Source organism: Chenopodium quinoa, unplaced genomic scaffold, assembly GCF_001683475.1.
Source record: "Chenopodium quinoa cultivar QQ74 unplaced genomic scaffold, ASM168347v1, whole genome shotgun sequence".
Classification (NCBI taxonomy): domain Eukaryota; kingdom Viridiplantae; phylum Streptophyta; class Magnoliopsida; order Caryophyllales; family Amaranthaceae; genus Chenopodium; species Chenopodium quinoa.
The window spans coordinates 66,202-210,380 of NW_018744041.1; the positions used below are offsets into that span (position 1 = coordinate 66,202).

General features: G+C 37.7%; 10 protein-coding genes and 3 pseudogenes across 10 annotated transcripts; 10 read left to right on the forward strand and 3 right to left on the reverse strand.

The window, feature by feature from the left end:
• Positions 1-15,629: 15,629 nt before the first annotated feature.
• Positions 15,630-17,930, forward strand: LOC110690375. The gene is made up of 3 exons (XM_021867194.1): positions 15,630-15,853; positions 15,976-17,052; positions 17,801-17,930. Exons 1-3 carry the CDS (start codon positions 15,630-15,632, stop codon positions 17,928-17,930), a joined length of 1,431 nt encoding a protein of 476 aa, XP_021722886.1.
• Positions 17,931-25,000: 7,070 nt separating this feature from the next.
• Positions 25,001-38,481, reverse strand: LOC110690380 (annotated as a pseudogene).
• Positions 38,482-42,961: 4,480 nt separating this feature from the next.
• On the forward strand, positions 42,962-49,698 carry LOC110690381. Its single transcript, XM_021867198.1, has 5 exons — positions 42,962-43,668; positions 43,759-45,140; positions 48,381-48,788; positions 48,879-49,105; positions 49,192-49,698. Exons 1-5 carry the CDS (start codon positions 43,583-43,585, stop codon positions 49,441-49,443), a joined length of 2,355 nt encoding a protein of 784 aa, XP_021722890.1. The 5' UTR covers positions 42,962-43,582; the 3' UTR covers positions 49,444-49,698.
• Positions 49,699-51,918: 2,220 nt separating this feature from the next.
• Positions 51,919-54,719, forward strand: LOC110690383 (60S ribosomal protein L34). Its single transcript, XM_021867200.1, has 4 exons — positions 51,919-52,084; positions 52,176-52,255; positions 54,207-54,316; positions 54,400-54,719. The coding sequence occupies exons 1-4, from the start codon at positions 52,006-52,008 to the stop codon at positions 54,491-54,493; spliced, it is 363 nt and encodes a 120-aa protein (XP_021722892.1). The 5' UTR covers positions 51,919-52,005; the 3' UTR covers positions 54,494-54,719.
• A 463-nt stretch (positions 54,720-55,182) lies between these two features.
• Positions 55,183-55,848, forward strand: LOC110690553 (kunitz trypsin inhibitor 2-like). Its single transcript, XM_021867417.1, has one exon. It carries the CDS (start codon positions 55,183-55,185, stop codon positions 55,846-55,848), a length of 666 nt encoding a protein of 221 aa, XP_021723109.1.
• Positions 55,849-58,074: 2,226 nt separating this feature from the next.
• Positions 58,075-58,647, reverse strand: LOC110690554 (trypsin inhibitor BvTI-like). Its single transcript, XM_021867418.1, has one exon. It carries the CDS (start codon positions 58,645-58,647, stop codon positions 58,075-58,077), a length of 573 nt encoding a protein of 190 aa, XP_021723110.1.
• A 1,212-nt stretch (positions 58,648-59,859) lies between these two features.
• Positions 59,860-60,928, forward strand: LOC110690586 (annotated as a pseudogene).
• A 1,097-nt stretch (positions 60,929-62,025) lies between these two features.
• LOC110690385 (RNA polymerase-associated protein RTF1-like) lies at positions 62,026-63,739 on the forward strand. Its single transcript, XM_021867202.1, has 3 exons — positions 62,026-62,153; positions 63,046-63,401; positions 63,497-63,739. Exons 1-3 carry the CDS (start codon positions 62,085-62,087, stop codon positions 63,510-63,512), a joined length of 441 nt encoding a protein of 146 aa, XP_021722894.1. The 5' UTR covers positions 62,026-62,084; the 3' UTR covers positions 63,513-63,739.
• Positions 63,740-63,830: 91 nt separating this feature from the next.
• LOC110690384 lies at positions 63,831-65,828 on the reverse strand. Its single transcript, XM_021867201.1, has 2 exons — positions 64,603-65,828; positions 63,831-64,514 (listed from the first exon to the last, which is right to left on the reverse strand). The coding sequence occupies exons 1-2, from the start codon at positions 65,798-65,800 to the stop codon at positions 63,892-63,894; spliced, it is 1,821 nt and encodes a 606-aa protein (XP_021722893.1). The 5' UTR covers positions 65,801-65,828; the 3' UTR covers positions 63,831-63,891.
• Positions 65,829-68,979: 3,151 nt separating this feature from the next.
• Positions 68,980-70,106, forward strand: LOC110690386 (kunitz trypsin inhibitor 2-like). The gene has a single exon (XM_021867203.1). It carries the CDS (start codon positions 69,027-69,029, stop codon positions 69,900-69,902), a length of 876 nt encoding a protein of 291 aa, XP_021722895.1. The 5' UTR covers positions 68,980-69,026; the 3' UTR covers positions 69,903-70,106.
• A 3,588-nt stretch (positions 70,107-73,694) lies between these two features.
• Positions 73,695-74,678, forward strand: LOC110690387 (kunitz trypsin inhibitor 2-like). Its single transcript, XM_021867204.1, has one exon. The coding sequence runs from the start codon at positions 73,879-73,881 to the stop codon at positions 74,509-74,511; it is 633 nt and encodes a 210-aa protein (XP_021722896.1). The 5' UTR covers positions 73,695-73,878; the 3' UTR covers positions 74,512-74,678.
• A 2,047-nt stretch (positions 74,679-76,725) lies between these two features.
• LOC110690388 lies at positions 76,726-77,912 on the forward strand (annotated as a pseudogene).
• A 3,662-nt stretch (positions 77,913-81,574) lies between these two features.
• Positions 81,575-84,765, forward strand: LOC110690389. Its single transcript, XM_021867206.1, has 2 exons — positions 81,575-83,971; positions 84,259-84,765. Exons 1-2 carry the CDS (start codon positions 82,876-82,878, stop codon positions 84,291-84,293), a joined length of 1,131 nt encoding a protein of 376 aa, XP_021722898.1. The 5' UTR covers positions 81,575-82,875; the 3' UTR covers positions 84,294-84,765.
• Positions 84,766-144,179: the final 59,414 nt, after the last annotated feature.

Sequence of the window (144,179 nt, forward strand, 5' to 3'; positions counted from 1 at the left end):
TTTGGACCAGTCCAGCTTCGGCTCAGCATGAAGGCAGACCCTTCGGCACACTCTGAACCCGTTTCTAAAACCCATTTCATACTCTTCTTGGGTATAGATACGGACTTTGAGTAGAGCCTCAGCATCGGCCAACTTCTTCTTCGTCTCCTCCAAGTCTTCCTCGGATCTCTTCAGCTCATCGACGAGCTTGGAGGAGGAGCCTTTCAGCTCGGTAAACTCTTGCTGAACCTGGGAAGCCTCGGCCTGAACTTGGACCATTTCTTCCTTCTTGGCAGTGAGCTGATCCTCAGCCTCTTGTAGCTTAGCTCTTTGAGCTTCAGCAGCAGCAGCAGCCCTTGAGAGTTGGACATCCCTAGCTTGGAGCATCTCTTCAGCAGCCATTCTGCTGGCTTCAAGAGATTCTAGCTGATGCTGCACCTCAGCCTGTGCAGCAGCTCCTTGGATTCGGCTCTCGATAGCAGCCTTGAACTTGGAGATGTCCACCCCCAGGTGCTCTTGGAGGAATTTTTCCCCTTCCATCAGTGGGGGAAAAACCTCCATCTCCATAGCATCACAGAAGGTTTTCAGAGCTTCGGCAGCTTTTTTACCGTACTCCTCAACCTCCTGCTGCTTCTCTTCAGCTGCTGCTTGCTTCAGCTTAGCAAGCTTAACTTCCTCTTCAGCCACCTTCCTTTCGTGCACAGCAGCGTCTACCCTATCTTGTAGGGTATCAATCAGCTCTACAGTGAGAGTCTGATTGTGCACGAACTGAAAACAGGGGCACAAGTTAAAAAAGTAAAAAATAATAGCTGAAAGGTTGAGTTCAGAAAGAAATCAAGGCAAGGAGAATTACCTGCATCATCAGCAGTTGGTTGGACCTGGCAGGGTCAGGAACTGATCTGCTGGATTCGCCCATCCCAGCAGTGGCCTTCAGCGACCAAATCCTTGCCCTATCTACTTCGGACAGGCCAGCAAAATCGCCGAAGTAGGCTGCAGCACCTTCTCGGTTCTGACCCCATATGAGGTCCCAGATGTGGTCTGGGACTGGAATTCGGGGGGCCGAGAAACCCATTTCTCCAGACTGCAGCGTCTGGAAGGAAGGGAAGGATGACGATGGAGCCTCTTTAGCTTTGGGTGGCTCAACGTCCTCCTCCTTCTCAGAAGAGTCAATTATTGTGACCTCTTCTTCTTCAGGTGTGAGGACGAAGGCCCCAACCTCTCTGGCAATGTCCGCCGTGAAACCCTCAGCACTGGGCATCACGGCGTCTCCATCCTTGTCCTCGGCGGCACTCTCTCGAGCTTCTTCCAGAACCTCTCCCTTAGGTTTGGGAGTTCTCTGATCCACCTCCATCTCGGGGGGTGGCGGAGAGGCCCTTGGGGGTGATTGAGGCGGTGGCCGGGGAACCCTCGGCGATCCATTGCCTTCCTCGGGTTCCCTTATTTCAACGCCGATGGTCATCGGCCTCCGCTGAAAGTCATGCGGGCCGATGATGGCCATTCTTCGGCGCCTCTTCTGAAGCGGCTGCTCGTCCATATCTGAGTCTGAAGACTCTTGTATTTGATCTTCGGGACGAACAGGAGCTTTGCCTTCTCTGTGTCTGTTACTCTCTTCAGACTGTAACAGACAGGGGGGAAGAAGAGTGTGAGTAAAAAAAAAAAAAAAAAAAAAAAGAAGAAAGACAAAGTTAAGTCTAAAGGCTCACCGAGGTCTTCAGCAAAGCCTCGTCTTCTTCAGCTGCCCTAGCCGCAGCTTCTTCAGCAACTCTGGAGGACCCTTCTCCACCTTCACAAGCTTCAATAACCCGTGCAACCTCTTCGGCTGTACGGGCAGCTTCAGCTTCTTCTTCCAGCAGCTGAAACAAGGGATCCCTCTTCTTCCACCAAGGCTTCTGCCTCTGATACAGAGCAACAGCCTCAATTTGGAAGTGGGAAGAGTCTAGGTGAACCTCTCGGCGCCTTGGTTCAGTGATAGGGGGAGCCCGATCAGTTACGACTCGTTCTCGGTTGACGCCAAGGCGAGCGTAATCAATGCCGACGTTGGTCTCGTCCCGTTCTGAAAAAGAAAAGGGGAGAAGTCAATTCAGTTAGTTCGGCACATCACAAGAAAGCAAAATGAAAGAAGAAAAGAGATAATTAAAAGGCCTCGGCCCCAGCCGAAGAAGATTACCATCCCTAAACTTTCGGCTGAGGCCGACAGCTGCCAGCATATTCTCTTGGAAAACGTAGTGCGTATCGGGGAGCCAAGTCTCCGGGATATGCTGCATTCGGCCGCTGCCTCCCCGGTTCGGCAGCTTGCCGAAGATGTTCTGCTGATTAAGGTTCGGGTCTGGCCCGCTATCTTCGGGAGGACCTAAACTTCCCATATCAGGATCCGGCTCGGCAAGATACCGGGGAGCGCTGAAAACGTAAGGGTGGCTCGGCTCCGTGGGTGCCCTAACCCAAATCCATTGACCTCTCCAGTCCTTGTCTGAAGAGTCGTTCGGCCACATGGTTAGGAACGGGGGCCGAGACTCAATCCGATACCACCCAGAGCCATGGCATCCGTGCCCACTTTGAATGTTTGGCACTAGCCGATGGAGCCTTTTGAAGCAATGCAGGTTCGGCACGTACCTGAAGAATTTGCAGACCCATAAGTACGTCATTACCCTTCGGATGCTGGTGGGGGTCAGCTGGCACAGGGAAATGTTGTAATGGATCAGCAAGTCTCGGACGAATGCGTCCAAAGGGAACCTCAGCCCATACTGAAGCTGTCTCGTGTACACCCCCACATACCCCGGGGGTGGACGATGGATTCTATCGGATGCTGAGGGCATTCGGCACCAATATCCATCAGCTTCAAAAATGCCGTAGTGCAACTCAATTTGCTCGGCAAATCGATATCGATCGGCGTTCTCTACCCACCATGAGTAGGGGCGGTTCTTTATCATGGCCGAAGCTACTTCGGCATCCTCCCACTCTGAAAACCCTGGGAGGATATCCCAAAGGACAGCGGGAACTTCATCATCCCGTCCTGAAGCGCTCACCCCCTCAGCCCTCTGAGGAGGAGCCGAAGAAATGGGAGTCGCCCTAACCCCTTCAGCAGGGTCGGACTCTGTCCTTCGTCCATTCCAGGTCCCAATCCTGTCCCTGGGATCGGGGATTAGCCTTGCTCTTCTTGGAGCACGGGCTCCACCTCTAACTCCCCTCACCATTGACGAATTTCGAAGGAAAAAGTCGAAAAAGGGGAAAGAGTGCAAAGTCGAAGAAAGATGAAATAAAATCAAAGGAATTTACCTTGATCTGAAGCAAAAGCCGCCGATTTACGAATTGGTAGTGACAAGTCTCAGCTTCTAAGGTTAATGCTCGGGGAATTTGCGAAGTTTTGATGCGGGCTCTTGAGCGTTCTTGAGAATTCTGGGTTTGTGTTGATGAATGAGTGGGGAGAGAAGACGCGCCTCTATTTATATCTCCAGAAATGGGAATTCAAGGAGTCTGCGTTTCAATTTCTCTCAAGCACCCCACTAAGTAACCGTTAAACACACGACCTTGCAGTTAAATCGCCCACTACCCGTCCAACTTCCGCAATTATCCACATTAACTGTTGTTATCTCATTAATCATGGGTTAATTACGGTTTAAATTCACATTTTTGGATTAACAAATCATTCACTTCCCTCCTTTTCTGATTAAATCAAACCCGACCCGTCATCCTTCCAAATCGGGTCTGGGGGGCAAGTTGTTTGGGTCCAATTTAGTCCAATTGGGCCTGGTCACTGAATGATCCAATTAAAAGCCCAAGGTTAAGGTTCAACTCTCCAAATGTGCTAAAGTCAAAAATCAACATCCTCAAAGCCATGTCAAGGTCAGTCAACGGCCCAATCAGCTTGGCCCAGCCCAACTGACTTCCGGGCCCAATCCGCCTCCTTCATTAGCCAAGGTATAAAAGCCAACAATTTGGTCAATTCTTGGTAAGACAAAAAAGCCTCAAGCAACTAAACTCTTGCACAGCTTTCTCTCTCTAATATACTGACTTAAGCATCGGAGGGGCCTTCCTCGGCGTCCCCCCCGAGGCTAGTTTACGTGTATTTGTTGTGCAGGAAACCCTCGGCTCCTGCGTCGTTCGGACCGAGACCAAGTTCCCTCAAGATAAAAGGATCTTCCGAGATTCGATTGTTTTCATCCGAAACAACTAGTATTAAAAATATCAACTACCCATAATAACTACTGAGATTAATTGTTATCGATAATAATCAACCACCATCCTAATGATCTTATGACAATACACCTTTGTTTTGGAAAAATAGTAAAGGTAAATAGGGTATTTTATTTTTTATTTTACCATCTTCAAAATTGAGTATTGCAACTCTTGCATTGATTCAATTTATCTATCTATTAGTGTCTTATTATATACTCTTAGGGCCTGTTCTCAATGACTGAACTGAACTGAATTGAATTGAAATGAATATTTTATAAGAGAAGGAAATTAGGAGTTGAACTGAACTGAGCTGAACTGAACTGAAATGAATATTTTATAAGAGAAGGAAATTAGGAGCTGAACTGAACTGAGCTGAACTGATCTGAACTGAGCTGAACTGAACTGAATTGAACTGAGCTAAACTGAATTGAACTGAACTGAATTTCAACGTAAGAGAACAAACCATTAATGAAAAAGTTCAACAATAATAGAGTATAAATTAACATAATCCTGGCCTTAACCATCATTTTAAGCTTTTGGTTGAATCGGTTCTTTAAACATAATCCTAGACCTCAACCATTGATCAACTTAAGTTTTTGGTTGAGTTGGTCCTTTAATAAACAATTTATATGTAGATTCACCCATAATGCGACTACTGAGCGTGAGATACTCTTCAAATTGAATCATAAATAGCATTATTCTATGTGTACTCCGTAGTAACTGATAATTATTTGCGGAAAATCAAAAAATAAAAATAAAATATAGTAGGATAGGTTCATATTATGACACCAAATTGATGTTATACTTAAAATCAGAACTATTGTATTCTATTATATGCATTATACACTAACGTAGTGCAATGAACCATAACAACATTATTACATAAATACATAATGCTTAATACTAATAAAATGCAGATTTGTCCATAAACCTTCGATTGATCGTGTGATCCTTTCCACCTTGCATTCATCTAATCATAATATGTAAAGCATTACTCTAATTGCATCAAGGGCAGCAACTAAACTATTACTTGCAGAAAATCTATTAAAATAAAAATAAAATATATTAAAATCAATATTATACTCTATTATAGTCGAAATTAAAACAACAATTTATTTATTTATTTATTTTATTCGTCTTCAAATATGCAAACATAGTGCTATGGACCATTACAACATAAATACATATGCTTAATAATAAAGCAATTTCAAGCAAAGTTGTTTTGAAAATACTTGTAATATACCACTATATGATGAAGTTATATTGTATGCGGAACCCTAAAGCTACATATAAAATCATTGACTAAAATAATAGAATAAAAAATTACACTTTTTTTTCATCTTTGACGTTGATTTATGATAAGATAATTAGAACAAAGCTCCTCAATGATTAGGAGATATTTAAGCTTAAAAAGAAGATAAAAAGTACATAATCTTAGTTGCCTCTAAATTCGAACCCAAAACCACTTTTTTTTAACACGTTACATGTACTTTAATTTAATTTATTTTTATTTTAAATTTAGAAGCACCAACATAAAATAAATTGTCCTAAGTTCACTTTATTCCTATATTCAGTAAGATAGAAGGAAAAAAACGCCCACCTTTCTCTACCATAAGACCTTATCTTATCAAAAAACTTATCCCAAGGTTATAATTTGGTCCCAAAATAATTCAAAAATAAAAATGGTGATTTAATTTTATTATAGTATTAATATTATTATTGGTTAAGGCACGTCGTTTGCAATATTTGTCCTTTAGCATTAAAATTTGGGTGCAAATCCTGCACAGAAATCTCTCCACTCATTTTTATCTTCTGGTGTCATTTTAGGCTCGACAATTATGACTCTGCCAGAGGGGTAGTTGAACACTTATAATATGAGTAATAATTTCATTAATTTTTTTTTTTTAAAAAAATAAAATTCTACACACTGTATCCATTTTAAAAAACTCCGTAATATTATTACAGAATATTTCGCCTATATATTACTCCGGTTAGAGGGTCATCTAATATATATTTTGGGCTTGAAGTGTGAACGTAGCTTAAACCCTTTTCTTACCTTATATTTAATTTTTCACTTAAAAGTGAAGATTGGATGAGCTTTGAATCTATGACCTTTGCGTCAAGTTGGATCTGATCATATATTCATATTAAAGGATCAACACAATCAAGACTTTCAAGAGTTTAAGCTGATTGTTGAAGCATAAGAATATGTTTAAACTCTATCAACTCTTTTATTCTACACACTGAAATTTTTTAAGAATAATTTGAAGAGAACGAACAAAGCCTAAGCCCTCATCGGTTAAGCCTTGATGTAACTAATTTAGAAAAACGGAGGGAGTATATAATGATAGTCCATATATCATCGGTGGAACTTTAATTTGATGAGTACAAATATACAATACATGAACATGTACCAAATTACGTGTATACGGGAGTAAGCAGTAATTGGTTATGCTGAAATACATTAAAGAATGTGGAATATTGATTTGGCTGCTTGCTTGCTGCAAAATAAATAAATAAACATGATGATATGGCCCATATTTATTGCATCCTAAATCAATACTCGTAGTAGTACTGATGTTGTTATTTATCATAATAGTATATCCTGTTTGCTTCTGTATCTTCACCCCTCTCATGTGAATTATTTGTGGTTGTCTTGTGAATTTTTGCATTTTTAAATTTGAATTTCACTTACCTACTATACATGTTCAAATTTCAGAATTTTAATATTTTTACACTATTGGAGTACCTCATTGTAAATTGAACTTTTGGATTTTAATAGTAAAACAATGGTTATTCAAATGTTTTTATTTTCTTACATAAAAAGGTGTTTAAATAAATGGAATTTAAAATAAGTTTTAGACTTACATGAGTGAAAAGAAGGTGATACAAATTACTCAATTAGGTAAAGAAATGGGCATTTAAAAAAGAGGTTAATAGGCAAAAACCATTTATAAACTTCAACTTTAGGTATTTCTCTAGTTTGTTTTTAATTGCAACGTTAGGTATTTCACTTTTGTTAATTTAATGCACATTTTTACTGTTAATATCTTTTATAGTTCAGTACTATTGTATATAAAAAAGATACGTACGTAATATATGAATTACTAGTATAAATATTATTTAAATATAACAACATCATACGTGACTATGTTTTTCGTGATACACTAATCACAAAAAAATGATCAAAAGAGTTTTTGATGTGTGTAGTGGAACATTGGAATAGCCCAATGCAATGGTCGAAAGAGAACTCTTAGAATTATAAAATTGATAGTTTAGTCCATCTACTAGAATCAACATATTATTGCTCCTAACAAGTATAATCTACTGTACTTTGGATGTTTTACAATAACTTAATCTGATCTGAATACAGTGTATGAGTGGTAGACTATAGGGGGTTTATACAATTTAACAAGTTAACTGAAATAGTGAGTTAAACAGTTAATACCTGCAACAGAAATGTAAATTTATTGTGTCTAGTACTACATCAAAATAATGTACGAATAATGACATTAACAAATAAAATAAAATAAATTTTCTTAATTTTCTTTTCAAATAAGATCAACATTATCCTACACTTTATTATTTTATAGAATTACAATGTCTCTATTTTAACCTCAGCTCAACACACTATAATTTAGTGTCTATAATTTACAATATGGAACAGTCTAATATCATGAGATTTAAACAATCTATTATTTAATTATATAACTTATGTATGAAGTACTGTACACATTACTTTTATCGTATCATATACTCTGTAACTGTTTTACACAAGAATTAGGGCATGTTATGATTTACTAAATTGAACTGATTGCAACTGAGCTGAATTGAAATGAATTGAACTGAATATTTTATAAGAGAAGAAATTTAGGAACTGGACTAAAGTGAACTGATTGGAGCTGAACTGAAGTGAAAATAAACTGAAGACAGCAAACTCTTACTCTACAGAAAAATGAGGAAACTTAAGACAACGATTCCCTTGTACTCTTGTAGTAGAAGGAAAAGTGGCCAGTATAGCTAAGAAGCATTTTACAACACTTATTCGAAATCATGAATACTTCTTTGCATGGACCATAAATAAAGTAAAAAAATAAATAAAAATAAGTAATTAAGCCTATTTCATCCTTCGTGCTCCCTAAGACGGGAACATTTCACCAGTAAATTAAAATAAGATTTGGTATCTTCTTTTACAATGGAGTTTTTTGCGATATGTAGTGGATTAGTAGTAATAACACAGAAAAAGTGCAATCATTATATAACATTATAAAATAAATTATCCAAAAGAGGTATTAAATCAAATTAAATTATATTAATATAAAATATCTAATCTTAGAAGACAAGTTGCCTTTTTCTTTAATTAGGATTTATGTATCAGAGATGACACATGTCGAATTTTTGTTGGTTATTAAGTCGGTAAACACTATCTGATTGTCCATCTAGAAGATTATAATGAAAATTCAATATTGAAATGATTAAAAATGAATTCTAATTTGATGATCATTGGTGTTGAGCATAGTAGTTGACAACTTGTAAACCAATTGAGGGATATCACTAAAATCAAATTACTATGGTAGCTAGTCACGTCAATTTTTGTCAATCGTGTCATCGTCTTATAATCCTACTCTTTTTTTTTCTTTTTTGTCATTGTTTATACTTTGTCTTTTCTTTTTTTTTTTTTTTTTTTTTTTTTGAAAACCATACTTTGTCTTTTCTTAAATCGGGTTTTAAAGTTTAGTTGTTGCATTATTAATTTAAATACATTGCTCTCATATACAATGATCAAGTATAACAATGTGAATTTGTGACGATATATGAACAAGGGAGTATATGTATAACAGTATAAATATAGTTGTAAAAAAAAAAAGAGTATATTTATAAATATATAATGCCTTGAATAGAAAATTGCTAAACTTGTATCCAAGTCGGTTATCATGTTGATTCTTCGATCCTCACTCTCCAAGTGTCTTATAGCTAATTTAGCATAGGTAAGGAAGGCATATGTCCCATAGAAAATGTCTACCGGAGAGTGTCTCTTGATATGTGGGTTTTGACACAAGGTTAGCTCTTATCCTTCATAGGATCTTTATGTCCGGGTGTAGGTAGTCTATATCTATCTTCACATACATGTCTATTTCACCAAGTTTATCTCCGAGACAATGTCAAGATCGTTACGCCTTTTGTGCAGGTCAGAACTTACCCGACAAGGAATTTCTCTACCTTAGAACCATTACAGTTACAGTAGCCGTTCATCGGGGCTTTGGTCACCGGCTCCCCTGTTATCAGGTCACCAACTTCCTTGACCTTCCAGCACTGGAAATGTGTCATCCCCCTACATTGTCTTACGACTTTTCGGAGACCTGTGTTTTTGGTAAACAGTCGCCCCGGCCTGATCTCTTCAAACCCTCTTGTGAAGGGGCACCTTTTCTCTCGAAGTTACGGGGCTATTTTGCTGAGTTCCTTAGAGAGAGTTGTCTTTCGCCCCTAGGTTTTCTCTACCTACCCACACGTGTCAGTTTCAGGTACAAGTACCTTTTGTTAAAGGTCATTCGAGCTTTTACTAGGAGTATGGCATAGGTTACTTCAGTGCTTGGTACTTGAACTTTGGCTCCAGGCATTTTCTCTACCCCTTCTTACCCTGAAAAACAAGGTCACCTTGCGTCCTTGAACCAATAACCATCTTTCGCCTAACCTATCCTTCTCTATCTCTCGAGACCAACAAGGGGTAGTACAGGAATATTCACCTGTTGTCCTACGACTACGCCTTTCAGCCTGATCTTAGACCCTGACTCATCCTCCAAGGATGAACCTAGAGGAAGAACCCTAAGGTTTTCGGGGGATTGGATTCTCGCCGATTTTTGTGTTACTCAAGCTGACATTCTCACTTCCTTTTTGTCCAACGCAACATGCACGTGCGTTTCTCCCTAACACGGAACACTCCCCTACCGATGCTTTGTTACATCCCATAGTTTTGACAAATTGCTTAGCCCCGTTCATCTTCGGTGCAAGAGCACTCGATTAGTGAGTTATTATGCACTCTTCAAGGGTAGCTTCTTCTAGGCAAACCTCCAGGATGTCTTTGCACCCCTACCTCCTTTATCACTTAGTGGTCATTTAGAGGCCTTAGCTGGTGATCCGGGCCATTTCCTTAACTCTCGTCGATGAAGCTTATCCCCCGTCATTTCATTGGCCAACCTTGACCCCATTGTTTGGAGGTCATATATAGTTTTTAGAGTTTGCCTCGATTTGGTACCGTTCTCGCGGCCCACACTAAAACAGTGCTTTACCCCTAGATGTCCGGTCAACTATTGTGCCTCAGCACATTTCGAGGAGAACCAGCTAGCTCTGGGTTCAAGTGGCATTTCACCCCTAACCACATTCTCATCAATTGATTCTTCAACATCAGTTGGTTCGGACCTCCACTTAGTTTCACCCAAGCTTCATCCTGGTCATTGATAGATCACTTGGGTTTGGGTACTTAAGGGCCTGTTTTGATCAGCTTAATATGAATTTAGTTCAACTCCAATCAGTTCAGTTCGGTTCAATTCAGTTGTTTTCAGTATATCAAAACCGGCCTAAGTGGTGACAATTGCCCCAAGTAAGGAGTACTACCCTGTTTGGACAATTTCCCTTACCTTTAAAAAAGGCTAATTTATCATGTGATAGAATACAGTCAGATAGTAAAAAAATATAGGAAATACAGAGTAAACCCATTTTTCAGAATCCAAATAACGAAGTATCATTATTCATAATAAGCTCAAGTTGAATTAACCAATTATACTGATTTAAAAGGTGAAAATATAGTTTGTAGTTTCTAAGGAATCCATAACCTACTTGATAATTAATCTTCGAAAACTTAATCCTAAAATATCATTAGAAATTTAAATACAATCAATTTAAGATAAAAGAATCTATGTATAAACTTAGAATTCAGAATTTTAGTAAAGAAGCCGAAGTTAAACAACCTTATAAGATAAGAATGAAAATTTTATTGGCAGATTAGGAGTGTTTGGGGATGGTGATTACCCCCTCCACTACTTTGAAAAGGTCTAAATGATGATCAGTTATATGATTAAACTCCAAGAGTTAATATTAGAATCAATGAAGTTTTATGGAGTAGTAAATTCGAAGTACTTTGTAATGAATTTATTATTGTTTGGGTCCAATTAAGCCAATTGGGCCTAGTCATTAAATGATTCAATATTCCAAGGTCAAGGCCCAAGCCTCCATTAAGCCAAGTCAGCATAAGGTCAAGCGGCCCAAATTGTCATGGTCAGCCCATGACTATTTCCGGCCCAGCCATCCTCCTCCCTTTATCATGCTAAGGTATAAAAGCCTTCAATTGCACCATTTATCATTCACAACTAAAGCTTCAAGCATTAACTCTCTTGCATAGCTTTTCTCTCTAAACACTGTTTGACTTCGGCATCGGAGGGGTTTTCCTCGGATCCACCCCCGAGGCCAGTTTATGTGTAATTGTTGTGCAGGAAACCTTTGGCCCATCATTATTTGGACCGGACCAGTCTTCATCCACCTTATTGGACCTTCGGCAGGGTCCCATTGTTTCACTCGAAACAATTTGGCGCCGTCTGTGGGGAAGACTTTCAAAAAATCTTTAAGCCAATTAAAATCGTCTTGCAAAAATCTTAGTAGCAATGGCTAAGAACCGCAAGAACAAGCGACTAAGTCAAGGAGCGGGCGAAAGGCCTAAAACTCCTACACCATCACCTTCTCCGGACCGAAACTCTTCTAAGGGTGCCAGTTCGGGGGGAGGATCATACCGGGAGGATTCCCTTTCTCCCATAATTCACCAATCTCATCATAGACCGAGTCCTCCTCGGTCTAACAGAAGTCAGTCCGATCATAGGACTCAATTAGTGCCTCAAAGCCAACCTTTGACCATCCGCTCTCACTCTCACACTCAGCCGAGGACCCCTCTAACGGGGCCCAGCTCGGAAGAAGTGGCAAGAGCGCTGGCGGTGCTCATGGAAGAAATGAGGGCACAAAATATGCCTCCACCTCGTGACCGAACTCCTCCGCATACCAGGCATTAGTGGAGAAAGCTCGACCAAGAGGGGGGGAAACCTCCCTCCTCCAGGGAGCTGGAAGAGTGGGAAGAGGACACCTGGAGGACCGAAAGAGAGAGGAAAAAGAGCCCTCACTTCTTCAAAGGATCCTCTACCTCTCGGCCAGAAACTCACAAAAGCAGCAGCTCTGCCTCTCGGCCAAAAACTGTTCGCCGAGGGCGGCCGGAGACTGTTCGCCGCAGCGTCCTCGACCGACTCGGCGGTAGGGAGCCGAGTGTGCATAGCCGCCTCTCATTCCCTGTAGCCGAGGCCTGAACTTCCCATCCAGGGACGAAAACCACTCCTACCTCTCTAAGAGGGCAGAGCGCGGTCCCTTTGGCCAGGAACAAGGGTAAGGCTGTGATGCTTCCTACCAGTTCTCCATTCGAGCAATGGATTCTGGAAGAGCATGTGCCGACGGTTAAAATCTCGTCGCATATTACATACGATGGAACTTCGGATCCGAAGGACCATATTGCCTCTTACGAGGGGCACATGCATCTTTGCCCTAGGTCTGAAGCGACCTGGTACAAATATTTTCCCACCACTCTCAAGGGGGTCGCGCAAGCATGGATCTCCAAGGGAGTAAAGGAAGGCTCTATAACGGGGTGGGACGATCTGTCCACCAAGTTCAAGAGAAAATTCTCCACGAAAAACCGCCGAGAGAAGACCACTGCAGAGCTCATGGGCCTACAGCAAGGGGAGATCGAGAGTCTCCGAGACTACTTGACTTGTTTCAGCAACGAGTCATCTAGCGTTTCTCAGCTGGATCAGGGGCTGGCTGTTTTTGCAATGCATAATGGCCTTCAGCCTGGGAAGTTCCTGGACTTCATGGTTATGCATACCTCGCAGACCCTAGAGGAGGCTCTGAACGCCTCGGATAAATTCATCCGAGCCGAAGAGTGGAACAAAACGAAATCCCAACCCTAATCTGGGGGTGGGAAGCAAAAACAATCATCTGAAGGCCAAGGCCAGAAGGCGAAAGGAAAGGTGAAAGCCTTGGAACAATCTTCGGCCAACGAGCCGAAGAAAGAAAAATCTGCCCCTTTCACAGGCAGATATGAATCTTATACTCCGCTGACCCTTCCGCGCGCTAAGATCTACAGCGTGACGAAGGAAGAGCAGAGTTATAAGAAGCCGAGATCACTCCCTGAGTGGTATCAGCGTAAAAATAAAAATCAGTGGTGTGAGTTCCACGAATCACCAGGACACAACACTGAGGAGTGTATCCAGCTGAAGGACCAAATCGAAGACATGGTTCAGAAGGGATACTTGAAAAATACATCGCGGATCACCGCGAGAAAAAAGAGGCTGAGAAATCCGAAAAGGACTCTCGGCAAGAACTCGATTTCCCCCGAAAGAACAGCAAAAATGCGGAGGGAAAATTTCCTCCAATTAACGTTATCTCGGGAGGAATATGTACTCGGAGGGAGCACAAACATCACCTTAGGGCTTTGACCCACCAAGTGAACAATGCTAGCATTCAGCCTCCCCAGTCGCCGGTGCCGAATATGACATTCACATCCGCCGACTATCGGGGGGTGACATACCCTCATGAGGATCCGTTGGTGATCATCGCCACGGTGGCCAACCATGATGTCAGCAAGGTCCTTGTTGATGGTGGTAGCGGAGCAAACATTTTGTTCCGAAAGGCCTACAACCAAATCAAGATGAAGCTCAAGCACCTCACGCCGGTACCCTACCCGGTATCCGGATTTAATGGGGCTTCAACTTATCCAGACGGGAAGGTAACACTTCCTGTCACCATTGGCTATGATGAGGCGGCCAGGAACGTCATGACCGAATTCTTGCTCGTCGACGCTCCTTCTGTGTACAACGTGATCATGGGGAGACCCATTATTCACGAGATCCAAGGGGTAGTCTCGACATACCATAAGTTGATGATCTATGTCTCGGATGTCGGCTACCCCGAAAGGATCGAGGGCAGCCAAAAGGAGGCCCGAAGGTGCAACTACCTCAAGCCATCCACTAGTTGTGAAAAGGAGGACGACGAGGATGAGGAGGAGAAAGAAAGGCAGCCGAGCGCGAAGAAGCCGAAAGGCTTAAGTGCTTCAGCTCAAGGAGACCTGGCCAAAGAAAAAGGGCCAGGAAAAGAAAAAGCTAGCTCATCATCTGAGTCAAAAGACTCAGAGAGCCAGCCAAAGAAGAAAAAATCTAGGACCCCTGCTGACATAGACAGCAGGTCAGAAAACGAAGAGTCCAGCCCCACGGCAATGGAGCTGGACCAGCAGACCGAAACGGTCGAGTTGACCGAAGGAGACGCAAAAAAATGCTTTACAATCGGGCTGGATCTTGATCCAAAAGTCCGCGTTGAGCTCATCTAACTCCTTCGGGACAACCGAGATGTGTTTGCTTTCTCGGCAGCTGACATGCCCGGGATAAGCCCAGACCTCATCTCCCATAAGCTGAACGTCGACCCAACGTGTCGGCCAGTTAAGCAAAAGAAGCGGAATTACTCCGCAAATAAGAACCAAGACATTCCAGCCGAAGTAAAAAATTTACTGGATGCGGGCTTCATCGAACCCTGTCAGTATCCAGAATGGATGACCAATGTGGTGATGGTTTAGAAGGCAAATGCACCTGGAGAATGTGCGTTGACTTCACGGATCTAAATAAGGCATGCCCGAAGGATTTTTATCCCTTGCCGAGGATCGATCAGTTAGTCGACTCGACAAGTGGTCACGCCTTGCTTAGTTTCATGGACGCATTTTTTGGGTATCATCATATCTTCATGCACCCCGACGACCGAGCAAAGACGACATTCGTCACGAACGCCGGGGTGTACAATTACAGAATGATGCCCTTCGGATTGAAAAATGCGGGGGCAACATATCAAAGTCTGGTGGACCAAGTTTTCGCCGAGAAAAAGGGCCAAAACATGGAAGTTTACGTTGACGATTCAATCGTCAAAAGCAAAAAAGATGAAGACCATGTTAAGGACCTGGCGGAAACTTTCGCCACTTTAAGAAAGCACCAGATGAAGCTGAATCCGAAGAAGTGTGTTTTTGGCGTGAAGTCAGGGAAATTCCTGGGGTTCATGGTCAGCAAAAGAGGGATAGATGCCAATCTCGCCAAGGTGCAGGCAGCGCTCGACCTTCCCGAGCCGAAAACAAAGAGGGACGTTCAGCGGCTCACCGGAAGAATGGCAGCCCTCTCGAGGTTCATCTACAGGGCCTCGAATAAGGGGTTACCTTTCTTTAAAGCCCTGAAACTCTCGAAAACAAAAGAGCTCGTTTGGGAGGACGAGCAAGGAGAAGCCTTCAAGCAGCTTCGGAGCATCTAGCTCAACTTCCAACACTGGCTAGCCCAGTAGAGGGAGAGTCCCTGTACTTGTACGTGGCTGTCAGCCCAGCCACCATCAGTGCTGTGCTGCTGAGGGAAGAAAATAAAATGCAGCAATCGATCTACTTCGTCAGTCACACTCTGAAGGATGCCAAGACCCGCTACCCCTTACTCGAAAAAGTTGCTTATGCGGTGGTGGTAGCTGCTTGGAAGTTAAGACCCTATTTTGATTGCCATCAGATAGTGGTTTTGACTGATCAGCCGCTGGAAAAGGTTCTCGGCAAAGTTAAGAAATCTGGTAGGCTGGAAAAATGGGCTTTCGAGCTCACAAAGTTCAGCATCAGCTACTAGCCGAGAGCGGCAATAAAAGCTCAAACTCTGGCGGACTTCTTGGCCGAATGCTCGTACCAGGAGACGCTGGACGATGAAAAGAAAACCTGGACTGTGTTCACAGATGGATCCTCCACCGTGAATGGTTCGGGGGCAGGGTGGTTATAACCTCTCCTGAAGGCAAGTCCTTCGAGTATACACTGAAATTTTCATTCAAAGCTTCGAACAACGAAGCCGAATATGAGGTGGCCATTGCCGGCCTAGAATTGTGCATCTCGCTGGAAGCCGAACATGTTTGTCTAAAAACAGAATCTCAGCTAGTCGCATATCAGATTGGTGGCAGTTACGAGGCCAAAGAGCCCTCGATGATACCATACCTCGCCAAGATCAAATCAGTTTTTGCAAAGCTGAGAACTTTTGAAGTTCAGCTAATCCCAAGGGGTCCGAATGCACAAGCCGATGCACTCTCTAAACTTGTTAGTTCAAATCTCACCGAGACGAACCGGTCGGTTTACGTGGAAGTGCGCCGAGAAAGAAGTGTCAACGAAGCACCTGAAGTGTGCTGCGTTGACCAGGAACCAAGCTGGATGGATCCCATCCTAGCTTTCAAGATTCGGGGAGAAATTCTCGAAGACAAAATTTTGGCCTCCAAGTTGAAGCGAACCGGTCCAAGGTTCATTGTCTTCAAGGGAGAGCTGCTGAAGAAATCCTTCTCAGCCCCGTTGCTGAAGTGCGTGGGGCCGACAGATGCAGATTACATCCTTCGGGAAATTCACCTCGGCATCTATGGGAACCACATTGGGGGAAGGACCCTAGCCCACAAAGCATTAAGGGCAGGGTACTACTGGCTCACCATGATCTCAGACGCCAAGGAACTGGTCAGAAAATGCGAAAAATGTCAGAAATTCGCACCAGTCATCCATCAGCCAGCCCAGGAGCTTCAGCCCGTGCTGAGTCCACTTCCATTTGCCCAATGGGGGTTGGATATCCTGAGCCCATTTTCGGATGCCGCATACCAGAAAAAATGGCTGATAGTCGGTGTCGACTATTTCAGTAAATGGATTGAGGCCGAAGCAGCCTCAAACATTACGAAGCAAACTGTCAGGAAGTTTATCTGGCAGAATATCATCACTCGTTTCGGCATCCCGAAAGTTTTTTTCTTTGATCATGGAAGACAATTTGATAATCTGCCGCTGAAGCGGTATACAGATCAGTTTGGCATCAAACTGGCATATTCAGCGGTTTGCCACCCGCAAAGTAACGGACAAGCCGAAGCTGCAAATAAACATATTCTGAATGCCCTCAAAAAGAGGGTAGAGGATCAAAAGTCCAAATGGCTGGAAGAGCTCCCAGGAACTCTCTGGTCCCTTCAGACAACCGAAAAAGAGGAAACGGGCCATTCACCCTTTGAATTGGTGTATGGCGCCGAAGCCGTTCTCCCAGTGGAAATTGACACTGAAAGTGTGCGAGTGCACCACTTCTCGGCCGAGAATGAGCAACTTATGAAGGAATCTCTCGATTTCCTTGACGAAGTAAGAGACTCGGCCCGAGTCAGAATGGCTGCATACAAGCAGATAATCAGCAAATTTTACAACCGAAGAGTCCAGGCAAGGCCTCTCAAAATTGGAGACCTCGTCCTTTGGAATGCTGCTGCAGTACAGAAAAACCGAATTCATGGGAAGCTCTCAGCTGCTTGGGAGGGACCCTATGAAATCTATGATGAGCTTCAGCCAGGAACGTACCGGCTTCGGCAGTTGGATGGAACTGAGCTGAAAAATCACTGGAATGCTAATGTACTTAAAAAATATCATGTGTAAATCCTTCGGGGCAGAAAAATCTTTGTAAGTACATTTTGAATTATTAATAAAAGGCCTCAGAGCCACTATTTTCTACAAACATTTGCAATCTTTACTCTTCCATTTTTTTCTTTATGTTATCTACTCTTTAAGGGTTTCCTTCGGCCCTTTCCGAAACCTTCGCCCTCAGAGCACCAGGTTTCGGATTGCCGATAAACTCGCCTTTTTAAAGAACTCTGGTCTTTCAGCTGGGGTGAAAACCTCAGTAAGACTTGTTCTATAAGGCAATGAGTCTATGGACAAATATGGGATATTGCCTTAACTGAGCCTTGTATCCCAGATGGCCATTATCTGAAACACTGCCTTCGGTTGGCCCTGTGTTGGAGATATCCATTTTTAGATAGACAGAAAATCAAGAGCAAAAGCATAACTGATAGAAAATAAACAAGGAAAACAAAAATGACCTCAGAAATCCGAAGAACAAGTCTTCAAATCTCTGGGGGGGGGGGGGCAAGAAGCACAACAAGTGCAGCTGCCTCAGCTGAGACCTTTGAGCCGAAGCCTTGTACTTAGCAAAAAAAAAAAAAAATTGAATTGAAAATTGAAATGAACTCTCGTTCAAAGCGAATTCAAACATGCAAGTTCAAAGCAAGGCAATATGAGGGAAATATCAAATTCATAAACAGGAAATCATGCTCGGACTACGAGCTACAAAGCATAAGTGTCTTAAGTAAAGAGAAATAAAATATCGGCAGCCGCCCACAAGCGGAAAATAACAGCTGTCGAAATGCGTATAAGGCAAAAAGTAAATAGTTTGTACACTGAGGCAAGCTGAAGCAAAAACAAAGGTAAAAAACATTCAGAAGCGGCATCTATCATTTTAAGAGCACGTTGATCCGCAAGATTCTAAAGACGACTGCCCGAGTCCCTAGGCTTCAGCTAAGGGGTCAGGCCTCCCAGCAAGGTTGGAGTCCAACGTGGCATCAGCCCCAGCTGCAGAAGAGGCGGGCTGAAATGGAGCTTGGGCTTCAACCTCCTTCATCTCAGCCTCCTCCATCTTAGCATCCTCGGCCTGGAGGCGGGCCAGCAGATCGACTTCAGCTTGACTGGCTTGCTGCATATGAGGATCCTTGGGGTCTTCAGCCCAGATCTCGCATTGATACCAGTCCATATCAGGCGCAGTATGGAGAGCCAATCTCCGAGCCACCCCGTAGCCGTTGAGGTAGGCAGTCGAATACTCCTCCTGGGTGTAAACCCTGAGGGCTAGCTGAGCCTCAGCATCGGTCAGCTTCTTCTGCACCTCATCCAAGGCTTTCTGGGAGGACTCCCGCTGTGCCTTCAACTGAGCCTTGGCATCAACAAGCCTCTACTCAGTCTGTTCAGCCTTGTCTCGAGCCTGGGAGAGATGTTCCTCCTGATTCTTCAGCTGAACCTCCAGGCTGGTGATGCTTTGCCGCTGAGACTCTAGCTGGACCCCAACCTCGACCAGCTCGTTCTCCCTCATTTCGCAGGCTTGGCGGTGTTGCTTGGCGTCAGCCTCCAAGATCTTGATCTTCTGCCGAGATATTTCCTCTCGGGCCAGCACTTGAGATTGAACCTCAACGTCGATTTTGTGCTCGATCTTGGCTTTGAGGCTAGGGACGTCAACCGCGTTGAAAGCTTAGAGCAGGGCCTCACCCTCATCTATTTGAGGCAAGACATCCTTCTCCATTTCAGCACAGAAAGTGTTGAAGGAGTCGATCACGACCTTAGCCCTGTGCTCGGCTTTCTCCTGCTTCAGTTGGGCAAGCTTTGCCTCTGTCTCAGCGATGTCTACCCTCCCCTGGAGCGTGTCAATCATCTCACAGGTCAAGGTGTGGTTGTAGACAACCTGCAGAACAGGGATTAAATTTAAGATAAATAAAGTTACAAGCAAATGGAGTAAACTGGAAATGCTGAAGGTGCAGAATATTATTACATACCTGCATCAGCAGCCTCTGGTTGTCTTTGGCAGGATCTGGTACTGAGGGACCGGGTTCGGCAATTCCAGCGGTTGCCCGAACAGACCACTCTCGGACTTGCTCCATTTCAGATAATTCGGAGCAACCGCCGAAGTAAGCCTCAGCGCTTTTCCTGTGTCTCCCCCAGATTTCGGCCCTAACGCCATCTGGGATAGAACACTTCTTGGCTGAGAACCCCATGTCCCCAGACTGGAAAGACTTGAAAGAGGGGAACGAAGTTGATGGTACCTCATCCACTTTTTCGGGCTCAGTCGTTACCCCTCCTTCAGCATGGTCCCCTCCAGTCTGGACCCCTTCAGCCTCCTCGAGAGGTTGACTTGTCAAGGCGTCAACCTCTCGTTGAATCTCAGCAGTGAAGCCCCTAGGGGCCTCGTCTTCAGCAGTATCCGCCTCTTCAGCTACTTCAATAACCTCAACCTCAGGGAGCTCAGCAGCACTCCCCTTGTTGGAAACCGCTTCGGGAACCCCCTCCTTTGGATCAGGAGTTCGCTGGTCCAACTCCATGTCATCAGTAGGAGGAGGTGGTGGAGGGGTCCTCGGCGGCGACGGAATTGGTGGCGGTGGCTGAGTCGGGGGTGGAGGACCCCCTGTGCCTCTTGGAACCCTGCCTCGGCCAGCAGCAGGTTCCCTTATTACAACGCCAGGCATCGGCCTCAACGTGAAGTCTCCCGGACCCATAACAGTTGGGCCCGTCCTCCTTCTCTTCCTCTGCTCCAGAGGCTGGTTGACAGGGTAAAGTCGTATCCCCTAATCAAAAGTAAATACCTAAATCCTCTAACTAAAGTAGATAGGGAAGTAGGGTCGATCTCCACAGGGAAACAAGTCTTTTTACTCCTAATTAATTATTATAATCTAAATTATCTAAGTAACCAATATTTATATTTGAGTATGAAACTAAACTACAAGGAAAAGGAATAGGGGAAAAAGCAATATATAAAAGGATCTAGGGTATAGGTTCACCAATAAATAATACTCTAGGGTAAAACATAGTAATCAATCATTGACATTGCATAAATAACATGATTAACAGGCTCTCGCAATTTATTAATCAACATAGATCTAACAGGCTCTCGCAATTTACTAGATCTAAGTTCTTATTGAAAATAGCCTTTAATATCAAATTAACAATCTGCTCGATTCATTAATTCAATATTGCTATACTTTTACAAGCCGGAATTGTAAAACGTTAAAACAATTCAATAAGAAATTATCTTGCAATACCAACAATTAATAATAGTCAATCATCAATGCATCAATTAACCAGATTGTAAAGGACTTTCCCTACGTATTACAATCACAGAATTAATCTACCGGTATTAAATCTCATCTCTCGAATCTCGACTTAACCTTTTATAAATTAATCTGCCTATTGAAACTAGACCTAAACATCAATTCTCATCTCTCGAATCTTGAATTAATATTGTCAAACTCATGCATAAAAGATAGGCCTAATCTAGTCACATAGCATTAAATCGATCAATCAATAGGAAATTAATCTAGCATTGATAATCAACAACAATAAATTACCCCTTCATATTATTTATTAGATTCCCATAAACCCTAGAAATTAAACTACTCACACATATTAAAAACTAAACAAATCAAAGCAATAAAATAAGACATGATTAAAGGAATAGAATAAATAACTAAGATTAAGAGAAGAGGAATCATTACCAAAATAAATCTTGAATACTCGGTCCAAATGCCCCGGTATCACCTATACCGAGCCCTTAATCACCGGTCCGATGTCTCTAACCGGCCCTAGGCTATTGAATCTCTGGTCGTGCTTCTCCAATGCTCGTGATTGCTCCAAAATATCTCGGGAAAATACTCAAAAAGTATAAATCCCTGCAAAAGTCAAACAAATCTACGAAAACACTAGAAAGCACCAATTAGTAATAAAAGTGGCTCTAAAGAGCCAAAAACACTACTAATTATGATCAAGGGACGGGGGTAAAATACTATATAAAATAGACACATCACTGGTCGTCCATATCGTCAGAATCCGAAGAGTCGAGCTCTAAGAGGTCGTCTGACGATAATGTAGCCTTCCCTTCTCTCCTTCTGCCCTCTTCCTCAGACTGTAGAAGTGGGGGAGCAAGGAGGGATCAGTCAAAAAAAAAAAAAGAGAAAAAAGAAGAAAAAGTTTTGCTGAAGGCGTTACCAAAGTCCTCGGCTGAGCCTTGACAGCACCAAAAGTCCCTTCACCCCTTTCCAGGGAGTTGATGGCTCTGGTCACTTCCGCAGCAGCTTGAGCGGCGAGCACTTCTTCGGCTAGCAGGGGCCTCAAAGGATCCCGCTTCTCTCACCAAGGCTTCTGCTTCAGATAATCTGCAGCAGCCTCGATCTGAAGGCCCGTTGAATGCAGATGCAGCGGACGGTCCTTCGGAGCAGTAATCGCTGGAGCTCGGTCTAAGATGACCCTTTCAGCGTTCACTCCCAGTTGATCGTAGTCGATTTCGGAGGTAGCCTCACTCATCTCTGAAAGGAGAAGGTGAAGGTTAGCCTTATGATATAAACAAAACAAATGAAGCAATAATAAATTAATGTCCTCGGCCCCAGCCGAAGGTACTTACCCCAGACCGACAACTGCCAACGTCTTCTTTGGAAGACGTAGTGGTTATCTGGAAGCCATCGGGTGGGGATGAACTTCATTCGGCCACTCCCCCCAGGATTTTTCTGCTTCCCGAAGAAGTCCATCTGTTCATAACTGAGGTGGCTAGCGGCATCAGGGTCTTCGGGACCCAAGTCCTGCATGTTCGGATCGGGCCTGAAGAGATAACGGGGGGCCCCAAAAAAATAGGGGTGCTCCGGATCAGCAGGAGCCCTTACCCAGATCCACTGGCCTCTCCATTCCTTATCCGAAGAATCGTTCGGCCACATATTCAGGTATTGAGGATGGCTCTCGATTCGCCACCAGCCGGCCCCATGGTGACCGTATACGCTCTGGGTGTTCTACACCAGCTGATGCATCCTTCGAAAACAATGCAAGTTCGGTTCAACATCAAAGAACCGACATACCCAGAGATAGGTCATCACCCGCCGAATACTGACGGGCGTCAACTAGCACAGGGAGATCCTGTACTTTATCAAAATGTCCCTGGCGAAGGGATCTAAGGGAAACGAAGCCCGTACTGAAGTTGTCGAGTATATACCCCCACATACCCAGGGGGAGGGCGATGAATTCTGTCAGTCGACGAAGGCATTCGACACCAATACCCATCTTCCTCAAAGATGCCATAGTGCAACTCAATCTGTTCGGCAAATCGATAAGCTTCGGCGTGCCTAACCGACCAGTAATAAGGGGTATTGTCCCTCATAGCTCTCTGGACTTCGGCATTTTGCCATTCAACATGCCCATGTAGCAAATCTCAAAGCACAGGAGGCAGATCTTCCTCCTGTTCAGCAACCCCAGCCTCGGCACCCTGCTGAGGGGCAGCCGCGTTCAAGGGGACCGCCGGAATCCCCCTTTCCAGGTCTTCCTCGACGCGTTCCCCGTTCCATACGTCGGCGCGGTCCCTAGGGTCCCTGGCCTGACCTCGCCTTCCAGTCCGGCGACCTCTTAAGCAAGCCATTGATGAATTCGCGAGAAAGGAAGTTGGGAAAAGAGGAATTCTTTGAAAAAACTAAGAAAATCAAGGGAAATTCGAAGAAAATTACCTTTATGAGAATCAAAACTCGCCGATTCAGTTGGTCGGAGCAACGGGTTTGAGCGTCAAGCTTTGATTTCGGGTGTGGAGTGAAGTTTCGAAGGGGAAGCAATGGTTTTTCAAGGAGTTGAGAGCTAATTGGTGAAGAAATGAGGACAGAAGAGCAAATTCGGCCTTATATTTCCAGAAAATGGGAATTTCGAAGGTCAGAATGCTTAATTTCTCTTAAATACCTCCTTAAGTAACCGTTAAACACTCTCTCTCTTAAATAACCGCCCATTATCCACTCAACTTCCCCACTAATTATCCTAATTACAGTTATTTAGTTAATGACTGTTTAAAATTCAAATCTTTTGATTTAATTAAATCATTTACTTCCCTCCATTTTTATTGGATCTATACCCGACCCGTCATCCTTCCAAATCGAGTCTGGGGGGCAAGTTGTTTGGGTCCAATTAAGCCAATTGGGCCTAGTCATTAAATGATTCAATATTCCAAGGTCAAGGCCCAAGCCTCCATTAAGCCAAGTCAGCATAAGGTCAAGCAGCCCAAATTGTCATGGTCAACCCATGACTATTTCCGGCCCAATCATCCTCCTCCCTTTATCATGCTAAGGTATAAAAGCCTTCAATTGCACCATTTATCATTCATTCACAACTAAAGCCTCAAGCATTAACCCTCTTGCATAGCTTTTCTCTCTAAACACTGTTTGACTTCGGCATCGGAGGGGTTTTCCTCAGATCCACCCCCGAGGCCAGTTTACGTGTGTTTGCTGTGCAGGAAACCCTTCGGCCCAACATTATTTGGACCGGGCCAGTCTTCATCCACCTTATTGGACCTTCGGCAGGGTCCCATTGTTTCACCCGAAACAATTATTTAAGCTCAATTTGCTGTTGTTATTTAATGGTTTTTAAGTGACAAACATTAAATTGTTGATATATTGCTTAGATGGTGGTATTAGATGCACATTCTTTGTTGAAAATGTGATGCAATGTACTACGTACTTTTTTAAAAAAAAAAAGAAATTAGAGCTAAAATATAAGCATACTTGTAAGAGTTATGGTTGGAATAGAGTTAAGTTGCAAGCGACGTTTCTGCATTTATGTTAAAGTGGCAGTCATCTTATGAAACTGTATGGTGAGTTACAGAGTTCCATCAATCTTTCATAATACACCACTTTATTATATTATACTCCAATAGACCAATACTCCATATATTTATTTTTATTTTTATTTTTTTTTAAAAAGAAAGTGAATTTCTGAAATAAATGACTTTTTAAAAAAAAAAATATATATATATATATACTTCTCATGTCTGAAACTTTTCTAACATATTTGAATTAATGAGAGCAGTTTGGTGAAACTGTGAAAGTATTGCGTATGTTACAACATATTATAAGAACATCACCAAACTTTACATGTACTTTTTTAGTTCTGGACACTGGAAACCTTTTCCATTACCACGAACTTTATTTGTGTGTCTTTGGGTAATAATGCAAGTAATATTTTATAATGTATTTTTTGGATAAAAGTCTATAGATTTTTATACTATCTCCATTTCAAATCGTTGTTGCAAATAATTTGAAACGGAGGTAGTTAAACTTGTTATAAGCTGTAAATTTGTAATGATCCCAATTTATTGTTTAGTTCTGGTTACAACTACGCATTTAAACAATCAGTTTAGAAAACAACATTACTGCTAGATTGTGACGAATTTCAAAATTGTTCTTCATAGCTTCAACAGTTCCTGTTTACAGAACTAACACCGCGAGAATAACTTGAATTCTCTTATAAGTGTATAATGTCAGCCACAGATCAGAAAGAAAAGAACAAATAAAATAGATGTGTCTCATATCTTAGCGGTAACATCCAGGATAATGTAGTATTATGAATAAGCCAGTAGAATTCACATTTATTAATAACTCATCCACAGCAAGCACAGATCAAGTAGCCGTGGTCAATGGGAGCTGTCAACTGAGACTGGTAGCTTGCTGAAGCATTGTTGCTGAAACACATTCCACAAGACGATGATTATAGCTGCATATCAAGTAAAATGTTGGATGACTTGATAATCTTGTGGTTGTGAACAAATCTCGCCTTGATGTGAACAAAAACTTGCAAAAGACCGAAAGTATAAAGTACATAATCTCGCTTTTAATTAGAGTAGTTACAGCAGTACAGCTCATGAAGAGAGATTTAGTGCACACTTGGATTATTGAAGGGGGGGGGGGGGTTATTACGCTAGTATTAAGGTTACATTACCCAAAGGGTGGACAGAGTACTAATGCTCATATTGGGAGTTGTACTGGTATACTTGTATTTCCCCAAGGTTGGAATAAAATTTTACTCTCAAGGTGACACTTCTCCACCTCTTGCTCCTTCCTTAACCACACAGCAGCAGCCGCCGCCACCGCCACCAACTACCTCTTCAATTTCATAGGCAACTCTTACAGAGTTACAGGACACATTTGCAACAGGAAAGAATTCCTAAGAATATCTGACATTTTTTTTTTCAATTTTCTGAACATGAACACTGCATCATTCTTGACTAAAATGTACTACTACCTCTGTTAAATGTTATGTGCAACTTTGGGGTATTGTTTGTGAAATATAAAATATTGCAAAGTTGCACATAACATTTAACGGAGGTAGTACAATTAACAGGTAAAGAGTATAAAAACCTTAGTGAATAAATCAGAAATCTGAAGCAAATCTCGGGCATAATGGCAATCCAACAAGATTCAAATCAAGTATATTCAAGATTACACGAGCAATCTTTAGTCTTTCTAAGTATCTTAGGCAAAGTCCATGGAACAGAGATTCAGTCCATCCTGCCAGTGGAAACAACCAACCCAAGGTGTGCAATGAGAGCAACAATAGACCAATTTCAACAACAACAACAACAACAACAACAAAAAAAAAAAAAAAAAGAGAGACCAATTTAACAAAGGATACTCCTATCAGGTTTATATTGATAAAATCCGCTCACATAATTAAGCATGAGACTGCTATGAATCCACAATCGGCCCAGACCTAGATGGCCCACAATCCAATACGGGTTTATACAAGGAGGCCCAGGGTTGACAAAGATCATAACCAGAAGTAAAATGGTGGAAAGCAGCAAGAGCAAAAAGGAGAAGGACAAGAAGAACAGTAGACTTTGGTAGCAAGCCAAATAAGGAAAGAAGAAAACTGATTTTTCTTGGTGCCATGGCCACTGCACCTTGTTATGCTTTTGTAGGCTAGAAGACAACTTTAATTAATATTAGGGCATTGTAATTGCTTGAGAGTAGCCATAGTATATAAGACATTTTGTTTAGCAGTAGCAACCATCCAGAATTGAGTGACTTGACGTGAGATTTGTAGCCTCATGAGAGTTATAGCCTAAACCTATATTTATCTTCCTTTCAATACTCAAGCTTTTGCCTTAAATTCGTATAAATTAGTGTGATTGTGACTGCGAAATCTGGTCCATAACAGAGACCTTATAGAAAACATATGTTTGTTAAGATTTAAGCCTTAAGCCCAGTTAGAATCATTTCCACAATACATACATATACTTTGATTTGGTTTAAGAATCTGGATGAGTATATGACAGCTTGGAATCAGAATGAACTTGCATTTAAAACTACTGGAGATATGCATGCCATAATTGCCATTTAACATTAAAAAGAGAAGAAAAGTGTAAAAATATTTTAAAAAGAAAGGTTTAATTAATCAAGGAACAACAAAGCAATAACTTAGCACATGAACCAAGTCACTTACCCATACAAAGCTAAGATTAAGGGAACCGATATCAAATGCATCAGCAACTGCTTAAATTTGCCTTGATGTGAACAGCATTATTCTATATACAGGCTACACAAATCTGCATAAAAGATGGAAAAAATTAAACAGTATTGAACATGCCTAATAAAACCTATATGAGGGTTATAAGCTATAAATTATCAAAGACTACTAATTCTTCTTGAAAGATGTACTATAAACACAAAATAGCAAGTAACCAAGAATTCAAATATTCTATTACCTTCATGCAGTCAAGTAGGGGTGTTAACGAGCCGAGCCGAGACCGAGCTTGGGTAGCTCAGGCTTGGCTCGCTGCACTATTGCTCGAGTTCGAGCCTTGCCTCAAAAATCAAAGACTTCTCACAGCTCTTTCACTAGCTTGCAAGCTTCTTTGATTACGGAAAACAACCCTTATCCACAAACCAAATGAGCCTAGAACACACCATCAGTGTTTATCCTTGATTGACACGCTGAAAAGAGCTACCAAGAGTCACTGCCCCAGTCTGCACCATGCTGAATCAGAACCATTTATGCTTACTGACTCTTGGTAATGTTGGTATTCTGCAAGACAGCTTACAGCCAGCCGAACCATAACAAAAGACTGTCTCACAGTGTCCTCTTGCAGTTTATGATAATCATCCACCCAAAACCCTACACAACTAAAAGAAATCTGCACACTTCTGCTGCCTGCTGTACACAACAAAAGACCATCTCAAAGTGCAAACATGCAGTTCTTTGATATTTATCCCCCCCCCCCAAAACGCAACGCAACTGTAGCAGCTCTGGGAAATTCTGCAGCCTGACCAATCAGCAGCTGGAAGCTGTTTCTCTTCAAGCTTGACCTGCACAAAACTACCCTCACACCACACCTTTTCAACTCTAGGAGAGTAAAAGACAGCAGGGATATCTCACTTGATTGCGCACACTGGGAAACCTCTTCTTGATATTCATTCTTGTGAGCAAACACTGGAAAATTGTCTCTACCTCTCACTAATGACTGCTGACGACTTCATTAGCTGATGATCCCCAAAGTCCGGCAATTTTTCCCATCAACAAAGAAAGAAAGCACCGCTCTACCACACACAATATGGCTGGGCAGATAAAACATTATATACTAATATTAGATAAATTAACAGATTCATCTTCTGAATCATCCACATTAGGGCCACCAGAACATTTTTCCACCAAACTATGATCAATCCACTTTTCAATCCATCCCAATCTTCTTTCTAGACTGAGTATACTGATATGCATAATACGAATATCCACCTGGACCACTTTTGCACAAGCTCTAAGTAGGATATAGTAATCAGCATGGGCAATGTAACCTAAAGAGCCATCACCCCTCTTCCGTGAATAGTGTAGGTGGTCACGTCTCTTGACTTCCACCCTTGGTGGTATGTAACAGAAACAGTGTTCTTCCATATCTATTTTCAGATATTTAAGAGCTATATCTTCCAAATTTTGAGATGAATCCTCATATCTATCCATAGTTGCTGGAAATTGACATGTTTGTGAACTTTGCTGAGTATTATCAGCACTTGGATCCCAGTTGGGGCTGTTATAGTTAGACTGAAACCCATTATCAGCTGCTGAAGAGCTGGAAATTTCTTTATCTCTATGCTTCTTGCAGTCCTTTGATGGGGTACTGCAAAATTTATCATTGTCCCTTGGTCTCTTCTGATTTGATCCAGATTCAAACTCCCCATATGTTTTGATGTCCTGAAGAGAAGTTCCTTTTTAATTAAAAAAAAAAAAACAATGATTCTTTCAAAAAACATAAAAAATCCAATGATAAGAACAAAGATGTACAATATATTCTCAGTACAATAGAAGTGACTTAATTCAATAAAGAAACTAAAATTCTACCGTCCAACAGTTACTAATGCTAGTTACCACTTACCAGTTTGGCAAAAACAAGAATTCACAGTAAATTCTAAACTACTGGAAAATCTGGACCACCCTACAAATTGTTCCCATATATGTTTAAGCATAGGCAAACAAATCAAAGCCCAAAGCATAACATAGTGGCACACACATCACAGACTTGAGGCACCACGAGTACTTATAAATCATTTAAACCATGTTTGTTTTGACTAGTATAATAACAGCTACAAACACCTCCATCCCTCAATTTATTCACACTTACTTAGCACTCCATTAAAACTCTTATATTAATTTGTATACCCTTTTATTGTTCTTACTTTACACAGCCATTTCTTTTTTTCTGCCCACTGTTATTTAATCAATATTCTGGATGTATTCCATTTTTTGTGGACGGTTCCTTATGACGATTCATATTAGCTGATCCAAATCATTTTGGGACTAAGGCCTTTAATTGTTGTTGATGTTACCTAATAAGGGTGTTCTAAATTGTTTCACATCTCTTTTTTGGGATAAAAATCATCTATTTAATTCCCTTAAGGGTACAAACATTAACTCATATTTATCTCTCTTTTTCAAAGCAAGCCATATGCTCCTCCACTGACCACTTTCCATATAAAAATACTTAAACAATCACATGCTTTACCCTACCTTATTATTTGATAGGATACCCCACCCATATTAAAGTTTGAAACTTTGAATATATGTACAAAACCCTTCTCTAAAAAAAATTTAAAAAAAAAATTAAAAAAAGTGTTGAAGGGAGAACTATAATGAAATATTCACATTCATTCTACCAAAGTAATTGAGCTATTATTCATTGAATTAATTTAGAAGGACAAAAAAGGACTGAAGTGATGAATCAGATCAGGTAGCTTGTTTTGGTGCACTGATTCTTGCACTTCACCAAATACACTATGTTGCTGTGAAGAAGTCAGTGCTTCCATGCTAAATATTCCTCTTTGTAAAACCTAAGCTCAGAACTAACTGCTCAATTGATGTTGTTCAGACTTTTCCAAAGAACTGAATTCTTAGAAGTATCCAACACAAATGAAGAAATCATTCCATATTTCCCTATTGAGTTTCAAAGATCCCACCCAAGCATCCTTATCTGTATTAGATGTTGGATGAATAAAAAACGAAGGATTTGGCATGATATTGGAGTGTTAAGAGTAACAAAGTATTCAAGCCATAGCACCAACCACTTCATGAAGGCATAAATCAGGTCAGCATCATCTAATTAATAAAAATAAGTAAATCGAAGATAGTAGCCAATGCAGATATATATTTTCATAAAGAAAGGCTATGGCTTATCAGAAAAATTAATCAATGTACCTCTCGATTTTTCTTGTAAAAATCCCAAAGTTCTTCTATAAAAGTAGGATCCTTGTATAATGGCTCAACACCAGCAAATACGACATCCTTGCAATACTGAAGATAGGTCGGTAAATCTTTGGAATATTCTGCCAAATCGAGAGAATAATAAAAGGGCAATGAGAAAGAAACAAAGCAAACAACACAACAAAAAATACATATATATTTGGAAGTAGACAGCTAGGGCACTGAATATTTTTTTCATTTGGAAAAAGTGCTCCAACATTACCAAATTTATCACTCAAATCATCGTATTTCTTTTCAAGGTTGCGCAAAAAAGCTCAGTGCTACCAGATTCAAATTTATGAACAGACGACAAATTTGTCTCAGGTTCTCCACCCAAATTTGTAGATGCTTCTTCAGCCCCCTTCTTTGCATTGGACTTCTCAAAACTTGCTGCCTGACCATCCTTTGAGGAGACAATAGGAGGAGACAGAGTAGATTCCCATTTGCCAAAGCCATTGAGATTATACAGAATCCTAATTGTGACAATCAGTATTGACATCACACAAACACGAGATGGAAGCTTTTCCTCACTTGCAGACAACCATAAATCAGGAGGCATTGACCACTCTTGTATGCGGCAGGCATATGGAAGAATTTTTTCCACAGGAAGAGATAACTGCTTTAGATAACGATAAGCTATTCGGTAAAAGTTGACTGGGGGCAAATTCAGGCCTACAGATTGAGCTATAGATGCTGCCATTGATTCCAACTTCTGTAAAGGAAGTTGTTTAGGCTTAAACATAGAACTTGCTTTTAATGGACATACAACCAAAGCATGTTGATGGTATCTCTCAATCTGTAAGATGGATTCAGCAATCTTAGGAAAAGCACCAAAATAAGGAAGCTTCCCTTCAATAGACCATTTTATAATGTCGGTTGGAAGAACCGGTTCTTTAGCGATATGACAGGCCAAAAATGAAACAGCCAAGGAGCACGATAAGGGTATCGTTTTTTTCAAAGATCTAATCCAAATTATTACCATACGTTCTTTATGCATATTTCGATGCTCTTTTAAACAATGCTTTCCAACTTGGCGTCTCTTTTCACCTGAAAACAAAATGAAGGCCCTCTACATGAATAAGTAGGCTAAATAACTAACAAATATATGGACAAATGTTGAAATGACTGAGAAAACAAAGGCTTCAAACAAACTGGTCTCAACTTAAGCTTAATACTGCATGATATACCACCTAGCATATCTAATGCCTTAAAAAACTTACTCAAGTGACACTAGTCAATCCCTACACTATATTTGCACGAGTCAATAGCACATGGAATTCTCAAAAGAACATGATAAATCAATCACTACACTACATTTGGCACAAGTCAATAGTAAATGACAATCTCAAGATAACCAATGCAGTCATACCCAATAAATCAATCACTACACTTTTTTTGGCACGAATCAATAGCACATGGAATTCTCAAGATAACAAATTGCAACCATAACCAATAGAATTCTCCAAATAACCAATGCAACCATACTCGTTTTCAACACAAGTCAATAGTATAAGACATTTGCAAAATAATCAACGCAACCGTACCCTAATCATCAACAAAACAAAAACATCAAAATTCACAAATAATAACTTTTTTACCAGTTTCAGAATCCATGATAGTTTTATCAGCCCAATCATCAGCAAAAACCCGAGTAGAAGCAACAAAGCGCAACCAAATAGAAGCAGCAATCCCACAAATCAAAGGAGTAATACCAAAATTCTGCACAAGAGATTCACACTGAAACTGAACCATCAACTGAAGACCCAAAACATATCTCTTACGAATAGCATTGTAGTAATCTTGTACATTGAATGTGCCCCCTTTAAGGTTCTTCCCAAAATCGGCGGGTTCAGTGGGACCCAGATGGTTGTCGTGGGGTTCAGTGGCGGGAGCAGGAACAGGGGCAGCGCGTCTGTTGGCGGCGTTGTAGATGGCGCCGCCACGGATGCCTTTGTCGACGAAATCTTCGTCGGCGTTGGCCTTGTCGATGATGTCGGCGGCTTGGGATTTGCAGTTGGTGTTAAGAAAATAATGCAAATTTTCTATTTAATCAAATTTGAGGGAGAAATAAATTACATAAACAAAATGTCTATTTATACCAAAGTGCGAAAAAAAAACCCCTCTTTTCTCTAAGTTATTTTTCTTCTCTCAGATTTTCTCTTGAAACTATTACATACAAATGAAGGAAATGCTCAATTTATAGTTTTCCTAAACAACCTAAGCCATTTAAAATTTAGCTTGCAATATTTATTACCATTAGTTATTTTTCCCTATATTTGGAAACACCTTTAATTTTCACTGGTAATGCATGGTTATTTAATAACCATTTATTTTTTTCTTTATGTTTCTTAATTATCTGCCAACAATCTCCCAGTTGAAGACTGATTTCAATCTGTCTTCACAACAAGGAGTAGAACCTCAACTAGTCTTTTGTCATTTTAAGACCAATTGATGTTGAGCACAATTTCAACTTGTCAATCGTCACTGTTTTCGTTAACATGTCTACTGGATTCTTACTGCCAAGAATCTTTTTAAGAGTTAACACTTCATCTTCTAGAAGAGACCTGATAAAGTGATAACGAATACCGATGTGCTTTGTTCTTGAGTGAAACGCCGAATTCTTTGCTAAATGTATAGCACTCTGACTATCGCTATACAAAATATTATTCACTTGTTTGAACCCCAGCTCATCTAACAAACCTTGAAGCCATATCATCTCTTTACTAGCTTCGGTCACTGCCACATACTCAGCTTCTGTAGTGGATAAAGCAACAATCTTTTGTAGTTGGGACATCCAACTTACGACTGTATTTCCAACTGTAAATACATAACCCGTTGTGCTCTTTCTATTATCGACTTCACCGCTAAAGTCTCAAAATCCATTTAACAGCTTCCCAATGGACTTTTCCTGGATTGGACATAAACCTGCTTACAACTCCCAATGCATGTCCAATATCTGGTCTTGTACAAACCATTGCATACATCAAACTTCCAATAGCCGAGGCATAAGGAACCTTGGCCATATATCCTTTGATAGACGAAAATGACTCGCCAGCGGTGTACTAACAGGCTTAGCATCACCCATATTAAATCTCTGAAGAACACGTTTGATGTACTCTGATTGTGATAACTGCAAAGTGCCTCTCCGCTTATCTCTTGTGATTTGCATTCCTAAAATCTTCTTTGTTGGACCCAAGTCCTTCATGTCAAATTCCTTTGACAATTGATGCTTCAACTTTATAATATCATTCATATCAGAACCTGCTATTAACATATCATCAACATAAAGTAATAGGATGATATAACTGGATTGATATCTCTTGAAGTAGCAACAGTGGTCAGCGTTGCACTTCTGGAAATCTTCCTTGTGCATGAAGTTATCAAACTTTTTGTACCATTGTCTTGGGGCTTGTTTTAGCCCGTATAAACTTTTCTTAAGTTTGCATACCATCTGCTCTTTCCCACTTTTTATAAAACCTTCTGGCTGGTGCATGTATATTTCTTCATCAAGATCTCCATGAAGAAATGCAGTCTTCACATCTAACTGCTCGAGATAAAGATCTTCAATTGCAACAATACTCAACACTGTTCTAATGGTATTGAGTTTCACAACAGGAGCGAATATCTCATTATAATCAACTCCTTCTTTCTGTTGAAAACCTTTGACAACTAGTCGAGCCTTATACCTCTTGGAATCATCGTGCTCCTTTTTTGCTCGATATATCCATTTGTTATGAAGGGCCTTCTTACCTATGGGTAACTCAGTTAGTTCCCATGTCTGGTTTGAAATCAGGGATTGCATTTCATCTTTCATTGCAAGCCCCCACTTGCTAGCATCTCTGGTCTGGGATGCTTCATAATAATTTTCTGGTTCCCCATCATCAGTTAATAACAAATAATTCATATATTTTCTATTAGGCACATGTGGTCGAGTACTCCTTCTTAGTGTAGGAGTTGGACAAGAAGGTTGTTGTATGTCATTTGATTGCGATGTACTGCCCTGTACAGTCTGTTCTTCTTGTTGCGGAGTACTTATGATAGTGTACTCTTGCATCGTACTGTCTGGGACATAATCTTCATCAATGAATGTAGATTCTTTTTGATTTGTTTCATAACTCTCAATTTTATGCCTATCTTTGTACATGACTCTTTCATTGAAAATTACATATCTTGAACGAATAATCTTTTTGCTTTCATCATCCCAAATGCGGTATCCAAACTCATCTTCGCCATAACCGATAAAAGTGCAAACTTTTGATTTAGGATCAAGCTTATTTCTGCCTTGATCACTAATGTGCACATAAGCTATACAACCAAATACCTTTAAGTGCGAAAATTTGATCTCTTTGCCGCTCCATACCTCCTCTGGTAATTTGTACTCCAATGGGGTTGATGGTCCTCGATTGATCAAGTAAGCTGTTGTATTGACTGCTTCTGCCCAGAATTGTTTTGGTAGACCTGACTGTATACGAATGCTTCTAGCTCTTTCTGTCAATGTTCGGTTCATCCGCTCAGTTATGCCATTATGCTGAGGCGTACCTGGCACAGTTCTTTCCATCTTAATACCATGCTCGTAGCAAAACTTCTTGAATTTGGTGTCCTCATATTCTCCGCCATTGTCGGACCTGAATCTTTTGATCTTCAGACCTGTTTCATTTTCAACCCTAGCTTTCCATATCCTGAAAACTTCAAACACTTCGGACTTGTATTTTAGAAAGTAAACCCATACTTTCCTAGAGTGATCATCAATAAAAGTCACAAAGTACTGTTTTCCACCTATAGACTGGGTGGTTGTTGGTCCCCACACATCAGAATGAACAAGCTCCAATTTTTCTTTCATTGGAGTTCTTCCATATGTCTGAAAGCTTACCCTCTTCTGCTTTCCAAGTATGCATTCTTCACACATGTCTAAATTCACAGATTTTAGACTAGGGATTTTTCCAATTGAATGCATGAACTTCATTCCTTTCTCACACATGTGACCAAGTCTTTGGTGCCATAACTTGGAATTTTCATTCTCTGTTGCAACTGCAATCGAATAACACGCTCCAGCTGTCAAATAGAGAGTACCATTCTTTTTACCATGAGCAACTATCATTGCTCCCTTCGAAATCTTCCAATTATCACCTTGAAAGATTATAGTGTAACCTTGACGAGCCAACTGCCCAATTGAGATCAAGTTCTTTCTTAGGTCGGGAACATGTTTGACATCCTTCAGCTCCCAAGCTGACCCATTTAACTTAATTTTGACATTACCTTGACCAACAATATCACAAGGTTGGTCATCACCAAGGTATACCTGTCCAAGGTTTCTATGGACATACTTCTCAAAAAAGTTTTTATTAGAAGTAGCATGGAACGATGCTCTAGAGTCTAATACCCAAGACTCTTCTTTGCTCTCCAATGAGCATATCAACGCATCATCACCTTCTCCGGTAGAAGTGACATTTGCCTCTGCCTTCACTTCTTTGCCTTTTGGTGTTCCCTTGCACTGATTTTTATAGTGCCCAATCTTTCCACAATTCCAACACTCCACAGTCTTTGAGTTTTGGAAATTATTTGGATTCCTGGATTTTGACCTCCTATCACTGGATTGTTCTCGATAGTTTGATCTTCCGCGTTCATTCCTTCTGATTAAATTTCTTCCTCTTGACTCTGTATGCAATACTGAAGAGGATGAAGATTCACCTGATTCTCTTCGTCGAATCTCCTCACTAAGAACCAGATCACGAACGTCATCAAACTTCAACTTGTTATTTCCCGATGAGCTACTCACAGCTGTGACTGTAGCATTCCAACTATCTGGCAGGGAAGATAAAAGTATTAACGCTAATACTTCATCATCAAATTTGATTTCAACAGAACTCAATTGGGTTGTGACAGAATTGAGTTCATTAAGGTGTTGAGCTACCGATCCACCTTCCGACATCCTCAAACTAAACAACCGCCTCATCAAATGAACTTCATTGGAGGCTGATGGCTTCTCATACATATTAGAGAGAGCTTTCATGAGACCTGCCGTTGTGGTTTCCTTTGCAATGTTAAACGCCACATTGTGTGATAACGTCAATTGAATAACTCCGAGTGCTTGTCTATCTAAAAGCTTCCATTCTGCTTCTTGCATGCCATCTGGCTTTTTCTCTTCTAGAGGTTGATAGAGTTTTTTCTGCTATAAATAATCTTCAATCTGCATTTTTCAAAATCCGAAATCTTTACCATCGAATTTTTCAAGTTTAACTTCTCCTTTGTTTGCAGCCATTTCTCCCACTCAAATTTGACTTTTTCTTTTAGGATCGTTTTTATTTTTATCGTAATGTGGACTAATTGTCAACCAAGCTCTTGATACCAATTGTTAAGAAAATAATGCAAATTTTTAATCAAATTTGAGGGAGAAATAAATTACATAAACAAAATGTCTATTTATACCAAAGTGCAAAAAACACAACCCCTCTTTTCTCTGAGTTATTTTTCTTCTCTCAGATTTTCTCTTGAAATTATTACATACAAATGAAGAAAATGCTCAATTTATAGTTTTCCTAAAACAACCTAAGCCATTTAAAATTTAGCCTGCAATATTTATTACCATTAGTTATTTTTCCCTATATTTGGAAACACCTTTAATTTTCAATGGTAATGCATGGTTATTTAATAACCATTTATTTTTTTTCTTTATGTTTCTTAATTATCTGCCAACAGTTAGAGCAGTAGAAGCAGCCATTGTCGTCCATGTAAAGGCCGAGAGAATTGCAAGCGCTGCATACCAATTTGCTTGGGTCGGTTTCTGCCATTGTAGGTGATGGTTTCCAAATTACCCTAACAAAAAACCATGCAAATTCTGCAAATTGAGAATGGCGGATCCAGGGGTCACTACCGCAACTAGTCAATAATTAATGCAAGAATATTAAAAAAGCTAATAATTGACAAAAAAAAAAAAAAAACATTCCAAAAGTATTAAATTACGTAGTATTTACATATCCATATTACAACCAAATAAAAAAAAAAAAAAAAAACTAAAATTGCTCTCTACAAGTTTTCATGTTTTGATATCGATCTAATATCATTTATATCAACATTCAAAAACATATCTCTCTATATAAGTAACCAAGCAATCAGTCAACATTTGATCTCTCATGTTATTATGCGATTAATCTTTCACTAACGTCATTCCAGAAAATACTCTTTTTACACTTGCCATTGCAAAGAGTTAGAATCAACTTCAAAAGCAAGTACACTCGTTCATGGGTTTCATGCTTTCCCGTCTCAACAAGTTTCACGGAAAGCTCAATAAGACTCTTCAAATTCCAAAACCTCTCATCATATAGCAACAATGAAATTATCAAGAGAATAACCAAACAAATTCAATTCATTACTTGGAAACTCAATAAAATAGAATTCGGCAAGTTGGATCAATTTATTTTTTTGTCAACTGAAGCAAAACGATTAGTGGGATTAAAGTAAGGCATACATACAAGTAATTCCTTACATACCTCCGGAAATCAATTTCAAGAAATCAGAAATGCAATTATCCAAACTAATCAATTCCAAACAAAAAAATAATAATAATAATAATATCAGAAATTCAATATTATCAATTCCTAAAAAATTCAGAAACGCTAACTGCCTATCAATTTGATAAATTTAATAACAAATCAACCATTTGAAAGAACATACACACTAATCAACTAGATTAAATAACATAAACGGCTCAATTAACAACAAAATCAACTCAACAAGTGAACAATTAGTGTAAAATACGAAGTTAAAAACGGGAAAATCAATCGAGTAAGGTACCTAAAAGGCTGTAAGAATGGAGCCGTGGTATGATTGAGAAACGCTAGATTGCTAAGATTGGAGAAAGAATTTCTGTGGTAGTTTGAGCGAATTCCAACGATGAATGAACTTCTGTATAATTCGACCTGAATTGAGTATATTAACTATTAAAGCTGGGGTTTTGGGTTTTGGTGTTTATTATTGTGTGTTGTTTTCGCTGCCTTTGATACGGAGAAGGCCAGTTGGGTTTAAAGGAAAGCAATTTTGATACGGGCCAGACCGAAGAAATCGGTTTGGTCTGGATGAGAAATTTTTAAAAGGATCTTCGGTGCGGTTTAGTTCAAAATCCTTTAGAATTCGGTCTTGTTTCTTTGTTTAAATTATGAACATAAACTATGTAATGTCTAAACTTTTATTCACAATGTTACGTATTTTATATTTTGAGTTATATCGTTTTAGACGTTCAAAATAGACATTATGAGTAAATAATCATGTTCCTTATACTACGTATTTATTTTTTAGTGTGTTTTATGTACGACAAGCCACATCATGGGTCCGTTTATAAAAAAAAACATAAGTAACCCCTGTAACATTAATCGAGTAATCCCTTTTAACATTGATCGAGTAATCCCTTTTAACATTGATCGAGTAACTCATATAACACCGACGAAATAACTCATGTAACACTGACCGAGTAACCCCTATTACACTAACGAATTAATCTCTATAATGGTTTATGTCGAAACCCATTGTATTCTACTTGTGAGTGTCCCATATTAGAGAAAGAGAAGGGATGGTGATAGAGTATAAAACATATTCCTAGGTCATTAGCTTAAGCTTTTGGTTGAATTGGTCCTCTATCAATGGTTTCACTTTATAAAGTGGATGAGTTATTCATACTATTGTCAATTGGTTTTAGTATGGAAGCTCCAAAGCCTTGTTTGTGGACCCAACTCTCCTCCTCCTTGTTCGGGATGCCCAAACCCATTTCATATTGTTTCAAAATTCAACAGTTTATCACACTGTGATGCCAACCACTTATAAGAATTTGTATGAAACAATATATATTAAAGTGATGAAGAATGCCTACTGCAATTTTGCAAATCAAGATAGCTTTTTATTTTTTTTTTATTTTTTTTACACCATCAAGATAGCATGTTAATTGTTAAAGAACTTTTTACTCAAATCAAGAATGTCCATTACCACGGAAAATAAAATAAAGATGAGAATAAAATTACGTTAATTACTTAATTAGCCATGTAAATAGCTTAAAGTCTTGAATGAAATGAGAGAACTAGCTCTGATTCATGAAAATAGAGGGAATGAAAGAGCCAAAGAGGAGGTAGAAAACATTTATATCTAATGTCCAACTTAAATTTATTTTTTTATTTTTTATTTTTTTGTTCAATTTAATGAAGGGTGTAGGTGTAGCATTAAAATTAGAAAATTGTATAAAATTAGGAATTTATGACAAAAACACGCGTAAATTAGTATAATTAGTGTGTTTGTGTCATGATTTTCTAAAATTAAACAATTATCAATAGTGTTTTAAATGCTTATGTAGTCATGGGCTATGTATAGCATTTTCCTTGAGTATTGTAGCAATGTAGTCATTGCAAAATTGTTCTTAAAATTTATTATGCATGAATTACGTGTACTACTTAGCTCGTTGTAAATGATTTTAACTAATTTTAGCTTTTATTTTTTACTATTATACCAAATCTTTCTTTTCATAAGTGATCTAAACAAAAAACATTTTATATATGGGGCTCTTGATCGGTAAGAAGCAGCAAGTTCACCTACACAAAACAAAAACATATTCACAAAATCAAAAAGACTTGCGTGGACTTGGTCCACAATAATATTATTGTGGAGCCGAGGTCTATACACACGTAACTGACATTATATTGAATATAGTGACCATTATTTTTAACATAGTAACCTTTATTAAAACCACTACTACGTTTAATAATATTGTGAATTTGAAATACGACACTATTATCCTAATTTTAACATAGTGGCCTTTTATTATTCATATTGATCAGTATATAAAATATTTTATTACAAAATAACCACTTAGGCCTATATATTACCAAAATGATTTTTATTTCAACATAGTGACCTTTTTTTTTTTTTTAATTATAGTGACCCCTTTTTTTTATAAATAAAACAACCATACTTTTTCTAATGTTAGTGGTCCACAATAAGGGCGTGTTTGGCGTTAGCTTTTGAGTAGCTTTTACGTAGCTTTTAGTGGTTTGACTTGGTCAAACCACTACTCAACAAAAAATGTGAGTGTTTGGCAAAGTAGTGGTCAGGGTAGCTTTTAGTGGTGGAGGTAGCTTTTGTGAAAAGTTAGAAATATTAGTTTTTGAAATTAGAGGTAGCTTTTCAAGTAACTGTTGAAAATTTAATCTATAGTTTTAAAAATAAAATATTGATTTTTATATGTAACAGCTAGTCAACCACTACTTTACCGAACACTCATATCTAAATTATTTATCTTTACAGCTAACAGCTTGTTGACAGCTAACATCTACCTACACAGCTAACAGCTACCTCCACAGCTACAGCTACCTTCACAACTATATTTTGCCGAACACGCCCTAAATTAATGTGAACTAGGTCCATTTAAGAATTTGTGTCACAAAATCACATGATGCTTGCAATATGCTCACATTGACAAGACAACTTTAGAAAAATAATATTATTTGATTGGATTATGTTTATTTGTCATTAATTGTTTTATGATACGAATCTCTGTTGCTAATAACTTAATATTATTAGTAAGTGTCTCTTGTACTTTTTTTAATTTCCTAGTAAGTTCAATGATATTGATTGCACACCTTCCTTGATTCCTTAGTTTGCGAACAGTGCCAACATCTTGTTTGGGAAAAACGAAGAAATTAGGAAGAGGAAATTACTCCGATGGTGTCAAATGAACGATTATTCATTTGGTTAACATGTATACATTTCATACTTGTATTATATATTGTCAATCATTTAAAACAAAATCTAGAAATGATGTTCATGCATATTTCAATTCGTGCATCATATAACTCAATTTATGCACGCCAATAATCTTAATTAACATTTGGACAATGGATTACTACAACATTAATTGGTTTGCATATTTTAAGATCATTTCATTTGGGTATCATAAGATATTTTATTGATCAAATATTTTAAATCTTGATTATTCAGTATGTATTATATAGAGAAAAAACCGCAAAGATAATAATATAGACGAGATTTGATCTCAAGTCTTGAATACTACTCCTCAATACTTTAAATAACTAAACTAGTTAATCATCTAATTGATTACTCGATCTATCTATAAAGTTTGAGGTTTTTTTTTTTTTTTTTTTTTTTTTTTTTTTTTTCAGTACTACCGAGTAAGATATGGTGGTAGATGAAGATTAAAATGTTAAAATTGAGTAGTTGACTTTTGCAACTAGTTTTGTTATTTTCTTAAAAAATAAAATAAAAATCTCTTAATTTGTTATTAATAGCAAAATAGAATGAATTTCTACAAGTAGTACTAGTAGCAGAGGCACGCGTAGAGCCCTTTATGATAAGTTGATAACGCTAATTACTCTTCTAATACTTACGGAGTACCAATTAACAAATAAGTCGTCATTTCCTATGGAATGCAAATTATGTGTAATTCACTAATTCTCAATGCCAAAATACCAAAAAAGAATAGTTGCCTATTAACGACATATGAAGTATTGAAATACAACCTAATATTTATAATTTTTTTTTGGTAGAAAACATACGACTTGATTATAAGTCTTAATCAACCAACATTACGTCATTAAATTAGTGTAATAAGTCAAAAAAGTGAGGTCTAATTCCAATAATAAATAAAAACGTTGTATTTTAGCTTAGCCTATTTTAAACTCCACCGACTCGGTCGGCTGGTTGGACCCTCCTTTCCAATACTTAAGAAGGCATTTTCCCACCACTAACCCCAAACACACTCCCTTCACTCACCATTCATAATTCTACCTTTAAACGTTTTAAAAAAGCCAAAAATTTGTATGCATGCATGTATATGGAATATACATTGTACTCCGTATACTTGCATCATTATTTTGTACTTCATCCTTTTATAGTCTTTTAATATCTACTTAAAAAATTATATAAAAAAATTAATACAAAAATACATATTAATTATTTAACAATTATGTAGTGACTAGTGATCATATAGAAATTGCACTATGTACACTGATATTGCGTGCTCCATGGCACCTACATAAACTCCAATTGGTAAAAGGTGACTCTAGAATGAAATACTCTATGATTTGTACTGTATTAGTTAGTGTGATAAATGCCTCTCATCACCTATATAAAGTGTTATCCTTCGTATTTTTTAAATATCGACTTTTTATTATATAAGAAAGAATTCGTACTAAGGACCTGTTCACATTTATTGAAGTGAGTTGAACAGTTAAACTGAACTGAACTGATTGGAGCTAAATTGAACTGATTGGAGCTGAACTGAACTGAATTGAGCTGAAATGAATATTTTATGAGAGAGGAAAATTAGGAGCTGAACTGAACTGAATTGAAATCAAGTAAATGTGAACATACCTTAAATTAAGTAAAATATTATTGGTTTAAAAATGTACACAGAATTTACCAACTTTCACATGAACCTAAATAATTTTTAAAATACACATATGAATAATTTGGATTTTTTAAAATAGGTAAATGTCAAGTAATACTCCATATTTCTTATTCAGTAAATGAGTAAAGTATGCCAAAAATTTTCAAATTTAGTCTATTATGATCTTTGGTTGATTTTGGTATGTGTTTTCTTACAATAGGTATGTCAAAATTAATATTTAATATGTCGAAATTATTTTTAATTAATCATGAATTACATTAAAAATAAACTAATTTTATGTTCGTTGCATACAAATAATGTACTCCTTACTCGTAATATACAATACATCCATTGTCCATCCGACCCCATTGAAAAATATATAAAAAAAGCCTATGACGTGTCCGTAGCGGGAAATTTACATGCCCAAACAATAAATCAAAAGATAAAGAAAGGTCCTCCAATGATGGCAAAAAAATCTGGTCCGTCTTGTTTGGGTTAGAAAATCACTAACATTTCCCTATTTATTTCTCACACTTGTTTGGAAACAAAAACCTTTCATTTTCATCTTCCGTTGGAAAATTAATTAATTTCTCTTCCAACAATCTCGGCATATTAAGTGTATGTCCAATTTTTCCTACATTTTCTGCTCAAACTTTGGTTAATTACCACTCATTCACTAATCAATCAGATTGTATTAAACACCAAATTTCCATGTCCTTAAGTCACTATATTTCAACTTTCTCTTTGCTTATAATGGAGAAATTTCTTTGCTTTTTTAAAAAAATTATGGGAATTTTCATGGGTTTAAACGCCAAAATCCAGTCTTTTTCTACCTGATTTGTCCTCAAATAAACATGCTGTTTGTCGGCAATTCTAGCTGGGGTTTTCTCTGGAGTTTTATTGTTGATGTTTTTGGCTTCGTTTTCCAATATTTTTGGAGGTAAGTTTGTCATTATTTGATGAAATTTCTCCAATTTAAAGAACAACTTTTATTGAATTTTCTTCTTTCTTTTAAATATTATAATTGCAGGTTTTTTGATCAGAAATCTGTGGAAAGGGGAAATGGATTAGTTTTGGATGATTTCGATGCAAAATCTGATATGGGTATTATCGAAAATTGTGAAAAAATGGAATTTGAGGAAATTAATGAGGAAAATGAGATTCCTAAGTTGGAGTCTGAGGTAGAAAATGTGTGCAATACTAGTACAAGCAAATATCAGTTTATAACTGGGAATAGTGTTTGTGCATTCATAGAAGAGCCTCAAACTATGAACTTTACTGTCCAACAAATGTTTGTGATATCTCATGATGACTCTCATTCTCCTCCCCTTAGGCTAGAATCACTTGAGAAAGATGATAGTCTGATCGAAGTCGATTTTCGTGGAGTTTCGGTTGGTTCGGATGACGACTTGGTTAGCCATGATGTTGTAGGGGTTGTTGATTTTTGTTCATTGGAGAAAAATGATTGTGTTGAGTTGAGTGAAGAAGAGGAAGAGGAGGAGGAGGATGTGAAACAGGGGAAAACAGAGTGCTCTGTTATATTACAGGGGAAAACAGAGGACTCTGTTTGTGATTATAGTTGTAATGAGTTGGCAGTTTTGAGTTTTGATCAAGATGAAGTTGTTGAAAAAGAAGAGAATTTTGTTGATGAAAAGGATGAAGTCGCGGAAAAGAGTGAAATTTGTGATGAAATTCGTTCGTCTATAGCAGATAGTAATGAATTTTGGGCTAGCATTTATAATTATGATGAGTTTTTAGGTGACAATGAGAAGTTTGATTCAAAAATTGATGTTATATTGTATGATAGAGGTTTTAATGATTCATTAGACCCTGCAACTCCAGTTGGTATAGGTGATATCAGAGTGGATTACGATCACGATAGTCCAAGTTCCACAGATGGTTCTCCAATTGATCATATAAATTCCGAATTAGATGATGTTCATATTGGATTAGTTGAGCAAGAAAGTGATGAACCTTCTTACATTGAACTAGACCCTCAATCATATCTTTCAAGTAACCATGTTGAACAACATGTGGCAAAGGATGGTGATTATACAGATTCTGAAGACGACGAGTTTGATGAAGAAAGATTAAAGCCAAGTGACCTGAAAGACATAGATGGTTCAGACAATATCGAGGTAGATGAACAAATGGGAACAGATGTACTATTGGAGCAAAAGGAATTGATCCGGCAAATAAAAAAGGAAATGAGACAATTGAAGATCAGTGGACTTCCCACTATCTTAGAAGAATCTGAGTCTCCTAGAGTGGAAGAAGATTTGAGGCCATTGAGGATCGATGAACGAATCGGGCATAAAGATCGAATGGACGAGATTCAAACCTTCTACAGGAGGTATTTGGACAAGATGAGGAAGCTAGACATTTTGAGTCAGCAAACAATGTATGCAATTGGTAAGTTACTAGTCTTACTACTACCATGTTAAGCATTTTCTTCATGTTTTACTTTGATTTATGTTAGGTGATGCTTATTCTATTAGATCTTCTTTGCAAAGTATAGATTCATATGCTATTATCTTTGAATAGATTCTACTATCTAATCAAAGTTATTCCATGATTATCAAGATGATGAATTATTGTCATGATTATAGGAAATCTTTCATAAATTAAGACTAGGAATTAGGAAGGGATAGGCTAAGCTATGTTGCTTTTAAAAATGCTATGGACTTACTATACACTTGTTGGATTGCTAAGTAAAGAAAAGAAGCGGGTAGCTTTTAAAGAATAGATGCTATTTGGTTTAAATTTTTAAAATTGGAGGCTAAAGACCTAAAGTTCAAAAGAATTTAATATTCTAAAATACTTTTCAATATTATTATTTTTTTTTATGTGAAGAAAATTACTTTTCAATGTGAATGTGTGTTATATTAAGAAAAGTCTTGTTATTTAGAATAAGTCTTGTTAAGTAGTTATACTTTTCCTTAGTAAAATATAGAAAATTATGCTAAACTTATAGTTAGTTTCCCATTGTGATTAAAGTGTGCCTCGGAAAGAAAGAATTTTAATAGAATAATTTGTCAACTCTATAAAAGTTAATGATATCTACCCAAATTAATGACGTGTCACATAATAACTAGTTATAAAATTAAGTTAATAGCCTATGACAAGTTAATTTAAAGATGTATTTTAAATTGGACATTCTAAAACACCTAGTAAAAATTGCCTATAATTCACATTTCTATTATATCAGTCAACGCTTTGTGTTTCATCTTAATTATCTTAAACACCCTTAATAAATAATTTGTCAATCTCTTTAGCGTAAATAAAAAGGTGTCTTGTTTCATTGAAAAAATAAATAAAAGATGTTATGAAACAATGATAAGGGCATCAGTCAATCCTAAAAAGAGTACTTTGTAATTTGCACTTACTTCACATTATCATTTGGTCCATAAAGAAGAGTAGGCACCTAAATTACTGAACTCAAATCTAACCCATAACCGAACTTGAAACTAAGTTGAGATGCTAAAAATCCATAATGACTTAGATAAAAATGTATTTCGAATCTAGAAGTTAATATAAACCATTTGGAATCAAGCTAGTTCAATTAAAACAGTCTAAACTGAACAAGTATATATTATAATGAGCTAACCTCATCACAATCACCTGTGCAAGATATAAAAAAAAGCAAAGCAATCATCTCAGAAGCCCAATAAAGATTAATACCAATAAGCCCTTAAAATCCATTAACAAACTCAAACCTTCATCATCTCACTATTATCTTTTCATATTTTAATGGACCTTTAGATAGAAAAACAATAATGTAGACAAAATTCGATTCTTTAGTCATCACCAGTGTATCATCCTTAAAATTATATAGAGTACTAAATAATCTAGGAAAATTTAAGGGCATTTGAAACCATTTTCTTAATATTACCTTTTAATTCAAGAATTACATAATTGCCTTTTACACCATTTTATATAAACCTTGACGATTTTTGTTTATTAGTATATTTTTATAATCACAATTTGTTTATAAACTTTTCAAAAACACAATTAAAAATATTACTCTTAATAATCAAAGTAGTATGTAGGTAAAAATAAATATCTTGTTAAAATGATAGTAGACAAGACATCTTTGTTTATGAATTTGTGGACAAGACATCTTTGTTTATGAATGAACTAGTGAACGACCCATAAAAGATCAATCATACGTGCAACCCTAGTTAAAGGTGTAGGGGTGGGCTGACCATTTAGTTATCTTTAATCAAATCCCTAGGTATTATTAAATCTCTTTAATGACAATTGAACTGAAATTTGTTAGTCCCACCAAACAATCATGCAAATACGAAGTACGGAGTATAATTTTTCATTTTTTTTTATTTTTTTATTTTATTTTTTCTCCTTAGACCTTCTTTTAAGAGAAGTATCATATATTATTACGGGTCTACATCATTCTTTCTTTTTCTTTCCCACCAACTTTTGCTGATCAAAGTGTTTTTGTATGACTTTGCATTTCCACTTGTCTACTCTCTCCTCCATGTATGTCTATGTTGTTACAAGTCCTATTTTCATAGATTTAATGTGAGCCTTCAAATGCTTTTTCCCTCTCTTTTTTACCTTATATGCTGAATAGTGTGATGTCCTGTTATTTGGTACAACTATAGGATTTATTGTCCTGATTAAAGTAAGCTTTGGACGGAAAGCGTAGGATCAAAATTTAAATTGATGTCGATGGCCGACTGTAATAGGTGACGATACAGTGTATTAATTGTAAATAAATACGTATATAAACTTGTAAGCCGATACTGTGACAATATCTTTAGGCCATATTAAAACATCAACATCTTGACCTACACATTGTGTTATCTTAGTAGAATTACTTTGTAGAAAACATCAACATGACCTTGTAATAGTCTTTTTTTTAACAAAATAATAACTTCATGTGAGTATATGTTTATAAATAATTTTAAAACCTTAAATTCCTCTCTGACTTTTATTATCAGTTTATCTTATAATATAATTTTGATTCAAAATAATGTAGAATTTGTATTTAGCACTAGCTTTATATTTCTGTTTAGCCTTTTAACATCTCAACAGTCAATGGGTATTTTTAAGCATCTTTTCAAAGTGTGGAATTACATGCAAAGCCCTTGATCTACACTAAGAGGCATGTTACATGTTAATTAAAAGGGTGGAATCAAAATTACATGACGTTGAGTTTAGCTTCAAAGTGTACAACTTGCACAGTGGCACCCCTAATATGACAACCATAATTTGAATTTAATATAATTTGTTACTGATTTTATAATGTCCTATCTAAATTGCTTGTGCTACTTAATTTACCACTAATTTGGTAATACAAGTGTAAACTGACCTTAAATTAGAGGTATTGGGATAATGTTGACATCGTTCAGTTCAATTTATTTAGTGTCGATATTGTTTAATAAACTAAAGTCACGGGTTCGAATCTCATCCGCCCCTCCTTCAAAGTGAAATTGATTCGCACCAGGTATGGGTGGGTCTGTGTTGCATCCACATTTCAAGCCCAAAGGGCCTTTCATGTGAGGGGGAGTGATAGAGTATAAAACATATTCCTGGGCCTCAACCATCAGTTTAAGCTTTTGGTTGAGTTGGTCCACTAACAGTGTCGATATTGTTTAATAAACTAAAGGACATCTGTTTGGTGTCATGTAGGTCTTCTTCAGTTGAAAAACCAAGATTTGGCCTTGAACAAAAAAGTATCAGTTCCAGCAATAAAGTCCCTTCTAGCTCAAAACTTCTGGTCTAACAAGCTAAGAAAGCATGATCCAGTTCAGAAGTTAATTCGAGATTTGCAAAGGGACTTAGAATTGGTGTATGTTGGTCAGCTATGCTTATCATGGGAGATGTTGAAATGGCAGCATCATAAAGCCGAAGAGCTACAGGCTCATGACCCTGATGGGTTTCGACAGCACAACCAAGTAGCCGGAGAGTTCCAAAAGTTTCAAGTGCTCTTGCAAAGGTTCACCGAGGATGAGCCCTTTCATCAAGGTCCCCGAGTTCAGCACTATGTCAAGAGTCGTTGTAGTCTTCCTTCTCTACTTCAAGTCCCCCTTATAAAAGGTAAGGTAGCTCTAATAAATCGACGTTGATATAACAAGTAGGGATGTATTTATGTTCCATTCTAAGTGACTCTGTAAATTTGTCCTGCAGATGATCCTAAGAGTGATTGGAGAAAAAATAATGACTGTGGAATTACAGTTAAAATGCTGAAGGATGCCATAGGGACATCAATGCGCGTTTTTTGGGATTTTCTCCATGGTGATAAGGATGAAGTCTGTGCTATACCTCTGATGGGAATTCACGGTGTTCACCAGGTCATACTGCAAGATCCTTCTGATGCAGACTTACTAACAGAAATTCGTTCAAGTCTTCAAAAGGTTTAGGACTTAAACTAATCTTCTGTTTTTTCTAGTGTTACACTGTTATAATTTTGTAATATAGGTTTTTTTTTTCTTACTTGCAGAAAGAGAAGAGGCTTAAGGATCTAGTAAAAAGTGGGAATTGCTTAGTAAAGAAGTTCAAGAAGCATCAAGATCAGAGAATAAGCCACGAAACACTCGTTGCACAGGTAGAGCTCCGGTTAGTCTCTAGGGTGTTGAGTATGCCAAAATTGACTAGTGATCAACTCTTATGGTGCCATAAGAAATTGAACAAGATTGATATTATTGGTAGGAAGATTTACTTAGAGTACTCATTTTTGCTCTTTCCTTGTTAATTACTGTATCATTTAGCACCTTAGTATACAGTATAGTACTAGTAGTATATATTAAAAGTAAGCTTTGCCTAGTGCAAAGAATAGGGGTTACAACAATGTATAGAAGAAATAATACTTAGCTTTTGTCATATACCGAAAATGTATTATGATAAGCACATAAATTTTGTATAATAGAGAAATTAAGCACCCAAAGATGGTGTTGAATGCATCTTGCTGTACTTGCCTGTAGTACCAGAGATCTGCAGCTTTTGTTCATATTCATGTGCATAATTGACTATTGTAATAATATGTGTTTGATTGTGTCAATCTCCTCAAATCAGGAGTGTATTCCATTGAAAATTATTTATAAAGGTTTACTATGATAAGACTGATAACCATAGTAAACTTATAACTATGTAATGAAACCTCGCATAACAAAGATCAGGAGTGCCTTGATCAAGCGAGTGAACTATATTACTGTGTAATTTATTTTCATACCCACCTCAACGAGGCAAGTGTGGTGCAAAATTAACCGAACAAGTTTAGTAGAGTTGGTAAATAACACACGTTATTGAGTTTATGAATTTGAAGTCACAAGTTTGAACCCCACCTACATTTGCTTGAAAGTATGAGGATTTTTTTTTTTAATCTCTCATTTACTCTTAAGCGTTGATTTAACCTGTGAGAAGTAATTGTTTAATAGGGTCTATCATCTTATTTTAAAAAATATGATGCAGAATTTACAAAATTATACATAATCAATTAATCATATACCACCTTAAGTATTAAGAGTATCAAAGGGCCGCCCAAACCAAACTTGCATGGTTGGCATGAAATCGATTTATATTAGGTGCCACCGGGCTCAATATGTACCAAGACTACCAACCTAACTAAGGACCTGTTCATATTTAATGAACTGAACTGAATTGATTGGAGCTGAACTGAACTGAACTGAACTAAAGTTGAAATGAATATTTTATGAGAGAGGGAAATTAAGAGTTGAACTAGACTGATTGAAGCTGAACTGAACAGAACTGAACTGATTGGAGCTGAACTGAAAATAAGTAAATATGAACAGGCCCTAAGAGTGTACACTATAAAAATCACAAAACATAAATCTCTATTCTTACTTTTTTAAAAGTTTGAGATCACTCTTGTTAATAGTGTTTGGACAATTATATTTTCTAAAATGTTATTTACTTATTTGAACTCCTAAAAATAAGGTTAACAATTTCTTTTTTTAAATATTAAATTCCTTTTAAAATTCCTTCAAAAAAAAAAAAAACCTTTTAAAAAGTTTGTGGTAACTCTTGTAAATAGTGTTTATTTACATATTTAAACTCTTAAGAATAATGTTAATAACTTCTTCTTTGAATTCTTTAGAATAGTGTGCAGATATATATATTCCATATATATATATACACTTACAAAATATTTGTTCCTATAATTTTCTTATTAATACTACCAATAACTTAAGTTATAACATAAGGTCAAATGGAAATAAGACCCTAGACATAACTAACTAATTTTAAGATGCACCATGGTGCACCTAGAAATAGGTGCACCACGCCTATACTTTTGAACATTTAGTAAAAAAATCTGAACAATTGCAAATTTTGAACATGTAGTAAAAATATCTGAACATCGCAAATTTTGAACATTTAGTTAAAAATCTGAACAATCTCAATGCATCACACCTATACTTTTGAACATTTAGTAAAAAAATCTGAACAATCGCGAATTTTGAACATTTAGTAAAAAATATGAACATCGCAAATTTTGAACATTTAGTAAAAAATATCTGAACAATCGCAATGCACCACACATATACTTTTGAACATTTAGTAAAAAAATTTGAACAATAACAAATTTTGAAGCTTTAGTAAAAAAATATGAACAATCACAAATTTTGAATTATTGCAAGTCAAACAAATTTTGAAAGAAGTTTGTTGACTCGTAATAATTCAATAGTTTTGTAATATAAACTGAACATTTACCGTATACAAAATGAACATTTCGTTATAAAATATGAACATAAAAATTGCATGCTTATGTTCATTTTTTGTGACGTGTTCATATTTTTTTTACTAGATGTTCATATTTTTGTAAAATATTCAAATTTTTTTCACTAAATGTTCAAAAGTTTAGGAGTTTCTAGGTGCACCATGGTGCACATAATAATAATTGCACATTATTAACTACCCTAATCAAAAGGTATAATCAAATTTAAAGTGCAATGTGTGAATAGTATTATACCGTAACAAAAACGTTGCACTTAAAAAAAACGAAAACCTTATACCGCCCAACCTTGCTAAGTCTGATCCACATCCACCTTTAATGGGCCATACTAAACTTACCCATATTTTTATGGGCCATGAAAACAAAACCCAACAATCTTTTAACCCAAAACCCAATAGGATTGGGCCGGGTAAAGAAATAACAGCCGTCAGATCTAGGGCAAAACAAGATTAGCTCCTTCCTTTATATGATAACCTCCAAACCACCGTAAAACCCCTTCTTCCGCTTCACCCCAAAAATTTCTAGAGAGAGAAACTTAAACTCAGAGTTTAGAGGAGAGAGAAAATGGCGCAGAGGCTTACCTACCGTAAAAGGCATAGCTATGCCACTAAATCTAACCAGCATCGCATCGTCAAAACTCCTGGTATTTTTTTTTTCGTTTTTTTTTGATGTGATTTTTGGGGTTTTTTTTGATGTTTTTTGGTGGTTGTTTTAATGGCGGCGGATTAATTTAGGTGGGAAGCTAGTTTATCAGACTACCAAGAAGAGGGCTAGTGGTCCTAAATGTCCTGTTACTGGCAAGAGAATTCAAGGGGTAATTCTCTCCATTTTTATTCATTTTATGCTTGTAATTGCTGGTTAATTGATGCTGTTTTTTTTATGTTTTGATTGGGTATTTTAGTATGATTTCAATGCTATGTAAATGGGTATTTACTGTTATCACTAATTGATGCAATTTCTCAAATTTTGATTTGGGGTTTTAGGATGATGAAATGGGTTATTTTGGCTGCAATGGTTGATAATCATTTCTGGAATTTATGTTAAAGTTATAGTTTTTGCTTGTTTTATGTAGCATTTAGCTGGGTTTGTTTTTAATTATTGATAAATGATGCTGAAATGTTATATGCATTCCATTGTTGTGAAATGTTGTCTAGTTCAGATGTGATAGGTCTACTTTTCATGATTTCTATTAATCATAGTGTGAATATCTTAGTTGTAGTGGAGATTTGTTTGAATTAGGTTTTGTTTTAATGTGCAACTAGCATTATTGGGTGTCATTTAACTTGGAAATTGCAACTTCTTTGTTCTTTCGAATTAGTCGAATGCTATAATTTCCCGAGAGTTGTTAACAAGTGGTTGTGGAATTCGGGTTTTTTATGTATCATGTGTTTGTGAAAGATGAATTGCTTTAGCTTTAATGCTGCCCAATGATGGAAAATCATAAACATTGAGTGGCTGCATTTGGTAATTTGTCATTAGGCTTTCTTCACCATCACTCTTTCCTTTCCTTTCATTTCATCTCCTCACTTATCTCCTTTCTCCCACCTTTCTCATCATTCATACTTCTATTCTCCACTTACACTACTACTTTTCTCTCGGTGGTGGAAAAAGCCTCTTGACTAGTTCCATATGCTGATAGCTGCATATGATCTACTAAAAGCTATGAGATCTGAGGGCACTAACAGAAAATATTTTAAATTTTATATATAGAAGTTGTCATTTTGTTCGAATGGTTCTATGATTTTGTAAAATTTATTGGAATACCCTTACGGAGGCTTGTTTCAATTTGATTGAAGATTTACTACTCTCTTTGTGCAAAGTTGCAAAGTTTCCGATGCAACTTTTTTCCTCTGCTACCACAGAAGATTTACGCATGTTATTCATCTCTTGACATCCACTGTATAATATGACGTATTTATTATTTTTTCAATATGATTGCAAGTTGTGCTGTCTGTTAATGCTTAAATTTTATTTGATTGTGGTACTTTAAACTTTTATGTCTGTCCTCCCCTGAAGTTTACTAGGGGAATTTGTATGTCACATAAAATGTGTGAAAGCATTGCCCAATGATGGAAATCTATATACTTTGAGTAGTTGCATACGGATGTCTGTCACTATTGGCCTTTACTTACCACCATCACCATTCACTTCATAAAACACTCTCTCTCTTTCTCTCTCTCTCTCCATGTATATATATATGTACTCACACAAACACACACACATCTATCTATTTATCTATCTATCTATTGTGATGGTGGTATGTATATGGTTTTTGTGATTGCCCTGTGCAGGAGCTGCACATGATTTATTGAAGCTATGAGATCTGAGGGCTTTTGCCAAGTAATATGATGACATCGTTTGTTTTGTGCCTTGAGATATTAGTTTTGTTCTAATAAATTCCATTCTTTGTGCTTGTTCAAGGGATTGGGTGTTGTTACTTTTCTCCTCTCTCTAGTGGTTAAGGAAATCAGGATTAATTATTTTGTAGGGTGTTACTGCTGTGTTTAAGCTTCAGAGTTGCACTTAACTTTGCATGGTGAATATTTTGTTGTTGCTCTTGGATATCTTGTGAGTTTTTTTTTGGTAGTCATCATCTTAAGGATATTATTGTTAAATGTGTTGAATGATAGTTTTTGTATAGCAGGTTAACAAGTCTCAGATTGTTTATTACGTTACATTATTTACTGGTCAACTGATTAGCTATATAGTAAACACCAGTCACTCTTCTGCAATTTCTAAAGGTAGCCTAATTTGTGTACGTGCAGATTCCTCACTTAAGACCCACTGAGTACAAGAGGTCTAGATTGCCAAGGAACAGAAGAACTGTTAACCGTCCCTACGGTGGAGTTCTGTCCGGTAGTGCTGTTAGAGAGAGGTATGGTTCTTCACATCTCTGTTTCATTCATGAAATTTTGTTTGATGTTTGTTGGAGATTCCTAATATCGGTTTATATTGCAGGATCATTAGAGCGTTCCTTATCGAAGAGCAAAAGATTGTGAAGAAGGTTTTGAAAATCCAAAAAACCAAGGAAAAGCAGGCTGGAAAGAGTTGAACTTAGAAGCCATTTATTCTGATGGTAAATTTTGGTGCTTCAGTGAAGCCATGGGAATGGGGAATGTGATGTGAGGTGTCTTGAGAATTGGATTTGTATCTTACAGTTGGATACTTTCAGCGTAGTTTCTAGTAAAACTTTGTCGACAACTCTACTTTTCTGTGTTTGTCCCTTGAAAATTTTCTTGATTTTATGTCAAATACATCTAAGATAATTGTTTGTGCAATATTAGATGATTTTTTTACCTTCAAAGCAGCCTTTATGAGTAATTTTCTGGCGTTGTGCTCCTCTAGATGCGCTTTTAAGCCTCAAAGACTTCTGAGAGGAAGTTTAATATCCATGTTGTGTTGCTGTTCTATTGTTCTATTACACGTCTACATGCAGTTATAAAAATGGTAAAAATGCAGTATGTATAGAAAAATGCGTGAATATGAATATTAAAAAAAAATGTGTACTTGTAATTTGTGAAATCAACTAATGATGTTTATGAAGAATCTGGAATGTATCAATCTAAACACGGTATTGCCTCTCTGCCAGAGATTTATTAAAAAATTTCACAACTCATTACACTACTTTTCTTAATTTTAATATTTCAACTATTAGCAGCTTCCTAGTCTTCTTACTCCCACGAATTTTCCACCATCTTCCTCAATTTTAGTTGGTCAACTTCCAAAAAACACCCACAAAATATGATTACTAGTCATTCTGTCATCCCAGCAATCATCTTCCTCCTGATCCTCTTTCCCCCTCGTGGCAATGCTGTGCCTGCTAACAATGCCGTCTTTGACACTAAGGGCCGGCCACTCCGAGCTAAGTCAAGGTACAACATCCTTCCGGTGGCTCAAGGCCAAGGTGGTGGCCTAACAATGTCACCTAAAAACAGAACCTCATTTTGTCCTCTTCATGTTGTGCAGGAGGATCAGGAAATCTACCCTGGCCTTCCTGTATGGTTTCTTCCCAAAGACTCCAGCCAACGTGTGGTTACTCTCTCCTCTGACCTCAACATCCTTTTCAACTCGGTCAATGTATGCCTGCAATCTGCTGGGTGGCAGTTAATCGTTGATGATGCCACGAGGAGGAAGTATGTGACAACTGGAGGAGCCATTGGAAATCCAGGGGAGGAGACGATAAGTAGTTGGTTTTACATAGAGAAGGCTGGGAGAGGGGGTAATATAGATGATTTTCATTATATGATTTTGTATTGTCCAAATGTTTGCCAATTTTGTATGGTAATGTGTGGACATGTGGGTGTTTTTGTTCAAGAAGATGGGAGTAGATTGCTCGGTCTTACAGATCACCCCCTTCATGTCATGTTCAAGAAGGCTAGGAACCGCTCAGACTCAGAGTCTTCCTGAGTTTATATTGAATTGTTGGGCTGAATTTTTGTTTGCCCTTTCCTCTTTTTGTGACCTCAGCTATATATACATCAGCTAGTGTATATTTTATGCATCTCTGAAATCTCTAATAATTCACATATAACTGCTGTCATCGATGCTGCAAATGCAAACTCAGAAATAAGTACTTAAAGGTAATTGAGTTCTACCTAAACTCAATGTTGGTGTTTGGATGAATGATTGTTCATTTCTAGTGCTTACTGATTGTTATTACAGATCCTAGAATCTTGTGATCCTGGGAGTGTCTATCTTACATCGGAGTTATTTATTTGTTCTTTTTTTTAGCTGCAAAAACGTAAGGACTAATTTGATTGCACTCAATTTGTAGAGAATTACAGAGTAACCTTACCGGTCCATACTGATAACTCCATATATGATTCGCGGTTAGGAATTCTATACTCGGTTTGCTTTAACTCCTCTCCCTATCCCTCCTTTGGGACCAATATGTTGGTTCAGTTTGCTTTGGTCTCTTTAACCTTGAAGCTCATCTAAACTAGAACTTATATCTGGATCTTCCATTCTTCTCTGTTTTACAAGTGAATATCAGTCGAGAAAGACAAACATGGCAAAATTACATGATTTTGTTTTTAAAATTTCCTAATTTATGACACTGCAGTTCTGATTCAAGTGTAGAGATAATCCGACATATAGCAAAAGCATAAGCAATGTTGAATTTATCCCTAAAAATCCTTTGATATAAACCCATTTGACTGGAATAATGAATTCAGGTTATTCAGATAAAAAAACGTGTTTTTTTTTTTTTTTTTTTTTTTTTTTTTTTTTTGAGGAATAAAAACCATGACTTTTTCATGCCTAATTATTCAAATTTACTTGTATGATCTTGGTTGGTTCTTGAGCTTCTATCAAAATTGTGTTAGGCTTCCTCTTTGCCCCAGCAGCAGCCTGTACTATGTATGTACTGCTCTTGAATGCAACACTTTCTAATCACATATGAAGTACTACTGTACTAGTATATGTTTGTAGCATTCACAATGCCTTTATGATTCAACTTGTGAGCTAAACGAAAATGTAAAGCTAAAAAATTTGTTGGATTAGTGTGGCCCAAATTCCAAAAGCCCAACTTACTATGTCTCAAGATTTGTAGAAATTTTTAACACGTTGAAAAATTGATGGAAAATTGAGAAAAAACCTAGGATAGTCAATGCTCAAGAAGATTATAGATTATAGATTTATGGGGAAAATTTAAAGAGCATGCATGTTTCCACACACTTATTCCACCTCCTAACGTCAATTATAAATAGTGGTAATATTTGAGAGCATGTATCCACATACATGATACATCCACTATTAATCAAGTAATTATAAACTTCCTTTGTTCTATTAATATTGCAACAAAGATGACATTACGCATTTCAAAACTCATTTTATACGCTAAATATTTATTTTTTTTGGTGCTTAGAGAGCCACAAGGACGGGGTGAGAATCGATCCCAAGATCTCCTGGAACTGGGAGGGAAGTTGTAAGTAATAAAAAATTATAAAAAGTTGATATTGTGAAAGTATTTTATGAGATGAATCCAACAAGATCCCACATATGACTATATTTTTCTTAACGTATAAATTATATTATATGGTCAAATAAGAGTGATGAATAGTACAAAAAAATTCATTGTTACAATATTAATAGAATGGAGAAAGTATATGCATACCCTGTATACAAAAACTCTAATATACTTTTGAAGGACAGTAGAATAAAAATTACTTTTGAAAACTAAATCACTAATGGAACAATTGAAGGACAGTAGATCCGTGGCAAAAATACTTTTGAAAAGTAATTCCTTTTGCTTATTAATAAAGAAACTAAAAAATTGCGGAAGCTAGATCGAAAACCTGGCTCTGATTCCATGTTATATTTCGGAAAAACTTATCAAATTGGAGTGTGTATCATTATCAATATATATAGAGTTCACAATACTAGTCATAATCATGTTAAGAAACCTAGTACGATAAGAATACAAAATATACATAAAATCTATTCTAATATGCGACAAATATTATCATAACGATAATATCTATTAAATAGATTATTGAAAATGATAGCCAAATTACAATCATACATTGAGTACGGCCTAATTAAGGAGTACTTATTATTCATGGCATAGTTGCGCACACATACATCCAAGGCAATAACTCCATAAGTATAGTTTAGAAATTAAACTTTATCGTACTACATCATTGACTTCCCAGGATCGCTAGCTTTCTTAAACTGAACAATAAGTGGTTTATCATTTGTAACACCCAACAACCCATTTTCCTTAATAATACCTAAATCACCACAATTTTCTTCCAATGATGTACAAAAAGTCCTTATCTTATACGTATTCTTCTTCTTCCCATCCACCTCAATAGCGAATGAATAATTGAAATCATCAGCGGTATTCACATACGATTGTCCGCCGGTGGTCACTCGCCAATCCAGTCCTCCGCAAGTCGTAACGTTGGTTACAAAGGCGATACTAACACGGGTTGATTCTAGAATATCGAGTATTCTAAGAGGGGAAGATATCCTCACTGGTACTCCGAGGGAGTTAGGTTTACGAGTTATGTAGAGTGGGCATGGTGAGCTCCCTACTCTTTTTGTAAGGACGAGACCTCCACTACCGTCGTATGGGACGACGTAGTAGGATCCGCCACTGTTACGTACCGTCTCACCGTTGGTGTCTAGGACAACGGCGGTGAGTGTGGGGAGAGTGGAGAGACATACTAGAATAGTGATTGCAAATGGGATGAGAGGATTCATTTTTTTTCTTCTTCTTTGGAAGGTGTTTGGAGGGTTGGAAGTGAGTAAGAAGGAAAATGATATGGATTTTATAGAACGTATTGTCTAATTTTGTAAATGGGTAGCATACGTGGTAGTTTCATTAATTAGTTCTAATCGTCCTTAGTTTTGACTATTTTGAACATGTTAGGTTCTAGTGATTTGACTTATTAAATAAAAAAAATAAAGCGAGTACTAGATTGTAATGTATACATAGGGAAATTGTCCACTGCCTAATTGCATTATTATTACTCGTAGTTTGTTAATAGTTAATATTCCTCATACAACTGCCAGCTATTAGCATAGCTGATTATTAGTTTAATTTGTTGATATACTCTGACTTGGTTAGTAAATCATGCACTCAACCTTTAATTTATTAGTTTATTTCGTCCCAAAAATTTCTTTATATTATTATCCCTTCAATTGTTATTGTTTGATCAATTTTCATTTCCAATGTGATATAGAAAAAGACGACGGAAGTATTTACTTGTGCGAATGTACCAATTTTAATACGGAGTACAAGATTGTTTATTGATATTAAATACTACCTCTGGTCCAATTTACTCGCAATAAAGGGGTAATATTTGTGAGACATAAAATATTCTTTTGTTACGAGTAAATTGAACCGGATGTAGTATCTATGATCATGCATCCACATGTATGTACTGTACACACATCTGTTTATACATAGCACCTCTAATTATCACGTTCTTTATTAATATTACGGATGTTCTTTAGATATATATAAAGAACATAAAGTTTGATGGTTTTTTTTACAAAATAACTGCATTTTCTTTACAAAACAACTATATGTTCATTAAAATACAACTATATATGATGTTCTTTATAAAATAGCTAGATGTTGTTTATAAAATAACCGTATGTTCTTTACTAAACAATTAAATATTCATTTCGCCTTTTTTTTTTAAAAAAAAATAACGCACGAAGCATTGTGCATTCGTCTCCATTGAAAAAATTTCATAATTGGATGGGATTAGTACATGCTGAGAATTAACCTGTTATATATTTTTTTTAAAAACAAATCAATTCATTTAACCTATTATATGATAAAAGTTATTGATGTTTAAATTATGCGCGGTAAAAATTATCCATTATTGATTTACAATCATAAATTTTATTTATTTATTTATATTTAATTTGACGTTTTTAGATCTAGTTTACTTTTGAATGGAGTTGAAGCTAAGTGCAACTATTAACTTATTACAAATAATTTTCTACGAGTAACTTATTTTGGACATTTTCATTTTTATTTATACTATGCATTTTTCCTCATTCTTCCACAACTCAAGATCTCTTAGGAAGTCAAATATCCCTAAAAGTCAACGATAATGACTCATTTTATCCTCCTAGTAGCCACCTTCCTCCTCTTCTCCCCTCCATCCACCACCGCCGTAAAAACAACACCCATCCTCGACATCAATGGCCGCCCCCTCGAAACGGGCTCCAACTACTATATCCTCCCAGTGATCCGAGGCCAAGGAGGAGGTCTAACAATGTCCCCTAAAAATGCTACTCAACCATGCCCACTCTACGTAGCCCAAGAAAACCATGAAGTCTCTAATGGCCTACCCCTTAAGCTCTAGACCACCAATCCAAAGGACAAAAGAGTCCCTCTAGGCTCCGACGTAAACATCGTATTCGATGCCGCCTCCATCTGCGTACAATCCACGGGATGGACCCTAGCCTTCGACGAGGCCACTGGAAAGCAACATGTAGGAACCGGAGGAACCATTGGAAACCCAGGCGTCGACACCTTGGGTAACTGGTTCCGGATTCTCAAGGGTGGGAATGGAATGTATGATTATAAGATTTCGTATTGGGTCCCGGCGTTTGTATTTTTTGTACGGTGATGTGCGGGGATGTTGGTGTTTTTATCGGCGAGGATTGTCCTAGGTTTTTGGGTCTTACTACCGATGATCGTCCTCTCTTGGTTGGTTATGTTCAAGAAAGCTTAAAGATTATTTGTTAGGTACATGTGTGAGTATGTGTTCCAAAATATGAAGTTAAAGGAGCAATTTAATTTATGACCAAGTTTTTTTTTTGTTACTCAAGGTTTAATTATGGTTTGCCTTTATTTGGGTTTTAACCTATTGATTAATTTGTTTCATTTGTATCGACGTATTGTCATTAAAGGAGACTTTATTTACTGATTGACCAATAGTATTGATGATTGATTAAAAAAAGGTCACTAGATCTTTATTTACTGATTGTAGTTTATTTTATTCTTAAATTTCTGCTTGTTTTCTCACTGATTCGCCCCCTAAAGTTCCCAATAATTCACACGATCCCGTCCTAAGTTTTCAAGAGAAATCGGATTGAACCACACCAATTTCGTGACCAATTTGTTTATTAGTGACTGAAAAGTGTCCTCTGTTGGAATAAGAAGCAAAAGAGAGCATAAATAAACGTTGATAATAATATACTGCTTCTTCTCATTCAATCATGAAATGCATATATGCCTCTTTATAGGAAGATTTACAAAAATATAGCTTTTTAAAAAATTTATTTACGTTTTGCGTTAGAATGAAACTTAATTACGAAAATACAGTCCACATAGGCTCGGTAATACATTTGGGGGTAATTTTTTTAGTGGCGTGTGTTTAGTACTCCAGATAAAGATACGGGGTAACAATTTATGAAGGGTAAAACCGCTACCTCAAGTAGCGGTTTTAGTACTTGAGGTAGCGGTTTTACTCTAAAAAATAAAAAATAAATAAATAGCGGTTTTAGTACTTGAGGTAGCGGTTTTACTCTAAAAAATAAAAAAAAAAATAAATAAATTTGTCCAAGCCTACGTGGATAGTAGTTCCGTAAATAAGTTTCATTCAAATGTAAAAGTGTAAATAAGTTTTAAAGTAACCATATTTTTGTAAATCATCCCTCTTTATATAGGCTTACAGTACAATAGCACACTTTCAAAAAAAAAAAAAGATATTGCTAGTACTTACTACTTAGAAATAAACCTTGATAGTTTTTATTTACATTTTTTTAAGGCTAATTTTAACTAATTTTATGTGTTTATAATAAATTCCATTTGTTTGTCTGTGAATCAAAATAAAGGTTTCCCTTCTACTATACCCCAAAGTAAATTTATATTCGTTGTCATTCAAACCATCAACGTCATCACTTAGATCATTCAAAAGGAATATATGTATAGCGAGCATTTTATGCGGATAAACGTATATTTATGTGCGCGCTTCGGTCAAAAGTCAACCGCTTGTGATCGACCTGATCATATTCGATTAAATAATTCTCAATTGCTAAACATCGCCCGCGAATCTCCACATAAAGCCCACAAAATTAGAGTGAATTGTCACTTTTGCCCTCAAAGTAAAAAACACAATTTCTTCTCTCAATTCTCTACTTCCACTTTCTCTCTCTAAAAAACTTTCCGAGCGATGTCGAGGCGGCCCGGCAAGGAAGTGGCGGCACAGGCGGCGGGTGGACAGCGGTTTTCCGGCGAGAAGGTATTTTTTATTAATTTTGTGTTTAAAAATTAAAAAAAAAAGGTCGGAGGCGGTGGTGGCGCCTAGGCCAGACGCCACCACCACGGCGGCGGCGTCTAGCCCAGACGCCACTACCACGGCAGCGGCGCCTAGGCCAGACGCCGTGACGGTGGCGGTGGCGTCTGGCCCAGGCGCCAGAACCACGGCACCGGCGTCTGGCCTAGGCGCCGCCGCCGTGGTAGTGGCGTCTGGGCTAGACGCCGCCGCCACCGTCACGGCGTCTGGCCTAGGCGCCGCCGCCTTTTTATTTTTTTTTTTAATTTTTTTTGGTTTTAAATTTGAAATTTAATTTTCGAAAATAATTATTTTTTTTTTTGATTTTTTTTTTAAATTTGTTTTTCTTTTTTTTAATTTTAAATTTTATGTTTCTGATTTTTTTTTTATTTTGTTTTAAATTTTGTTGGTTTTTTTTAAAAAAATTTTATGTTCCTCTTTTTTTTTTTTTAATTTTTAATTTTATGTTCTTGTTTATTGTTCTTGTTTTTTTTTTTTTTTTGAATTAGTTTTTTTACTTAAAAAAAATTTTATGTTCCCTTTTTTTTGTTATAAATTTTTTTTAAAATTTTGATGTTCTTCTTTTTTTAAGTTTTTATAATTTTATATTTTTCACTTTGTTTTTTCCAATTTGTTTTTTTTGGGTAATTTTTTTTTTTTGCTTTGTTTTTTCCAATTTTTTATTTATTTATTTATTAGGTTATTAATTTTTTTATTTTTAGGTTGTTAATATTTTGTAATGTTTTTAATTTATTTTCCATCATATGTATATTGTTTTATTTATTTATTTTAATTACTTTTTTTATGTTTATATTACATGTTTATATTGCATATTACATGTTTTGTTATTTTGTGTTAGGCATCGTATTTTCGTTCTGGGGCTGGGAAGAGTATGGACATTATGAGAAGTACGATGAACTCAATGGAGAGCTCGGGGCCCAGACACGTTAGATCCCGTGGTATTTCGGCCTCGGCTCGTAGAGAACGGGTGCACTATTCTGAGGATGATGAAGATGATGATGGTGATGAGGAGGAGGAGGAGGAGGATGCAGATGAGGATGTGGACGATCAGAGTGGACCATATGATGATTACGGTCCATTCAGTCAGAGGCTTGATGATGTGTATGAGACGCGTAGGGTAGACGTGCGTAAGGGTAGAGATGGTAGATTTGTTAGTAGATCTGGCACATCATCTGCGTCACTGCCGTGGATGCGGTACGTCTCATAAAACATTTGTAGTTGTGTTTTTTTTCATATAATACGTCTCATAATACGTCGTTATTGAATTTTATGTGTTTTGTTATGTGTAGTGGATGGGAAAGATGACGCAGTTGGGACACAGACTTTTTGAGGAGAGGGACAACATGACGACTGCAACAGGCAGAGCTGTTATTGATGAACTGGAACGGGCCCTTGAGCAGTGGCAGTGGGCGTCACAGAGAGATTATTGATATGTCGGCAGTGCATTTATAAAACATTTTCCTAGTTGTTTGTAAAAGTTAACATTATCTGTTCTTATAATTATTATTTTAAGTTCTTAGAATTTGACATTATATTTTTAGTTTTTATAACTTTTATTTTAAGTTGTAATTAGTGGGCATACGAAAACTAAATACAGGTTCACATTTAAATGGGAAAACTAAATACGAAAATTAGAATCCGAAAATTAAATAAATGGGAAAAACATAGCAATAGCAATATTAGGTCACATAGAAAAGGCAACTAGATTGTTCCACTGCTGCACCCGGTCATGATATAACGCATCCCAGCCCTCTACGCTTGCTGTACGAATGGTGTACCACGTTGGTATAATCGGTGGGACCGGAAAATCGGGTGACAGGTCCAGTCGGATGAAATGTCTGTATGACGGCCCCAGAAATCCAATAGCAACCTCTCTTACCGGTCTGGTGACGGTCTCACGCGAACACCAAGGCAGAACCGTGGTACACGGATAGTAAGCTCGACCATGCAAACCAAGGCCGAAATGCATCACTGCACACTTGTAGATGTTTGCAACGGCGAAGAGATCAAGGGGCGCGTCGAACCAATGATTTTGACCGCAACGTCCTCCTCCCCACCGGATACGCTGCAGAGACCTATCCAAGTCCTGTCCGTACACGTGGCGATAAACAGCTCGGTTTGAGGCGATTTCACTGTACATCAACTGACGCACTAAACCGTAGTTGTCTTCACCCATCTGAAACACATCAGCCACAACCCGAAATCCACAGTTACCATCTGCAACCACATCATTCCACCCGTCCAGGAACGGCATCATGATGTTAGGGATCCTGTCTTTATATGGAAAATGTTCAATGTCCATTCTGCCTGTTGCACACATCAAAAAACACAATTAACAAGTTAGCAGAAAACTAAACAAACACTCTAAAAAGTAAATTAAACTAAAGTACCGTACCGGTGCCGGGCATATTCACCGACGAAGATGTTTGACTACCACTTGATGACGATGTACGACCACGGCCACGACCACGACCACGACCACGAATGTACTCAAACGCACTCCTTTCCCGCCGTGGTTGTCGGCCCCGTGGTCGTTCGACCCCCTCAGGTTCCTCATGATCCAAGCACGACGAGTTGAACATGTCATGAAGTACGTGGGTAGCACTACGAATGACTGAAGGGTGGCTGGAGGACACTTGGTCAAACATCGAACGAAACTGCTCCAACTCCTCCTGTTCACGGTTGACTGTCTGTGGAACAGCATGCTCTCCGATAACGAGCGTCCGCCAGAATGTATGAACCTGATCAACATGTAACGACGCCCTATCTTGCGTAATTACGCGGTGAATGGTGCATGCACAAGGTAGTCCATGAGTCACCGATATAGCACATCCGCACCGAATAGCCACTTCATCACCCAACTCCCTCATCCTGGTGTGCTCGCTCAGAATCAACCCCAAGCAGTAGTGTGACACACGACCATGGAGAATCTTAAATATGAAATGGCTATACATCGTGCCATGTCGCCGTCTGGAGTCCTCGAGAGAGTTCTTGATGCCGTTCCTCTGAGTATCAATAGCCTTGTTTATTCTCTCGAACAGTGTATCCAGAGCAGAGGTGGAAGAATCAATCCAGTCCTTCAGAGCTCTATGAGCGCTCTCAACTCTACATGTAGTAGTGTTTCCAAAATGAAGAACTTGGTTTGTCCAATATTTGACAAACTTTTCCCTCTGAGGCACCCACTGCTGCATCACATAGTCTACGATTGCCGGGCACCATTGGTATGCATCCTTGAAGTTATCCAAGGCTCGGTCGTACTCTGCCTCCGTGGTAGCTTGCAGGATCTTCCGCCACTTACCATTTACCAATCTCTCTGCTGAATCTAAGTTCTTGTTGAAAAGGTTGTAGGCTTTGACTTTCACGCATTTGTTGATGTGCCATGTGCACAGTAAATGGCTCGACTCCGGAAACAGCTCCGCTATAGGGGCAAAGAGACCTCCCTCACAATCGCTGACGATGGCCGATGGCTGAACACTTGGGCCGATGTAATTTCTCAACTTCTCCAACACCCAACGGTAACTCGCAACCGTCTCATCCTTCATAACTGCATAACCAATCAAAAAGTTCTGGTTCGTTGGAGTCATCCCAACCATCTCAACCAGTGGAAACTTATACTTGTTTGTCTTGTACGTTGAATCGATCAGAATCACAGATGGCCAAGACGAAATCATATCAGCACAATCAGGATGCACAAGGAACAAATGAGTCACCTCCGATGTGTCTTCATCAGATTCAAACCAGTACAGGTAACCACGTGCTTGTGCCTGGTGTAGAAGCTGCTGTATAGGGTTCCTTCCCTCTGACCGTTCAAACCTCAATTTATGTCTGACGTTGTAGATGTGTCTTCGGTTTGGCTGGTCTTCAGGAAATTTCTCCAACACAGATGCTAATATTTTAGCAGGCTTCACTTGAGCATCACTCATTTCTTTTACAATTAGTTTCGCAGCAGGACTTAGGCCACTTAACTGTCGATGACCCACTTCATATGCGATCATCTCATGGTTGTGATACCCCCATTTACCGTAACTCTTCACTTCCCAACCGTCACCCCTTTGCTGTTGTCGAACCTTTACTCTGAACTGACACCCACAACCTTTCCGCTTTGTATCAAACCGAATCGCTTGACTGAAATCTCGTTCCTCCCTTTTGCGATAACGGTCGCATCTCAAAATGCGATCCATTCTACCATCCCGTTGAGATTTATGAGTTGCTACTACTAAACAAAAACCTGATCTAATTGCAACCTGTTTCGCCCAATCAACCGCTTGTTGAGCATCTTCGAACAGACCATCGTGTACAAAAATCCCACTATAATCATTTCCGTCTCCACCATAATCCTGCAACAATAACATATAAATATAATCACATAAGAGTAGATTAAATTAATACATTTGACACAACATTAGCACAAAAGCAAAAACAATAATAAATTATAAACAACAAACAAAGAAATAAACAAAAAGTATTCAAAAAAAAAAAAAAAACAAAACACAAAAATAAAAAACATAAACAAAACTTTAGATTAAATAAATAAAAATAAACCAAAAAAATAAAAACAAAAAAAAAACATAAAACGAAAAAAATTGTAAAAAAAAAAATAAAAAATAAATAAATTAAAAACAAAAACAAATTAAAACAATTAAAAACAAAACAAAAAAAAAACCAAAAAAAAAAGAAAAAAATTGTAACACAAAAAAAAAAAAATAAACAAATTTTAAATTAAATTAAAAAAAAAAAAAAAAAAAAATAGTGGTGGCGCCTAGCCAGGACGCCGCCACCGTGGCGGTGGCGTCTAGCCAGGACGCCGCCACCGTGGCGGTGGCGCCTGGCCAGGACGCCGCCACCGTGGCGGCGGCGTCTTGGCCAGACGCCACGGCCACGGTGGCGGCGTCCTGGCCAGGCGCCAGAGCCACGGTGGCGGCGTCCTGGCTAGGCGCCACCACTACGGTCACGGCGTCCCGGCAGGACGCCAGCCGCCAATTCGTGGTTTTAGATGGCTTCGTACCTCCTTTTCCGGCGTCAACGGCGTCTCTCCGGTGCATCTACCCGACGTTGAGGGCTCTTCGGTTTCACTCGGCGATCCAGTCCTGCTCCACATTTTTTATGAGTGAAAAATTTTATTTTCGGTAAAAATTAAAACAAGGGCAATAATGTCAACATTTTTAAAAAATGTGGGCTTTATGTAGAAAAACGCGGGCGATGTTTAACAAATCCCAAATAATTACATGTGGATTTTTAGATGTGGACATAAAGATTTTATCTTTAGAATAGTCAATGATTATTTTTTTTAATTTTTAATTTTTTATTTTAATGTAACTGATAATAATCTCCTTACATTCTGTACATGAGAATATTCAACGAACTTCCCAAATTTTACGCTACTTAAAGTAATTATTTCTAATCAAGCAACTCACTTAATCAAGAAATAGCAACTATTGTCCAAGAAAAAAAATGGTACTCCAACTAAAGTTGCACGCTAACTTTATGCTCAAAACTTGTACTCTTAATATATATATATATATATATATATATATATATATATATATATATATATATATATATATATATATATATATATATATATATATATATAAAAGAAAAAGAGATAAAGAAGAGTGGAGCACTTGAATTCCATATACTTCGTAAGGAATTGCAAGTTAGTTGAAACAAATAAGAAGTAGCTCCTATATTTCTTTTTAGTTTTTACTCACAATATTTTTTATTTCACGTTTGTCAGTGTATACATAGGATAATTTCAATTATAAGTATTTTTAAGTATTAGTAAGAAAATTATAAAAATTTTATACTATGAAAATATAAATTAAAACGAGAAGAATCAGACAAATTATTAGATCCCACACGACCTTGTTTTTCCTTAACCATAAATCACTAAAGTCGATCAAAGAAAAAAAAATGTGAATAGGGTAAAAGTCAACATGACGTAAGAATGAAACCGAGAAAGTTTATACTTAGCTAAATTACAGATTTATTACAAAGAAAGTTAGAGCAGAGCCTACCGAACTAAGAGGAAGCGTATAAGGAACCAATATTCTGACTTTCTAGCCACATTGACATAAAAACCTATTTAATTAGACTAACTGTATAATAAGTAGGACAATCATACTAAATATTTTCAAACTAAAGATTATAACAATCACTACTAGATGAAAATTTTCAATTTGTGTAAGCTAAGTAGATACGTACCTAGCAAGCACTTGAAAATTGCAAGCAAGTTGTGTGCTCTGTTTTAATCAATAGTCAAGTAAACATAGGTACAAAGTACAATGTCTAAACAATGTGACATGTTTTGTCACAAAATAAATAATCTGTAATAAGTAAATAGATTATATATAGGAGCACAAGATAATATGGTCCAACTAAGATGACAATGCCAAGCTGTTATCATTTACTACAACTCAACTACTCGGGTACGTGTATGTTGTAGTATTTGATTGAGTAGTAATTGATTCGAGTATGTTCGAGTATGTTCGTGTTTACACATTAGCTCAAACTGTCGTGTCCGTGTCGGACACTATGTCAGACACCGACATTCGTGGGAGATATGACGATAAGTTTTGGACCGTATCCTACTATGATATGAGTTGTTCAACTTTTTTTTAATGAGAAATTTAAGTAAGATGAATAAGGTAATTCTTAAATAATATATCTGTGTCTTCAGGCCTGTTTTGATTTACCGAACTGAGCTGAGCTGAATTGAAGTGAACTGAATATTTTATGAGAGAAAGAAATTAGGAAATGAACTGAACTGAAAATAAGCTGAAGATAAAAGACCCTTCATATATATTGCTCATTGTTAATATGATACAATATGATCTAATAATGAGAGGACGGAATAACAAATACATGGTTGTTTTTTTCTTCTTCTTTTTATATAAAATATATTTTATGAATTTTAACATCCCGTACCATATTCGTTATCCCGTACCCGTGTTAGTACATCAAACATGCATGCAGTATAGTCTATACGTAATTAAATACGGAGTAGTCACTCTTCTTCATTATTCTCAATTCACAGCCATTCAAATCTCTATAACCACATCCACAAATATGACCAACCTAATCCTTTCAGTAACCACAATCTTCATAGTCCTTAATGCCTCTCCTCTCACCACCACCGCAGCCAACACAGCCGTCCTCGACATCGATGGTCACCCTCTCCAAGCCAACACAAACTACTACATCTTCCCAGTGATCCGAGGCCGAGGTGGTGGACTAACACTGGCACCTAAAAACTCTACTCAACCATGCCCCCTCTACGTAGCTCAAGATAACCTCGAACTCTCCAAAGGCCTACCTCTTAAGTTCTACCCCGTAAACCCTAAAGATCGTCGAATCCCTCTCTCTACTGACCTTAACATCGTGTTCGATGTGTCCTCCATTTGTGTTCAATCTACTGGATGGAAATTGACCCGTTTTGATGAGACTCAAAGATCATATGTTGGTATAAGCGGAACAATCGGAAATCCCAGTGCTCAGACGCTTAGTAATTGGTTTAGAATAGATAAGGCAGGAACTGGAAAGTATGATTATAAGATTGTGTTTTGTCCTAGTGTTTGCGAACTTTGTAGGCCAATTTGTGGTGAATTGGGTGTTTTCATTCAGAAAGATGGGAAGAGATTTTTGGGTTTACCATTTAATGATCAGCCTCTTCTGGTTAAGTTCAAGAAAGCTTGAAAATTAAAAAGAGTATTATGAGTTGCTTAAAAATTTAAATGTATGTATAAATAAGTGATATATGAACAAGTATAAGTACTCATGAACAATAATGTTATATGAATGATAAATTTTCCTTTACTACAAACTTCGTTTTATGTGCAACATTATTTACAAATAATGGTTGCTACACATTACGTGCAATAAATGTTTTCTTTCTTTTTTAAGTTATCAATTCTCTCTATCTATCTATTCATCTCATGAATTAATATCTTTACTTTTCATTCAACACTCACAGATAAATTTTGTATAGGAATACGTGCATCCTTTTTTTTTTTTGGCATAATATGAAATAGAGGTAGTGATATAATTATCACATTTTTTATATGTGGATGGCCACACCGTGTGACAGAGGTTATTTGTAGGAAGTTATTGGTTTGGTTATGGGTTACTTATTATGGGGTTACCCATTTTGTTAGGGGTCAATTATAGGGTTTCTTATTCAAGGGTTATTCAGTCGGTCAGGAATTGTTCTCACACATAAAACTAACACGCTAACCGACTGAGTAAGTAACCCTTGAATAAGTAACCCCCACAAGTAAATAACCCCTACAATTAACCCCTGAATAAGTAACTTATACAAGTAATCTTTGAAAAAGTAATCCTTACACGTAACCCCTGCTACATGGGGTGGCCATCCAAACAAAAAAGTTGTTATATTATAATTCATTTGTTTAAAATTAAATGCTCTATGCTCAAAGTTGGTGGCTTAGTTCGGGTTTTGACTAAAAAATGTATTTTTTGCTTGCCCAACCTCGTTCTTTTTTCTAGACAGAACAAGCGTATCGGGCCGTAGTTGGGCACCTCCAATTCACATAAAATAAAAATTTTCTTAAGCCAACCAAACAAGTTTGACAAATTCTAGATAATATACGAAGGAATTTAGTTCCTATGAAATACATAGAATTCCCAATAAAACCAATATGCATTACGATATTTTGCTTTTAACTTGAGGTTTAAGCTAGATGTCATGACCCATTTCTATATTTTTTAATCCATTTTATTGGATTTTAACCATAAAATGAACAAGTTTACTTTTATTTTTTTTGAAGGATTAAGTTTTATAGAGCAACAACTTTTTAGTGTAGCAGGTCACATCATGTGACAAAGGTTACTAGAGTTCTATCGTTAGGGGTTACCCCTTGAGTTATCAAACATGGATTACTCGAGTTACTCAGTCAGGGGTTTGAGGGGTTCACTCGGTCAAGGGTTACTTAAGGGGTTACTCGATCATAGGGGTTACTCAAGTTATTCAGTCAAGGGTTACTCGGTGTTAGTTGAGACGATTAATACAAGAGGGGGGGTGAATTGTATTGAGTTCCTAATGACTACTTTTTGCGGATAAATAAACAATGTGTAAAGGAACTTAAGCAAACACACACATTTTTACGAGGAAACCTTCCAGGGCCCAACTGGAAGTAAAACCTCGACCCTACCTTAGGGATTTCAAACACAAAACACTTCACTATAATAGGGCAAACACCAAGTTACAACCTATTAGACACAGACCTTTATTTCACAAGTTCCTCACTGGACTTGCTACTTGATAGGACCCGATCCTACCCAATCTAAGCACCACACTTAGATTCACTCGTACCACCAAAGTACTACACGTACTGCCAAAGTACAAAACACTCGTACTACCCAGTACAAAACTCACAGCCTCACCAAGAAGCTTACACAAAACTGTATGTAACACAAACTATAAATGTCACCCAAATAACCCAACCAATACAAAATATAAGACGCCTATTATGATAGGTAAGCAATGCACGAAATCCGAAACTAATATGATAAGTTAAAAGCTTGGTAAACTTACTCAATTAAAGCACTGTGATTTCTTCACGCATAAACTCACAAAAGCTAAATCATTTTGCTCTTCTACTATTTATACAAGTAACACTTGTATAGAAGGTAGGTTTTCTAAAAAGATAAATATGTTAACTTGACTTATCTTTTAAACACGGTTTTAGTAAATCAAATGAAATAAAATCTTTTCCGAAAATAAGTATAAAAGATATTTATTAAGAAAACTTATCTTTCTTAATAAACCGACTTTAGAGAAAAATAATCTTTTTAGAAAATCTTTTCCTAAAATCTATCTTTTATTATTTTCCATATTTATTTTATTTACCAAGCAAACTTATCACGTTTCTAATAAACTTCGTGCACTAACCTACTTACCATATTAACAATAATTTCTAAGAATAAAACCTTAACTATTATTGCTGCGCCGCACTCTGATCAGATGAATTACTTGGGCTCCAAGCATATCAAGTTCCACCAAAGAACTTAACTGCTAGTCTTTAAGTTCCTGTTAGGGAACTTAGTTCTTGTTAGAGAACTTTTCCTCTGGTTTGTTTAACTTCTTCAATAAAGATCTTCTTCATGTCTTCTTAGATTCAGATGGTTCTTCAATCTCCAAGATTATTCTGCACCTTGACTAATCACACACTAGAGAATCTTTATTAGTTGAGTTTGCTGTTAGTTCAAGTTCCTCATCATAAAAACCTTTATGCTTCAACACTCGGTTACTCGGTCAGGGGTTACTTGAGTTAATTGGCCAAGCATTACTCGATTAGGGGTTAGTTACTCGGTCAGGGGTTATTTGAGGGTCGGTCTGGGGTTACTTGAGGGGTTACTCAGTAAGGGGTTACTTGAGAGGTTACTTGGTCGGGGTATACTCGAAGGGTTACTCAGTTTACTCGATCAGGATTAACTCAAGTTACCCCTGATCGAGTAACTTGAGTAACCCCGACAACTCGAGTAACCCCTCATTGATTAAGTAGAATAACCTCGGCAACTCAAGTAACCCCTGACCGAGAAACTTGACAAACTCCGGCAACTCAAATAATCCCTGACCGAGTAACCGGACTAACTCCTGCCGCACGGTATAGCAAGCCGCATACAAAAAAACTATATTTATAGGGTGGCTAATAATGCGTGTGCCACAGCTAGCTATTTTTTAAGAGCCTTTCAATATATAGTTGGTAAAATTAATGAGAGAAAATATGTAAATAAATATTTTTATGGGTATAAAAGTCCGCGTACTATTTTTAAGAGTTGAAAAAACAAGTAACATTAATGTGGACATATGAGTAATAAACATTTTAGAGGATATTTTCCAAACATTTTAGAGGGTATTGTCCAGGAATATGTTTTATACTTTATCAGATTGTTTTGCACTATTTATAAGTGTTTTCTAATACATTTTAAAAAATAGTAATAACTAAAATAAAATAAGTCTATGTTTCTTCTGTTTTTATTTTTATTTTTATGCAACACTACTCTAAATCTACTATCTCTTTCAATGCAATACTTTCTTGATGGGAAAATGCTATGAAATATTATCTCTCTTCTCTCATGATCCTACCTATTCATAATTTTTTGTTATTATTTCTCTCTTTTGTTTGCGTTTTTTTTTTTTTAATTACATCGGCCTCTTATATATGAACATAATTAATCAATTAATTAACCTACTAGTATTATCTCTTTCAACAAACCCAACCTACATAAAAACTTTACAAAGAAAGAGCAAAGCGTACAGTACCAGTTGGAGGAAGCTAACGTATAAGGAACTAATTTGATGACTTTCTAGGCACATGCATTGACAAGAGAAGATTTTGGAAGTACATGCACGTAAGCTAGTTATATTGTGAGGGTTTAAAGATTTTGTGATAAGAAAAATACATTAAAAAAAAAAATGATATACTTAAATAAAAATACACCTAACATGCACCAAGCTAATTCACATGAGATTTCTATCTAGTAGGATACATTTTTCTTAGCTCTAAGAAAAATACACCTAACACCGTAACACGTAATGAAGTACGTGTTTATTCATGCAGTACAATCGATCTATACATTATAAATTGTCACTCATCTTCATTTTCAACTCACAACAATTCAAATCTCATTAAGTACAACTTCCAAAAATATGACCAACTTAATCCTCTCGGCAGCCACCATCTTCATCATCCTTTATACCTCTCCTCTCACCACCACCGCAGCCAACACAGCCGTCCTCGACATCGATGGTCAGCCTCTCCAAGCCGACACAAACTACTACATCCTCCCAGTGTTCCGAGGCCGAGGCGGTGGCGTAACACTGGCACCTAAAAACTCTACTCAACCATGCCCCCTCTACGTAGCTCAAGATAATCTCGAACTCTCGAAAGGCCTACCTCTTAAGTTCTACCCCGTAAACCCTAAAGATCGTCGAATCCCTCTCTCTACTGACCTTAACATCGTGTTCGATGTGTCCACCATTTGCGTTCAATCTACTGGATGGAGCTTGACAAGTTTTGATGATGATGAGACTCAAAGGTTATATATTGGAATAAGCGGAACAATCGGAAATCCCGGGATTGAGACGATTAGTAATTGGTTTAAGATAGAAAAGGCAGGAAGTGGAAAGTATGATTATAAGATTGTGTTTTGTCCTGGTGTTTGTGAGTTTTGTAGGCCAATTTGTGGGGATGTAGGTGTTTTTATTAAAAAAGATGGAACAAGATTTTTGGGTTTGTTAAGTGATCAACCTCTTTTGGTTAAGTTCAAGAAAGAAGCTTGAAAATTATGTTACAAGATTATCTTGTACAAGGCTATATTGTTTACAGATCAATAGATCTTTAAATTGGATGTGTGTAAAAATAAATATATACATATGATCAAATTACTCTTGAATAATAATGTTCTGTCTTCTTTGAATTATAAAGTTCCTTATAAAATGACTTATAATTCTGCCGTCTAAAGTTAACTGCTCTATTCGTTTGGTCAAAGTTGATGGTCTTGACCTTATTTTTTGTACTTAGCTACTTTATTTCGTACTCCTTTTATATGTTCTTAAATTACAAGCTTTTTTCGAATAAATGAAGCTTTGATTAAGGGTCTATTTTCACTAACTGAACAGACAAAATGTATTGCAATTCTTAATAATTTTGAATTAAAAAAACAAGCTATTAAATAGGCTTTACAATAACAAACTCTAACAACAAAATAGGAAAAGATAATGCTAAATGGGTAAACATGGCCCACAATTTACTCCACTAAAATTGACCAACTAATACTACTTTTAACTTCTTAAATTAGTCCTAGGATACTACTTTTATTAGGAAAATAATCTTCCACTAAGGCACTAAATAATAACGACTAACAACTAAGTCCACTAATTTTGGGCCATTAACATATAAAACTGAAAAATTAAATTGAGCTGAATTGAATTTATTAGAACTGACCTGAATTGAACTGTACTTATTAGAACTAAACTGAAATGAATATTTTATAAGAGAAGGGTTTTAGGAGTTGACTTGAACTGAATTGAATTTATTAGAGTTAAACTAAACTTATTAAAGCTGAGCTGAACTGAAAATAATCGATCGTATCAGAACAGGCCCTAAATAAAGTTTTTGAATGTTGCTCACTATCCATGTACATATCTTATGCGCAAATCATCGGTTGCAGTTCAAGTTGGCCTCTGACTCTCAACCTTTATATTATATTGGTCTAGTTAGATTGTACGAAAAAAACAAATACGAAGATATTCTAATCCTCTAATCCATTGGGATACTTTAGGTATAATGAGGCGTAAGCATCGTCTCATTGCTAGACCTGGCAATCCTGACCCAGACTTGATGACCTGAAATTGACCCAAAAATATTAACCCGAAACCTGAAATTGACACGACCCATACCCGACTTGAAAATGGAGTTGACCCGATCCTGACCCGACACCTGAACTGACCTGACCCGACCCGAAGTTAACCCGAACCGAAATTGACCCGAATTGTTTGAGCTGACAGACCCGATACCCAAAATTTACCCGAACAAACCTGATACCCAAAGTGTTCAGAACTAAAATTATTTTATAATTGAACTTAAAATTTCTTGTACCAAAAATAACTCAAATTGTTCATTTTTAATCGTAGATAAGCTCATAAACTAAATTGGTAGTGTTTGTTATAACAATAACAAAATATATACTGCGTATAAAATTATTAATTTGAGCTTGATTCACAGATAAAACAACCTGAACATGACCCGACCAAATTTTGACTTGACCCAAATATGACCCGAACATACTTGACACGAAATTGACCCGACCCGAATATACCCTACCCGAAATTGACCCGACCTGAGCTAGTCCCGATTCCTAGCCCGAAGTCGACACGAAACCCGAATCAACCCGACCCAAATGTTAGCTGACCTGAAATGACCCGATCCAAAAGTGATCTGACCCAGACTCAACCAAAATGACCCATTTGACAGGTCTACTCATTGCTGACTGCTGAAAGTAAATGATCAAATACCTACTTAGTGCAAAAAGCGTAGCTTGTGAATGAAGTTTAATCAAAACCAATTTTACTATCTTTAATAAGTTGAATTCTTGTATATCTTAGCATAAATTTTAAAAATGTAGAAGGAACAACTTTCTCAAATGATCAAATTACTATCTTTTTATTCCTTATTGAAGGGTCGGTGCTTACTTATCCTAAGATATTACTGAGTAGTACTAGTTGTGCATTTTTATTTCTTATGTTATCGTATTTGCTAAATGAGAATATTATATTGAAGCCGAAAAAAAAAGGAATAATTAAAAAAAAGGAATATTGTAAATGAGAATATAATTATGAAGCCGAAAAAAAAGTAAAATCATATCTTATCAATTTATATTTTCCTATATTTAAAATGGGAATACCAAAGTGAAACGGAATTGAAGATTGAGTTAGGATGGACTTTGCTACACGAATACGTTATGTGTTTTTTTTTTTTTTTTTTTGTGACGAGCACGAATACCTTATGCTTATCCCCTCTATAAAAATACAATTTTTTTTATAAAAAAGTTTATATATTCAATAATTACTAGATCTAGTCAAAGTTGCTAACTAAAAAAATAAATTAAAATATAATAAATTATTATATATAATTAGTTAATCATCCTTGACAGCACATATTGTCTTTGACACTTTCTATAAATACCGTACCACTCTACATCTTCCCTTCATCTCACACATCTATTAATATCACTAAAAGTCAACCCAAACCCAAAGTCAACAAAATGAACAATTTTATCTTCTCATCAGCCACCATCCTCCTCCTCTTCTTTCTCTCCTCTCACACCACCACCGCGGCTAACCCGGCCGTCATCGACATCGATGGCCACCCGGTTCGTCCCAACTCCCCTACTATATCCTCCCGGTAGTCCGAGGCCGAGGCGGGGGCTTGACAGTTGAACCAAAGAACATCACTGAGCTGTGTCCTCTCGCCGCAGCTCAAGAAACCCGGGTACTCAACAATGGAATACCTCTAAAGCTACACTCGATCAACCCTAAAGACAAAAGAATTTTTATCTCGACTGACCTTAACATCGTCTTCGATGCCGTCCCCCTTTGCGTGCCCTCCGGCCCGTCCTTTATATGGCAGTTAGCCATCGATGAGGAGACCGGAAGGCGGTACGTAGGATTCGGAGGACAGATCGGGAACCCGGGTGTTAAAACGTTTAGTAATTGGTTTAAGATAGAGAAGGCGGGAAGTGGTACGTATGATTATAAGATAGTGTTTTGCCCTAGTGTTTGTAACTTTTGTAAGGTGATGTGTGGAGATATTGGTGTTTTTGTTGACAAAGATGGGAGAAGGTTATTGGATCTTAATGATCAACCACTATTGGTCAATTTCAAGAAAGCTTAAAAAAAATTTATGGATCAAATTAAAAGATTACATATAGTAGTTACAAAATTATATATTGTAGCTATTGTACCTAAGACTACCCTGTTAATTAACAACATGATCAATCTTGTAAAGTTACTGAATCTTTGGGTTGGAGTATAATGCATGATGACTTGATGAGTGATTTTTTGTTTAATGTTTATTATATGATATTGTAATATTAATAATATGAATAATGTAGAATCTTGTAATATACTTTGCGTATGGATATGTCGAGTGGTTTTATAATAAAGAGAAAAGTTTTTTGTTACGTACTTTCTCCAATTTGTAATATACAAATTAAGCTGTTTCATTTTTTGCTCTTATTTATTCTTCTGTTGTTTAGTTTAGATATTGTAGCTAATTCCACCTCCTAACTAGCCTATGTTGAATCTTTCGATTATGTTATGGCCGAACAATGAGAAGAATCCAATAAAGTCCCACGTGAAAACGTTATCTTTGATTAATTAATGGATTTAGTGGTCAAAAGTTTATAAAAATAGACTCAAATATTTGCAACGGTACAAATAAATAGTGACAGAAGGAATAGTTTACCCGAAAATATAAATGTTACACTAAATAAAAAAGTGAGGGAGTATTATAATGAACTTGTAATAGAAGAATATAATCTCTTACGTTTCTACCGAGTGTTTATGAAGATTATCTATACACTCGATACAAAGGATATTTGCCAGTGAGTAGTCTTTCATTGAATCAAACCCCTCTTTTTATGAAGGTGTATACAAGCCAAATAATGGTATCATCAACCATTGAAGTTGTATATTATTTCAACTTTTCTAATCAAGTATTATATTTCTCATGCAACTTGCATGTGTGATGCATATATATTCCAATTTTAATTACAACAAATATTGTTCCGCTTTATCTTATGATAATGTATTAATTTATATCTAAGTAATAATATACTTATCTGTTCTTCTATATTTAACACACTTCTTTTATCATGTTTACCATTCAACAATTAAGTTGTCGCTATAAAAAAGTAAATATTATTATAGAATGATACTATTATAAAAATTTACGTACCATTACACGATTCTAATAAAATTTCAATACAACGTTCTCTCAGATGCTTATGTGAAGTCAGGCAGAGGCTTGAAAATGAGTAAGGGAAGCTTTGGGTTATAAAATGCTTTAAGAGGATCGAAACAAGAGAGGTTAAAGGAACATGAAACGGAGATATATACGTTTTTTAGTTAATGCTCCAAAACTAATGGAACTTTAGTGGCATACTATTTTCCTAAGTATCAATTTTATTATTAGAACGTAATTCGAAGTACTTAGCTTGAGTTAGTGTGGAGTACAGTGTTTATTAGGTCCCCACTTGTTTATTAGTTCCTACTTTATAGCTTGTTACTCCCTTCGTTCTATAATTTCATGCTTATTTCTCAAAAAATACGGTAATTAAGAAAAATGGTGGAAGTAGGAGAGTATTATATATATATATTTTATTTTGTATAGGAAAGATAAAAACAAGAAATAATTATGTGCTATTTTTAGAAACAAGCACGACATTTTAAGACAACTAAAAAGGAATACAGGCACGAAATAATGGAATAGAGGGAGTAGTTTTTAGAGTTGGAAGCCTATTTCTATGGGCATAGTATCTCCATTTGTAAAGTGAAAAGGCAAATAGATTAATTAAAAAGGTGTGTTGAGTTCAAGTATCCCAAATTCAAAGTCCATCGCAATATGATTGTTGAAGTTAGCAGTAAATTAAGTTTAGCAATTATGTGTTTAAGTTTTTGGAGCAAGGGAGGGAGAGATTATTACGAGTATTATTATTGTTTGTTTTTCTCTATTTTATTACGCTTATTAATTCAACATGTTTTGCAGATTGTGAAAAATCAAATAGGAAAAAAAAAATAGAGTCAAAGAAAGTAAACAATATCACATGTCGAGGCTTAGCAAAGCTAAGCAAGCTACTAGGAAGTATAAGATTTTTTTTTTGGTACTAAGGGTCTGTTCTCTTCGGCTTAATTCAGTTCAGTTCTCATCTCCAATCAGATCAGTTCAATTCAATTTCTAATTTCCTTTTCTTATAAACAATTCATTTCAGCTCAGTTCACTTCAGTTAAGTTATTTTTAGTAAATCGAAACATGCCCTACATACTCCATTAGCCTTAGCCGGATTATCCCTTCCCTAGCCCTTTGCCCCTTTCCTTTTCCTTTCCTCATACATGTCGAGGAATACAAGAAAATCTCAATTTGGGAGTGGACAATGGAGTAATTTTATGCAAAACTTAGCATTGGTTACTAGCTAGATTATCATTATTAATACCCTCATAAATTTTACTGCTGGTTGGATCAATTATGAATAATTTAAAAAGCGAAGGAAGTGATTCATTAACATTGAAAACAATAAAATTTTGAAGAAAGTTAATACTCCATAAAAATAAGTAAATTTTACTCCGATCCATAGTTATTAAAGTGGATACAAAATACTCCGTATTTAAAAAAAAAAAAAAAAAAAAAAAAAAAAAAACAAATGCGGATACTACTTCTACTACTATTATTATTATTATTATTATTATTATTATTATTTAACTAAATAAATTGATTTTCAGAGACATCAAAGATATAACATCCTGAAATTAATTTAGTCTATGAAGTAGGTAGGAAGGCTGTTTCTAGAGTGGACTGACGACATGTGCTAGGGTGGCCAAGACTTAGCTTTCATTGTAATGAGCTGGCCTTAAAAAAACGTGGACAATTACACTCAGAAAATTCTGTCGACCACAAGTGTGGCAGATGTAGAACAAGATTATATTTACTTAGTGGTCATGTTACGGAGTACCGAGTGTCCGAATACATATTAAAAATCATTTTTTTTTAATTTATTGATTTATTTTAGGGTACGAAGAATAATAATATCTTGAAAAAATTGTCAAAAATAATACAATATTTGACTCATTCTTTTTTAAAAATACAACCTTTTCTAACCTCAAAATTCATAGAAAATTTGATTTTATCATATTTAAAATGAGCACCCCGAAAGGTTGTATTATTACAAAATAATTCAAATTTTGTATTATTAAAAAAGAATTGACTAGATGTTGTATTAATTTTGATTATTTTTTCTATTATATTTAATATGATTTGTGAGATTCATCTAATTAATCATAAGCCTAAAAGTCAAAGGGTTAACCAATCATTCTGAAATTAAAGATCAACTGGCTCTAGCTAATTCATAGTGTGTGATAGTGAGTTTAATTAATAACAATGATCTCCAACATATATTAAAGCCCAACACGACCAAATCCATTCTAATCAGATTAATTTAAAATAATAAATAAAAACATTTCAAGCATTGATCATCATTTCTACACCCTAAAAGCTTAGCCGGACTCGAGCCATGGTCATTTATTTGTACTACTTTATTCTTACCAAATTAAACAAGTCCCTAAAGAGTGGGAGATAAAGTAAACTTCATAGATATGAAATTATGGAGTTTATTGTTTTTAGAATAATTCTAGCTTGGCAGTGGACTCGTAGTGGAAATTATCCAAAATCTGAAAATTGGTACATGTTTGGAAAAAAACTTGTGTGGACTTGGTTTACAATTATTATTGTAGATTTGAGATCTATTGCGTGCAATTGACGTTATATTGAATATAGTGACCTTAATTTAACATAGTGATCTTTATCAATACTTGTGCGACCTTTGATATACAGAACTAGTAGTGCATACGTGTAGGCATTATATATGTTGAACATAATGACCCTAATCATTGTATAACTTCTATTCTAGATTAAATATGTATGGTCATGGAAAGGTGATAGGACAATAATGTTGGCCCCAAAATCAATTGAAATGCACTCACATTTGTAATACCATATATGGCATTAATTGCGTCTTTTATCCTTATAAAGTGTTTGATTATTTGTTTTATTTACAGTGGGACACTAAATTAAATGCGCGGTTGTTCAGAAGTCTATAGTGCATGAACTTTACCACAGGTATATGTGTAACTTTCTTTTTCATTACCAAAACTGTTCACAAATTGCCTCTTTTAACATTATAGTTTTAGTTCTATAAATAGCACCCTTCCATATTCATTTCTCATGCATCACACCCTAAACTAAAACAAAAAATGGCTTCCTTTCTCCTCAAAGTGACCGCAATACTCTTCTTCTCTTCGTTCTCTCTCCTTCTCCTAGTGCCGCCGATCGTGTCGTAGACACGGAGGGCGACCCAGTAAGAAATGACGGAGACTATTACATCCTTCCACACTCAAAAAACACTGGTGGCCTTATTGCATCAGACTCAACTAGACGCTTCCATATCTGCCCTCGATACGTTGGCACCGCAGATTCCGGAGAAGATGGCTTGGACTTGAAGATCTCGTCACCGGTAAGAGTATACGATCTCTTGACCTCTATTCCCGTCGAGTTAACCTTCAACACTTATATCCCCATCTGCGGCTTGACGACCCCATTGCGGTGGTGGGTGGGTCCGAGTGATGCCAACGACAAAGCGCCGATAATTGTCGGTACTGATGGGCCGTTCAAGTCTAATTACGCTTTCTTGATTGAAAGATCTAATGTTGCTACAGATGTGTACAACATTAAATTTTGTCACTACCACGAGTTCAAGTTCGAGTCCAAGGCCAAGTCCAAGTCCAAGTCCAGAAGAATCAAAACTTCTGATGATGATGATGACGATGATGATTACAACGACGACGATGACGATGATTATAAGCAGTGTAGAGATGTTACCATTCTTGACGACGGACATTTGGGAGTCGCCAAAGATTCTCCATTCCCGGTTACTTTCAAGAAGAAGTCAAATTTCCCATTTTTAGCCGCAAAGATGTAGATTTCACACTTGCATGTGTCAATGTACGTGGTATTATATTATGTGGTTGTAATCTATGCTTCAAATAATTTCTCCTATAGTTTATGTATGTATAGGCTAAAGGAGAATATTCCCCCTTTTATGTCATATTTTAATTTTGAGTGAAGATATGTATTAAGATATATTTTAGGAAATAGATATATTTAGGAAATATTTTTGATCTAGTGAATATTTCCATATCTTATCTTGGTTCTCCTAAGCTGGCAACACACGTTTTATGTGGCTTAGGAAACTAATTGTTTGTATTATAAATATTGAGCTCATGAAAGCTAATGAAATTAAGTGAAGTTTCTCTGTTTCTACATGGTATCAAGCCAATCGATTTTTTTTCTTCTTTTCTTCATATTAAGTAGCCATGGCTGGCGGTGCCGAACCACCACCACCACCAAACAAAATTGAACCTAATTCCCCTTATTACCTTGGCTCGCAAGATCGACCGGGAGATTTCATCACTCCTACCCGTCTAAAGGCTGATAATTATGAGGAATGGGCAGCCGATATTCAAACGGCGTTAGAAGCCCGCCGAAAGTTCGAGTTTTTGGATGGCACCATTAATGAACCATCCCCGCCTTGTACAAAGTCCGATTGGACGGCCATAAACGCGATGCTCATATCTTGGATATCAAACACTATCGACTCTGATTTAAAATCTTCTCTGTCAAAATTCAGAGAGGCTAAGCCGTTTTGGGACCATCTAAAGCAGCGCTTTGCTCAAACAAACGGACCTAGAATTCAACAATTACGCTCTTCAATTGCTAAGTGCGAACAGACTAAGATGATGCCCGTCTCAATTTATTACGGTAAATTACATTCTTTGTGGCAAGAATTAGACCATCACGAGCCTCTGATTTCATGCTCATGCTGTAACTCGTGTTCGGCTGGCCGTTTACATGAAGAAAGGAGGGCTCAGGCCAGATTACATGACTTTCTTATGGGTCTCTATTCTGATTATTATGCTCCTCTCAGTTCACAAATTCTTTCTCAAGATCCTCTTCCGAGTCTTGACCGTGCATATCAATTGGTATCACAAGACGAACGAGTTCGCACATCGAGGAAAGAGGCCGAACTCAAGGTTGAGTCCACGCCGTCTGAGACGGTGGGATTTTCTGTTCGGGCAGGGACCGATCGAGGCCGAGGTCGTGAAAAACCGGTCTGTTCTAAGTGTCGACGAACAGGCCATGCAACCTCTTCTTGTTGGGCAGATATAATATGTGGTTATTGCAAGAAACAAGGTCACCCAGAGACTCATTGCTATGAGCTTGTGGGTCGACCCGATTCCAAGAAACCTTCTTCAACAGGGCAAGGACGTGGGCAGGTCCGAGCCAATGCAGCGACGGGCGGCAGTCCAAATTCCTCTGTTTCAGCCTTGGGACAACTATTCACGCCAGAACAGTGGAAAGCCATAGCGGGAGTTGTTGGTAATGCTAAAATTCCCGATAATAGATTAACCGGTGAGTTTGATGTTTCCTCTTGGATAATCGATACCGGTGCCACACATCATGTGACAGGAAATTCCTCTTGGTTATTTGACTCTCAAAATATTGATTGTCATGTTGGTTTGCCTAATGGTACAAAAGTGATGGCTAATTTGGTGGGATCCATTAATTTATCGGACAAAATCACTCTCACCGGAGTACTTTATGTTTCAAATTTGAGTTGCAATTTACTTTCTGTCTCTCAACTTAATGATGATTTAAGTACTATTGTCCAATTTGATTCTCATGTTTGTGCTATACAGGACCAAGCGAAGGAGCTGATTGGAACGGGAATTAGGAGAGACGGACTATACTATTTTAGCAAACCGAAATTTGTGTCAACTGTTAACGCTTCATCGAATTTGGAATTGTGGCATCGACGGCTCGGACATCCTTCAGTGAAAGTAGTTAAGTTAATTCCTCATGTCAGTATTAGTAATGGTCATTTAAATAAAGGTTGTGAAGTATGTATGCATGCCAAACATCCAAGAGACAAATTTCCTTTAAGTGATAATAAAACCTCAAGAATTTTTGAGAAAATACACTGTGATTTGTGGGGTCCATATAGACATGTTTCGTCGTGTGGGGCTCGTTATTTTTTAACAATAGTTGATGATTTTTCAAGAGCAATTTGGATTTATTTGTTGGTCGATAAATTAGAAGTATTTCAGATGTTTATGTCCTTTGTTGCTATGGTTGATCGACAATTTTCTCAAACTATAAAAGTGGTTCAAAGTGATAATGGCACTGAGTTTAATTGCTTGCGTGAATATTTTAATGCAACTGGAGTTTTGTTTCAAACCTCTTGTGTCGGGACTCCGCAACAAAACGGGAAAGTTGAGAGAAAACACAAACATATTTTGAATGTTGGAAGGGCATTGCGTTTCCAAGCAAAATTGCCAATTTACTTTTGGGGGGAGTGTGTTCTCACGGCCGCTCACTTGATCAATCGTACTCCTACTCCTCTCTTACAAAATAAAACCCCTTTTGAGATACTTTTTGGTAGACCCCCCTCATTCGATGCTATTCATACATTTGGATGTTTATGTTTTGCACACAATCAAAATACCAAAGGTGATAAGTTTGCAAGTCGAAGTCGAAAGTGTATATTTGTTGGATATCTATTCGGGAAAAAGGGGTGGAGATTGTTTGATTTAGAAACAAAAGTATTTTTTGATTCCCGAGATGTGAAGTTTGTTGAAGAAATTTTTCCCGTTTGGGTGTCTCGAGGATGTAAACATCACAAATCATGACTATGATAATCATGAAATTCATGAGGACTTTGCTGAAAATTATTTAGGAAATATGGTTGAAGATGGCGACAATCTGGAAGCACTACAAGCCCAACCCACCACTCCATCCTCTGGCCCAACTACACATCAGCCCATTTCAAATAATAATGGTCCATTAGATGACCAGCCCATGTCACCTTCTGTTGAGAGCCCAGAGCACACTGGGTTGGATTCTCAGCCCACCAATCAAATGATTGAAATCGCTAGTGGGCCAACACCCAATGGGGCCTCTCCTTCAGATCAGAAGCATGCAACAGAAAGCTCAAATGCTCAAGAGATGGGTCGTGGGTTTCGTGAGAAATTTGCAAATGCTTTATATCGAGATTATGTGACACATACGGTTTTTGCTAATAGTCCGTCCTTAACTCCTCCCTCCAATAACTCCTCATCAGGTACTCCTTATCCTATAGCACATTACATTAATTGTGACAATTTTTCTATCCATTATCAAAAATTTCTTGCAGCTATTATTAAGGGTAATGACCCAAAATCGTTTAAGGAGGAAATGAATTATGATGAGTGGCACAAATCTATAAAGGAAGAAATCCGTGCTTTAGAGGACAATGGTACATGGACTCTAGAACACCTTCCTCCCGGGAAACGTGCTCTTGGCAGTCAATGGGTCTATAAGACCAAATATTTATCTAATGGTGATATTGAGAGTCTTAAATCAAGATTAGTGGTGTTTGGTAATCACCAACAAGCTGGAATTGACTATGATGAGACTTTTGCTCAGGTTGCCAAGATGACTACTGTTCGTGCCTTTCTTGCAATAGCAGCTTGCAAAAATTGGGAAATACATCAAATGGATGTGCATAATGCTTTTTTGCATGGTGACCTAGCTGAGGAGGTCTACATGAAATTGCCCCCCGGGTTTGAAAGCTCGGATCCTACTTTGGTGTGTCAGTTGCGCAAGTCATTGTATGGCCTGAAACAAGCACCCCGGTGTTGGTTTGCAAAGTTGACAGCTGCCTTGAAACGGTATGGATTTATTCAATGTTATTTAGATTATTCTTTATTCACATATACTCATGGCAAAACTCAAATTAATGTCTTAGTTTATGTGGATGATCTTATTATTTCTTGGAATGATTCCGCTGCACTTAATGTGTTCAAAGCATATCTTAGTGATTGCTTCAAAATGAAAGACCTTGGTCCTCTAAAATATTTTTTGGGCATTGAGGTGGCTCGTAGTTCGTCCAGATTATTTTTGTGTCAACGAAAGTATACTCTGGATATTATCTCTGAAATAGGTTTATTGGGAGCAAAGCCTAGTGGGTTTCCCATGGAGCAAAATCATAGGCTTGCACATGCCAGTGGAGAGTTGATGCATAATCCCGCAGCATATCGTCGCCTTGTGGGGCGACTTATATACCTTGCAATTACTCGCCCTGATCTTGCTCACTCAGTTCACATCCTATCACAGTTCATGCAAGAGCCTCGCATAGAGCATTGGGAAGCCGCTTTGAGGGTAGTACGCTATCTAAAAGGTACACCCGGACAAGGCATATTGTTGCGTTCAGATAGTGAGCTCACATTAGAGGGATGGTGTGACTCAGATTGGGCGGCATGTCCTCTCACTAGACGTTCGTTGACTGGATGGCTAGTGTTTTTAGGCAAATCTCCGATTTCTTGGAAAACTAAAAAGCAACCTACAGTATCTACATCTTCTGCAGAGGCGGAATACAGGTGCATGAATGGAGCTACTTGTGAATTAAAGTGGCTCAAAGGTTTATTGTTGAGTTTGGGTGTTCAACATCCTCAATCAATTAAATTGTTTTGTGATAGTCAGTCTGCATTGCATATTGCGAAAAATCCAGTGTTTCATGAGCGTACGAAACACATAGAGGTTGATTGTCATTTTGTTCGTGATGCGATCATTGAAGGTTTGATTTCCCCGTCACATGTGTCTACTAAAGATCAATTGGCGGATATTTTTACAAAACCTCTCTGGAAGGCACAATTTGACTATCTTCTTTCCAAGTTGGGCGTCTTCGAACCTCGTGCTCCAACTTGAAGGGGGGTATTAAGATATATTTTAGGAAATAGATATATTTAGGAAATATTTTTGATCTAGTGAATATTTCCATATCTTATCTTGGTTCTCCTAAGCTGGCAACACACGTTTTATGTGGCTTAGGAAACTAATTGTTTGTATTATAAATATTGAGCTCATGAAAGCTAATGAAATTAAGTGAAGTTTCTCTGTTTCTACAATATGTCATTTTATTGTGTCTGTTACTGTCTTTATTTCTTAGTTTTACTTTGCAAAATGTTCTAGAATTACTCGGTTTTTTTTTTTTTCAAATGTTAGTCTCCTTTTTGCTAGAGCGAACTGAGAAAAATGCTGAATAATATTAATTCTCCGGGTCGTCGGAGGGTACGGTACTTGAGCTAAATTTGGAACCAAAACGTACTTAAGCAGTTAAGCTCATCATGTCAATTTAGCTAATGTTCGTTGGCAACTAGGGGTGATAATGAGACTGAGCTATTCGTGAACTATTCGAGCTCGATTTGGTCAAAGCTCGATTCGTAGTGGCTCGGCTCGGGTTTGAGTTCGGCTCGAGACCTTAACGAGCCAAGCTGAGTTATGCCAAGCTCGGCTCGAAAAGTTCGTGAACAAGCTCGTTTATTTTTTCCGTATAAAAAAATCATGTATATAAATATAACTTTTTTTTAACAATAGATATTACACAACAATAAGTTAGTATTTTCATTATTAAAACAATAAACTCGTTATAAAGTAAAAAATTTAATAATGAACAATAAAGAAGTAAATTATAGGGCTAAGAATAAATCAAGGTTGTTCGTGAGACGTTCGAGCTCGGCTCGATCAACGATTAGTCAAAGCTCGGCTCGGTCGAAGCTCAACTCATAAAGGTTCGAATTCGGTTCGAACAAATTTAAACGATCACGAGCCGAGTTGACCATAGTTCGGGCTCAGCTCGCCCGATTAGCACCCCTATTGGCGACAATGTATCTTAAATGACCTAAAAAAACAATTAGGAGTTGATACTATGATACTCCCTCCATTCCTAAAAGAACAACTCTTTTGGGTTGATTTCGCTAGTATTAAGAAAGTTAAATAAAAAGAAGTAAAAGTATATTGGAAAGATAAATTTACATATGTTTTTTTTTTTTTTTTTTTGAAGGATTTACATATGGGGTTTGTAAAAAAGTAGAAAGAGAAAGTATTAAAATACATGAAAAAAAAATTATATGGAGAAGCAAATTTTGCGCAAATATTCTTGTAAATTGGTGGGTATTTTAATGCATTTAGGTGGATTATTTTGGGACTAAAATTACATCAAAAGGGTCTTTAGGGGACGGAGGGAGTATATATTATTTGGTGCTAAAATCCAAAAAACAATAATTGAATTTGGAGACTATTTAAGAAATTTGGAAGTTACAATATATAATTATTATAATGAAAGATACATACCACGATGGATAGAAGGATATGTCACCTGTGTACTTTGTATGAAATATCGTGGTCTTTTTATATTCTGTATTTTATCCGTTTTTGAAATTGCAAAATTGGAAATTTTAAACTATATAAACACTTATCTAACTATCGTCTATCTTTTGTGATTTATGTGCTAGAAAAATTATAGATGATAATGTTTTATAAGACTCTTCTCTATATGTACATCACAATATTAACTTTTTATAACTTTTACTTAAGTATAATTAAAGATATAAGTGATATATAATATCATTGGAAAACATAACAACCCCAATATTGCAATTAACGTATGAAATATATGGACAATACAAAATTGACTCATGTACGTGATTACTTGACTTGAACCAACTCTACACTCATACTTGACACTATTTGACATGATCTGAACTAACCTGAAAATTGATGTATTCTAATGATGATTATTGTATTTAAAATAAGTATAACGACCACATAATTAAAAATAATCCGACACGATTTGATTCGATCACGAAAACAACTTGAATAACTCTTAATTGAACTGAAACCAATCCAAATAACATGAATGTCATCTCTATTTGTATTTTTTTTTTCCTTTTTATTGTAGTTGTTCACTATTCAAATGTTAGTTTATTCCATTATTAATAATTTTTTGTAGGTGAGGATTGGAGAGGAAGTCCTAGTTTGAGTTAGCAGACAAGGCCCCTTGAGAGTCGGGGGAAAGAAAATAGAATCACCACTACCTCCAAAAACTCGTGAGATACAATTTTTATTATTAGACCAATTATTGATTATTAGTTGATAACTATATTAATAGTGAACATGCACGATATTATTTAATTGGGTTTGATCCCACAACCTCATAATTATGAATACAAACTTAATCAATAAAGCCTTATTCAATTTAACTTAAAAAATTACATTCTATAAAAAAAAATTTATTTCAGTGAAGATAAGGTCAATACTACGTAATTGCAGTTCAATAAAAATAATTCTGGTTCATCAAAAATAAGGTGAAGTTTATATGGCCTAAATCCAGCAGCTTACTTAGTAATGACATGCATGATTGAGGCAGGTTGTATATGATAGAAGTTGCAACACATCAACAATAGAATTAAATAGTAGAAGCAAATAATTCGCATACGATATTTTCCGTTGCATTTGACAAAATAAAAGATATCACAAAGACCACCAATCAAATACTTGTACATCGTGTCCTACATATATCACAATTTTGTGGTGGACGACAAAAGTTTTGAGAGAGCTTAGTTATGTAATTACCCACGTTTTTCTATTCATATCCTTATCCAATTGTATGTTTCAACGAGAACGAGTGATGATCGATTCTCATATTAAAACCTTATCTACAACCTAATAACATTATCTACCAACTTCTGCCAAATTAAAATAGATCTGATCTAATTTGCACGCACCTTTAATTTGCCCACTTTCAATATTTTTAATCTACCACAATAAGGAAAATAAATCATACGAAGTATCAGCTAGGGGTGTGCAAAAAATCAAGACAATTAAAACCTAATCCGAAAATCGATAATATAAAACTTAAAATGCGAGTAATCAAACTAAAATATCATGGTTATCTAGGCCGGATTTTTTTCACATTCAATAACCTGAACTGAAGAGTAATTGAACTAATAATGAAACACTAATACATTAGTGATGTGTCTAATATTTCATAATGATTTTGCCATTATCTTATTGGTATTGTTTGAGCTTTTTTGTAGTTTTCATTTTTCAAGGCGTCATTTATCATAAATAATATTTGTTTTCAAGCGTTCTTGTAATGTTGATTGATTTTATTTATTTATTTATAGGAATTAGCAGTTTGGAGGCATATAGATTGCAAAGACTCAAAGAGGAAAACCTCAAACCTTTTTATTGTTTTATTGTTTTTTTTTTCACCACTTCCTTTTATGGTTAATTTTATTTTATTTGCATCATTTCTATATATAGTAACTTTATACTATATTTAATTATTTCGCTTTCACTTTAAATCCAACTCAAATTAATTTATCATTTTTCTCTCTCACGGTGTTCACTACTCTCTCTTAGAGTGCATGGTTCGTGCAGGCGGATGCACGATCCACATGGTGCATCTCTTCCCAAAATAAAGCGGAAAGAACATTACATAGAAATATAAAAAACATTTAATTTAAGTGAAAAGAACATATTATAGAATTGTAAAGAACATTGTATAGAAATGTAAAGAACATTCAGTTAAAGTGCAAAGAACATGTTATAAAATTGTAATGAACATAATGTACAGTAAATAATGTTCTTTATCTTCATATTATTTGATTATCAGAATAATGTACTTTTATTTGTGACATATGGTAATTGTTTATTTTGAAATACTAGTTGAGCCATCGCGCGCGATGCGCGCGATCAACAAGGAATGAGTGAGTTTAATGCTCTCGTTAAATCTATGGACCTTATTCATCCAATGTTGGTAATATGCGTAATGGTCAGTGGAATAGCATTAAGTCTTGTGCTTAAAAGTAGTTAAGACGTGGGTATTAAGTGGGGAATCGTATAACTTGTACGAATTCTTAACTTTATTATTTTTTAAGATTAGGAGTCATCGATTTAGGAGTTATCAAATTTGAATCTGTTATATCTGCGATAGGTATAAATTTGCGATGTAGAAAATAAACCGTTTATAAAGTTTTGTCTTAAAAAAGAAAAAACGGGAAATAAATAATTGCTGTGTTTTGTGACAGATCGTAATCTAAAAATAGGGAAAACGACTAACAGATGTGTTTATGGACATGGTACATACGTAATGAAATCTACAAAAAACACCTTTCTATTTTTGCCTTTTATAAATTATTACAAGTACAATAGAATATGTAGAAATGTTGAATGTTTCTGTTGAGGAAGTCATAAAGTCATACTCTTTTATTCTTTCAAGATTCTGTCATCATTGCTTTGCTTGTCTTTGATTGGTCAATTTGGGTCTCTATATTGCGTGGAGTGTAGACTCGTTTTTTTGTGTGTTCTGTTTTGCTTCTCCAATTTTTTCTCCTTTCTTTTTCTCTTACATTTTGATTTTAATTTCCATGACAATGTGATATGAATTTTGATGGATATAACCTTCAATCGCAGTTGAAAGGTTTGGAATCTTGAGTCTCGGTTAAGAAACGCTAAGCAATACGAGCTTAAAACCTAAACTAGGCCAAGAATACACAAGCACAAGCTTACGTAAAACTTTATAAATTTCAAATCAATCAATCATACTTTTCGTTAAACACCATCACGTATTTATAAGCTAAATAATTAGCCTAAAAATCGGTAAAACAAATTCTAATCTAACTAGGAAACTAACTCTAACTTGTAAAGATAATATTTTGCAAATATGATCTTTAAAGTTAAGCTTATCTTATACTAACCGAATTAAACTAACAAAAATATCCTAATAAATTCGGTCATCTAATAATAAACTAAAAATAACAATAAAAATAATTATAATAACAATATTGATGTCTTGGAACCGCATGCAAATATGATCTTTAAAGTTAAGCTTATCTTATACTAACCGAATTAAACTAACAAAAATGTCCTAATAAATTCGGTCATCTAATAATAAACTAAAAATAATTATAATAACAATATTGATGCCTTGGAACCGCATCACAATGGAGAGTACTGATAGTACCGCAACATCTGGGAAAGTTTTTTCACCACCGATTTGGAGGCCGAGTGAAATGAAATCCAAAGAAGAAAACGTTGCAATTTTTTATGAGTATGCCACTGAATTGAAGAAGAAGATAGACAGTCATGGGGAATTTCTGAAACAAGGGATTTCAAAAGTGGAAAGCAAAAAAGAAAAAGGAGAAACAAGCAACAAGAGAAGAAGGGGAGTTGAGAGAGATGGCTGTGGAGAATGGCCTGTTATCATTGTTGTAAGTCTAACTGGCTAATACAAGAGGGGGGGTGAATTGTATTTGAGGTGAAATCTAAAAACTTTTTGCGGAATTTAACTAAATGAAATAGTGACGAGAGAAGATATAGGCTTTTCTAAATTTCCACTAAGTAATCAAACTCTTTACAAGTGAAGATTCAAACCCGTTAACAAGTTCCACAAATTAGGAACTTGTTCCCAACTCTCACAGAAGACTTCAGCAACGAAGCTTCCTTGACCTCACTTTACAAACTCACAATCCCAACCCCTAAGTACTTGAATACAAACTGTGATTACAAATACCTATTGCACTCAAGAATATAAGAAGGATAATAACTCTCTTTATGTTATTAGATAGCTACTGGAATTTTTATGCTTAAGAGTTATGTTTTACTGAGATAGTTTGCATGAGTATTTATAGAGAAGGCTTAGTCATTAACCTCCACCATAATCACGTCCACATGTCAACAACCCACTAACAACTTGTGGAGTTATCTTGACAGATTGTGATCATGAAGAGGTTTCCTAGCCTTATCTAATTAAACCACTATCCTAACAACTTGATAACCATTAGCCGTATAAAAGATTTTCTCACAGAAAAACCACTTGCTAACTTTATCAAATATTTATTTAAAAGATTATCAAAAGTTTGTTTAAAAAGATTTTATTTGAAAAGATAAATTTATTATTTATTAAAACAACTAGATAATTATCTTCGATAATTATCTTTATTAAAACTTTTACAAATTATCTTTTCTTTAAGAAATTATCTTTTAAAACTAACTTTTATTCCAGTAGTCTTTAACATAAGTCATTGAGTTCCTTTCCGACTTTATATTATTGAGTGCTCACAATTAAAACTAGAACGTGAGATTTGCACGAGGCTTTTTAAAGAATGCTACTCCGCATCCAAGTTCCTACTCCGGAACGAACTTTGCTTGAATCCTTTATTCACCAAAGACTCAAAACATTCATTAGTCGAGTTTGTCAATTTGTCCATCAAAACCAAAAGGCTCAACAAATTCCCCCTTTTTGATGATGACAAACATTGACAAACTTAGGTAAATAAAATCATCCAGGCATGCAACAGAAATTTAAAGTAAGACATGAAAACAAAAAAAAATTAAAGAACTTAGAAAAATATTAAAAAGTATTTTTTTTTTTTTTTTTTTTTTTTTTTATTATTATTATTTTTTTTTTAAAAAAACTGAGCAAAAGAAAAATTAACAAAGACTTTAAAAACTGAACTTAGCAAAAGTTTGTACCTTCGATGTGTGAGTTCCTTGGTAAACACTTTAGCCGCCATGAAGTTTGTCTTTTCCCCCTTTTGGCATTATCAAAAGATTGAAAAAAACATTTTGCTATACTCCCACTAGACTACGTAGGGAATAGTGAGCTCAAATAATGCAAGGCAAAAATAAGTTAGGTACTAAATCATCAGCAACCACACACAATCATATGAAAAATACGAGCCAAGTTCCGATTTAGGAAATAGAAGAGGAACATAGAGAATGTAGCAAAGGATAAAGGCGTACAAACCAAAGTTCAGAGAGATTAAACAAGACCAAAATAAAATTGTTCAACATATGAAATTAGAATAAGTGCAATCAAGGATTTAAAAGGCTGCATTGGTAGGATCAAGGGTTGGATTTGTGGGATCAATAGAGTCGTCCTCGACTTCCTCAAAGGCTACTCTGTTGATAGTTTCCAAGATCTCCTTGTTGCCTTCACTAAACTTGCCTTCAGCCTGTGCAAGCTTTGCCTCTACGCCTGCAAATCCGGTTGCTTGAGAATCTGCCAGAGCCTGCACCTGGCCTTTAAGAGAAAGCAATTCCGAGGCCATTTCCTCCAGTTTCTTGCTCACCAGAGTAGTCAACTTCTCCATATCTGCTTTAACCTGTTGAAAATCATAAACAAACACACGAGTTCCAGAGAAAGCAGCAAAGCCAGTAGGCTGAAATGGAGGAGGAGAAGGTGAATGAGAAGGCTGCCTAGTAGGTGAGACAGGAATAGAAGAGGGTTCAGTGGAAGAGGGAACTTGGGTAGGGTTGAAGGTGGAATCAGATTTGTCTGAGGAGCTGATGGTTTCTACAGTCACAGGGTGTGTAGTAGAAAGGGCAGGCTTGACCACATTCCTCTTACTCCTTCTAAGGCCCCCTGTAAACACAGGAATGACAGGTGGTCCAGCTGTGCTCTCAGAGTCTGTGGTATGTTCCCTCTCACTTTGATCAGTTCCCTGCCCCTCATGTAAGTCAGATTGTCGAGCTTCCCCCTCAGAAACTTCCATATGTTCCCCCTCAGAATCTTCCTGTTTTTCTCCTTGCACATCTCCCTCAAGTATTTTTTCTTTGTTTTTCTCTCCGTTAGAACTTTTTTCTTCTTCCTTATCTCCCTCAGAATCACTGGAGGTGGTAGCACCCTCACTAGCCTCCTCACTACCCTGGTCACTGCTTGCATCACATTCTTCCTTAGCTTCTTTCCCTTTCCCTTTCTTTTTCTCCCCTCCTTTCCGAGGCACAAAACATACTTTGCCATTTGTAAGCCTAAGACTCAGTCTAAGTAATGATTGTTCAGAGAGGATATTATCGGGTTTGAGATATGTTGGGGATTCACATTCAACATCAATACCAAAAGATTTGAACAACACAGTAAGGAAAGAGCCATATGGAATTGTGGTCTTTTGAGCATAAAAATTCAAGTGTTCAATCATTAGAGCAGGGAAATTAATCTGTATTTTGCATGCAAGACAGAATATGAGGGAGGCATCCAAGAGTGATACGGTACTCCGTTTTTGTAAACGGGGTACTATACCCTTCCAGGTGAAGGTAAACAGTAGCTTATGAAGGGGTGTTAGGGCATGATGGTGAGTAGTTTTCACTTTCGGATTTCCTCCAATAAATTGAAGGATTTTGCATTCATCATTATGGCCAATGTTTACAGATTGTTTGTGCTTTAAATAAGAACAATAGCCTTTAACAGGAACTTGAAATAGATTTCCAAGATAATTGGCATCAAACGAAATTGGAATATCATTAACTACGGCCGAGCACACACCATTATCACATTGAAAGGTATTTTTGAACTCATAAATAAATTTAGGATAAACAGGGTAATGAGAACAATTCTGGAACAAGTGAGTCCATTTTTGATAATCAATTAAAGAAGTAAATTCAGTGAACTTACTCGCCACACACCAATCATAGTTGATGTGATATCCGAGAGTGTAATTCCATGATGGGAATTTGGTGGTTGCGCGCCGTTTCCTGTCGCCGCCCTTCACAGCCTTAGCCTTCCTCTTTGGCTGAGCAGATGGATGCACCACCGCAATTGGCACCGGTTGTGGAGACCCCGTGTTTGAGGAGGGTTTGAATGGTGGTGATCGGGTTTTTGGGGTGGTGTTTCGGTTGGTTTTCATGGTGTTGAAGGTAAAATGAAGGGAAGGAGAAGATGAATAGTGTGAATAGGAAGGAGAGAGAGTGAGGCCGGTTATGGGAGTGTATGGGGAATTTAATTGATTTGATAGGTGAAGGTGGAGTGAAAAGAAGAAAAAGAGTTTAATGGGGAGGAGTGAGAAAGAAAAGTGACGGTTTAAACTGTGAGGTAGTGGGGTAGTTTTAGAGGTAGTAGGATTTAATTTGGTGAAATAATTGCACTCATCTAATTCAATGTTGATAAAATAAAATCGTAAGTTAAGAAGTTGATATACATGCTTCTTATCTTACGTAGCAAATAAGATCTTTTTGTATTTTTGAATTCTATGAGGAATAGAAAAATTCATCATGAAAAAATAAGGAAGGAAAAAGATAAGAATAAAAAAAATAAGATAGGAATAAAAGATAAGAAAGAAAATAACAAGAAGAAAAAAAAACAGATAAATAAAAAATGAAAAGGATAAATAAGAGCAAATTGATTGTAAATTATGATGATAATTTACGTGATCATGATACAGAGAGTAAAGAATGATGAAAAGGGAACTTGAAACAACATGGCTCAATATTTTTAACATATTAAGAGTATGTATACGTGACTTTTCAATACTTCACAAATCTTTCCCCTGGGTAATTTCAGCTGTGTTATGCACACAAGATTGAGCATAGCATCGTTAGTTACATCCGATTTTACCTTAGGGGTTCCAAACAAAAGTCACTTGAGCCGTAGCATCCCCAATTCCACACGCATCTTTTCAACCTTGTCTCTGCTTAAAGGCTTAGTTAATATATCAGCAATTTGTCATTCAGTAGAAATAAAATCTAGCCTAATTAAGCCCTTTTTCAAGAAAGTCATAAACATATCAAAAGTTTCATCTTTACTATGTAAGAATATGACCCATGTAAATCTAGAATAATCATCTACAAGAACTAAGACATATATTTTTCCACTTCTACTTTGAATTCTAACGGGGCCACACAAATCCATATGAATGAGTTCCAATGGTTTTGTGGTGCTTACCATTTTCTTTGATTTAAATGATGATCGAACATGCTTTCCTTTGATGCAAGCTTCACAAATTTTGTCATTTAGGAATTTGATAGAAGGTAATCCGATTACCAAGTCCTTTGACCTTAATTTGTCAAGCAATGAAAGACTAACATGTCCAAAACGTCTATGCCATAGAAGTGGATCATCCTCAATAACACTTAAACAGGATAGATTGTATTTTGGAACTTTGTTAAGATCCACGGTATACGTGTTCCCTTTACGAGTTCCTTCCAAAACGATTTTTCCAGTGTTATTGTTGATGATTTTGCAATTTTCAGAAGAAAAGCTTACAGAGTTTCCTTTATCACAAAGCTGAGATATACTGAGTAGATTATGCTTCAAACCCTCGACTAAAAATACATTGTCAATTGCATGGGAACTTGACCTTCCTACTTTGCCAACAGCAACAATGTTGCCTTTCTTATTGTCTCCAAAGGTCACTGTTCCCCCTGTATAGGCCGTCAGTGAGAGAAATCTGGATTCATCTCCTGTCATGTGCTTAGAACAACCGCTATCGAGGTACCACTGGTTGTTCCCCCTCACTGCGACCTGCAAAAGAAATTAAGGGTTAGTAGCAGGAACCCTTTCATTCATGGGTTCCTGTGTTGACACATTTAAATCAGATTTCTTCTGCCAAACATAGTTCACATTCTTATTGTACAGATTTGCTTTCTTAGTACATTCTTCACTGCGATGTTCCTTTTTACCACAAAAAGAACAAACGGTCTCACTAGGTAAGTTCACATATTTCTTTTTCTTTCCAGTGGACTTCTTCTTATGAACATAGCCTAGACCTTCTGTTCTTTTTGTCTGAGCTTCCTTTACCCACTTGGGAACACCCGTGCTTGCTGTATTTTTACTTTTTCTTGCAATTTCTAGGTCCTTTTCTAGTTTCTCATTTTTATCATTGGTTTCCTTTATCTCTTTCTTAACATGCTCTAGTTCATTATTAAACATGATTAAAGGAACTTCAGTAGACCTGCAAGAATCAATGTTAGTACACAACATTTTATATTGAGTCAATTCAATATTCAGCATGATATTCTCACTCTTGACTCTTTCAAGGGATTCTTTTAGCATAATATTTTTATCTAACAATTCAAAGAATCTGCCTTGAACATCATTTCTTAAGCTTTTCAGATACTTAACATGATCTCTACAAATTCCAGTTGCCTTTTCGGCTTGCCTTAGTTTTGCACATAATTCTTTATATTCATCTAAGGTTTCTAACAATAAAGAGATTAATTTATCCTTTGAGAGAGATTTCAAATAACTAGGTTGAATGACTACCTCATCATCATGCTTTGCCATTAGACAGAGATTGGCTACTTCATCGTCTGTGTGTTCCTGTTCCTCTTCTTCGGAACTCGATTCTCCCCACGTGGAAATCATTGCTTTCCTGAAATTTGTTTTAGAAAAGTTAGGCTTGGAATTTCTGCTTTGATCAGTTTCTTTTCCCTTGCCTTTCTCAGATTCCCATAATGGACACTCTTTGATGAAGTGGTTGGTGCTTCCACATTTGTGACAAGAAGACTTGGCTTTGGGTTCCTGATTTCTTTTACTGTATCCTTTCTTCTTGTCTAAAAACTTGTTGTTACGGTAGAATTTTTTCAGCCTTCTCACCAACATTGCAGCTTCTTCTTCATCGATGTCAGACTTCTCTTCGGATTCTTCATGAGCTCTTAATGCTAGCCCTTGACTTTTGACAGTCTCCTGAGTCCGATTGTTCGACTGGATCTCGTGAGTAATGAGGGAACCCGCAAGCTGTTCCAGATTAAACTTGGTGAAGTCTTTTGATTCCTGCACAGCTGCAACCTTTGCTCTCCATCTGTCATTGTCTGGAAGACTTCTTAAGACCTTTCTGACCTGCTCATCTATAGGAATTATCTTACCAAGACACGTTAGTTCGTTAGTAATACTTTTAAATCGAGTAAACATGTCTTTAATGGATTCTTTATTTCCCATTTCAAAGCGCTCATACTGAGATAAAAGAATGTCTATTTTGGAACGTTTAACATCTGACGTTCCTTCATGTGTAACTTCCAGAAGATCCCAAATTTCCTTTGCGGACTTGCACCCTTTGACACGAGTATGTTCATCGGGTCCAAGTCCCCAAATTAAAAACTTTTTGGCAGTAGCATTCATTTCAAGTTTTTCAAAATCAGTTTTTTCATACTCATCCATAGGTTTAGGGATTACCTCATTATTAGCATTCGTTTTCGTAATTTCGTAATCTCCTACTTGTATAATTCGCCATACCTGATAATTCTCTGCTTGGATAAAGATTTCCATCTTATCCTTCCAATAAGGATAAAATTTGCCGTTGAAGTATGGAGGCCTTTGAATGGATGTACTCCCGAATTCCTTTTCCTCTGTGTAAGCCATTTTCCCAGGAACTTACTCAACAGGGTTGCCTGCGTGCTCTGAGTTCCCGCTCTGATACCAACTGTAAGTCTAACTGGCTAATACAAGAGGGGGGGTGAATTGTATTTGAGGTGAAATCTAAAAACTTTTTGCGGAATTTAACTAAATGAAATAGTGACGAGAGAAGATATAGGCTTTTCTAAATTTCCACTAAGTAATCAAACTCTTTACAAGTGAAGATTCAAACCCGTTAACAAGTTCCACAAATTAGGAACTTGTTCCCAACTCTCACAGAAGACTTCAGCAACGAAGCTTCCTTGACCTCACTTTACAAACTCACAATCCCAACCCCTAAGTACTTGAATACAAACTGTGATTACAAATACCTATTGCACTCAAGAATATAAGAAGGATAATAACTCTCTTTATGTTATTAGATAGCTACTGGAATTTTTATGCTTAAGAGTTATGTTTTACTGAGATAGTTTGCATGAGTATTTATAGAGAAGGCTTAGTCATTAACCTCCACCATAATCACGTCCACATGTCAACAACCCACTAACAACTTGTGGAGTTATCTTGACAGATTGTGATCATGAAGAGGTTTCCTAGCCTTATCTAATTAAACCACTATCCTAACAACTTGATAACCATTAGCCGTATAAAAGATTTTCTCACAGAAAAACCACTTGCTAACTTTATCAAATATTTATTTAAAAGATTATCAAAAGTTTGTTTAAAAAGATTTTATTTGAAAAGATAAATTTATTATTTATTAAAACAACTAGATAATTATCTTCGATAATTATCTTTATTAAAACTTTTACAAATTATCTTTTCTTTAAGAAATTATCTTTTAAAACTAACTTTTATTCCAGTAGTCTTTAACATAAGTCATTGAGTTCCTTTCCGACTTTATATTATTGAGTGCTCACAATTAAAACTAGAACGTGAGATTTGCACGAGGCTTTTTAAAGAATGCTACTCCGCATCCAAGTTCCTACTCCGGAACGAACTTTGCTTGAATCCTTTATTCACCAAAGACTCAAAACATTCATTAGTCGAGTTTGTCAATTTGTCCATCAAAACCAAAAGGCTCAACAATTGTGGACTCAGACAATGATAGAGCTGAGACAAAACAGGAAGATGGTGTTATTGTAGCAGAGAAAGTGGAGGAAAGTGAAGAAAAAGATGAGAGTGAGGAAGATGAAGAGGAGAGCGAGGAAGACGAAGAAACTGATGAAAACCCTGAAAGTGATGATAATTCTGACTCAGAAATTGAGTCCGAGAAAGAAGTTATTGTTGATTCAGATGAAGCAGCAGAATCAAGTCGTGATGTCTATGATGGTGATGATGATGATGGCACTGGTTCAGATTCTTCTTCCGGAAATCATCAAAAAGCAAATTTTTTGGAGACAAGCGAAGATTCTTCGATGTTTCGTATGAAAATTCCTGACTGATTGTATATTGTCTGTTAGATAGGTGTTTTTGGGGGTTTAATTAGTTTTTTGTTGGCTGTTAATTCGTGCCGTTCGTAGGTGCTGTAGTATCTTTTGGGAATTGTTAGATGCAAACAACTAATTAGTCAATGGGAAGCCTCTAGGCAATGTAATTAGTGAAGGAATGCAATAGGTTGTAATCATGGCAAATTAAGATTTGCTCTTAATATAATAAATGTCTGAAGTTGATTATGTTTCCTGTGTAACACTCTTAGTACTTATGTTTTGTATAAGTCCAAAGATAATGAGCTCATATGCATGAACTAATGTAAGAACAAAATTGCTTTGAGAAGTGTATGGTAAGCAAATTAAAATAAAGCAATCAATTAAACTACCTATATATATATATATATATCACATAAAAGTTCCATAATAAGTACATCATTGGTAGCTATAATGCTACATCACTTTTAAACCTTAAATAGGTGATGTCTGATTGTGCTACAAAGTAGACCTGAGTAACTAGACAGCAAAAGCTACATAGACTAATTACAATCTGTGTCAAGCCTAACACACTTAAAGGAGTGTTACATAGGAACAGGCACTTATGAAATGCTTGTTCCTATATAAAACCATAATGCTTGATTGTCTTTTAAAACTATATAGAAGCAATCAAGCAGCAAAAGCTATGTAGTCTAACAACTGGTGTTGCCTAGAAACAGATATTTCTATGATATCTGTTCCTTTGCAAAACCATAACCTCCAAAAGTTCTAACCTTAACTGATTTTTTTCCTAGTTTGTGTGGCTTCATTTAGGAACATGTGATTTAAGAGTACTTGTTCCTTTGAAAAGCCACATTATTTAAAATACTTGCTTCTAGAGCATAATATATACATAACAAAAGATTTAGTAGATGAAGTTGTTACCCAACTGATGTGTTATGAGCCTTGTTTTTGTTCCTTCATTTAATTGCCATCCGAGTCATCCTCAGGAAACACAAGTGCTCGACGCTTGCAATCTTTCTCTTGTTTAATAGCCTTGGCTGTTTCAACAAAACCAACTGGTGTGTCATAATCAATTCCTTTTCCTTTTTGCACTTCTTGAATAGCCTGATCCTTTTCCTTTTGCTTGATTAGATCTGCATTCTTCACAGGTGAAGTAGTTGCGAGGCCAATTACATCCTTTGCTGGTGTGGCAGGAATGAGCTTATCATCAGCATCAGTCCTCTTTCTTTTCTGGACTATATCCTCTGTGTTAGATTTTGCTGTTTTTTCTGCTGTAGCCGTTGCTGCTGCTGCCTTTTCTGCTTCGGCTATTGCTTCTGCTGCTAAGCAGGCATCTTCTTCTTCCTGGCTGAAGACTGATGAATCATATGCAACAACTGTCTCTTTCTTAATGATCTTGCTGAGAGAATCTTTGTTTTGAGCTACATATTCATTATGCTGATAAGAACCAACATCTTCGGCATTAGCTGCTACAACTACATTCTTAATTCCAGATCCTGCAGCAGCACTTGTGGAGCCGCTTCCTGCAGCATCAGGTGTGATTGTGTCTTCCATTTCTACTCCCTTCAGACCCCATTGCAGAACGGTGTTCTGTTCCAAAGCAGTTGTAGGCCCAATCTTTATCAAAAAGTATGTAGTCGATAGTCTGTCGGCTATCTGACGAAACTTTGTTGTATCATCCTAAGATATAGGTACATTGTTAGTTGCCATTGCAATCAGACCTAAAATGTAATAAAGGAGCTTTTAAGATTGCTAACTAACACTATGGATTATGAATTACTTACTGTTGCCTTCATGTGATAGATTTGTTCAGCTGATAGTCCGAAAAGTGGAGTGCAGTTTTCAGTAAATGCTGTGAGTGGCAATGCTCCAGTACCATCTGAGAAAGTCAATGTTATAGTTGCCCTGCATAGTTTGCAGAACTATTTAGTGTTGGTTTTGAGTGGATATTATGTTACATGATCTATAATGGAACTAAAGTTTAAAGAGCTAATGCCATTTACCGGTGAGTAGCAAATATCTCTTTTCTGTCAGAGGCCACACAAGTATAGACTGTTCCAAGAGGGTGATGTGTTCGCTTTCCACAGTAAGAACAACCTATATATGTTCTAAGCCTGTCATACTGAATATAGACTCAGGGTGTTGGATTAATGCAGCTGCTTTTTCACCCTCAGGGTGTTGGATTATCACAGTAGACATGGTTGATTCAAGTTGAAAACCTTTAAATTTACAATGTTAGAAAACATACATTGTGTGATTGATATATAATGGAATTGACTAAGTAAAGCATGTAGCTTTTAGGTTGATTTCTGAGCTACCTTTACGAGTGATAGGACGCAGAGCTGTGATGCCAACAACCTTAAAATCATCTGCATCAGAAACAAGACCTTCACATTGCCTTCCTGATAGATCATTCCAGGTACAGACTTTCATCGACTGATCAGTTCTGAAAGTAAAGTAAAGCATAAATATGAAAGTCAGATTATCATAATTGGTATACTGCTATAATGACATCTTATTAGTTGAGTGTAGAAGCAAAATCACCTATGGTCAATCACTATCAGGTCGCGTACAAAAGATTCCTTATTCAGGCTTGTCACAATTTTTCTTGGTTCCTTTGCAACATACAGCACAATCACAAGGATATCTAAAAGAGAAGAGAAAATTATTGTAAATTGTAAGTTGAAAATTTTGGATCTCTAGAGCAAGATAATAGGATGCTGAAATTACCATGTCGTGAATCATCAAGGGAAACTTTTGGAATAGAAGCAAGAGACTGGTATCTAGGAAATGCTTGCTGTCCTTCAGGATCCAAACACTGGATGAGAGTTCTGCTTCCTATAGTCATCTGAAATGGAAGATCTATTTCTTTATTCCTGTATTGAAGATCTAACGGCCTTAGTAAGGCATTAGCAATTTCATAGTTGCCCCTAAACAAGATGACATCTTTATATGCATCAATCTGATCACCAAATAATGTCATCTTCATCCGATTTTTCTGTAAAGGAAAACAAAAATAACACCTTAAGCTATAACCATGCATAACGATGTATTATAAGATTAGTATGTACTTCTAAATCACATATATAGACTATACCTTGTCATCTTCTAAGATAATGTACTGGTAAAATATCTTCTTTTCAGATTCCTGCTTTCGACCTTTTTCTGCAATGTTTATTTTTACTTTGTATGATTTACTAAAACAACAGCATGAATTTATATCTTTAGATGAAATGTATTACCATGAAATGTAGGCCATGTGTAAGCACATGCTTAGTTTTCAACATACCTTTTTTTCCTCCCTTTTTTTCTGAATGAATGCCTTTGTTTGTGTTTTTTTTTTTTCCTTTTTTATAATTTTTTTTTTTTTGGATTAGTGATATTTTATGTTGAATCTAGAATGTTTTGGGTAGCTAGTAGCCAAAGAATACCTTTCTAGACAGTGGCTGTCCTCTTGATTTTATTCATTTTCATCAAAGTCTTTTCTTTGTAGTGTTGTTACTTAAGTCGAAATTCTCATAACCTATTAACTTGTCGCACACAGAACGTTATTAGGCTACACTAATAGTAACATGGCATTTTTGCTAAAATGCTTTCGAGTGGCATATGATTGGTCTTATAAAATACAAAGACAGACATCTAGATACATAGTAAATATTACAGAGTTCTATTTGATCATTTCAATTTATCTAAAAACAACTAATTAGAAAGTATTGGCTGATTCACGAAACTATATATATATATATATATATATATATATATATATATATATATATATATATATATATATGGTGAACATGCTTCTGTCTTCATCACTACATCAGAATTAAAGTCTAAGGTGAATTATGATTCATACATATTATGGTTAAGATTTTATACATATTAACTAAGCAAGCTGTACACCAGATTGACTTGAGACTTCAATTTTCAGATTAGTCAGATGTATAGAATGCATCAACCAGATTTGATTCACACAGACTATAGGTGTACCCTTAGTAAGATATTCTTCGAACACTGCATAGATGGAACAAAAATACACATCAAAAGCTGTCAGTAATCTAATAAAGGTTCCCTAACTACAAAAAAATGAATTCAGAATTTTTTCAGAAAGATAAATAGCATACCATAATCTGAAAGTTAACCAGTATGCTGATTGGTGAACTATGATATGCTCAACAAAAAGAATTTCTACTACAAAACAGCACAGCCTGCAGCATAAAACAAGACCTAACTAAATTAGCAAAATTTCTAAATCCAATGAAAAAAATATAAATCTAGGAAATGGAAAAGCAAAACTCACTGATTTAGCTAGATGATGCCAGCCAAACGGAGAACATCATAGGACACTACATTTCTGACATGAGCCAAACTTGGTGTTTCAGCATTGATGTCAGTTATAACAGTGACATTAGATGCTTGTCTAGCCCGAGAAAGTGCAACATACAGTTGCCCATGCGAAAAGCATGATCGTGGCAGATAAACAACAACTTTGTTAAGTGTTTGCCCTTGAGCTTTGTTGATAGTCATTGCAAAGCTAAGCTTCAAAGGGAATTGCTTTCTCTGAAACTGAAAAGGATAAGCTGAGGATTCTGATGGCCTTAGATTAATTTTTGGTATGAGCACATGCTCTCCTTTGTGATGGCCAATAGCAATAACGCATTCAATGAGATTTGGAAAGAATTTTTTGCATATCAGCCTTGTTCCATTGCAAAGTCCAGATGATGGTAAAATGTTCCGTAGCAGGATAACAGGACTATTAGGCTTCAGTATAAGCTCGTGAGGACTCATGCCACCAGGACATAGCTTATTTAGAAATTCAATGGGGTATACGGAACAATTATCATCAATCATTGAGTCATAACTCTTGTAGAGCACTACTTCACCAGGGAACTTCTCAATTAATATATCATTTATAACATCAACATCTTCATTGATTGGTGTCAGTATAGCTCTAGTAGTGAATATATCTGCGCTGAACGGAGGCATATCCATCTCTGGAAAAGCTGCTGAAGTCAAATGCAGATCCTGAGGTGTGGCAGCATCGTAAGGCTGTATAATTTCTGATGGCAGCTGAACAAATGCATTTTCAGAATCCTGGAGCTCCCCATTTCCAAGTGCCAGCAAAAAAGCTGCATACACTGGATCATGCTTGGCTCGAATATTTTCTGTTAGCCTAAACTTCATTAGCTGTGGCCACAAAGCAGAGCTAACCAAGCTAGCAGCAACTGCCTCAGTTTGTGTTTTTTTAGGGACAACAGGAAGAACCTGCCTAAAATCTCCCCCGAAGCCAACAATTTTACCTCCAAACAATAGGTGAGGATTACATATATCTCTTAGCAACGCATCAAGTGATTCAACATTTTCTTTTTTTTGCCATCGAAGCCTCATCCCAAATGATGAGCGCTGTTTCTCTTAGGAGGGCAGCTAGGCTACCTTGCTTGGGCACATTACAAGCACGTGACTCAAGTAGATCGAGTGGAATTTTAAAGCGTGAATGTGCAGTTCTTCCTGAAGGAATATTAGATGCTGCTATACCCGATGTTGCTGTTGGGAGAACAATCTTATTCATCAGTCTTATTTCTGCATATAAAGCATTGTATAGAAAAGTCTTGCCTGTTTCACCAGGACCATCTATGAAAAAAGCTCCAGGAACTTGCCTTGTAACATGACTCATTATCACATCAAATGCCTCTCGTTGAGCCTGATTCAACTGACCTTTACATTGCAGACATTGTTCTGGTATTGGAGCATTTAATGCATCTTCTATGTCTTTTGTTATGCGCATTTCATCATCATCAGGTTCAACTAAATGGTCTAATCCATATTTAGCAAGAGAACTTCCCATTGATTTTAAGAACCACTCAACTGATTTAACAATTAGCTGTCTAACTTTCTGTGGATCAGAAGGATATTTATGCTTAAATCTTCAGAAAGAAAGGTATAATATTTCATCCAAAGAGAAACAGGATCGCTAGGCTGGCAGAATATAAGCACAGTTGCGAAAAGCTTACGAACTGTGAGTGGCATTTGAACAGCACATCCTTCTCTCATACACAAATCAACTGAATCATCTTCTTCTAACAGATTCAATTTAAGTGCAGCTTGATGAAAGGTGTCATATATATGACCATTAACTGTACGTAGATCTTCAAATGACTTTGGACTCCTGACATTATGCAGCAATAATCTAAGAAAATATCTCTCTCCTTCTGAAGGCCCAACAAATGCCAGCCTACTATGACTATCTTTTTATTCTGTCTTTTTTTCCAGTGCTTATCAGATGCATCCCAGCGATAGTGTTCTGAAAATTCGTTGTATAGTAATCCTGTTCCTGAAGGTACCTTTGCATTCATTCGAAAGAACTCTGTAAGACAGGTTCTAGAACGCTTAGCATCTGAAACAACTGATGTCAACTTTTCATGAGGCCTAAGTTGGATCAACTGAGAATTGGGTAAATGTACAGGAAGAGGCAAAACTGGTGGATGCATCTCATACATATCAAAACCAAAAAGGCGCCAGGCAGCTTCACAGGGGGAAACCCATCGGCCTGATTGATACTGCTCAATTTCATCTTGGACAGGCATAGTATCTTTAGACTGAACAATATTGAAAGATATTCTATCGTGGCCTTTATACACATACTTATATAAATATTTGACAACTTCTGTAGTAGAGCAAACCTCAACGTTTAAGTGACAGTCAAAATACGAAGAAAGATAAGGATTATATGGAATAACCCATTTATTATCCATGATTGTTTTTCGAACTGTAACTGTTTCTCCAGTGTCTCTTCTTCGATACAGTGGGTAACCATCACTACTATTTCTTGTCTCATCGCAGAACTGCTTTGGGTAACCATACTTGCAATGACCACGACTTTCTTTGTGCTTCATACAAGCACACTCTGGATCCAAATGACCACATGGACTATGCATCATGTGTTTGAGTATAACTTTTCTAAGATAGGGATTATCAACAGATGGTATCTCAGCACATACAAATCTATCGAAATCAGAAGGGCATTTGATTTTGTAGTCTTGCTTTAAAATGACTAAAAAATGAGCATGAGGTAGGCCTCTCTTCTGGAATTCAATGACATAGATCATCGCTGCAACTTCTCCAAACACGTTTTTCTTTTTTATCAAATGCTTTAATGCAAGAACTTTTGCTCTAAAGATCCTTGCAACTATATCTGGCCTATCTTGTGTTTTTTCTCCAACATCAAGTTCTTGCTTAATTTCAGGCCAATTAGCATTGCAAGTCATTGTAATGAAAAGATCAGGCTTTCCAAAACGCTGAACCAATGACATTGCATTTAGGTACCTCTTTTTAAGGTCTCGAGGACCCCCAATGAATGTTGGAGGTAAAATGACCTTATGACCCACATTTGCTGCACAATTCTCTCCACAATCAATGGTATCTAGGATTCCTTGATAGAGATCTGCCCTTATAGTCTGCTGATTTTTCCGGAAAAAATCCAATCGTGTATTCTCCACCTTCACATACATATCTACTATATATTGCTGAAAGCATCGGCCTGCCCTAAGCAGCATGTTATTAGGCCTACACTGAAGCCTGTACGCATAATACTCCCTTGCTGAAATGTTCCTGTCTGTTTTTGAAGAACCTCCACTTGCACCTACAAATACAGATGTTGTACTCTGATTTAAAAGGCAAACAGAAACAATAAATAACTGATTTTTTTTCCCTATTTTAATTAACTAAATAAGCATAGTACACATACGTCTTGCTTCTTCTTCTAGTAAGTCCTCAGCAGTATGAACACTACATGAAGCCATAGGATCAGGCTGTGATTGCAATTGCTGAACTCCACCCTAAGACATTTTTTTTAAGCCCTGAGTCCATCCACAATCACCATAAGGAAAAAGTAATGGATATTGCAAAGGGTCATAACATCCATAATAATGCATGATTCAATGACATGATTTTCTCTTAGGTAGATCATTCTGAGATGACTCGTTCTGACAAGAACCATCTTCGGCTGAATCATCATCATCAGAGTCTCCTTAACATGGAATTTTTTTTGCTGTTACCAGAATATGGGGACTTTCTGCCTCACTGGAAGATGCATTCTCCGGCCATATGACAGCTACTTCATCAGTGGAAGGAGCATTGTAAAAAGCTGATCTGGTACAGTTGTTTTATTTATCAAAATCTGTGTAGATTCAGTGATTTGGATTTCTCTCAATGATCGAAAGAACCTTGCATAAGGATTTACTTTAGTAACTTCCATGAGAATAGCCAACACATCTTCTCTTAATTCTGTAAAACACCCTAGCCGTTTCTGAGCTTCAAACTTTCCATCATAGAAATAGAGCTGCATATATTTGGGTCCTTCCTTTCCAGGTAGTAAATAGGGGATATAATGATATAGCTGACCATGCAACTTAAAAACATAAGTCCCTTTTTTGGTCTGAGCATCGTATTTTCCCCCTAATGATGTAAATGCAAACATGTTGTTATACAAACGTATGTACTGCCTGAAATGCTTTGCATCTTCATCCATAGAAGTCAAGAGCCTCACAAGCTGTGGAGGGCAATCATTTGCAGCAATCTTAACCTCACCATCGCAACAACAGAAATGAGGTGTCTCAAAAGCAAATTTGCGCGCCCTACACTTTAAACATTCAGTAGGAGAAGGAAGCTGGTAGGGTTCTGTAGGTAATTTCTTACCAACTGCTGCATCAGGAATCCCTGCTCATCACAGCATCCCCATAAAATATTTATTTATGTATACGTACACTAACATGCATAGCTGAAATGAAAAATTAAGCTGAACAAAAATTCAGTTACTTGTCACTGGATGTCTAGTCTTGGGTATCTTTGCAGGTTTTGTGCTAGGCTCAGGCTGCAACCTAGTAAGGTAAAAGCAGTACACCATGCATTTGTCATTACAGGTTTTTCTCTGACCATAATAAAACAAAATATTGCTAATGCTAACTGCCTTGTTGCCTTAATATAACATGTCTACCAAAATATATTTTATTTGTGTATCTATACCTCTGTAATTCATCGTGAGATGCAGACTCTAAACCTTTAAGGCGTTTACCGCGATATCCTTTTGAAGATGATGGTTCTCGTATTAAACGATCTGTAAGATCCTCATTCACACAAAACACTTAGAAAAACTTAACTTGCAGATCTAAACTAAAAATGGAGTGGCAAAGACATGGTACAGGACATACTCATATGTAAATAGGTGTATACCAACAATCAAGCTACAAATACTAATATAGTGTCCATTAGCTGAATTCCTTTAGTACATCATTCCTGGTTACAATCAATAGCATGTTACGAGCAACAAACCAACATCAATAATAATAAGAGAAAAGACATACATAAAGACTGCATATTTAAGACATCAAAAGATTACTTTCAGCAGAATTTATATAACAAAAGACTTAACCAACTCCATTACATCATCCAAACAGATTTTATAATACATAAGTTTAGCTGCAGAACAGCCCACCACAAAAGAAATCCTACATAATAAAACTTAACAAAGGCCTTACACCATACAAAAGCATATAAGGAAATTCTAAAATAGTCTTAGCAGTAAATTAGTAGCCTAGCTCAATACAAGGAAAGAAAAGCAAAAAGAGCTGAGCAATACATCCGTAGCAGTACTAATTTCTAGACACAACTAAAAGCCCCTAATGCTTTACAGACTTTGCACGCTTAAAACAACCTCCTAGATCTTCAGGCACTGGAAACATCGAAACCATCTCACAATCAGAATTAGGAAGAGGACTTGTTTCTGCATATATATGTCGCAGCAGCCGTTTCTTAGGAGGCAAAAGAGGTGGAATAGATACAGGAACCTGAAACTCCTGTCCAAGAGGAGTAAGACAGTCTTGCTCAATAAGAACTGTAGAAGGCTCTAGCTTCTCCTTAATGCCTAACACTCTCTCCTTGACACCTATATAGCTCTCCCTCTCTAAGGTACATAGAATGGCATCGAATCTAGCTGTTGTCACCTTTTAATTAGCATCGATTATTACAAGGTTAAACACATCAGAAAGGTAGTCCACAACCTTTCTAGCTAGGCTCTGCTTCGCTGCAGCTGCACTCCGGCAGTAGTCACTAAATAGACACCGGAATCCTATGCCTTCTCTATGAGGTGTAATGGTAAACCATGAAGTGTACTGAACAGGAGAGTGCTCAATGGTTTCAATCGGAGTGCACTTTATATCAATAGTTCTAAAGATAGCCCTTAGAATCACAACAAAATCCACTACAATTGTCTTGTGATTGTTTTCAAGTCCAGAAGGAATATCATCATACATACAAATTTTAGGCTCATCTCTCTCAATACGTTCCAACTCTTCTTTCTTGAACCAAAACAACTGACCACATCGATCATACATTTGTTTCCTCAAGTAGGTCACATCCTCAACCACTATATCATATTTTTTCATAAGATCATAGACAACCTTCCTAGCAGCCACTTCACAAGACTCTTCTATACTCTTAGTGTAACCCCCAATGTAAACAGATGCAATGGGACCACAATCTGTTTTCACAATCACACAAGCAACGCTTCCAGGCTCATCAACAAACTCGTAATCTGGATCAGGGAAGCTCAAATAACTGGTAATCTGCTTCAAAAGAGGACGAAAAGGCATCACTACTTGTGTGGGAGGTAAGTCCATGACCTGTAAATAATTATAAGACAATCAGTGCATTGCTGAAGGCATGATTCTTATCAAAGATTGCTCTTATGTAGACAGTCTAGACAGTAACTACAAGGCTAATGGCAGCACTCTAAGAAGGCAAATTATCTGTCTAACCTATAGCAATGAACCATCCTCTAACAGCACAAAAGATTCCCATATGTAGCTCTAAAAAGAGACAGAAAGAACTAACAAGAGACAAAAAAAAAAATTCATTTTCTATAAAGTCATATCCAATTATAGAACTACATAGTAAACAAATCACTATCCATGCTTAGAACAGGACACCTTTCAAAATAAACAAATCAAACCAAACAGAAATTTCTTTTACCAAAAACCCAGCCTACATCATCACTCAAAACAAGCACATATACCAGCATATGACCTAGATTTTAAACAGAATACCCCCACCCTTCTAAAAAGAAACAGAAAAAACCAACAAGAAACAAATAAAATATACATTTTCTATAAAGCTATATCCAATTATAGAACTACATGGTAAACAAATCACTATCCATGCTTAAAACAGGACACCTTTCAAAATAAACAAATCAAACAAAATAAACATTTCTTTTACCAAAAATCCACTTTACATCAGCACTCAAAACAAGCACATATTCCAGCATATGATCTAGATTTTAAACAAAATACCCCCACCCTCCTCCCCTCCAAACAAATAGCATATCGAATAGAGCATGCTCTTTTCTAAACAAAATACATCACATTAAACCAGCAACCTTACCATCACATGTCCTCTAAGCAAACAATATACATATGAAACAGAACATATTCCTCTCCAAACAACACACATCCATTAAATTTCCTATACCAATTGTCCATCAAATAAAAGGAAATGCAAACTAACTAAATCAACAACTCTCATTTTTTTTAAGCAATCAGTGCATAGACAAAAAACAATCAAGAGCACTGATTCATAATAATAAACAAACACAATTCTCTAAAGCCGAAAACAAAAACATCGATCCAACACATAAACTCCATAACATGAACCAAAAACATAACGTAGAAAACACACCCATCAACACACAAATTATAGTGCAATATCCAATCTGTCCTTGTCACAGTCCTATAGTATATGGAATTGTCAATTGTCACTGGTAGTCATCATTTTGGTTCGTTAAATTATTGGCAGCTGTAGTAAAGACCATGACAATGCAGCAGCTAAAAAGATACATAGGTAACAAATGTATCAGACTCAAACAATTGATAAGACTTTGGTTACCTGAGCTTCCTTGTTTAGAATTACAATCACTCTAGCAGAAGCTCTAGAACACCCAAAGAAAAAAATAGAAAGTGAAAGTGATAGATGCACTTCACAAAGCACACTATATATATATCCAGTACAAGCACACACTCAATTAATAAAAAAACATTTTAAAAATTCAAGCCTCATTCCCAGTCAAACAAACCCAAAAGTCTCATTGACTGGACTAACCAAGATTTTTTTTGTACCAAGTAATACTCACTACACTAAGCTCACTAACAACCAATCCATGATCAACAACAAACTAACTAACATAAGGTAAAAAATAAATAAAATACAGAAGATAAAATAAAAGGCTCTAAAAAACTACAAACTCCAAAATTTTAATCCCACGGTTAAAATTTGCTCTAAAAAAAATTAAAAAAAAAACTCCTTAAAAACTACAGATTTTAAACGCTACTCAAAAAAGAAAACCCAAAAAACATTAAAATAAATAAACACATAAATGCCAAAACCCACTGCCAAAAAAAAAATAAAAAAAAAGAAAAAGGAAAGGAAAAAAAAGCTCCTAAATAAAATTACGAAATAAAAACGCTAAACACACAAATGGGCAACCCAAAAAAACAGGCTGGCCCAGCACCCACCACAAGGCAGCAAAACCCAACCCAAAAGAAACCGCAAAGTACAAAGTCAAACCCCTTAAAATCGGAAAAGGGAAAAAAAAAGGAAAAAAAGGAACAAGGATATTTATGGATATGCACTATTGATTTCAAACAGTAACTGCATTTGTGGGTTTTGAAAGGGTAGTGATTCTTTGAATTTTGTCTTTAAATTATGGTGGTTGAATAAAAATAATGTTTATTACTATATATTATCATTAGAGGTGATAAAAAATTCGGGTCGGGCTGTGCCTTAACATAATATCTCGTTTCAAGCCGTGAAAATGTAGTGGGCTTTTCGGGTTTTTTTCAGGCCGAGTTTGGATTTTTTTTAACTAAAAATGCATTTTTAGGCTTGTCTAAACCCGCCCTATTTTTCGGGCTGGATCGGGTCGGGCCAAAATTGATCACCTCTAATTATCATGTTTTTAATTAATATTGCGGATGTTCTTTAGATATACATATAAAGAACATGAAATTGGATTTTTTTTTTACAAAATAGGTATATATTCTTTATAAAACAACTATATGTTCATTACAATACAGCTATATGTGATGTTCTTTATGAAATAGCTATATGTTCTTTACAAAATAAATGTATGTTCTTCACTAACAACGGAATGTTCATTCCGCGTTTTTAAAGAGAAAACGGATGTACGGAGCATCGTGCATCCGCCTCCATAGAAAAAATTTCACATTATTTGTTATACTCTTTTTGTCTCCTTATTAATGTCCAGTTTCTCTTTATTATGTGAGTAATAAATGATAGAAAGTGAACATTAAAAAGACTAAAAGAGACGGAGGGAGTACTAAATTCCTTATCCTAAAACTCCGTGTAATTGTAAATGTTCAAATAAAAAAAAATTAAAAAAAAAAAGAAAAAACCGGAGTGAGTAATAATTCTATAAATGCCATCCCTCAAAAACTTACAAAAATAACCTAAATCCTAGCTAGAAAGCTAGAGAAGCACACAAAATAAAAATGGCTTCCTTCCTCCTCCCTACTGCTGCAATTATCACTCTCCTTCTCCTTGTCCTCTCTCCTTTTAGTGTCGCAATCGTAGATGTAGACGGCCACAGACTACAAAATGGAGGGTGCTACTTCATCCTTCCATACTCATCAAGCAACAATGGTGGCCTAATACTAGCACCGGTTAAGGACTCTTCACCCTGCCCTCTTTTTATAACCCAAAATTCGTCCAATAGCAAAGGTTTTCCTGTGAAGATCTCGACTATTTTTAAAATACCGTATATCGATTCGACTGCACTTCCCATTGAGCTCTCCTTTGACAGGTACTTGGCCAGCTGCAATAGAAAACTACGCCTGCGGTGGTGGGTAGCTGTTAGATTATGTAAATAATCTAGTATGTAATTAGTTTGTAAATTACTAGTTTAGCCTTAACCCTAACCTAGCTTACGCTTGTATTATATACTGTTTCATGATCAATGAGAAAGGCACGACAAATATTCTCTCATGGTATCACGAGTCTAGGTTTTTCAATCCGAAACCCTACCTCTCTTCCGCTCATCTAATCTTCTTCTTCTTTTCTTCTCTAATGGCTGATTCTAGCAAGCTACATCCGGCTACACTTGTTAGCAACATCAAGACATGTATTCCGGTTACTCTGGATTACAAGGGCACTCAATACAACCTTTGGAGAACTCTCTTTCAACTTCACTACCGCGCAAATATGGTAATTGATATTATCATTCCTCCACTGGTTGATCCCTCTGCTAAGAAACCCGAACCTTCTGCTGCTGAATTGGCTTTCTCGCAACGTCTTGATGACCTTGTCCGTCAATGGATATATGGGATAATATCCATTGATTTGCTCAACACCATTGCCGACCCCGATGACAAAGCGGTCGACGCTTGGAAACGTTTGGAGAATTTCTTTCTAAATAACAAGGCTGCTCGTGCTATGACCCTTGATGCACAATTCACAAACACCAAGCTTGAACAGTTTGATGGTGTTAAACCGTACTGCTCACATCTGAAAACCCTTGCGGATAATCTGAGGAACGTTGGAGATACGGTCTCTGATCATCGAATGGCTCTGCAATTATTGAAGGGTCTCACCGATGACTACAAATCCTTTCGATCCTCTGTTCGACACCTCGATCCGCTGCCTTCCTTTGAGGCATTGCGCTCCATGCTTGAATTGGAAGAGCAGAGCAATGCATCTGATATTCCAGATTCCGGTGAGGAAGCTCTCCTCTCTCAAACCTCGCAACCAGCGTCGTTTCCGCAACAGGGGAGGGGTATTTCCGCGACTGACTCTGCTTGTGGAGGTGCGCCACCTGCTCGCGGTGGTCGGAAAATTAAAGGGAAGGGTGGTAAGAAGAGCAGCGCTGGCTCCGGTGGCCGGCACAACCAGTCCCAGCAGTCAGCACCGCAAGCTCAGCCCTCAGCGCAGCATTCTCACTCGGGGCAGCAGGGGTGGATGTATCCCCCCCCCCTTGGGCTTATTGGTCTCAGCCACCATGGGCCACTCCCCCATGTCCGTACCCTTCACAGGGTCAAGGCCCAATACAGTGGGGTGTGAGGCCTCAATCACAGCAGCCCGGTCTTCTCAGTGCTCGTCCACAGCAGGCATATTTCATGTCTTCTCCTCCTCCTTTTTCCTCGGGATATGTGCCAACCAACATCGAGCAAGCTATGCATACAATGTCTCTTGCCGACCCGAATTACTACATGGATACCGGTGCTACTTCACATATGACAAACTCTCAAGGTAACTTGTCGTCATATTTTCATTTGAGCAAAAATAATAATAATAATAATATTGTTGGTGATGGTAGCAAAGTTCCAATTCATGGTTATGGTCACAAATCCTTAAACCGAAACACACTTCAACTCAAAAATGTCCTACACGTGCCTAAACTTATCAAAAATCTAATTTCTGTTAGAAAATTCACTATTGATAATCATGTGTCAATTGAATTTGATCCGTTTGGGTTTTCTGTGAAGGATTTGCAGACGGGGAGCAAAATAGTGAGATGTAATAGCCATGGCGATCTTTATCCCTTCTTCAATGATCGTCAAGTCATTTCCAATTCTATTCCGTCAGCTTTTGCAGTTGTTTCTCCTAGTGTGTGGCATTCCCGTTTAGGTCATCCGGGAAATGCAATTCTTAGCTCTTTACGTAGTAGTAAACTCATAAATTGTAATAAGGCTACAAATCACGTTTGTCATTCTTGTCCTTTGGGAAAATTAATGAAATTGCCATTTTATGATTCTATGTCTTTTACTACTATGCCCTTTGATATTGTTCACAGTGATTTATGGACTTCTCCCATTGTTAGCTCTCTTGGTCACAAATTTTATGTTCTATTCCTTGACAATTACACAAATTTTCTTTGGACTTTTCCTATCTCATCCAAATCCCAAGTTCACAACTTGTTTCTTCGTGTACGAACATATATTAAGACTCAATTTGAAAAAGAAATAAAAGCTTTTCAATGTGACAATGGCACAGAATTTACCAACACTCCATTTCAAAAATTTTGTGAACAACATGACATGACCTTTCGCTTCTCTTGTCCATATTCTTCTCCTAAAAATGGCAAAGCCGAAAGAAAAATCAAAACGATCAACAATGTTGTTCGTACTCTTCTTAGTCATGCCTCCTACCTTTTGGCATCATGCTTTAGAAATGGCCACATACCTTCATAACATCATTCCTACCAAACTCATAGGCTATAAATCTCCGACTCAAATTCTATATCAAAAACATCCCGCTTATTCTCATCTTAGGGTGTTTGGTTGTCTTTGTTACCCTCTATTTCCTTCCACTAAAATTCACAAGCTTCAATCTCGTTCTACTCCTTGTGTTTTTATTGGTTATCCGTCTAATCATAGGGGCTATAAGTGTTTTGATATCTCGAGTCGTAAAATTATAATAGCTAGGCATGTTTGGTTTGATGAGTCGGTTTTCCCATTTTCTAAAATTCATACCCCAAATGAACATACTTATGATTTTTTGGGTGATGCCTTAGGTCCCCTTCCTCTCCCTATCTTGCGGCAGCATCAGGAGAGCCTGCTGCTACCTCACCCACACGGGATCCAGCAGGCGCTGGAGTGGGGAGGGTACAACAAGCTGCTGCGTCTGCTCAGCCCGCACAACCCCCTGCCCCACACAGCGCGGTGAGCGAGGTAGTGCAGCAGCAGCACGAACCCTCATCACCATGTTCTCCCACTGCTGCCTCACCCTTATCACCCCCTTCTCCTCTTGCTGCCACCCCTGTGTCACCACGGCAGCTTGCTGCCACCTCTTCCCCATCATCACAGCCGCATCTTTCCCCTCCTACTCATGTTCCCGCACCATCCCCAATGCCCACGCACTCCATGGCTACTCGTAGCAAGCATAGAATTGTGAAACCAAATCCCAAATACCAAGACCACACACATCATACTACCACCTCCATATCACCCATTCCAAAGAACCCGGTTACCGCTCTTCGTGACCATAATTGGAAAATTGCTATGCAGGAAGAATATGATGCTCTTATTGAAAATGGTACTTGGAAATTGGTTCCGCGACCACCGAATGTGAACATAATTCGGTCATTGTGGATTTTTCGGCATAAGACTAAGTCTGATGGGTCTTTTGAGAGGCATAAGGCTCGCCTTGTTGGTGATGGTAAAACTCAAAGGGAAGGCATTGATTGTGATGAGACTTTTAGCCCGGTTGTTAAACTGGCTACTATTCGGGTGGTTCTTAGCATTGCTTTGGCTAAGTCTTGGCAAATTCATCAATTGGACGTCAAAAATGCTTTCTTACATGGTAATTTGAATGAAACGGTTTACATGTATCAACCTATGGGATTCAGAGATCCTAATAAACCTGATCATGTCTGCTTATTAGACAAGTCACTTTATGGTCTCAAACAGGCACCCCGTGCGTGGTACAAACGGTTTGCAGATTTTGTGGCTACTATTGGCTTTGCTAATAGCAAATCTGATACCTCTTTGTTCATCTATCGCCATGGTAATGATACTGCTTATCTACTTCTATATGTTGATGATATTGTGCTTACTGCTTCATCGGAATCTCTCTGCCGACATATTATTTCTCGGCTCAGCTCTGAATTTGCAATGAAGGATTTGGGTCCTCTGAGTTATTTTTTGGGTATTGTTGTTACTAGAGGTAAAAGTGGTCTATTTTTATCTCAAAAGAAGTATGCGCAGGAAATTTTGGAAAAAGTAGGAATGGCAAATTGCAAGCCTTCAGCTACTCCTGTTGACACCAAAGACAAATAGAGTACTCAGGAGGGTGCTCTGTATGACGATCCTACTTCTTATCGGCGCCTCTGTGGTGCTTTGCAGTACTTGACATTCACCCGACCAGATATCTCTTATGCAGTTCAACAGGTTTGCTTATTTATGCACTCGCCCCGTGTCTCCACTAATTTTAATTTTTACAATTTTATATTTTTTCACCTACCCCACTACTTCCATTTTTTATTATTTTCTCCTATTTTACCTAAAACTCCACGCATGGAAAAATGGAGTAAGTATTTAAAAACGGAGAGAGTAGGATGTAACAAATTTGGACAGTGGTTGTATATTTTTAGCGGAACTAGTAAAAGACAAGCATTATATTATTTTCTTATTATTATGACATTGGGGAATGTGGGATTGGTGAAAGAGGGAGAAAAATTGAAAAGTGTGAAATGTAAATAAGGTTTTTTACTTAATTTTTTTTAATAGTGGGAAACTAGTTATAAGAGGTCACCACCGTATGTATTACCTCCTATTTGCTACTTCTCAAACCTTCAATATTCTAATCAAATGTAAGTGTATTCATTTTTGAATTTGAGTAGTTTTTTTTTTTTTTTTTTTTTTTTTTTTTTTTTTTTTTTTTTTTGAGGGGAACCTTGTATTTTACTTTAATCCATATGTTTCATAAGTTTCAGCTTGGATGGCAATTTTCAAAATCATCTTTTTATTTCAAAAAAAAAAAAAAAAAAAACTACTCAAATTCAAAAATGAATACACTTACTGATGCGGTTCCAAGGCATCAATATTGTTATAATAATTATAATAACAATATTGATGCCTTGGAACCGCATCAACATCTCACGTCACGAATTTGAAAACGAGCATCAATTCTATCCAAACATTCATTCATTTTCTTGATTTCCATCATAAATGCTTCAAACCAACTTTTATTTTCCATGTTAATGTGGATGAGAAAACACACAAAACCAGTCCAGAAATTGATCGAAAGTACGAGGACCAAAACCCAATGAAAACACCTCGAAAAATTATGAAATTTTGTATAATGCTAGCCCTATCTGTCTAAAATAATCGACCAAAAATTCAGAAAAAAATTCCCAGCCAAGAAATCGCAGTTTATTTTTTTCTCAACAATGGCAGATTAATTTGATTTTTGACCAGGTGTAAAGAACGAACCCAGTTTAATAGCTATGCTTCTCGAAAAGTTCTTAAATTTTTCAGGTGAAAACTAGACAAAAAAGTAACCAATTTGAAAAAAAGAATCACCTCAAAATCTTTAGAAACGAAGGAGAACCAAGTCGATCAATATGACATTCGAAACTGAGTTTTTTGACATAAATTGTCAAACTCGTCCCTCGTCAAACAGCAGCCACACCAATTTGATATGAATTTTGATGGATATAACCTTCAATCGCAGTTGAAAGGTTTGGAATCTTGAGTCTCGGTCAAGAAACGCTAAGCAACACGAGCTTAAAACCTAAACTAGGCCAAGAATACACAAGCACAAGCTTACGTAAAACTTTATAAATTTCAAATCAATCAATCATACTTTTCGTTAAACACCATCATGTATTTATAAGCTAAATAATTAGCCTAAAAATCGGTAAAACAAATACTAATCTAACTAAGCTAGGAAACTAACTCTAACTTGTAAAGATAATATTTTGCAAATATGATCTTTAAAGTTAAGCTTATCTTATAGTAACCGAATTAAACTAACAAAAATATCCTAATAAATTCGGTCTTCTAATAATAAACTAAAAATAACAATAAAAATAATTATAATAACAATATTGATGCCTTGGAACCGCATCACTTACATTTAGTGCTGTCAAATTTCAAACCGAAACCGTTTAACTGCCCGAATCCAACCGACCCAAATGAGAACCGAACCGATTAAAAACCGTTTCTTTGAAACCGAAAACCGACCCGAACCGCATTTTAGTAAATCCGAAACCGAACCAATCCGAGTAATGTTAAACCGTTTAAGAACCGAACATGTTAACAAACCGAACCAAATATAAACCGAACCGAAAAAGAACCGAACCGTATCTAACCCGAAATCGATTCCAACCCGAAACCGTTTGAACTGGCATAAAAACCGCTTACACTGAACTGTTAGCAAACTGCTACTCGTTTGCACTGAACCATTTAAAAACCGAACTGATTGTAAACCGAACTGCTTATAAACCGAACCGTTTATGAACCGAACCGTTTATGAACCGAACTGCTTATAAACTGAACCGTTTATGAACCAAACCGCTTATAAATCGAACCGTTTACAAGCTTTTTTTTATGTAATAATAATTTTTTTTTTGGTGCACTTTTTTATGTAATTATATGGATTAAGTATTAGAAATCTTAGAATATATTTAGCATATATTCCATACTTATCAATTTTTTCTTGAGACCATATACTTATCATATTAATTGTATATATCTTAGTAACTTAGTTAATACTAAATTCCCTTAGAAATAGCACTTCGTTAGCTAATCCGTGAGTATTGACTTTAATTTGGTTTTTGGGGAATAATCTGCAATTTTGGTTTTTTGGGCAATAACCTACAATTTTTTGGCCTTTTGGGCCTTATTCATCAACATAGCAGTATTCCAGTAGCATAATAGGATTAATAGCATTAACAAGTTATAAAACTTCTAATTCAACAAGTTTCAACTTAACAAAACCAAAACAAACTAATCCAATCCATACACATAATTAAACAATTTTTAACAACAAAGTAACAAAATCAAACCAACCAATCCATACAAACAAGTTTTAACAACAGAATTGTACAAGTTTTTAGCATAACAAGATTAATACCAGCACCACAGTCTGAAGCAGAATGGCAGATCAGCAGCACTGCAGACTGCAGCAGCAGAATGGCAGAACTGCAGCGATGGAAGAAGAGCAGCAGAACAACAGAATGGAAGAAGAGCAGCAAAACAACAAAATGGAAGAAGAGCAGTAGCGGAATGGAAGAATAACAGCAGAACAACAAGTCAGCAACACAGCAAGTCAGTAGAACAACAGTAAGGAGAAGAAGCAGTCAGCAGTAGCAGCACCCTATACTTATCATTAGTGTAAGAAATGAAGCTACACTTTTCTCACAAAAAAAAAACAAGAAAGCTTGAATTAAGCAACACAATATAAATTAAGCATCAGTAAATAGCAACATCCATACCTTTCTAATTAGATGCAAAACTTTCATCTATCACCTCTTTACCAATTTCAAGGACGTCTTCTTCAATATCACAATCATAACCACGTAACCAATTTTGTGTGGTAACCAACGCCTCAACATTCTTAGGCAAAAGTGTACTCTTATACTTGTTTAAAATACGACCACCCATGCTAAAAGAAGACTCAGAGGCTACCGATGTAATAGGAATGGCCAAAACATCCCTAGCCATAATAGCTAATATGGGGTACACATTAATTTGAGATTCCCAATACTTGAGAACATCATAATTCTGCCCTTCAATTGATGGTTGACGAGGAGTATTCAAATAATTATCAATCTCCATCGATGGTCGATTTAGGCTATCATTAACATCAACATCCTAGAAAAGTGCAAAAAATATGCTTTTATTAAATAATAAAAATTAAGACATATAATTATTATTTTAGTAAACCACAATAAACAGAAAATGATTACCTTGAATATATCATCATCATCCAAGAGACTATTTGATTTATCAACCCCAATAGGGATGGAGGGGGGAACAATTGTACTTGACTTAAAACCGGAACACATAGAAGAATAAAAGTTATACAACTCCAAAAGAGCATCTTTAATCACCTTCGCCTTTTCAACACATGCCTCCTCAACATAAAGCACTTTCAACATATTCGTCAATCGAAAAAGCTTATAGCGAGGATCAAGAACAATAGCTATTGAAAGGATCAAACTATAGCCATCCCAATAGCCCTCAAACTTTTCAAGCATAACTTTTGCCATGGGTGCAAGTTTAGGGTCTATATGGGCTTTAGTTTGTGCTCAATTTTCAAAACACTAGCAAAATACAAATTTGCGGTAGGATATTCAGAACCAGAAAATAACATAGTGATTTCATAAAATGGCTTTAGGAAATGACATATTTTTGCAAGGGTATCCCATTCATCATCCGAAAGTTTGAATTCATAACCCATATACTTATCGATAACCACTTTCAAGGCTTCCTTTGCTTCTAAAGCTTTTCGGAGCATCGTATAGGTGGCATTCCAACGAGTCACAACATCAAGACGTAACTTACCGTTAAATAGACAGTTAACCTCAGAAAGAGCATGCTCAAATTGAGTAAGTCTAGAGTCCGAAGAATCAATATATTTACAAACCTCACGCAATTTTTGAACACTACTATCAACTTCTTTCAAACCTCTTTGAACAATAATGTTCAAGACATGAGCTGAACATCGAATATGAAAAAATTTACCATTACAAGGAAGAGGAGAAGTCAAAATTAAATCTTTCTTCAAAAGTTTAACCATAACATCCATAGATCGAGCATTATCAACAGTAATTGCAAAAGCTTTACCCTGAAGGTTCCACTCCCCAATAAGTTTAAACACAAATTTTTCTATCTCAACACCAGTATGAGGAGGACCACAATATCTAAAATTCAGAATTTTAGACCTTAGACACCAATTTTTATCAACATAATGTGCAGTTAAAGTGAGATAACCTCGATTAGTGCATGTTGTCCACAAGTCACAAGTGAAGCTAACTCTACCTTCAATTCCAGAAAAAGATTACGACAACAAGGACTTAAACTTATCATGCTCAGCAATACAATATTTCAACATAGTGTTTCTACACACATGCTTCACATTAGGATTCAGATTCGTAAAAACTTCCCTAAGGCCATGATGCTCCACAATATTTAAAGGATAGGAATGCAAAATTATAGCTCTAGCAAGCAATTGTAAATGACGAGTTTGATTAAACGTAGGATCAACAACACTTTCAAGATTTGCAGGATGATGTATATTTTTACCCATGCATGCCTTAGTATGAGCTTTACAAGTGGAAGTACCAGCCTTACCTGGTGCTTTATATTCATTACCGCAAACATTGCATCGCGCATATCTTATCGGAGCAAGACCAACAATCTTATCAAAAAAGGTGTAATGCTTCCACACATCTGATGTTCGTCCGCGCTTACTACCACTAGTGGTAGTGACTTGTTGCTGAGAAGAATCTTGGTTCTGAATAGTGTTTTGAGAATATGAAGTTTCTAAATAATCTTGTCTGTCCTCATCATAATTTTCATACCCTTGATCCATTGCTGAAAAAACAGGATCAAAACAACACATTTCAGCCTTATAACAAATAATTGTCCCTATCAATGCTAACACATTTAGGTACTTTTTACACTATAGTTAAGAGTCAAAAACCCATTACATTGAGATGTACACTTAATAGTGAAACCAACAAATAGAATAGAGAGTGAAAAGTCATTAATCCCATATTAATTTTCTATAAACGCTAATAAACTCATATAATCAAATTTCAGTAGCAACCCATTAATTTTTAACTACTAGAAAATTAAATAAGATGAACCCATATTATATACTATTACCACTAACTTACAATTATACAATTATATACTCATTAAGGGGAATTATAACTATAATAATGCAAAACGTAGTGGACAACTATGTTATATAGTGTGGTAGCTTAGAAAACCTAAATTTTAATGTCAAATTTGATTATTGGTCTTTCACTCTTTCCTGTTCAATTCTTTAATCTTGATTCATTTTGATTGATATGCAAACAATAATGCAAAGTAGTCAAGAAATACAACCGTCAAATACTAACTAACTTAAGATAGACCACTAATCAGAGTTATACAGTAAACCACTAAATTACAATTATACAATTATATACTCATTAAATCAACTACAACTTTATTTCTTCTACTTCATAAATCAGATTAAATCAGTTGCAAGAAGTACGAGGAAGAAAGATATCATACCTGGACAAAAAAAGAGAGGCTTAGAGCAGCAACAACACTGATAAGCGATGATTAGAGCAGAAACAACACCGATGAGCAGCAACAACGAACGAAAGGCGCCGGGAATGAATTAGGGAGAATTGAAAATGAATGAGAGAGACGACAAACGAAGAGGCGCCGTGAATGAATGAGTGAGATCTGAGAGGAGATGAGAGAGAGAAAGAACTAGGAGGCGTGAAAGTGAAAGTGGAATTAGGGTATCAAAATGGTTGAGATGTAAATCTAACCATTGATTTTTTAATCTATGGTTGAGAATGGTGATCTGTGTGTGTTGTGGGGAAAAAAAGCTAACCGTAGATTGTTTTTAATCTATGGTTGAGAGTGGTGATCCGTGTGTGTTGTGGGAGAAAAAAACTAACCGTAGATTGTTTTTGATCTATGGTTGAGACTGATTAGATGATGTTTTGTGTGTTGTGTATTCATTTGATCGGGATCAGTCTCCAAGACGCGTATTAAAACATCTACGTAGTATATCTTTATTTTCATACAAGTAAAAATTATAAAAACGTTATATTAATAAAATATATAATGATACAAATTTAAAAAGATCACTCATGAAGTCATGAGTCATGACTCATGAGTCTCGTGACAAAATTAAGTTTTACTGTTTTATAGATTAGTGGTAATTTATGGTCAATATTTTCAAAGTTTGACCCCAAAAATGACAAAGGGGCAAAATAAAGGGACGGATGGAGTATTAAAATAATAGTTAGAGATGGTGTAGATCATTATACTTAAACTACACGAACAATGATCCTAATTTAATTTAAAACAACAGCTCAAGTTATTGATCCAATCAAAATAATGTTCACTAATTTATAACTTTGTACTAATACATACGAAGTATTTAACTATGAGATGGTTAGATGCTATGCGTTAATGTGTACATACGATCGATTGAACTAATCAATATTACCTTGTTAATAAATCATTAATGTTTTCTTTCATTACACAAATCAAACTACTTTGTAATATCTTCATAATTTCATGAAAATATATAAAGATAAACGAGCCATAATTATCAGTCTTGTTGATTAATCAAGTATCGAATTACCAAATTGCAAATTTCCATTTAATAAGAACTCATCAAATCATGACTATGACACTAGTATTTAAATGATTAAATAAGAAACATATAACAACCTAGTTGTAAAACAATAATACATTAATTCACTAACTTTTATAATCTACTTCGTAATACACTAGTAAGATCAATATGACTAAACTTGAAACAGAACATGATATATATTTATAAAATCAATGTGAATTTGTTTATAATATGATGCCTAAATATGAAATGATGAATTCTTTACTTTATATAAAACTTGTTAACCAGCAAATACTATCAAATTTCAAACCAAAACCATTTAACTGCCCAAATCCAAACGACTCGATAAACAATTGATTTTTTGAAACCGAAAACCGACCCGAATCGTAATTTAGTAAACTCGGAATGAAACCGATCCGAATAACGTTAAACCGCAGAAGAACCGAACTAGTTATAAATTGAACCAAAAAAGAACCGGATCAGTTATAAACTGAACCGAAAAAACCGAACCAGTTATAAACCGAACCAAAAAAGAACCGAACTGTTTCAACCTGAAACCGCTTCCAACCCGAAACTGTTTGAACCGGGATAAAAACTGTTTACACCGAACCATTAACAAACCGCAACCCGTTTGCATCGAACCGTTTACTACCCGGACTGTTTATAACCCAAACCGAATTAAAACCGATCAAGATTCAACCGAAACCGAATCGAACCGATAAATATTTAAACCGAACTGAAACCGACCCGCGAGACACTTAAACCGATTTAATACCGATCCGATTTAATACCGAACCGATTTCAAACCGAACCAAACCCGAACTGTCAAACCGTTTGACAGTGCTACTTACATTTGATTATTTTATATTCCCTAGTTTATAACTTTTGTATACAGCTTAGTAAAGATATAACATATTTATGGAGTACGAAGATTTTGTTTCGAAAACTAGTAAGAAGTCTTTAATATTGAAGTAATTGATGGATAATTTTTGTTTTTTTTGTTTTTTTTTTGTTTTTTTTTTTGTTTTTTTTGTTTTTTTTTTTGGCATGTAGATAAGATCATAAAATTGTGATCCACCTTTCAATTCTTCGGGTTTTTAAAACATACAATTGAAACAAAAAGGACGACAAAAACGTGAATGATTACCAATGTACTCCTAAAATTCATCCATCACATCTACCACAAGCTAAGATTATACTTGTTTCGGATGAAAACAATCGAATCTCGGAAGATCCTTTTATCTTGAGGGAACTTGGTCTCGGTCCGAACGACGCAGGAGCCGAGGGTTTCCTGCACAACAAATACACGTAAACTAGCCTCGGGGGGGACGCCGAGGAAGGCCCCTCCGATGCTTAAGTCAGTATATTAGAGAGAGAAAGCTGTGCAAGAGTTTAGTTGCTTGAGGCTTTATTGTCTTACCAAGAATTGACCAAATTGTTGGCTTTTATACCTTGGCTAATGAAGGAGGCGGATTGGGCCCGGAAGTCAGTTGGGCTGGGCCAAGCTGATTGGGCCGTTGACTGACCTTGACATGGCTTTGAGGATGTTGGTTTTTGACTTTAGCATATTTGGAGAGTTGAACCTTAGCCTTGGGCTTTTAATTGGATCATTCAGTGACCAGGCCCAATTGGACTAAATTGGACCCAAACAACTTGCCCCCCAGACCCGATTTGGAAGGATGACGGGTCGGGTTTGATTTAATCAGAAAAGGAGGGAAGTGAATGATTTGTTGATCCAAAAATGTGAATTTAAACCGTAATTAACCCATGATTAATGAGATAACAACAGTTAATGTGGATAATTGCGGAAGTTGGACGGGTAGTGGGCGATTTAACTGCAAGGTCGTGTGTTTAACGGTTACTTAGTGGGGTGCTTGAGAGAAATTGAAACGCAGACTCCTTGAATTCCCATTTCTGGAGATATAAATAGAGGCGCGTCTTCTCTCCCCACTCACTCATCAACACAAACCCAGAATTCTCAAGAACGCTCAAGAGCCCGCATCAAAACTTCGCAAATTCCCCGAGCATTAAGCTTAGAAGCTGAGACTTGTCACTACCAATTCGTAAATCGGCGGCTTTTGCTTCAGATCAAGGTAAATTCCTTTGATTTTATTTCATCTTTCTTCGACTTTGCACTCTTTCCCCTTTTTCGACTTTTTCCTTCGAAATTCGTCAATGGTGAGGGGAGTTAGAGGTGGAGCCCGTGCTCCAAGAAGAGCAAGGCTAATCCCCGATCCCAGGGTCAGGATTGGGACCTGGAATGGACGAAGGACAGAGTCTGACCCTGCTGAAGGGGTTAGGGCGACTCCCATTTCTTCGGCTCCTCCTCAGAGGGCTGAGGGGGTGAGAGCTTCAGGACGGGATGATGAAGTTCCCGCTGTCCTTTGGGATATCCTCCCAGGGTTTTCAGAGTGGGAGGATGCCGAAGTAGCTTCGGCCATGATAAAGAACCGTCCCTACTCATGGTGGGTAGAGAACGCCGATCAATATCGATTTGCTGAGCAAATTGAGTTGCACTACGGCATTTTTGAAGCTGATGGATATTGGTGCCGAATGCCCTCAGCATCCGATAGAATCCATCGTCCACCCCCGGGGTATGTGGGGGTGTACACGAGACAGCTTCAGTATGGGCTGAGGTTCCCTTTGGACGTATTCGTTCGAGACTTGCTGATCCATTACAACGTTTCCCTGTGCCAGCTGACCCCCACCAGCATCCGAAGGGTAATGACGTACTTATGGGTCTGCAAATTCTTCAGATACGTGCCGAACCTGCACTGCTTCAGAAAGCTCCATCGGCTAGTGCCAAATATTCAGAGTGGGCACGGAAGCCATGGTTCTGGGTGGTATCGGATTGAGTCTCGGCCCCCGTTCCTAACCATGTGGCCGAACGACTCTTCAGACAAGGACTGGAGAGGTCAATGGATTTGGGTTAGGGCGCCCACGGAGCCGAGCCATCCTTATGTTTTCAGCGCTCCCCGGTATCTTGCCGAGCCGGATCCTGATATGGGAAGTTTAGGTCCTCCCGAAGATAGCGGGCCAGACCCGAACCTTAATCAGCAGAACATCTTCGGCAAGCTGCCGAACCGGGGAGGCAGCGGCCGAATGCAGCATATCCCGGAGACTTGGCTCCCCGATACGCACTATGTTTTCCAAGAGAATATGCTGGCAGCTGTCGGCCTCAGCCGAAAGTTTAGGGATGGTAATCTTCTTCGGCTGGGGCCGAGGCCTTTTAATTATCTCTTTTCTTCTTTCATTTTGCTTTCTTGTGATGTGCCGAACTAACTGAATTGACTTCTCCCCTTTTCTTTTTCAGAACGGGACGAGACCAACATCGGCATTGATTACGCTCGCCTTGGCGTCAACCGAGAACGAGTCGTAACTGATCGGGCTCCCCCTATCACTGAACCAAGGCGCCGAGAGGTTCACCTAGACTCTTCCCACTTCCAAATTGAGGCTGTTGCTCTGTATCAGAGGCAGAAGCCTTGGTGGAAGAAGAGGGATCCCTTGTTTCAGCTGCTGGAAGAAGAAGCTGAAGCTGCCCGCACAGCCGAAGAGGTTGCACGGGTACTTGAGGCTTGTGAAGGAGGAGAAGGGTCCTCCAGAGCTGCTGAAGCCGAAGCTGCAGCTAGTGCAGCTGAAGAAGACGAGGCTTTGCTGAAGACCTCGGTGAGTTTTTAGACAACTTTTTTCTTTTCTTTTCTTTTTTTTTTTTTTTTTACTCACACTCTTCTTCCCCCCTGTCTGTTACAGTCTGAAGAGAGTAACAGACACAGAGAAGGCAAAGCTCCTGTTCGTCCCGAAGATCAAATACAAGAGTCTTCAGATTCAGATATGGACGAGCAGCCCCTTCTGAAAAGGCGCCGAAGGATGGCCATCATCGGCCCTCATGATTTTCAGCAGAGGCCGATGACCATCGGCGTCGCAATAAGGGAACCTGAGGAAGGCAATGGATCGCCGAGGGTTCCCCAGCCAACACCCCAATCTCCTCAAAAGACCCCTCCGCCACCTCCTGAGATGGAGGTGGATCAGAGAACTCCCGGACCTAAGGGAGGGGTCCAAGAAGAAATCAAGGAGAGTGCTGCTGAGCACGAAAATAAAGATGCCGTGATGTCAAGTGCTGAAGGCTTCACGGCAGATATCGCAAGAGAGGTTGAGGCTTTCGTCCTCACCCCTGAAGAAGAGGAGGTCATAGTACTTGACTCCTCTGAGAAGGACGATGCTGAGACAACCAAAGCTAATCAAGCTCCATCGTCGTCCTTCCCTTCTTTCCAGACTCTGCATTCTGGAGAAATGGGTTTCTCGGCCCCCCGAATTCCAATCCCAGATCACATCTGGGACCTCATATGGGGTCAAAACCGAGAAGGAGCTGCAGCCTACTTCGGCAATTTTGCTGGCATGTCCGAAGTAGACAGGGCAAGGATCTGGTCGCTGAAGGCCACTGCTGGGATGGGCGAATCCAGTAGATCAGTTCCTGACCCAGCCAGGTCTAACCAACTGCTGATGATGCAGGTAATTTTCCTTGCCTTGATTTCTTTCTGAACTCAACCTTTCAGCTATTATTTTTTACTTTTTTAACTTGTGCCCCTGTTTTCAGTTCGTGCACAATCAGACTCTCACTGTAGAGCTGATAGATTCCCTACAAGATAGGGTGGACGCTGCTGTGCACGAAAGGAAGGTGGCTGAAGAGGAAGTTAAGCTTGCTAAGCTGAAGCAAGCAGCAGCTGAAGAGAAGCAGCAGGAGGTTGAGGAGTACGGTAAAAAAGCTGCCGAAGCTCTGAAAACCTTCTGCGATGCTATGGAGATGGAGGTTTTTCCCCCACTGATGGAAGGGGAAAAATTCCTCCAGGAGCATATGGGAGTGGACGTCTCCAAATTCAAGGCTGCTATTGAGAGCCGAATTCAAGAAGGAACTGCTGCACAAGCTGAAGTGCAGCAGCGTCTAGAGGCTCTTGAAGCCAGCCGAATGGCTGCTGAAGAGTTGCTCTTGGCCAAAGACGTCCAACTCTCAGAGGCTGCTGCTGCTGCTGAAGCTCAAAGAGCTAAATTCCAAGAGGCTGAGGATCAACTGCTGATCCAGAAAGTTGAAGTGGCCCAAGCTCAGACAAAGGCTTTCCAAATTCAGCAAGAGCTGAATGAGCTGAAGGGGTCCTCCTCCAAAGTCGCTGAACAGCTGAAGAAATCCAAGGAGGACTTGGAGGAGACCCAGAAGAAGCTGGCTGATGCTGAGGCTTTACTCAAAGTCCGTGTTTACACCCAAGAGGAATATGAGATGGGTTTCAGAAACGGATTCCGAGTATGCCGAAGACTCTGCCTTCATGCTGAGCCGAAGCTGGACTGGTCTAAATGTGCTGAGTGGGCCCAGAATCCCGAAGACCCTCACATGAAGTATGCGACTCCAGCTGAAGCTGAAATTCTTAAGGCTGAGGAAGCCGAAGAGGAAGCTGAAAGACTGGAGTTGGAAGCTGAGCAGAGGGAAAGGGAGGCTCGGCAAAATGCAAAGCCCGCCTCTTCTGCTGCTGGGGCTGAGGCCACCATGGGACTCAACGCTGATCAGTCTGATCCCCCGGCTGAAGCATAGGAACTCGGGCAGTCGTCTTCAGAATCTTGCGGTTCATCATGTGCTTAACTTTAGACTCGCCGCTTTCTGAGTTTTTTGCCTTGTTTTTTGCTTCAGCTTGCCTTGTCGTACAGCAGTTTTACTTTTTGCTTATGTACGTATTTCGGCAGCTGTTATTTTCCGCTTGTGGGCGGCTGCCGACTATTTTTGTAATTCAACATTTTTATTTCAAAGAAGTTCACTTTCTCAGCTTTCTTGTGTATATTTTTTTTCTTCGCTTTACCAGTCTTCGCACTTTACTGCTTTCTTTGAATGATCTTTCAAATATTTGCTAAGTGCAGAACTTCGGCTAGCGAGAATCATTTCTGCTGAGACTTCTTTTTGCCGTTTGTACTCGGATGTTTTCAACTTGTGAAAAAACTGACATAAGTATCAAACTTCGGCTGAGCTGAAGGGTATTAGATCAGTTGTGCCATTTCTCTATTTCCCTCTGCCCCCCCAGAAATCTGAAGATGAGGTCTTCTGAATTCTGGAATGGCTGATAATTTTTCTCGGCTAAGCCGAGGATCTTTGAACACTTTGCTTTATTTTCTACATCTGTTTTTAAAGTACTGATTTCCCACCTGAGAGTTTTCACTCTAGAGATGGTACTCTTGTGACACTTTCTTCAATTCATCCAAGGGAACAACTATCCGAAACACCATGCCGGGGCAGCAGTTTATCTGAAGTACGAGGCATCATCATGCAATACTTCAGAGTTGCAACTACCACCCGGAACTGATTCATCCGAAGTACAAGGCATCACTATGCAATACTTCGGGGCTTTATCAGTTCCTATTTTTTAGGCTATGTTTCGGATAAGTCTATGGCCTTTTTGCCCAAAGGAACAGATTCTCCGAAGTACAAGGCATCACTATGCAATACTTCGGGCTTGTATCCTTTTTTGGCAGGTTTTACGGCTTGCCGAGGTACAAGGCATCATTATGCAATACCCCGGACAGCGCCGAATGAAACCTTGAATTTTTGAAAAACCGTAGAAAGCATAAAGACTTAAAGAATACACGCAATCTGAATGAATACTGGCTCGATGGCCTTTTTACAAACAAAATCAGTGTACTTACATGGATTGTACTATCCGAAGGATTTACACATAGTATTTTTTGAGCACATCGGCATTCCAATGGTTTTTCAGCTCGGTGCCATCCATTTGTTTGAGTCTGAAGGTACCGGGCTGAAGCTCTTGATAAATTTCATAAGGTCCCTCCCAAGATGCTGAGAGTTTGCCATGAATGCGACTTTTTTGAACAGCTGCAGCATTCCTCAAAACTAAATCCCCAACTCTGAGAGGTCGTTGATAGACTCTTCGGTTGTAGGACTTGCTCATTCTGAGCTTGTGTGCAGCCATCCTTTCTCGGGCTAGATCTCTAATCTCGTCAAGGAAATCGAGGGACTCTTTCATGAGCTGCTCATTTTCCTCGGCTGAGAAGAGATTTACTCGTAGGCTTTCTGAGCCCACTTCCACTGGAAGCACTGCTTCGGATCCATACACCAGCTGAAAAGGTGAATGCCCCGTTGCCTCCTTCTCGGTTGTCCGGAGTGACCAGAGGGTTCCCGGAAGTTCCTCTACCCACTTGGACTTTTGATCCTCTACTCTTTTTCTGAGAGCGTTAAGGATCTGTTTATTTGCGGCTTCGGCTTGGCCATTACTCTGAGGGTGGCAAACCGCGGAGTAAGCCAATTTTATCCCGAATTGATCAGTGTATCGGCGCAAGGGCAGGTTGTCAAACTGTCTGCCGTGGTCGAACACAAAAACTTTTGGGATGCCGAACCGAGTTATTATGTTCTGCCAGATGAACTGTCTGACAGTTTGCTCAGATATGCTTGAAGCAGCTTCCGCTTCAATCCATTTGCTGAAATAGTCGATTCCGACTATCAGCCACTTTCTTTTGTATGGGGCCTCGGGAAAGGGTCCCAGAATATCCAACCCCCATTGTGCAAATGGAAGAGGATTAAGAATTGGCTGGAGATCTAGGCATGGCCGATGGATTACCGGTGCAAATTTTTGGCATTTCTCGCATTTTCTGACCATGTTCTTTGCATCCGAGATCATTGTAGGCCAAAAATACCCTGCCCTGAGAGCTTTGTGGGCTAAGGTTCTCCCTCCTATGTGGTTTCCGCAGATGCCGAGGTGAATCTCTCGGAGAATATAGTCGGCATCCGTTGGACCCACGCATTTCAACAATGGAGCGGAGAAGGATTTTCTGAGGAGTTGGCCGCCGAAGACGAGGAATCGTGAACTGATCCGCTTTATCTTGGAGGCCGAACTCCTATCCTCGGGGAGCTCGTCCCTGAGTTTATAAGCCAGGATGTCATCCATCCAGCTCGGCTCGAGTGCAGCGCAGCAGATTGATATTGCTTCGGCTACACTCTTTTCTCGGCGCACCTCCACATAGACAGAACGGCTTAACTCAGTCAGAGTTGAGCTTGCAAGTTTGGAGAGTGCGTCCGCTTGAGCATTTTGACCCCTTGGGATCAGCTCTACTTCGAAAGATCTCAGCTTCGCAATTGTCGATTTGATCCTTGTGAGGTAAGCTGCCATTGAAGGCTCTTTAGCCTCATACTCCCCCCGGATCTGATTGGCGACCAGCTGAGAATCTGTCTTGAGGTAGACATGCTCGGCTTCCAACGATATGCACAGGTCTAAGCCAGCAATGGCTGCTTCATATTCGGCCTCGTTGTTAGAGGCTTTGAATGAAAATTTTAGTGCATACTCGAAGGTTTTGCCTTCGGGAGAGGTGATGACGACCCCTGCCCCCGAACCGTTCACGGTGGAGGACCCATCCGTGAAGACGGTCCAGATTTTCCTCCTTGCATCCAGAGTCTCCTGATAGGAGCACTCGGCCAAGAAGTCTGCCAAGGCTTGCGCCTTGATGGCTGTTCTCGGCTGATAACGGATACTGAACTCGGTGAGCTCGAAAGCCCACTTTGCTAGTCTACCGGATTTTTCAACCTTGCCGAGGACTTTCTCTAACGGCTGATCAGTTAGAACCGCTATTTGATGAGAATCAAAATAGGGTCGCAACTTCCGAGCAGCCACCACCACTGCATAAGCCACTTTTTCTAACAATGGGTAGCGCGTCTCGGCATCCGTCAGGGTGTGGCTGACGAAATAGATCGGCTGTTGAACTTTTTCTTCTTCCCTTAGCAGCACCGCGCTTACCGTGGCTGGACTGACCGCCACGTATAAGTATAGGATGTCTCCTACAACTGGCCTTGCCAGTGTTGGGAGTTGAGCCAGGTGTTCACGGAGCTGCTGAAAGGCTGACTTTTGTTCGTCTCCCCATTCAATGCCTTTTGAATTTTGGAGCTTCAGCGCCTTGAAGAAAGGGAGCCCTTTGTCTGAGGCTCGTGAGATGAACCTGGACAAGGCAGCCATTCTCCCGGCTAGACGCTGAATATCCCTTTTTGTCTTCGGCTCGGGGAGGTCTAAAGCAGCTTGTACTTTGGCGGGGTTTGCATCAATCCCCCTCTTGCTGACCATGAAGCCGAGGAACTTGCCTGACTTCACGCCGAAGACACATTTCTTCGGATTCAGCTTCATTTTGTATTTTCTGAGGGTGGCGAAGGTTTCGGCTAGGTCCGTGACATGATCTTTTTCTTTTATGCTTTTGACGATTGAGTCGTCAACATAAACCTCCATGTTTCGGCCTTTTTGCTCGGCGAAAACCTGATCAACCAACCTCTGATATGTTGCCCCCGCATTTTTCAATCCGAAGGGCATCATTCTGTAATTGTACAACCCGGAACTTGTTATGAACGCTGTTTTAGCTCGGTCCTCGGGGTGCATGAAGATCTGATGGTATCCCGAGAATGCGTCCATGAAACTGAGCAGAGCATGCCCGCTTGTCGAGTCGACCAGTTGGTCGATCCTCGGCAGCGGATAGGAGTCCTTGGGACATGCCCTATTCAGGTCCGTGAAGTCAACGCACATCCTCCAGTTACCATTTGCCTTCTGAACCATTACAACATTGGCCAGCCACTCCGGATACTGACAGGGTTCAATGAACCCAGCATCTAGGAGCTTATCGACCTCAGCTGCGATGTTCTGGTTCTTTTCGGCGGAGTAGTTCCGCTTTTTCTGCTTAATGGGTCGACTGGAGGGGTCGACATTAAGCCTATGGGAGACGAAGTCCGGATCAATCCCGGGCATTTCTGCGGCTGAGAAGGCGAACACGTCTCCACTGGCCCGTAGGAGTTGGACGAGTGCCGCACGGGTGTTTGGCTCCAGTGACGACCCGATGCTGACACATCTGTTCGGATCTCCTACGGTCAGTTCTATTGACTCGGTCAGGTCATCCGTCTCCATGCTCTTAGAGTTGGATTCCTCGAATTCCGGCCTGCTATCAATATTAGCAGACTTTCCTGACCGCGGCTGGCCATCAGAGTCGTTCGGCTCTGAGGCGGAGTCAGCCTTTTGGCCCCCATCAGATTTCTCGTTGTCTGGGGCTTCATTAGCCGAAACGTCTGAGCCTCTCGGCTTTTTGGCGTTTCGGTCCCGGTGCTTTTCCTCCCCATCGCCACGGTCGCCTCGGCGAGACGTGGATGGCTTGAGGTGATTGCATCGGCGGGCTTCTTTTTGACTGCCCTTTATTTTCTCGGAGCGTCCCTCGTCTGAAACGTATATCATGATTTGATGATACGTGGAGACGACTCCTTGAATGCCGTGAATGAGGGGTCTCCCCATGATCACGTTGTATGCAGATGGAGCATCTACGACCAAAAATTCGGCCATGATATTCCTAGCTGCTCGGCCTTCGCCGATGGTGACAGGAAGTGTAATCTTCCCGTCAGGATACGAGGAAGAGCCGTTGAACCCAGACACCGGGTAGGGTGCGGGGGCCAGGTGCTCGGCTCCCATCCTCAGCTGGTCGAACGCTCCTCGGAAGAGGATGTTCGCCCCGCTACCGCCGTCGACGAGGGTCCGCCAGACGTTGCGGTTGGCGATGCCCAGAATGATTACTAGTGGGTCATCGTGGGGTATACCACCCCCTCACAGTCTTCGGCTGTGAACAGGATGTTCGGCGCCGGTGACTGGGACTGCCGAAGCTCAGCCTGATGAATCTGATGGGTTAGACCCCTCAGTTGGCGTTTGGCTGTGCCTCGCGAGATTCCCCCGGAAATAACCAGGATGTCGAGGGACTCCTTGCCCTGAGGTCCCTTATCCTTCTTCCGAGCGAAGTTGAGGTCCTGCCGAGAATCTTTTTCAGCTTTTTTCTCCTCGCGCCTGTCCGCGAGGTATCGGCTCAGGTACCCCTTGCGGACCAGATCCTCAATCTGGTCCTTCAGCTGGACGCAGTCCTCGGTGCGATGTCCGGGTGAGTCATGGAACTCGCACCACTGGTCCTTTCCCCTCGTCTGATGCCAGGGAGGCAACGGACGAGGTTTTTTGAATCTCCCCTCGTCCTTCGTCGTGCTGAAAATCTTAGCACGGGGAAGGGAGAGTGGAGTGTAGGAATCGTACCTTCCCGTGTAGGGAAAGTGTCTTTCCTTCTTCGGCTCGGCAGCAGAGGACGGTTCTGAGGCCTTAGCCTTCCCTTTCCTCTGCGCCGAGACTTCGGGCTGCTGCCCTTTCGGCTTCTCAATTCTCGGACGAGACTGAGACCTGGATCTGTTCCACTCCTCGGCTCGGATGAACCTATCCGATGCTTCCAAGGCTTCCTCCAGGGTCTGCGGGGGATGCATGACCATGAAGTCCAGGAACTTTCCAGCTTGGAGGCCGTTCCGTAGCGCGAACACGGCCAGGCCTTGATCCAGGCTTGTGATTCCGGATGACTCGTTGCTGAAGCGAGTCAGATAGTCGCGGAGGCTCTCGTCCTCCGCCTGCTGCAGACTCATTAGCTCTGCAGTGGTCTTCTCTCGGCGGTTGGCCGTAGAGAATTTGCTCTTGAACTTGTTGGAGAGGTCGTTCCAACCGGTTATGGAGCCTTCCTTGAGCCCTTTGGTGATCCAGGATTGGGCAACACCTTTGAGGGTCGTAGGAAAGTATTTACACCAGGTAGCCTCAGACCTCGGGTTCAGATACATGTGCCCCTCGTAAGAGGCAATGTGATCCTTAGGATCTGAGGTACCATCGTAAGTAATATGTGCCGGGATTTTGACCGTTGGCACATGCTCTTCCAGAATCCACTTCTGGAAGGGCGAGTTCGATGGAACCATGACCGCCTTCCCCTTGTACCCGGCCTCAGGGACCTCGCTCCCTCCTCTCTCAGAGGTGGAAGTGGTTTTCGTCCCCGGCTGAGACAAGGTTGGGTGGGGTCCGGTATCCTCTGGGAAGGTGAGGCGGCTATGCACACTCACCTCCCTCGAACCCAAGCGTTCGTGAACGCTTTGGCGGGCGAATTCCGGGTCCTTGGAGGGCCCCATGGAATTCTGAGCTTCAGAGTGGTCAGAGGGTTGAGGGTTCCTCCTCCTCTCCTTACTGGAGTTTCGGGTGTCCCCTCGCCACCTCTGGCCGAGCTGTCTATGTGGTGGAACTTGTCCACCATCATCCTGACCGATCCTCCTTTTCAGGTTTCTCGGCTGGTGATCATCAGGCATCCGGATTGGAGCCCCTTGAGCTTTAAGGAACTCCATGCAGATGGCCACTGCTCTGGCCACTTCCTCGGTGGAGGGTCCGGAGGGAGGAGTCTCCCGCGGATGTGACCTGGATTGCACGCTATGGCGCGGCGGGGAGTTCCTCGCTCCTGAGCCACTCGGTCTCGGGGATGGCCCCGGCTGCCGAGTGTGGTGCGAGGTGTTCTCCTCCTGGAGGCTAGGACCTCTTGAGGCTTCCCTTTCCGGAGAAATGGGGGCCTCCGATTCGGAAGAGGCTTGCTCCGGGGAGGGATAAGCCGGCTGGCGTTCCCTCACCGTAATCCGGCCTCCTCCCTTCTTAGCCTTCTTGGAACTCTTTCCACTCTTAGTCATGGCGACTGCCGGAGTGTTTGATGACTGACGCGAAATTTAGTAGCGTTCCCCACAGACGGCGCCAAATTGTTTCGGATGAAAACAATCGAATCTCGGAAGATCCTTTTATCTTGAGGGAACTTGGTCTCGGTCCGAACGACGCAGGAGCCGAGGGTTTCCTGCACAACAAATACACGTAAACTAGCCTCGGGGGGACGCCGAGGAAGGCCCCTCCGATGCTTAAGTCAGTATATTAGAGAGAGAAAGCTGTGCAAGAGTTTAGTTGCTTGAGGCTTTATTGTCTTACCAAGAATTGACCAAATTGTTGGCTTTTATACCTTGGCTAATGAAGGAGGCGGATTGGGCCCGGAAGTCAGTTGGGCTGGGCCAAGCTGATTGGGCCGTTGACTGACCTTGACATGGCTTTGAGGATGTTGGTTTTTGACTTTAGCATATTTGGAGAGTTGAACCTTAGCCTTGGGCTTTTAATTGGATCATTCAGTGACCAGGCCCAATTGGACTAAATTGGACCCAAACAATACTCTTATCATGGTACATGTCATATGAAAAGGAAATAATTCGTAAATTGCTCTATAAATGAAGTTCAGATCAATTTACCCCAATATATTCATAATTAGGGGTTGTGGCAGTTCAATCAACTATCAACTTGACGACCAATTATGGAGCTCGACACTATCAACGTCCCTTTAATCATAATTAAGGATGACACTATCAATGTAACTCACTCTAATTTGAGAAGTTTTACATAATCTAACATGGTAGTACTGCTTAAAAAATTTTAGCTTCCACAAAATATTTCGTTTAAATTTCTTAAAATAGTTAGAACTAGTAACCATTGTAACTGAACAAATGTTTATGTTGAATTGCCCACCTTAATATTTTAATGATTGACTTACGTAAAACAAACTCTGACTAATGATGTTTATAAGTCTTGGTTGAACAGAAAGATTCAGGTATACGAATATATGTTCCGGAGTAGGAACAACAGAGTTTGGAAGACTTGATGATGAATGCAAGCTTTCAAGATGTCCTCACAACTCTAGTATACTTAGTTATTCAGTGCATGAACTTAAGAAACAAAAGTGTTGGAAGGAACTCATGAGAAACTCAAAGTTCCTGATGGAATCTGGAATTCTTGAAGGAACTTGACTGATGCTCAGAAAAGTGTTTAAACGATGGTTTTCAAAAACAGTTTTCATATCCCTTAATTTAAGGAAAAGATAAAATCAGTTTTGAAAAAGATTTATTTTATAAATAAATAAAATCAAAATAATTCATTAATTTAAAAGATAAGTTTTTAAATTAATTAATTATTTAGTTATCTTTTAATTAATAAACAATTATCTTTTTTAATTAATAAATAATTATCTTTTTAAATCCTTAACTGATTTTTGACTTAGTAAAAATAACTGTTTACTTAAATTAAGGAAGCACGTTGATTTAGGAGTCAAGCTAGGGAAATCATGTTCCTAAATTTCCTCAACTTACATCCCAACTTCCCAGTATAGGTGAACGTGGGATTGAGGGGGAAGTAGGAACATGATGGAAGCTTGGATAATCTCCCTATAAAAATAGATCAACGTGGCTTTTTGAAAGTGTGGAAAAACAATTTTAAGTACTCTGAGCATAGAGTTTCAAAGTGTTTAAAAGAGAAGTTCCTTCCACCCTTAGTCTCTTAAGTTCTTTAGAAAATACTTGTAATCATTGTGTAATTGGGTTTGGGTTGTGAGAGTTGTAAAGTGTGAGATTTGAGAGAGTTGTTTACACTGTACAAGTGATTCGGAGTAGAATCACAAAGTGTGAGAAACTGTGATTGAGGGATCACAGTTGGGTAACTTGAGTTCCTCACGGAACTTGAGTCTAGGCAACGTATTAGTGATTGTAAATCATTTTTACATAGTGAATTTATTCATTGCCTATCTCAGTGTCTTTTCTCTTAGTAGTAGATTTAATTCCGCAAAATTTACCATAGTCTACATACACTACAATTCACCCCCCCCCTTGTAGTATACATTGTTCTATCAGTTTATAATCCATGTCATTCCAATGGGAGAAATTTAACATAATATAACATACATTACGTCTTGTATAATTAATCTTGAAACACTAATTTAATTAACGACAATTCAAAATTAGTAGTCGTACCGTTAATTTTAAACTTGTAGTTCCTCTCAGCCTAAAATTTATATCCCTCTTATATTGGATCTTTTATCAAAACGGCTTATTTGATAAAAGTATTTATCAAAACGGCTGGTTTTAAAATTTAATTCCCAAACTAGCTAATTTATTGACATGGAAGGAGATTATCAATTTCTTATTTTTCTTTGAACTGATTTGATTCACTTTATTGACTTTTTTTTTGTTTTTGTTTTATTTATTTATTTTTTTGGAAAATTAAAGCAATATACAAAAGTACTAAGTATGCCAACACTGGCAGAAACCTAATTTCAATCAAAAATAAAAAAGCCCTAATTTTTCGTCAAGATTATATCAATCACAAAAATTTGGAATTTCAAGTAGTATTGGTCTATCAAGATTATCGCAGATTATACCACAATAAGAGAAATAAAGTACTGTTCGTCTTTTTCGAAGCAAATAAAATGATATTATGGTCAACTGTTTTATAACTCTAGTTATTATATTTAATCAAGACTTGATTATTCCTATTTGCTTTCTAAATTTTAGGCTTTTATCTTATTCTAATACACATTTTCTCTTTGTAAGTGCATTAGAAACTTTGGGCCTTTAGACCTTAATACAAAGTATATTTCAATCTTTATGTGTAAAAAAGAGTTTTTTTTTTTTTTTTTTTTGTGGTTGATTGGAAGTCCAGATCAATTTTTTTAATGATTGTTTATTTTGTGTAACTTAATAAGAATTGGAAATTGTTGCAAATATATTACTCATTATTCAAATTAATGGGATATTTTAAACTATGGCATTAGAATTTCCCAAAGAAAAACAAAAACCCGAAAAAAAAAAAAAAAAAAAAAAAATAATAATAATAATAATAATAATAATAATAATAATAATAATGTGAACCAAATTGGTTTAAAGGAATATAAGAAATAGATAAATTCCTTCCAAGTTAATAAATTAGCTAATTTGGAAATTAAAAAGTATAATTAGCCATTGTGATAAATAATTTTGTAAAATTAGTCATTTTGATAAAAGATCCTCTTATATTTCAAATTTCACACCATTTTTTCTTCTTCTTACAAGTGTATCAAAATTAAAACTTTCAATTGTTGTTGTTGGCATTTTTTGGATATCGAAAAGCAATGGGAGTATCAACTTTAGGTTATTGTAATATGAGGACTGTACCATGATCATTTCAAATTGTACATGTTATACATTTATACGAAGTAAATATAGTATGGAGCAGAATACAAAGATTATACCCGACATCAAAATTTGAAAATAGCATAATTCAACACTTAAAATACTGCCATATTTTTATTCATTTTTTATTGAAAGACATAATATGACAAATAGAAAAAAGAAACGAAAGTTCTCCATAGTAATACATATCTCATTTTTATTCATGCATGGACTATAGGCACACGTAGTACACATTAACACATGCACGAACAAAAGTGAGAAACTTAAACATAAGAGGCAATAATCTTTGGAGAATACTTCTCAAACGTAACAGGAAAAGGTCCATCGTCGATGACTCCCAACATTCCATCATCAAGAATACTAACATCCTTACACTTGATTTCGGACTCGCTTATGTGACAAAACTTAATGTTGTACACATTCTTACCAGTTTTAGCTTCTACAACCTTATAGTAATAAGTAGGCTTGAATGGCCCCGAAGTACCGACAAGCAAGTACGATTTGTTGTTGGCATCACTAGGAGCCACCCACCAGTCCGGTGATTTATTGCAGCTGATGAAGGCCTTATTAAAGGCGAAATCGATGGGAATTCCAGACGTAAGAACCGGTATTCTAGCTAGGGTAGACATCTTCACAAGCAAGCCGCGGCTATTGGATGAATCTTGGGTTATAAAAAGAGGGCAGGGTGAAGAGTCCTTAGCTGGTGTCAATGTTAGACCACCTTTGTTTGATGAGTATGGAAGGATGTAGTAATACCCTCCATTTCGTAGTAAGTCGCCGTCTCCAAACTGGCTAATACAAGAGGGGGGGTGAATTGTATTTGAGATGAAATCTAAAAACTTTTGCGGAATTTAACTAAATGAAATAATGACGAGAGAAGATATAGGCTTTTCTAAATTTCCACTATGTAATCAAACTCTTTACAAGTGAAGATTCAAACCCGTTAACAAGTTCCACAAATTAGGAACTTGTTCCCAACTCTCACAGAAGCCTTCAACAGCGAAGCTTCCTTGACCTCACCTTACACAAACTCACAATCCCAAACCCCAAAGTGCTTCAATACAATCTGTAATTACAAATATCTATTACACTCAAGAATATATGAAGGAAAATAACTCTCTTTATGTTATTAGGTTGCTACTGGAATTTTTATGCTCAAGAGTTGTATTTTTCTGAGACAGTTTGCATGAGTATTTATAGAGAAGGCTTAGTCATTAACCTCCACTATAATCACGTCCACATGCCAACACCCCACTAACAACTTGTGGAGTTATCTTGACAGATGGTGATCAAGAAGGAGGTTTCCTAGCCTTATCTCACTAATCCACTATCTCAACAACTTGATAAACATTAGCTTTGATAAAACCGTATAATCAGAGATTTTCACAACAAAGAAAACTGCTTGTTAACTTTATCAAAAGTTTGTTTAAAAAGATTTTATTTTAAAAAGGATTTTATTTGAAAAGATAAATTAATTATTTATATTAAAACAACTAGATAATTATCTTAGATAATTATCTTTATTCGAAAATAGATGACTAGATAAAACTTTTATAAATTATCTTTTTCCTTAAGAAATTATCTTTTAAAACTAACTTTTATTCCAGTAGTCTTTTTAATAACATAAGTCATTGAGTTCCTTTCCGACTTTATATTATTGAGTGCTCACAATTAAAACTAGAACGTGAGATTTGCATGAGGCTTTTTAGAGAATGCTACTCCGCATCCAAGTTCCTACTCCGGAACGAACTTTGCTTGAACCCTTTATTCACCAAAGACTCAAAACATTCATTATTCGAGTTTGTCAATTTGTCCATCAAAACCAAAAGGCTCAACAAATTCCCCCTTTTTGATGATGACAAACATTGACAAACTTAGGTAAATAAAATCATCCAGGCATGCAACAAAAATTTAAAGCAAGACACAAAAACAAACAGAGTAATTAAAGAACTTAGAAAAATACTAAAAAGTATTTATTTTAAAAAGACTGAGCAAAAGAAAAATTAACAAAGACTTTAAAAACTTAGATTACTAGGACTTTATTGAGTTAACTGAACTTAGCAAAAGTTTGTACCTTCGATGTGTGAGTTCCTTGGTAAACACCTTAGCTGCCATGAAGTTTGTCTTTTCCCCCTTTTGGCATTATCAAAAGATTGAAAACAACATTTTGCTATACTCCCACTAGACTACGTAGGGAATAGTGAGCTCAAATAATGCAAGGCAAAAATAAGTTAGGTACTAAATTATCAGAAAACACACACAATCATATGAAAAATATGAGCCAAGTTCCCATAGACGAAAATCAAAAGCAGGAAAGAGTAGCAAGAGTTAAGAATTACAAACTGAAATCCAAATGAAACAAGCAAAAGCAAACGAAATTAAAAGTGACAAGTTCGAAATTGCAATTATGGGGAATAGGTAGGTTCATCAGCTGGGTTTATTGGGTCATTAGAAGCTTCCTCCACTTCTTCAAAAGCCACCCTGTTAATCGTC

What these genes read in the sequence shown, in the direction of transcription:
- LOC110690384 (XM_021867201.1), bottom strand. Translation starts at nt 65,800, where the DNA reads ATGGTTGGGATGACTCCAACGAACCAGAACTTTTTGATTGGTTATGCA. An exon ending in GGTGAATATGCCCGGCACCG is followed by an intron (nt 64,515 to 64,602) that starts GTACGGTACTTT and finishes TGTGTGCAACAG; the next exon opens with GCAGAATGGACATTGAACAT.
- LOC110690381 (XM_021867198.1), top strand. Translation starts at nt 43,583, where the DNA reads ATGCTGTTTGTCGGCAATTCTAGCTGGGGTTTTCTCTGGAGTTTTATT. An exon ending in GTTTTCCAATATTTTTGGAG is followed by an intron (nt 43,669 to 43,758) that starts GTAAGTTTGTCA and finishes TTATAATTGCAG; the next exon opens with GTTTTTTGATCAGAAATCTG. An exon ending in GCAAACAATGTATGCAATTG is followed by an intron (nt 45,141 to 48,380) that starts GTAAGTTACTAG and finishes GGTGTCATGTAG; the next exon opens with GTCTTCTTCAGTTGAAAAAC.
- LOC110690385 (XM_021867202.1), top strand. Translation starts at nt 62,085, where the DNA reads ATGTCGAGGCGGCCCGGCAAGGAAGTGGCGGCACAGGCGGCGGGTGGA. An exon ending in AGCGGTTTTCCGGCGAGAAG is followed by an intron (nt 62,154 to 63,045) that starts GTATTTTTTATT and finishes ATTTTGTGTTAG; the next exon opens with GCATCGTATTTTCGTTCTGG.
- LOC110690387 (XM_021867204.1), top strand. Translation starts at nt 73,879, where the DNA reads ATGACCAACTTAATCCTCTCGGCAGCCACCATCTTCATCATCCTTTAT.
- LOC110690554 (XM_021867418.1), bottom strand. Translation starts at nt 58,647, where the DNA reads ATGAATCCTCTCATCCCATTTGCAATCACTATTCTAGTATGTCTCTCC.
- LOC110690553 (XM_021867417.1), top strand. Translation starts at nt 55,183, where the DNA reads ATGATTACTAGTCATTCTGTCATCCCAGCAATCATCTTCCTCCTGATC.
- LOC110690375 (XM_021867194.1), top strand. Translation starts at nt 15,630, where the DNA reads ATGCAGCAATCGATCTACTTCGTCAGTCACACTCTGAAGGATGCCAAG. An exon ending in TGGGCTTTCGAGCTCACAAA is followed by an intron (nt 15,854 to 15,975) that starts GTTCAGCATCAG and finishes CTGTGTTCACAG; the next exon opens with ATGGATCCTCCACCGTGAAT. An exon ending in GATAATCTGCCGCTGAAGCG is followed by an intron (nt 17,053 to 17,800) that starts GTATACAGATCA and finishes CTACTCTTTAAG; the next exon opens with GGTTTCCTTCGGCCCTTTCC.
- LOC110690386 (XM_021867203.1), top strand. Translation starts at nt 69,027, where the DNA reads ATGATACAATATGATCTAATAATGAGAGGACGGAATAACAAATACATG.
- LOC110690389 (XM_021867206.1), top strand. Translation starts at nt 82,876, where the DNA reads ATGGCTGGCGGTGCCGAACCACCACCACCACCAAACAAAATTGAACCT. An exon ending in TCCCGATAATAGATTAACCG is followed by an intron (nt 83,972 to 84,258) that starts GTGAGTTTGATG and finishes TGTGCTATACAG; the next exon opens with GACCAAGCGAAGGAGCTGAT.
- LOC110690383 (XM_021867200.1), top strand. Translation starts at nt 52,006, where the DNA reads ATGGCGCAGAGGCTTACCTACCGTAAAAGGCATAGCTATGCCACTAAA. An exon ending in TCGCATCGTCAAAACTCCTG is followed by an intron (nt 52,085 to 52,175) that starts GTATTTTTTTTT and finishes GGATTAATTTAG; the next exon opens with GTGGGAAGCTAGTTTATCAG. An exon ending in GGTAGTGCTGTTAGAGAGAG is followed by an intron (nt 54,317 to 54,399) that starts GTATGGTTCTTC and finishes TTTATATTGCAG; the next exon opens with GATCATTAGAGCGTTCCTTA.